This window comes from Podarcis raffonei, chromosome 12 (assembly GCF_027172205.1).
Source record: "Podarcis raffonei isolate rPodRaf1 chromosome 12, rPodRaf1.pri, whole genome shotgun sequence".
Classification (NCBI taxonomy): domain Eukaryota; kingdom Metazoa; phylum Chordata; class Lepidosauria; order Squamata; family Lacertidae; genus Podarcis; species Podarcis raffonei.
In genome coordinates, this window is record NC_070613.1 from 49,289,087 (window position 1) to 49,433,265 (window position 144,179).

A 144,179-nucleotide genomic window follows, 5' to 3' on the forward strand; every position below is an offset into this window, starting at 1 on the left:
CACAGGAAAAGAAATCAGCCCTCAACAACTGAAAAGGCAGAAAAATATTTTGTTGAGAAAATCCTAAGCCCCGGGGTCACAATTTCATAAAAAATCTGACTTTTGGGAATTCACTCAAAAATTGTGCCAAAAGGTTCCAAACTCTCCCCTGAAAGGTTTGGCGGTCGAAACAGATGGCTTTTTATCACAGGACACGAAATCACCCCTCGACACCTTAACTGGCAGAAAAAGATTTTTTTGAAAAAATCCTAAGCCCCGGGGTCACAATTTCATAAAAAATCTGACTTTCGGCAATTCACTCAAAAATGGTGCCAAACGGTTGCAAATGATCCTCTGAAAGGTTTGGGAATTGAAATAGAAGAAATCAGCCCTCGACAACTTAACCGGCAGAAAAAGATTTTTTTGAAAAAATCCTAAGCCCCGGAGTCACAATTTCATAAAAAAATCTGACTTTCGGCAATTCACTCAAAAATTGTGCCAAAAGGTTCCAAAATCTCCCCTGAAAGGTTTGGCGGTCGAAACAGATGGCTTTTCATCACAGGACACGAAATCACCCCTCGACAGCTTAACCGGCAGAAAAAGGTTTTTTTGAAAAAATCCCTAAGCCCCGGGGTCACAATTTCATAAAAAATCTGACTTTCGGCAATTCATTGAAAAATGGTGCCAAACGGTTCCAAATGATCCCCTGAAAGGTTTGGCAGTTGAAACAGTAGCCTTTTTATCACAGGAAAACAAATCAACCCTCAACAACTTAACCGGCAGAAAAAGATTTTTTTGAAAAAATCCTAAGCCCCGGGGTCACAATTTCATAAAAAATCTCACTTTCGGCAATTCACTCAAAAATGGTGCCAAACGGTTCCAAATGATCCCCTGAAAGGTTTGGCGGTTGAAACAGTAGGCTTTTTATCACAGGAAAAGAAATCAGCCCTCAACAACTTAACCGGCAGAAAAAGATTTTTTTGAAAAAATCCTAAGCCCCGGGATCACAATTTCATAAAAAATCTGACTTTTGGCAATTCACTCAAAAATGCTGCCAAACGATTCCAAATGATCCCCTGAACGGTTTGGCGGTTGAAACAGAAGGCTTTTTATCACAGGAAAACAAATCAACCCTCAACAACTTAACCGACAGAAAAATATTTTTTTGAAAAAATCCTAAGCCCCGGGGTCACAATTTCATAAAAAATCTGACTTCCGGCGATTCACTCAAAAATGGTGCCAAACGGTTCAAAATGATCCCCTGAAAGGTTTGGGAATGGAAATAGAAGAAATCAGCCCTCGACAACTTAACCGGCAGAAAAAGATTTTTTTGAAAAAATCCCTAAGCCCTGGGGTCACAATTTCATAAAAAATCTGACTTTCGGCAATTCACTCAAAAATGGTGCCAAACGTTTCCAAATTCTCCCCTGAAAGGTTTGGCGGTTGAAAAAGAAGGCTTTTTATCACAGGAAAAGAAATCAGCCCTCAACAACTTAACCGGCAGAAAAATATTTTGTTGAGAAAATCCTAAGACCCAAGTTCAAAATTTCATAAAAAATCTGAATTTTGGGAATTCACTCAAAAATTGTGCCAAAAGGTTCCAAATTCTCCCCTGAAAGGTTTGGCGGTCGAAACAGATGGTTTTTTATCACAAGACATGAAATCAGCCCTCAACAACTTAACCGGCAGAAAAATATTTTGTTGAGAAAATCCTAAGACCCAAGTTCAAAATTTCATAAAAAATCTGAATTTTGGGAATTCACTCAAAAATTGTGCCAAAAGGTTCCAAATTCTCCCCTGAAAGGTTTGGCGGTCGAAACAGATGGCTTTTTATCACAGGACACGAAATCACCCCTCGACAACTTAACCGGCAGAAAAATATTTTTTTGAAAAAATCCTAAGCTCCGGGGTCACAATTTCATAAAAAATCTGACTTTCGGCAATTCACTCAAAAATGGTGCCAAACGGTTGCAAATGATCCTCTGAAAGGTTTGGGAATGGAAATAGAAGAAATCAGCCCTCGACAACTTAACCGGCAGAAAAATATTTTTTTGAAAAAATCCTAAGCCCCGGGGTCACAATTTCATAAAAAATCTGACTTCTGGCAATTCACTCAAAAATGGTGCCAAACGGTTCCAAATGATCCCCTGAAAGGTTTGGCGGTTGAAACAGAAGGCTTTTTATCACAGGAAAAGAAATCAGCCCTCAACAACTGAAACGGCAGAAAAAGATTTTTTGAAAAAATCCTAAGCCACGGGGTCACAATTTCATAAAAAATCTGACTTTCGGCAATTCACTCAAAAATGGTGCCAGACGGTTGCAAATAATCCTCTGAAAGGTTTGGGAATAGAAATAGAAGAAATCACCCCTCGACAACTTTACCGGCAGAAAAAGAATTTTTTGAAAAAATCCCTAAGCCACGGGGTCACAATTTCATAAAAAAATCTGACTTTTGGCAATTCACTCAAAAATGGTGCCAATCGGTTCCAAATGATCCCCTGAAAGGTTTGGCGGTTGAAACAGTAGGCTTTTTATCACAGGAAAACAAATCAGCCCTCAACAACTTAACCGGCAGAAAAAGATTTTTTTGAAAAAATCCTAAGCCTCGGGGTCACAATTTCATTAAAAATCTGACTTTCGGCAATTCACTCAAAAATGGTGCCAAACGGTTCCAAATGATCCCCTGAAAGGTTTGGCAGTTGAAACAGTAGGCTTTTTATCACAGGAAAAGAAATCAGCCCTCAACAACTTAACCGGCAGAAAAAGATTTTTTTGAAAAAATCCTAAGCCCCGGAGTCACAATTTCGTAAAAAAATCTGACTTTCGGCAATTCACTCAAAAATGGTGCCAAACGGTTCCAAATTCTCCCCTGAAAGGTTTGGCGGTTGAAACAGAAGGCTTTTTATCACAGGAAAAGAAATCAGCCCTCAACAACTTAACCGGCAGAAAAATATTTTGTTGAGAAAATCCTAAGACCCAAGTTCAAAATTTCATAAAAAATCTGAATTTTGGGAATTCACTCAAAAATTGTGCCAAAAGGTTCCAAATTCTCCCCTGAAAGGTTTGGCGGTCGAAACAGATGGCTTTTTATCACAGGACACGAAATCACCCCTCGACAACTTAACCGGCAGAAAAATTTTTTTTTGAAAAAATCCTAAGCTCCGGGGTCACAATTTCATAAAAAATCTGACTTTCGGCAATTCACTCAAAAATGGTGCCAAACGGTTGCAAATGATCCTCTGAAAGGTTTGGGAATGGAAATAGAAGAAATCAGCCCTCAACAACTTAACCGGCAGAAAAATATTTTTTTGAAAAAATCCTAAGCCCCGGGGTCACAAATTCATAAAAAATCTGACTTCCGGCAATTCACTCAAAAATGGTGCCAAACGGTTCCAAATGATCCCCTGAAAGGTTTGGCGGTTGAAACAGAAGGCTTTTTATCACAGGAAAAGAAATCAGCCCTCAACAACTGAAACGGCAGAAAAAGATTTTTTGAAAAAATCCTAAGCCCCGGGGTCACAATTTCATAAAAAATCTGACTTTCGGCAATTCACTCAAAAATGGTGCCAGACGGTTGCAAATAATCCTCTGAAAGGTTTGGGAATAGAAATAGAAGAAATCACCCCTCGACAACTGTACCGGCAGAAAAAGAATTTTTTGAAAAAATCCCTAAGCCACGGGGTCACAATTTCATAAAAAATCTGACTTTTGGCAATTCACTCAAAAATGGTGCCAATCGGTTCCAAATGATCCCCTGAAAGGTTTGGCGGTTGAAACAGTAGGCTTTTTATCACAGGAAAAGAAATCAGCCCTCAACAACTTAACCGGCAGAAAAATATTTTGTTGAGAAAATCCTAAGACCCAAGTTCAAAATTTCATAAAAAATCTGACTTTTGGGAATTCACTCAAAAACTGTGCCAAAAGGTTCCAAATTCTCCCCTGAAAGGTTTGGCGGTCGAAACAGATGGCTTTTTATCACAGGACACGAAATCACCCCTCGACAACTTAACCGGCAGAAAAATATTTTTTTGAAAAAATCCTAAGCCCCGGGGTCACAATTTCATAAAAAATCTGACTTTCGGCAATTCACTCAAAAATGGTGCCAAACGGTTGCAAATGATCCTCTGAAAGGTTTGGGAATGGAAATAGAAGAAATCAGCCCTCGACAACTTAACCGGCAGAAAAAGATTTTTTTGAAAAAATCCTAAGCCCCGGAGTCACAATTTCATAAAAAAATCTGACTTTCGGCAATTCATTCAAAAATTGTGCCAAACGGTTCCAAATGATCCCCCGAAAGGTTTCGCGGTTGAAACAGTAGGCTTTTTATCACAGGTAACGAAATCACCCCTCGACAACTTAACCGGTAGAAAAAGATTTTTTTGAAAAAATCCCTAAGCCCTGGGGTCACAATTTCATAAAAAATCTGACTTCCGGCGATTCACTCAAAAATGGTGCCAAACGGTTCCAAATGATCCCCCGAAAGGTTTCGCGGTTGAAACAGTAGGCTTTTAATCACAGGTAACAAAATCACCCCTCGACAACTTAACCGGTAGAAAAAGATTTTTTTGAAAAAATCCTAAGCCCCGGGGTCACAAATTCATAAAAAATCTGACTTCCGGCAATTCACTCAAAAATGGTGCCAAACGGTTCCAAATGATCCCCTGAAAGGTTTGGCGGTTGAAACAGAAGGCTTTTTATCACAGGAAAAGAAATCAGCCCTCAACAACTGAAACGGCAGAAAAAGATTTTTTGAAAAAATCCTAAGCCCCGGGGTCACAATTTCATAAAATATCTGACTTTTGCGAATTCACTCAAAAACGGTGCCAAACGGTTCAAAATGATCCCCTGAAAGGTTTGGCGGTTGAAACATAAGCCTTTTTATCACAGGGGAAAAAATCAGCCCTCAACAACTTAAACGGCAGAAAAAGATTTTTTTGAAAAAATCCTAAGCCCCTGGGTCACAATTTCATTAAAAATCTGACTTTCGGCAATTCATTCAAAAATGCTGCCAAACGGTTCCAAATGATCCCCTGAAAGGTTTGGCGGTTGAAAGAGAAGGCTTTTTATCACAGGAAAAGAAATCAGCCCTCAACAACTGAAAAGGCAGAAAAATATTTTGTTGAGAAAATCCTAAGCCCCGGGGTCACAATTTCATAAAAAATCTGACTTTTGGGAATTCACTCAAAAATTGTGCCAAGAGGTTCCAAACTCTCCCCTGAAAGGTTTGGCGGTCGAAACAGATGGCTTTTTATCACAGGACACGAAATCACCCCTCGACACCTTAACTGGCAGAAAAAGATTTTTTTGAAAAAATCCTAAGCCCCGGGGTCACAATTTCATAAAAAATCTGACTTTCGGCAATTCACTCAAAAATGGTGCCAAACGGTTGCAAATGATCCTCTGAAAGGTTTGGGAATTGAAATAGAAGAAATCAGCCCTCGACAACTTAACCGGCAGAAAAAGATTTTTTTGAAAAAATCCTAAGCCCCGGAGTCACAATTTCATAAAAAAATCTGACTTTCGGCAATTCACTCAAAAATTGTGCCAAAAGGTTCCAAAAACTCCCCTGAAAGGTTTGGCGGTCGAAACAGATGGCTTTTCATCACAGGACACGAAATCACCCCTCGACACCTTAACCGGCAGGAAAAGGTTTTTTTGAAAAAATCCCTAACCCCCGGGTCACAATTTCATAAAAAATCTGACTTTCGGCAATTCATTGAAAAATGGTGCCAAACGGTTCCAAATGATCCCCTGAAAGGTTTGGCGGTTGAAACAGTAGGCTTTTTATCACAGGAAAACAAATCAGCCCTCAACAACTTAACCGGCAGAAAAAGATTTTTTTGAAAAAATCCTAAGCCCCGGGGTCACAATTTCATAAAAAATCTCACTTTCGGCAATTCACTCAAAAATGGTGCCAAACGGTTCCAAATGATCCCCTGAAAGGTTTGGCGGTTGAAACAGTAGGCTTTTTATCACAGGAAAAGAAATCAGCCCTCAACAACTTAACCGGCAGAAAAAGATTTTTTTGAAAAAATCCTAAGCCACGGGGTCACAATTTCATAAAAAAATCTGACTTTTGGCAATTCACTCAAAAATGGTGCCAATCGGTTCCAAATGATCCCCTGAAAGGTTTGGCGGTTGAAACAGTAGGCTTTTTATCACAGGAAAACAAATCAGCCCTCAACAACTTAACCGGCAGAAAAAGATTTTTTTGAAAAAATCCTAAGCCCCGGGGTCACAATTTCATTAAAAATCTGACTTTCGGCAATTCACTCAAAAATGGTGCCAAACGGTTCCAAATGATCCCCTGAAAGGTTTGGCAGTTGAAACAGTAGGCTTTTTATCACAGGAAAAGAAATCAGCCCTCAACAACTTAACCGGCAGGAAAAGATTTTTTTGAAAAAATCCTAAGCCCCGGAGTCACAATTTCATAAAAAAATCTGACTTTCGGCAATTCACTCAAAAATGGTGCCAAACGGTTCCAAATTCTCCCCTGAAAGGTTTGGCGGTTGAAACAGAAGGCTTTTTATCACAGGAAAAGAAATCAGCCCTCAACAACTTAACCGGCAGAAAAATATTTTGTTGAGAAAATCCTAAGACCCAAGTTCAAAATTTCATAAAAAATCTGAATTTTGGGAATTCACTCAAAAATTGTGCCAAAAGGTTCCAAATTCTCCCCTGAAAGGTTTGGCGGTCGAAACAGATGGCTTTTTATCACAGGACACGAAATCACCCCTCGACAACTTAACCGGCAGAAAAATATTTTTTTGAAAAAATCCTAAGCTCCGGGGTCACAATTTGATAAAAAATCTGACTTTCGGCAATTCACTCAAAAATGGTGCCAAACGGTTGCAAATGATCCTCTGAAAGGTTTGGGAATGGAAATAGAAGAAATCAGCCCTCAACAACTTAACCGGCAGAAAAATATTTTTTTGAAAAAATCCTAAGCCCCGGGGTCACAAATTCATAAAAAATCTGACTTCCGGCAATTCACTCAAAAATGGTGCCAAACGGTTCCAAATGATCCCCTGAAAGGTTTGGCGGTTGAAACAGAAGGCTTTTTATCACAGGAAAAGAAATCAGCCCTCAACAACTGAAACGGCAGAAAAAGATTTTTTGAAAAAATCCTAAGCCCCGGGGTCACAATTTCATAAAAAATCTGACTTTCGGCAATTCACTCAAAAATGGTGCCAGACGGTTGCAAATAATCCTCTGAAAGGTTTGGGAATAGAAATAGAAGAAATCACCCCTCGACAACTGTACCGGCAGAAAAAGAATTTTTTGAAAAAATCCCTAAGCCACGGGGTCACAATTTCATAAAAAATCTGACTTTTGGCAATTCACTCAAAAATGGTGCCAATCGGTTCCAAATGATCCCCTGAAAGGTTTGGCGGTTGAAACAGTAGGCTTTTTATCACAGGAAAAGAAATCAGCCCTCAACAACTTAACCGGCAGAAAAATATTTTGTTGAGAAAATCCTAAGACCCAAGTTCAAAATTTCATAAAAAATCTGACTTTTGGGAATTCACTCAAAAACTGTGCCAAAAGGTTCCAAATTCTCCCCTGAAAGGTTTGGCGGTCGAAACAGATGGCTTTTTATCACAGGACACGAAATCACCCCTCGACAACTTAACCGGCAGAAAAATATTTTGTTGAAAAAATCCTAAGCCCCGGGGTCACAATTTCATAAAAAATCTGACTTTCGGCAATTCACTCAAAAATGGTGCCAAACGGTTGCAAATGATCCTCTGAAAGGTTTGGGAATGGAAATAGAAGAAATCAGCCCTCGACAACTTAACCGGCAGAAAAAGATTTTTTTGAAAAAATCCTAAGCCCCGGAGTCACAATTTCATAAAAAAATCTGACTTTCGGCAATTCATTCAAAAATTGTGCCAAACGGTTCCAAATGATCCCCCGAAAGGTTTCGCGGTTGAAACAGTAGGCTTTTTATCACAGGTAACGAAATCACCCCTCGACAACTTAACCGGTAGAAAAAGATTTTTTTGAAAAAATCCCTAAGCCCTGGGGTCACAATTTCATAAAAAATCTGACTTCCGGCGATTCACTCAAAAATGGTGCCAAACGGTTCCAAATGATCCCCCGAAAGGTTTCGCGGTTGAAACAGTAGGCTTTTAATCACAGGTAACAAAATCACCCCTCGACAACTTAACCGGTAGAAAAAGATTTTTTTGAAAAAATCCTAAGCCCCGGGGTCACAAATTCATAAAAAATCTGACTTCCGGCAATTCACTCAAAAATGGTGCCAAACGGTTCCAAATGATCCCCTGAAAGGTTTGGCGGTTGAAACAGAAGGCTTTTTATCACAGGAAAAGAAATCAGCCCTCAACAACTGAAACGGCAGAAAAAGATTTTTTGAAAAAATCCTAAGCCCCGGGGTCACAATTTCATAAAATATCTGACTTTTGCGAATTCACTCAAAAACGGTGCCAAACGGTTCAAAATGATCCCCTGAAAGGTTTGGCGGTTGAAACATAAGCCTTTTTATCACAGGGGAAAAAATCAGCCCTCAACAACTTAAACGGCAGAAAAAGATTTTTTTGAAAAAATCCTAAGCCCCTGGGTCACAATTTCATTAAAAATCTGACTTTCGGCAATTCATTCAAAAATGCTGCCAAACGGTTCCAAATGATCCCCTGAAAGGTTTGGCGGTTGAAAGAGAAGGCTTTTTATCACAGGAAAAGAAATCAGCCCTCAACAACTGAAAAGGCAGAAAAATATTTTGTTGAGAAAATCCTAAGCCCCGGGGTCACAATTTCATAAAAAATCTGACTTTTGGGAATTCACTCAAAAATTGTGCCAAGAGGTTCCAAACTCTCCCCTGAAAGGTTTGGCGGTCGAAACAGATGGCTTTTTATCACAGGACACGAAATCACCCCTCGACACCTTAACTGGCAGAAAAAGATTTTTTTGAAAAAATCCTAAGCCCCGGGGTCACAATTTCATAAAAAATCTGACTTTCGGCAATTCACTCAAAAATGGTGCCAAACGGTTGCAAATGATCCTCTGAAAGGTTTGGGAATTGAAATAGAAGAAATCAGCCCTCGACAACTTAACCGGCAGAAAAAGATTTTTTTGAAAAAATCCTAAGCCCCGGAGTCACAATTTCATAAAAAAATCTGACTTTCGGCAATTCACTCAAAAATTGTGCCAAAAGGTTCCAAAAACTCCCCTGAAAGGTTTGGCGGTCGAAACAGATGGCTTTTCATCACAGGACACGAAATCACCCCTCGACACCTTAACCGGCAGGAAAAGGTTTTTTTGAAAAAATCCCTAACCCCCGGGTCACAATTTCATAAAAAATCTGACTTTCGGCAATTCATTGAAAAATGGTGCCAAACGGTTCCAAATGATCCCCTGAAAGGTTTGGCGGTTGAAACAGTAGGCTTTTTATCACAGGAAAACAAATCAGCCCTCAACAACTTAACCGGCAGAAAAAGATTTTTTTGAAAAAATCCTAAGCCCCGGGGTCACAATTTCATAAAAAATCTCACTTTCGGCAATTCACTCAAAAATGGTGCCAAACGGTTCCAAATGATCCCCTGAAAGGTTTGGCGGTTGAAACAGTAGGCTTTTTATCACAGGAAAAGAAATCAGCCCTCAACAACTTAACCGGCAGAAAAAGATTTTTTTGAAAAAATCCTAAGCCCCGGGATCACAATTTCATAAAAAATCTGACTTTTGGCAATTCACTCAAAAATGCTGCCAAACGATTCCAAATGATCCCCTGAACGGTTTGGCGGTTGAAACAGAAGGCTTTTTATCACAGGAAAACAAATCAACCCTCAACAACTTAACCGACAGAAAAATATTTTTTTGAAAAAATCCTAAGCCCCGGGGTCACAATTTCATAAAAAATCTGACTTCCGGCGATTCACTCAAAAATGGTGCCAAACGGTTCAAAATGATCCCCTGAAAGGTTTGGGAATGGAAATAGAAGAAATCAGCCCTCGACAACTTAACCGGCAGAAAAAGATTTTTTTGAAAAAATCCCTAAGCCCTGGGGTCACAATTTCATAAAAAATCTGACTTTCGGCAATTCACTCAAAAAATGGTGCCAAACGTTTCCAAATTCTCCCCTGAAAGGTTTGGCGGTTGAAAAAGAAGGCTTTTTATCATAGGAAAAGAAATCAGCCCTCAACAACTTAACCGGCAGAAAAATATTTTGTTGAGAAAATCCTAAGACCCAAGTTCAAAATTTCATAAAAAATCTGAATTTTGGGAATTCACTCAAAAATTGAGCCAAAAGGTTCCAAATTCTCCCCTGAAAGGTTTGGCGGTCGAAACAGATGGTTTTTTATCACAAGACATGAAATCAGCCCTCAACAACTTAACCGGCAGAAAAATATTTTGTTGAGAAAATCCTAAGACCCAATTTCAAAATTTCATAAAAAATCTGAATTTTGGGAATTCACTCAAAAATTGTGCCAAAAGGTTCCAAATTCTCCCCTGAAAGGTTTGGCGGTCGAAACAGATGGCTTTTTATCACAGGACACGAAATCACCCCTCGACAACTTAACCGGCAGAAAAAGATTTTTTTGAAAAAATCCTAAGCTCCGGGGTCACAATTTCATAAAAAATCTGACTTTTGGCAATTCACTCAAAAATGGTGCCAAACGGTTCCAAATGCTCCCCTGAAAGGTTTGGCGGTTGAAACAGTAGGCTTTTTATCACAGGTAACGAAATCACCCCTCGACAACTTAACCGGTAGAAAAAGATTTTTTTGAAAAAATCCCTAAGCCCTGGGGTCACAAATTCATAAAAAATCTGACTTCCGGCGATTCACTCAAAAATGGTGCCAAACGGTTCAAAATGATCCCCTGAAAGGTTTGGGAATGGAAATAGAAGAAATCAGCCCTCGACAACTTAACCGGCAGAAAAAGATTTTTTTGAAAAAATCCCTAAGCCCTGGGGTCACAATTTCATAAAAAATCTGACTTTCGGCAATTCACTCAAAAATGGTGCCAAACGTTTCCAAATTCTCCCCTGAAAGGTTTGGCGGTTGAAAAAGAAGGCTTTTTATCACAGGAAAAGAAATCAGCCCTCAACAACTTAACCGGCAGAAAAATATTTTGTTGAGAAAATCCTAAGACCCAAGTTCAAAATTTCATAAAAAATCTGAATTTTGGGAATTCACTCAAAAATTGTGCCAAAAGGTTCCAAATTCTCCCCTGAAAGGTTTGGCGGTCGAAACAGATGGTTTTTTATCACAAGACATGAAATCAGCCCTCAACAACTTAACCGGCAGAAAAATATTTTGTTGAGAAAATCCTAAGACCCAAGTTCAAAATTTCATAAAAAATCTGAATTTTGGGAATTCACTCAAAAATTGTGCCAAAAGGTTCCAAATTCTCCCCTGAAAGGTTTGGCGGTCGAAACAGATGGCTTTTTATCACAGGACACGAAATCACCCCTCGACAACTTAACCGGCAGAAAAATATTTTTTTGAAAAAATCCTAAGCTCCGGGGTCACAATTTGATAAAAAATCTGACTTTCGGCAATTCACTCAAAAATGGTGCCAAACGGTTGCAAATGATCCTCTGAAAGGTTTGGGAATGGAAATAGAAGAAATCAGCCCTCGACAACTTAACCGGCAGAAAAATATTTTTTTGAAAAAATCCTAAGCCCCGGGGTCACAATTTCATAAAAAATCTGACTTCCGGCAATTCACTCAAAAATGGTGCCAAACGGTTCCAAATGATCCCCTGAAAGGTTTGGCGGTTGAAACAGAAGGCTTTTTATCACAGGAAAAGAAATCAGCCCTCAACAACTGAAACGGCAGAAAAAGATTTTTTGAAAAAATCCTAAGCCACGGGGTCACAATTTCATAAAAAATCTGACTTTCGGCAATTCACTCAAAAATGGTGCCAGACGGTTGCAAATAATCCTCTGAAAGGTTTGGGAATAGAAATAGAAGAAATCACCCCTCGACAACTTTACCGGCAGAAAAAGAATTTTTTGAAAAAATCCCTAAGCCACGGGGTCACAATTTCATAAAAAAATCTGACTTTTGGCAATTCACTCAAAAATGGTGCCAATCGGTTCCAAATGATCCCCTGAAAGGTTTGGCGGTTGAAACAGTAGGCTTTTTATCACAGGAAAACAAATCAGCCCTCAACAACTTAACCGGCAGAAAAAGATTTTTTTGAAAAAATCCTAAGCCCCGGGGTCACAATTTCATTAAAAATCTGACTTTCGGCAATTCACTCAAAAATGGTGCCAAACGGTTCCAAATAATCCCCTGAAAGGTTTGGCAGTTGAAACAGTAGGCTTTTTATCACAGGAAAAGAAATCAGCCCTCAACAACTTAACCGGCAGAAAAAGATTTTTTTGAAAAAATCCTAAGCCCCGGAGTCACAATTTCATAAAAAAATCTGACTTTCGGCAATTCACTCAAAAATGGTGCCAAACGGTTCCAAATGATCCCCTGAAAGGTTTGGCGGTTGAAACAGAAGGCTTTTTATCACAGGAAAAGAAATCAGCCCTCAACAACTTAACCGGCAGAAAAATATTTTGTTGAGAAAATCCTAAGACCCAAGTTCAAAATTGCATAAAAAATCTGACTTTTGGGAATTCACTCAAAAATTGTGCCAAAAGGTTCCAAATTCTCCCCTGAAAGGTTTGGCGGTCGAAACAGATGGCTTTTTATCACAGGACACGAAATCACCCCTCGACAACTTAACCGGCAGAAAAATATTTTGTTGAAAAAATCCTAAGCCCCGGGGTCACAATTTCATAAAAAATCTGACTTTCGGCAATTCACTCAAAAATGCTGCCAAACGGTTGCAAATGATCCTCTGAAAGGTTTGGGAATGGAAATAGAAGAAATCAGCCCTCGACAACTTAACCGGCAGAAAAAGATTTTTTTGAAAAAATCCTAAGCCCCGGAGTCACAATTTCATAAAAAAATCTGACTTTCGGCAATTCATTCAAAAATTGTGCCAAACGGTTCCAAATGATCCCCCGAAAGGTTTCGCGGTTGAAACAGTAGGCTTTTTATCACAGGTAACGAAATCACCCCTCGACAACTTAACCGGTAGAAAAAGATTTTTTTGAAAAAATCCCTAAGCCCTGGGGTCACAATTTCATAAAAAATCTGACTTCCGGCGATTCACTCAAAAATGGTGCCAAACGGTTCAAAATGATCCCCTGAAAGGTTTGGGAATGGAAATAGAAGAAATCAGCCCTCGACAACTTAACCGGCAGAAAAAGATTTTTTTGAAAAAATCCCTAAGCCCTGGGGTCACAATTTCATAAAAAATATGACTTTCGGCAATTCACTCAAAAATGGTGCCAAACGTTTCCAAATTCTCCCCTGAAAGGTTTGGCGGTTGAAAAAGAAGGCTTTTTATCACAGGAAAAGAAATCAGCCCTCAACAACTTAACCGGCAGAAAAAGATTTTTTTGAAAAAATCCTAAGACCCAAGTTCAAAATTTCATAAAAAATCTGAATTTTGGGAATTCACTCAAAAATTGTGCCAAAAGGTTCCAAATTCTCCCCTGAAAGGTTTGGCGGTCGAAACAGATGGTTTTTTATCACAAGACATGAAATCAGCCCTCAACAACTTAACCGGCAGAAAAATATTTTGTTGAGAAAATCCTAAGACCCAAGTTCAAAATTTCATAAAAAATCTGAATTTTGGGAATTCACTCAAAAATTGTGCCAAAAGGTTCCAAATTCTCCCCTGAAAGGTTTGGCGGTCGAAACAGATGGTTTTTTATCACAAGACATGAAATCAGCCCTCAACAACTTAACCGGCAGAAAAATATTTTGTTGAGAAAATCCTAAGACCCAAGTTCAAAATTTCATAAAAAATCTGAATTTTGGGAATTCACTCAAAAATTGTGCCAAAAGGTTCCAAATTCTCCCCTGAAAGGTTTGGCGGTCGAAACAGATGGCTTTTTATCACAGGACACGAAATCACCCCTCGACAACTTAACCGGCAGAAAAATATTTTTTTGAAAAAATCCTAAGCTCCGGGGTCACAATTTCATAAAAAATCTGACTTTCGGCAATTCACTCAAAAATGGTGCCAAACGGTTGCAAATGATCCTCTGAAAGGTTTGGGAATGGAAATAGAAGAAATCAGCCCTCAACAACTTAACCGGCAGAAAAATATTTTTTTGAAAAAATCCTAAGCCCCGGGGTCACAAATTCATAAAAAATCTGACTTCCGGCAATTCACTCAAAAATGGTGCCAAACGGTTCCAAATGATCCCCTGAAAGGTTTGGCGGTTGAAACAGAAGGCTTTTTATCACAGGAAAAGAAATCAGCCCTCAACAACTGAAACGGCAGAAAAAGATTTTTTGAAAAAATCCTAAGCCCCGGGGTCACAATTTCATAAAAAATCTGACTTTCGGCAATTCACTCAAAAATGGTGCCAGACGGTTGCAAATAATCCTCTGAAAGGTTTGGGAATAGAAATAGAAGAAATCACCCCTCGACAACTGTACCGGCAGAAAAAGAATTTTTTGAAAAAATCCCTAAGCCACGGGGTCACAATTTCATAAAAAATCTGACTTTTGGCAATTCACTCAAAAATGGTGCCAATCGGTTCCAAATGATCCCCTGAAAGGTTTGGCGGTTGAAACAGTAGGCTTTTTATCACAGGAAAACAAATCAGCCCTCAACAACTTAACCGGCAGAAAAATATTTTGTTGAGAAAATCCTAAGACCCAAGTTCAAAATTTCATAAAAAATCTGACTTTTGGGAATTCACTCAAAAACTGTGCCAAAAGGTTCCAAATTCTCCCCTGAAAGGTTTGGCGGTCGAAACAGATGGCTTTTTATCACAGGACACGAAATCACCCCTCGACAACTTAACCGGCAGAAAAATATTTTGTTGAAAAAATCCTAAGCCCCGGGGTGACAATTTCATAAAAAATCTGACTTTCGGCAATTCACTCAAAAATGGTGCCAAACGGTTGCAAATGATCCTCTGAAAGGTTTGGGAATGGAAATAGAAGAAATCAGCCCTCGACAACTTAACCGGCAGAAAAAGATTTTTTTGAAAAAATCCTAAGCCCCGGAGTCACAATTTCATAAAAAAATCTGACTTTCGGCAATTCATTCAAAAATTGTGCCAAACGGTTCCAAATGATCCCCCGAAAGGTTTCGCGGTTGAAACAGTAGGCTTTTTATCACAGGTAACGAAATCACCCCTCGACAACTTAACCGGTAGAAAAAGATTTTTTTGAAAAAATCCCTAAGCCCTGGGGTCACAATTTCATAAAAAATCTGACTTCCGGCGATTCACTCAAAAATGGTGCCAAACGGTTCCAAATGATCCCCCGAAAGGTTTCGCGGTTGAAACAGTAGGCTTTTAATCACAGGTAACAAAATCACCCCTCGACAACTTAACCGGTAGAAAAAGATTTTTTTGAAAAAATCCTAAGCCCCGGGGTCACAAATTCATAAAAAATCTGACTTCCGGCAATTCACTCAAAAATGGTGCCAAACGGTTCCAAATGATCCCCTGAAAGGTTTGGCGGTTGAAACAGAAGGCTTTTTATCACAGGAAAAGAAATCAGCCCTCAACAACTGAAACGGCAGAAAAAGATTTTTTGAAAAAATCCTAAGCCCCGGGGTCACAATTTCATAAAATATCTGACTTTTGCGAATTCACTCAAAAACGGTGCCAAACGGTTCAAAATGATCCCCTGAAAGGTTTGGCGGTTGAAACATAAGCCTTTTTATCACAGGGGAAAAAATCAGCCCTCAACAACTTAAACGGCAGAAAAAGATTTTTTTGAAAAAATCCTAAGCCCCTGGGTCACAATTTCATTAAAAATCTGACTTTCGGCAATTCATTCAAAAATGCTGCCAAACGGTTCCAAATGATCCCCTGAAAGGTTTGGCGGTTGAAAGAGAAGGCTTTTTATCACAGGAAAAGAAATCAGCCCTCAACAACTGAAAAGGCAGAAAAATATTTTGTTGAGAAAATCCTAAGCCCCGGGGTCACAATTTCATAAAAAATCTGACTTCCGGCAATTCACTCAAAAATGGTGCCAAACGGTTCCAAATGATCCCCTGAAAGGTTTGGCGGTCGAAACAGATGGCTTTTCATCACAGGACACGAAATCACCCCTCGACACCTTAACCGGCAGGAAAAGGTTTTTTTGAAAAAATCCCTAACCCCCGGGTCACAATTTCATAAAAAATCTGACTTTCGGCAATTCATTGAAAAATGGTGCCAAACGGTTCCAAATGATCCCCTGAAAGGTTTGGCGGTTGAAACAGTAGGCTTTTTATCACAGGAAAAGAAATCAGCCCTCAACAACTTAACCGGCAGAAAAAGATTTTTTTGAAAAAATCCTAAGCCCCGGGGTCACAATTTCATAAAAAATCTGACTTTCGGCAATTCACTCAAAAATGCTGCCAAACGATTCCAAATGATCCCCTGAAAGGTTTGGCGGTTGAAACAGAAGGCTTTTTATCACAGGAAAACAAATCAACCCTCAACAACTTAACCGACAGAAAAATATTTTTTTGAAAAAATCCTAAGCCCCGGGGTCACAATTTCATAAAAAATCTGACTTCCGGCGATTCACTCAAAAATGGTGCCAAACGGTTCAAAATGATCCCCTGAAAGGTTTGGGAATGGAAATAGAAGAAATCAGCCCTCGACAACTTAACCGGCAGAAAAAGATTTTTTTGAAAAAATCCCTAAGCCCCGGGGTCACAAATTCATAAAAAATCTGACTTCCGGCAATTCACTCAAAAATGGTGCCAAACGGTTCCAAATGATACCCTGAAAGGTTTGGCGGTTGAAACAGAAGGCTTTTTATCACAGGAAAAGAAATCAGCCCTCAACAACTGAAACGGCAGAACAAGATTTTTTGAAAAAATCCTAAGCCCCGGGGTCACAATTTCATAAAATATCTGACTTTTGCGAATTCACTCAAAAACGGTGCCAAACGGTTCAAAATGATCCCCTGAAAGGTTTGGCGGTTGAAACATAAGCCTTTTTATCACAGGGGAAAAAATCAGCCCTCAACAACTTAAACGGCAGAAAAAGATTTTTTTGAAAAAATCCTAAGCCCCGGGGTCACAATTTCATTGAAAATCTGACTTTCGGCAATTCATTCAAAAATGGTGCCAAACGGTTCCAAATGATCCCCTGAAAGGTTTGGCGGTTGAAAGAGAAGGCTTTTTATCACAGGAAAAGAAATCAGCCCTCAACAACTGAAAAGGCAGAAAAATATTTTGTTTAGAAAATCCTAAGACCCAAGTTCAAAATTTCATAAAAAATCTGACTTTTGGCAATTCACTCAAAAATTGTGCCAAAAGGTTCCAAACTCTCCCCTGAAAGGTTTGGCGGTCGAAACAGATGGCTTTTTATCACAGGACACGAAATCACCCCTCGACACCTTAACTGGCAGAAAAAGATTTTTTTGAAAAAATCCTAAGCCCCGGGGTCACAATTTCATAAAAAATCTGACTTTCGGCAATTCACTCAAAAATGGTGCCAAACGGTTGCAAATGATCCTCTGAAAGGTTTGGGAATAGAAATAGAAGAAATCAGCCCTCGACAACTTAACCGGCAGAAAAAGATTTTTTTGAAAAAATCCTAAGCCCCGGAGTCACAATTTCATAAAAAAATCTGACTTTCGGCAATTCACTCAAAAATTGTGCCAAAAGGTTCCAAAATCTCCCCTGAAAGGTTTGGCGGTCGAAACAGATGGCTTTTCATCACAGGACACGAAATCACCCCTCGACAGCTTAACCGGCAGAAAAAGGTTTTTTTGAAAAAATCCCTAAGCCCCGGGGTCACAATTTCATAAAAAATCTCACTTTTGGCAATTCACTCAGAAATGGTGCCAAACGGTTCCAAATGATCCCCTGAAAGGTTTGGCGGTTGAAACAGTAGGCTTTTTATCACAGGAAAAGAAATCAGCCCTCAACAACTTAACCGGCAGAAAAAGATTTTTTTGAAAAAATCCTAAGCCCCGGGGTCACAATTTCATAAAAAATCTGACTTTTGGCAATTCACTCAAAAATGCTGCCAAACGATTCCAAATGATCCCCTGAAAGGTTTGGCGGTTGAAACAGAAGGCTTTTTATCACAGGAAAACAAATCAACCCTCAACACCTTAACCGACAGAAAAATATTTTTTTGAAAAAATCCTAAGCCCCGGGGTCACAATTTCATAAAAAATCTGACTTCCGGCGATTCACTCAAAAATGGTGCCAAACGGTTCAAAATGATCCCCTGAAAGGTTTGGGAATGGAAATAGAAGAAATCAGCCCTCGACAACTTAACCGGCAGAAAAAGATTTTTTTGAAAAAATCCCTAAGCCCTGGGGTCACAATTTCATAAAAAATCTGACTTTCGGCAATTCACTCAAAAATGGTGCCAAACGTTTCCAAATTCTCCCCTGAAAGGTTTGGCGGTTGAAAAAGAAGGCTTTTTATCACAGGAAAAGAAATCAGCCCTCAACAACTTAACCGGCAGAAAAATATTTTGTTGAGAAAATCCTAAGACCCAAGTTCAAAATTTCATAAAAAATCTGAATTTTGGGAATTCACTCAAAAATTGTGCCAAAAGGTTCCAAATTCTCCCCTGAAAGGTTTGGCGGTTGAAACAGATGGTTTTTTATCACAAGACATGAAATCAGCCCTCAACAACTTAACCGGCAGAAAAATATTTTGTTGAGAAAATCCTAAGACCCAAGTTCAAAATTTCATAAAAAATCTGAATTTTGGGAATTCACTCAAAAATTGTGCCAAAAGGTTCCAAATTCTCCCCTGAAAGGTTTGGCGGTCGAAACAGATGGCTTTTTATCACAGGACACGAAATCACCCCTCGACAACTTAACCGGCAGAAAAATATTTTTTTGAAAAAATCCTAAGCTCCGGGGTCACAATTTGATAAAAAATCTGACTTTCGGCAATTCACTCAAAAATGGTGCCAAACGGTTGCAAATGATCCTCTGAAAGGTTTGGGAATGGAAATAGAAGAAATCAGCCCTCGACAACTTAACCGGCAGAAAAATATTTTTTTGAAAAAATCCTAAGCCCCGGGGTCACAATTTCATAAAAAATCTGACTTCCGGCAATTCACTCAAAAATGGTGCCAAACGGTTCCAAATGATCCCCTGAAAGGTTTGGCGGTTGAAACGGAAGGCTTTTTATCACAGGAAAAGAAATCAGCCCTCAACAACTGAAACGGCAGAAAAAGATTTTTTGAAAAAATCCTAAGCCCCGGGGTCACAATTTCATAAAAAATCTGACTTTCGGCAATTCACTCAAAAATGGTGCCAGACGGTTGCAAATGATGTCCTGAAAGGTTTGGCGGTTGAAACAGAAGGCTTTTTATCACAGGAAAAGAAATCAACCCTCAACAACTTAACCGACAAAAAAATATTTTTTTGAAAAAATCCTAAGCCCCGGGGTCACAATTTCATAAAATATCTGACTTTTGCGAATTCACTCAAAAACGGTGCCAAACGGTTCAAAATGATCCCCTGAAAGGTTTGGCGGTTGAAACATAAGCCTTTTTATCACAGGGGAAAAAATCAGCCCTCAACAACTTAAACGGCAGAAAAAGATTTTTTTGAAAAAATCCTAAGCCCCGGGGTCACAATTTCATTAAAAATCTGACTTTCGGCAATTCATTCAAAAATGGTGCCAAACGGTTCCAAGTGATCCCCTGAAAGGTTTGGCGGTTGAAAGAGAAGGCTTTTTATCACAGGAAAAGAAATCAGCCCTCAACAACTGAAAAGGCAGAAAAATATTTTGTTGAGAAAATCCTAAGACCCAAGTTCAAAATTTCATAAAAAATCTGACTTTTGGCAATTCACTCAAAAATTGTGCCAAAAGGTTCCAAACTCTCCCCTGAAAGGTTTGGCGGTCGAAACAGATGGCTTTTTATCACAGGAGACGAAATCACCCCTCGACACCTTAACCGGCAGAAAAATATTTTTTTGAAAAAATCCTAAGCCCCGGGGTCACAATTTCATAAAAAATCTGACTTTCGGCAATTCACTCAAAAATGGTGCCAGACGGTTGCAAATGATCCTCTGAAAGGTTTGGGAATTGAAATAGAAGAAATCAGCCCTCGACAACTTAACCGGCAGAAAAAGATTTTTTTGAAAAAATCCTAAGCCCCGGAGTCACAATTTCATAAGAAAATCTGACTTTCGGCAATTCACTCAAAAATTGTGCCAAAAGGTTCCAAAATCTCCCCTGAAAGGTTTGGCGGTCGAAACAGATGGCTTTTCATCACAGGACACGAAATCACCCCTCGACACCTTAACCGGCAGAAAAAGGTTTTTTTGAAAAAATCCCTAAGCCCCCGGGGTCACAATTTCATAAAAAATCTGACTTTCGGCAATTCATTGAAAAATGGTGCCAAACGGTTCCAAATGATCCCCTGAAAGGTTTGGCGGTTGAAACAGTAGGCTTTTTATCACAGGAAAACAAATCAGCCCTCAACAACTTAACCGGCAGAAAAAGATTTTTTTGAAAAAATCCTAAGCCCCGGGGTCACAATTTCATAAAAAATCTCACTTTCGGCAATTCACTCAAAAATGGTGCCAAACGGTTCCAAATGATCCCCTGAAAGGTTTGGCGGTTGAAACAGAAGGCTTTTTATCACAGGAAAAGAAATCAGCCCTCAACAACTTAACCGGCAGAAAAAGATTTTTTTGAAAAAATCCTAAGCCCCGGGGTCACAATTTCATAAAAAATCTGACTTTTGGCAATTCACTCAAAAATGCTGCCAAACGATTCCAAATGATCCCCTGAAAGGTTTGGCGGTTGAAACAGAAGGCTTTTTATCACAGGAAAACAAATCAACCCTCAACAACTTAACCGACAGAAAAATATTTTTTTGAAAAAATCCTAAGCCCCGGGGTCACAATTTCATAAAAAATCTGACTTCCGGCGATTCACTCAAAAATGGTGCCAAACGGTTCAAAATGATCCCCTGAAAGGTTTGGGAATGGAAATAGAAGAAATCAGCCCTCGACAACTTAACCGGCAGAAAAAGATTTTTTTGAAAAAATCCCTAAGCCCTGGGGTCACAATTTCATAAAAAATCTGACTTTCGGCAATTCACTCAAAAATGGTGCCAAACGTTTCCAAATTCTCCCCTGAAAGGTTTGGCGGTTGAAAAAGAAGGCTTTTTATCACAGGAAAAGAAATCAGCCCTCAACAACTTAACCGGCAGAAAAATATTTTGTTGAGAAAATCCTAAGACCCAAGTTCAAAATTTCATAAAAAATCTGAATTTTGGGAATTCACTCAAAAATTGTGCCAAAAGGTTCCAAATTCTCCCCTGAAAGGTTTGGCGGTCGAAACAGATGGCTTTTTATCACAGGACACGAAATCACCCCTCGACAACTTAACCGGCAGAAAAATATTTTTTTGAAAAAATCCTAAGCTCCGGGGTCACAATTTGATAAAAAATCTGACTTTCGGCAATTCACTCAAAAATGGTGCCAAACGGTTGCAAATGATCCTCTGAAAGGTTTGGGAATGGAAATAGAAGAAATCAGCCCTCGACAACTTAACCGGCAGAAAAATATTTTTTTGAAAAAATCCTAAGCCCCGGGGTCACAATTTCATAAAAAATCTGACTTCCGGCAATTCACTCAAAAATGGTGCCAAACGGTTCCAAATGATCCCCTGAAAGGTTTGGCGGTTGAAACGGAAGGCTTTTTATCACAGGAAAAGAAATCAGCCCTCAACAACTGAAACGGCAGAAAAAGATTTTTTGAAAAAATCCTAAGCCCCGGGGTCACAATTTCATAAAAAATCTGACTTTCGGCAATTCACTCAAAAATGGTGCCAGACGGTTGCAAATAATCCTCTGAAAGGTTTGGGAATAGAAATAGAAGAAATCACCCCTCGACAACTTTACCGGCAGAAAAAGAATTTTTTGAAAAAATCCCTAAGCCACGGGGTCACAATTTCATAAAAAATCTGACTTTTGGCAATTCACTCAAAAATGGTGCCAATCGGTTCCAAATGATGTCCTGAAAGGTTTGGCGGTTGAAACAGAAGGCTTTTTATCACAGGAAAAGAAATCAACCCTCAACAACTTAACCGACAAAAAAATATTTTTTTGAAAAAATCCTAAGCCCCGGGGTCACAATTTCATAAAATATCTGACTTTTGCGAATTCACTCAAAAACGGTGCCAAACGGTTCAAAATGATCCCCTGAAAGGTTTGGCGGTTGAAACATAAGCCTTTTTATCACAGGGGAAAAAATCAGCCCTCAACAACTTAAACGGCAGAAAAAGATTTTTTTGAAAAAATCCTAAGCCCCGGGATCACAATTTCATTAAAAATCTGACTTTCCGCAATGCATTCAAAAATGGTGCCAAACGGTTCCAAGTGATCCCCTGAAAGGTTTGGCGGTTGAAAGAGAAGGCTTTTTATCACAGGAAAAGAAATCAGCCCTCAACAACTGAAAAGGCAGAAAAATATTTTGTTGAGAAAATCCTAAGACCCAAGTTCAAAATTTCATAAAAAATCTGACTTTTGGCAATTCACTCAAAAATTGTGCCAAAAGGTTCCAAATGATCCTCTGAAAGGTTTGGGAATGGAAAGAGAAGAAATCAGCCCTCGACAACTTAACCGGCAGAAAAAGATTTTTTTGAAAAAATCCTAAGCCCCGGAGTCACAATTTCATAAGAAAATCTGACTTTCGGCAATTCACTCAAAAATTGTGCCAAAAGGTTCCAAAATCTCCCCTGAAAGGTTTGGCGGTCGAAACAGATGGCTTTTCATCACAGGACACGAAATCACCCCTCGACACCTTAACCGGCAGAAAAAGTTTTTTTTGAAAAAATCCCTAAGCCCCGGGGTCACAATTTCATAAAAAATCTGACTTTCGGCAATTCATTGAAAAATGGTGCCAAACGGTTCCAAATGATCCCCTGAAAGGTTTGGCGGTTGAAACAGTAGGCTTTTTATCACAGGAAAACAAATCAGCCCTCAACAACTTAACCGGCAGAAAAAGATTTTTTTGAAAAAATCCTAAGCCCCGGGGTCACAATTTCATAAAAAATCTGACTTTCGGAAATTCACTCAAAAATGGTGCCAAACGGTTCCAAATGATCCTCTGAAAGGTTTGGGAATGGAAATAGAAGAAATCAGCCCTCGACAACTTAACCGGCAGAAAAAGATTTTTTTGAAAAAATCCTAAGCCCCGGAGTCACAATTTCATAAGAAAATCTGACTTTCGGCAATTCACTCAAAAATTGTGCCAAAAGGTTCCAAAATCTCCCCTGAAAGGTTTGGCGGTCGAAACAGATGGCTTTTCATCACAGGACACGAAATCACCCCTCGACACCTTAACCGGCAGAAAAAATTTTTTTTGAAAAAATCCCTAAGCCCCGGGGTCACAATTTCATAAAAAATCTGACTTTCGGCAATTCATTGAAAAATGGTGCCAAACGGTTCCAAATGATCCCCTGAAAGGTTTGGCGGTTGAAACAGTAGGCTTTTTATCACAGGAAAACAAATCAGCCCTCAACAACTTAACCCGCAGAAAAAGATTTTTTTGAAAAAATCCCAAGCCCCGGGGTCACAATTTCATAAAAAATCTCACTTTCGGCAATTCACTCAAAAATGGTGCCAAACGGTTCCAAATGATCCCCTGAAAGGTTTGGCGGTTGAAACAGTAGGCTTTTTATCACAGGAAAAGAAATCAGCCCTCAACAACTTAACCGGCAGAAAAAGATTTTTTTGAAAAAATCCTAAGCCCCGGGGTCACAATTTCATAAAAAATCTGACTTTTGGCAATTCACTCAAAAATGCTGCCAAACGATTCCAAATGATCCCCTGAAAGGTTTGGCGGTTGAAACAGAAGGCTTTTTATCACAGGAAAACAAATCAACCCTCAACAACTTAACCGACAGAAAAATATTTTTTTGAAAAAATCCTAAGCCCCGGGGTCACAATTTCATAAAAAATCTGACTTCCGGCGATTCACTCAAAAACGGTGCCAAACGGTTCAAAATGATCCCCTGAAAGGTTTGGCGGTTGAAACATAAGCCTTTTTATCACAGGGGAAAAAATCAGCCCTCAACAACTTAAACGGCAGAAAAAGATTTTTTTGAAAAAATCCTAAGCCCCGGGGTCACAATTTCATTAAAAATCTGACTTTCGGCAATTCATTCAAAAATGGTGCCAAACGGTTCCAAGTGATCCCCTGAAAGGTTTGGCGGTTGAAACAGAAGGCTTTTTATCACAGGAAAAGAAATCAGCCCTCAACAACTGAAAAGGCAGAAAAATATTTTGTTGAGAAAATCCTAAGACCCAAGTTCAAAATTTCATAAAAAATCTGACTTTTGGCAATTCACTCAAAAATTGTGCCAAAAGGTTCCAAACTCTCACCTGAAAGGTTTGGCGGTCGAAACAGATGGCTTTTTATCACAGGACACGAAATCACCCATCGACACCTTAACCGGCAGAAAAATATTTTTTTGAAAAAATCCTAAGCCCCGGGGTGACAATTTCATAAAAAATCTGACTTTCGGCAATTCACTCAAAAATGGTGCCAAACGGTTGCAAATGATCCTCTGAAAGGTTTGGGAATTGAAATAGAAGAAATCAGCCCTCGACAACTTAACCGGCAGAAAAAGATTTTTTTGAAAAAATCCTAAGCCCCGGAGTCACAATTTCATAAGAAAATCTGACTTTCGGCAATTCACTCAAAAATTGTGCCAAAAGGTTCCAAACTCTCCCCTGAAAGGTTTGGCGGTCGAAACAGATGGCTTTTTATCACAGGACACGAAATCACCCATCGACACCTTAACCGGCAGAAAAATATTTTTTTGAAAAAATCCTAAGCCCCGGGGTGACAATTTCATAAAAAATCTGACTTTCGGCAATTCACTCAAAAATGGTGCCAAACGGTTGCAAATGATCCTCTGAAAGGTTTGGGAATTGAAATAGAAGAAATCAGCCCTCGACAACTTGACCGGCAGAAAAAGATTTTTTTGAAAAAATCCTAAGCCCCGGAGTCACAATTTCATAAGAAAATCTGACTTTCGGCAATTCACTCAAAAATTGTGCCAAAAGGTTCCAAAATCTCCCCTGAAAGGTTTGGCGGTCGAAACAGATGGCTTTTCATCACAGGACACGAAATCACCCCTCGACACCTTAACCGGCAGAAAAAGGTTTTTTTGAAAAAATCCCTAAGCCCCGGGGTCACAATTTCATAAAAAATCTGACTTTCGGCAATTCATTGAAAAATGGTGCCAAACGGTTCCAAATGATCCCCTGAAAGGTTTGGCGGTTGAAACAGTAGGCTTTTTATCACAGGAAAACAAATCAGCCCTCAACAACTTAACCGGCAGAAAAAGATTTTTTTGAAAAAATCCTAAGCCCCGGGGTCACAATTTCATAAAAAATCTCACTTTCGGCAATTCACTCAAAAATGGTGCCAAACGGTTCCAAATGATCCCCTGAAAGGTTTGGCAGTTGAAACAGTAGGCTTTTTATCACAGGAAAAGAAATCAGCCCTCAACAACTTAACCGGCAGAAAAAGATTTTTTTGAAAAAATCCTAAGCCCCGGGGTCACAATTTCATAAAAAATCTGACTTTTGGCAATTCACTCAAAAATGCTGCCAAACGATTCCAAATGATCCCCTGAAAGGTTTGGCGGTTGAAACAGAAGGCTTTTTATCACAGGAAAACAAATCAACCCTCAACAACTTAACCGACAGAAAAATATTTTTTTGAAAAAATCCTAAGCCCCGGGGTCACAATTTCATAAAAAATCTGACTTTCGGCAATTCACTCAAAAATGGTGCCAAACGTTTCCAAATTCTCCACTGAAAGGTTTGGCGGTTGAAAAAGAAGGCTTTTTATCACAGGAAAAGAAATCAGCCCTCAACAACTTAACCGGCAGAAAAATATTTTGTTGAGAAAATCCTAAGACCCAAGTTCAAAATTTCATAAAAAATCTGAATTTTGGGAATTCACTCAAAAATTGTGCCAAAAGGTTCCAAATTCTCCCCTGAAAGGTTTGGCGGTCGAAACAGATGGTTTTTTATCACAAGACATGAAATCAGCCCTCAACAACTTAACCGGCAGAAAAATATTTTGTTGAGAAAATCCTAAGACCCAAGTTCAAAATTTCATAAAAAATCTGAATTTTGGGAATTCACTCAAAAATTGTGCCAAAAGGTTCCAAATTCTCCCCTGAAAGGTTTGGCGGTCGAAACAGATGGCTTTTTATCACAGGACACGAAATCACCCCTCGACAACTTAACCGGCTGAAAAATATTTTTTTGAAAAAATCCTAAGCTCCGGGGTCACAATTTCATAAAAAATCTGACTTTCGGCAATTCACTCAAAAATGGTGCCAGACGGTTGCAAATGATCCTCTGAAAGGTTTGGGAATGGAAATAGAAGAAATCAGCCCTCGACAACTTAACCGGCAGAAAAATATTTTTTTGAAAAAATCCTAACCCGGGGTCACAAATTCATAAAAAATCTGACTTCCGGCAATTCACTCAAAAATGGTGACAAACGGTTCCAAATGATCCCCTGAAAGGTTTGGCGGTTGAAACAGAAGGATTTTTATCACAGGAAAAGAAATCAGCCCTCAACAACTGAAACGGCAGAAAAAGATTTTTTGAAAAAATCCTAAGCCCCGGGGTCACAATTTCATAAAAAATCTGACTTTCGGCAATTCACTCAAAAATGGTGCCAGACGGTTGCAAATAATCCTCTGAAAGGTTTGGGAATAGAAATAGAAGAAATCACCCCTCGACAACTTTACCGGCAGAAAAAGAATTTTTTGAAAAAATCCCTAAGCCACGGGGTCACAATTTCATAAAAAATCTGACTTTTGGCAATTCACTCAAAAATGGTGCCAATCGGTTCCAAATGATGTCCTGAAAGGTTTGGCGGTTGAAACAGAAGGCTTTTTATCACAGGAAAAGAAATCAACCCTCAACAACTTAACCGACAAAAAAATATTTTTTTGAAAAAATCCTAAGCCCCGGGGTCACAATTTCATAAAATATCTGACTTTTGCGAATTCACTCAAAAACGGTGCCAAACGGTTCAAAATGATCCCCTGAAAGGTTTGGCGGTTGAAACATAAGCCTTTTTATCACAGGGGAAAAAATCAGCCCTCAACAACTTAAATGGCAGAAAAATATTTTTTTGAAAAAATCCTAAGCCCCGGGGTCACAATTTCATTAAAAATCTGACTTTCGGCAATTCATTCAAAAATGGTGCCAAACGGTTCCAAATGATCCCCTGAAAGGTTTGGCGGTTGAAACAGAAGGCTTTTTATCACAGGAAAAGAAATCAGCCCTCAACAACTGAAAAGGCAGAAAAATATTTTGTTGAGAAAATCCTAAGACCCAAGTTCAAAATTTCATAAAAAATCTGACTTTTGGCAATTCACTCAAAAATTGTGCCAAAAGGTTCCAAACTCTCCCCTGAAAGGTTTGGCGGTCGAAACAGATGGCTTTTTATCACAGGACACGAAATCACCCCTCGACACCTTAACCGGCAGAAAAATATTTTTTTGAAAAAATCCTAAGCCCCGGGGTCACAGTTTCATAAAAAATCTGACTTTCGGCAATTCACTCAAAAATGGTGCCAAACGGTTGCAAATGATCCTCGGAAAGGTTTGGGAATGGAAATAGAAGAAATCAGCCCTCGACAACTTAACCGGCAGAAAAAGATTTTTTTGAAAAAATCCTAAGCCCCGGAGTCACAATTTCATAAAAAAATCTGACTTTCGGCAATTCACTCAAAAATTGTGCCAAAAGGTTCCAAAATCTCCCCTGAAAGGTTTGGCGGTCGAAACAGATGGCTTTTCATCACAGGACACGAAATCACCCCTCGACAACTTAACCGGCAGAAAAAGGTTTTTTTGAAAAAATCCCTAAGCCCCGGGGTCACAATTTCATAAAAAATCTGACTTCCGTCAATTCACTCAAAAATGGTGCCAAACGGTTCCAAATGATCCCCTGAAAGGTTTGGCGGTTGAAACAGAAGGCTTTTTATCACAGGAAAAGAAATCAGCCCTCAACAACTTAACCGACAGAAAAATATTTTTTTGAAAAAATCCTAAGCCCCGGGGTCACAATTTCATAAAAAATCTGACTTCCGGCGATTCACTCAAAAATGGTGCCAAACGGTTCAAAATGATCCCCTGAAAGGTTTGGGAATGGAAATAGAAGAAATCAGCCCTCGACAACTTAACCGGCAGAAAAAGATTTTTTTGAAAAAATCCCTAAGCCCTGGGGTCACAATTTCATAAAAAATCTGACTTTCGGCAATTCACTCAAAAATGGTGCCAAACGTTTCCAAATTCTCCCCTGAAAGGTTTGGCGGTTGAAAAAGAAGGCTTTTTATCACAGGAAAAGAAATCAGCCCTCAACAACTTAACCGGCAGAAAAATATTTTGTTGAGAAAATCCTAAGACCCAAGTTCAAAATTTCATAAAAAATCTGAATTTTGGGAATTCACTCAAAAATTGTGCCAAAAGGTTCCAAATTCTCCCCTGAAAGGTTTGGCGGTCGAAACAGATGGCTTTTTATCACAGGACACGAAATCACCCCTCGACACCTTATCCGGCAGAAAAATATTTTTTTGAAAAAATCCTAAGCTCCGGGGTCACAATTTGATAAAAAATCTGACTTTCGGCAATTCACTCAAAAATGGTGCCAAACGGTTGCAAATGATCCTCTGAAAGGTTTGGGAATGGAAATAGAAGAAATCAGCCCTCGACAACTTAACCGGCAGAAAAATATTTTTTTGAAAAAATCCTAAGCCCCGGGGTCACAATTTCATAAAAAATCTGACTTCCGGCAATTCACTCAAAAATGGTGCCAAACGGTTCCAAATGATCCCCTGAAAGGTTTGGCGGTTGAAACGGAAGGCTTTTTATCACAGGAAAAGAAATCAGCCCTCAACAACTGAAACGGCAGAAAAAGATTTTTTGAAAAAATCCTAAGCCCCGGGGTCACAATTTCATAAAAAATCTGACTTTCGGCAATTCACTCAAAAATGGTGCCAGACGGTTGCAAATAATCCTCTGAAAGGTTTGGGAATAGAAATAGAAGAAATCACCCCTCGACAACTTTACCGGCAGAAAAAGAATTTTTTGAAAAAATCCCTAAGCCACGGGGTCACAATTTCATAAAAAATCTGACTTTTGGCAATTCACTCAAAAATGGTGCCAATCGGTTCCAAATGATGTCCTGAAAGGTTTGGCGGTTGAAACAGAAGGCTTTTTATCACAGGAAAAGAAATCAACCCTCAACAACTTAACCGACAAAAAAATATTTTTTTGAAAAAATCCTAAGCCCCGGGGTCACAATTTCATAAAATATCTGACTTTTGCGAATTCACTCAAAAACGGTGCCAAACGGTTCAAAATGATCCCCTGAAAGGTTTGGCGGTTGAAACATAAGCCTTTTTATCACAGGGGAAAAAATCAGCCCTCAACAACTTAAACGGCAGAAAAAGATTTTTTTGAAAAAATCCTAAGCCCCGGGATCACAATTTCATTAAAAATCTGACTTTCCGCAATTCATTCAAAAATGGTGCCAAACGGTTCCAAGTGATCCCCTGAAAGGTTTGGCGGTTGAAACAGAAGGCTTTTTATCACAGGAAAAGAAATCAGCCCTCAACAACTGAAAAGGCAGAAAAATATTTTGTTGAGAAAATCCTAAGACCCAAGTTCAAAATTTCATAAAAAATCTGACTTTTGGCAATTCACTCAAAAATTGTGCCAAAAGGTTCCAAACTCTCCCCTGAAAGGTTTGGCGGTCGAAACAGATGGCTTTTTATCACAGGACACGAAATCACCCCTCGACACCTTAACCGGCAGAAAAATATTTTTTTGAAAAAATCCTAAGCCCCGGGGTGACAATTTCATAAAAAATCTGACTTTCGGCAATTCACTCAAAAATGGTGCCAAACGGTTCCAAATGATCCTCTGAAAGGTTTGGGAATGGAAATAGAAGAAATCAGCCCTCGACAACTTAACCGGCAGAAAAAGATTTTTTTGAAAAAATCCTAAGCCCCGGAGTCACAATTTCATAAGAAAATCTGACTTTCGGCAATTCACTCAAAAATTGTGCCAAAAGGTTCCAAAATCTCCCCTGAAAGGTTTGGCGGTCGAAACAGATGGCTTTTCATCACAGGACACGAAATCACCCCTCGACACCTTAACTGGCAGAAAAAGGTTTTTTTGAAAAAATCCCTAAGCCCCGGGGTCACAATTTCATAAAAAATCTGACTTTCGGCAATTCATTGAAAAATGGTGCCAAACGGTTCCAAATGATCCCCTGAAAGGTTTGGCGGTTGAAACAGTAGGCTTTTTATCACAGGAAAACAAATCAGCCCTCAACAACTTAACCGGCAGAAAAAGATTTTTTTGAAAAAATCCTAAGCCCCGGGGTCACAATTTCATAAAAAATCTCACTTTCGGCAATTCACTCAAAAATGGTGCCAAACGGTTCCAAATGATCCCCTGAAAGGTTTGGCGGTTGAAACAGTAGGCTTTTTATCACAGGAAAAGAAATCAGCCCTCAACAACTTAACCGGCAGAAAAAGATTTTTTTGAAAAAATCCTAAGCCCCGGGGTCACAATTTCATAAAAAATCTGACTTTTGGCAATTCACTCAAAAATGCTGCCAAACGATTCCAAATGATCCCCTGAAAGGTTTGGCGGTTGAAACAGAAGGCTTTTTATCACAGGAAAACAAATCAACCCTCAACAACTTAACCGACAGAAAAATATTTTTTTGAAAAAATCCTAAGCCCCGGGGTCACAATTTCATAAAAAATCTGACTTCCGGCGATTCACTCAAAAATGGTGCCAAACGGTTCAAAATGATCCCCTGAAAGGTTTGGGAATGGAAATAGAAGAAATCAGCCCTCGACAACTTAACCGGCAGAAAAAGATTTTTTTGAAAAACTCCCTAAGCCCTGGGGTCACAATTTCATAAAAAATCTGACTTTTGGCAATTCACTCAAAAATGGTGCCAATCGGTTCCAAATGATGTCCTGAAAGGTTTGGCGGTTGAAACAGAAGGTTTTTATCACAGGAAAAGAAATCAACCCTCAACAACTTAACCGACAAAAAAATATTTTTTTGAAAAAATCCTAAGCCCCGGGGTCACAATTTCATAAAATATCTGACTTTTGCGAATTCACTCAAAAACGGTGCCAAACGGTTCAAAATGATCCCCTGAAAGGTTTGGCGGTTGAAACATAAGCCTTTTTATCACAGGGGAAAAAATCAGCCCTCAACAACTTAAACGGCAGAAAAAGATTTTTTTGAAAAAATCCTAAGCCCCGGGATCACAATTTCATTAAAAATCTGACTTTCCGCAATTCATTCAAAAATGGTGCCAAACGGTTCCAAGTGATCCCCTGAAAGGTTTGGCGGTTGAAACAGAAGGCTTTTTATCACAGGAAAAGAAATCAGCCCTCAACAACTGAAAAGGCAGAAAAATATTTTGTTGAGAAAATCCTAAGACCCAAGTTCAAAATTTCATAAAAAATCTGACTTTTGGCAATTCACTCAAAAATTGTGCCAAAAGGTTCCAAACTCTCCCCTGAAAGGTTTGGCGGTTGAAACAGATGGCTTTTTATCACAGGACACGAAATCACCCCTCGACACCTTAACCGGCAGAAAAATATTTTTTTGAAAAAATCCTAAGCCCCGGGGTGACAATTTCATAAAAAATCTGACTTTCGGCAATTCACTCAAAAATGGTGCCAAACGGTTCCAAATGATCCTCTGAAAGGTTTGGGAATGGAAATAGAAGAAATCAGCCCTCGACAACTTAACCGGCAGAAAAAGATTTTTTTGAAAAAATCCTAAGCCCCGGAGTCACAATTTCATAAGAAAATCTGACTTTCGGCAATTCACTCAAAAATTGTGCCAAAAGGTTCCAAAATCTCCCCTGAAAGGTTTGGCGGTCGAAACAGATGGCTTTTCATCACAGGACACGAAATCACCCCTCGACACCTTAACCGGCAGGAAAAGGTTTTTTTGAAAAAATCCCTAAGCCCCGGGGTCACAATTTCATAAAAAATCTGACTTTCGGCAATTCATTGAAAAATGGTGCCAAACGGTTCCAAATGATCCCCTGAAAGGTTTGGCGGTTGAAACAGTAGGCTTTTTATCACAGGAAAACAAATCAGCCCTCAACAACTTAACCGGCAGAAAAAGATTTTTTTGAAAAAATCCTAAGCCCCGGGGTCACAATTTCATAAAAAATCTCACTTTCGGCAATTCACTCAAAAATGGTGCCAAACGGTTCCAAATGATCCCCTGAAAGGTTTGGCGGTTGAAACAGTAGGCTTTTTATCACAGGAAAAGAAATCAGCCCTCAACAACTTAACCGGCAGAAAAAGATTTTTTTGAAAAAATCCTAAGCCCCGGGGTCACAATTTCATAAAAAATCTGACTTTTGGCAATTCACTCAAAAATGCTGCCAAACGATTCCAAATGATCCCCTGAAAGGTTTGGCGGTTGAAACAGAAGGCTTTTTATCACAGGAAAACAAATCAACCCTCAACAACTTAACCGACAGAAAAATATTTTTTTGAAAAAATCCTAAGCCCCGGGGTCACAATTTCATAAAAAATCTGACTTCCGGCGATTCACTCAAAAATGGTGCCAAACGGTTCAAAATGATCCCCTGAAAGGTTTGGGAATGGAAATAGAAGAAATCAGCCCTCGACAACTTAACCGGCAGAAAAAGATTTTTTTGAAAAACTCCCTAAGCCCTGGGGTCACAATTTCATAAAAAATCTGACTTTTGGCAATTCACTCAAAAATGGTGCCAATCGGTTCCAAATGATGTCCTGAAAGGTTTGGCGGTTGAAACAGAAGGTTTTTATCACAGGAAAAGAAATCAACCCTCAACAACTTAACCGACAAAAAAATATTTTTTTGAAAAAATCCTAAGCCCCGGGGTCACAATTTCATAAAATATCTGACTTTTGCGAATTCACTCAAAAACGGTGCCAAACGGTTCAAAATGATCCCCTGAAAGGTTTGGCGGTTGAAACATAAGCCTTTTTATCACAGGGGAAAAAATCAGCCCTCAACAACTTAAACGGCAGAAAAAGATTTTTTTGAAAAAATCCTAAGCCCCGGGATCACAATTTCATTAAAAATCTGACTTTCCGCAATTCATTCAAAAATGGTGCCAAACGGTTCCAAGTGATCCCCTGAAAGGTTTGGCGGTTGAAACAGAAGGCTTTTTATCACAGGAAAAGAAATCAGCCCTCAACAACTGAAAAGGCAGAAAAATATTTTGTTGAGAAAATCCTAAGACCCAAGTTCAAAATTTCATAAAAAATCTGACTTTTGGCAATTCACTCAAAAATTGTGCCAAAAGGTTCCAAACTCTCCCCTGAAAGGTTTGGCGGTCGAAACAGATGGCTTTTTATCACAGGACACGAAATCACCCCTCGACACCTTAACCGGCAGAAAAATATTTTTTTGAAAAAATCCTAAGCCCCGGGGTGACAATTTCATAAAAAATCTGACTTTCGGCAATTCACTCAAAAATGGTGCCAAACGGTTCCAAATGATCCTCTGAAAGGTTTGGGAATGGAAATAGAAGAAATCAGCCCTCGACAACTTAACCGGCAGAAAAAGATTTTTTTGAAAAAATCCTAAGCCCCGGAGTCACAATTTCATAAGAAAATCTGACTTTCGGCAATTCACTCAAAAATTGTGCCAAAAGGTTCCAAAATCTCCCCTGAAAGGTTTGGCGGTCGAAACAGATGGCTTTTCATCACAGGACATGAAATCACCCCTCGACACCTTAACCGGCAGAAAAAGGGTTTTTTGAAAAAATCCCTAAGCCCCGGGGTCACAATTTCATAAAAAATCTGACTTTCGGCAATTCATTGAAAAATGGTGCCAAACGGTTCCAAATGATCCCCTGAAAGGTTTGGCGGTTGAAACAGTAGGCTTTTTATCACAGGAAAACAAATCAGCCCTCAACAACTTAACCGGCAGAAAAAGATTTTTTTGAAAAAATCCTAACCCCCGGGGTCACAATTTCATAAAAAATCTCACTTTCGGCAATTCACTCAAAAATGGTGCCAAACGGTTCCAAATGATCCCCTGAAAGGTTTGGCGGTTGAAACAGTAGGCTTTTTATCACAGGAAAAGAAATCAGCCCTCAACAACTTAACCGGCAGAAAAAGATTTTTTTGAAAAAATCCTAAGCCCCGGGGTCACAATTTCATAAAAAATCTGACTTTTGGCAATTCACTCAAAAATGCTGCCAAACGATTCCAAATGATCCCCTGAAAGGTTTGGCGGTTGAAACAGAAGGCTTTTTATCACAGGAAAACAAATCAACCCTCAACAACTTAACCGACAGAAAAATATTTTTTTGAAAAAATCCTAAGCCCCGGGGTCACAATTTCATAAAAAATCTGACTTCCGGCGATTCACTCAAAAATGGTGCCAAACGGTTCAAAATGATCCCCTGAAAGGTTTGGGAATGGAAATAGAAGAAATCAGCCCTCGACAACTTAACCGGCAGAAAAAGATTTTTTTGAAAAACTCCCTAAGCCCTGGGGTCACAATTTCATAAAAAATCTGACTTTTGGCAATTCACTCAAAAATGGTGCCAATCGGTTCCAAATGATGTCCTGAAAGGTTTGGCGGTTGAAACAGAAGGTTTTTATCACAGGAAAAGAAATCAACCCTCAACAACTTAACCGACAAAAAAATATTTTTTTGAAAAAATCCTAAGCCCCGGGGTCACAATTTCATAAAATATCTGACTTTTGCGAATTCACTCAAAAACGGTGCCAAACGGTTCAAAATGATCCCCTGAAAGGTTTGGCGGTTGAAACATAAGCCTTTTTATCACAGGGGAAAAAATCAGCCCTCAACAACTTAAACGGCAGAAAAAGATTTTTTTGAAAAAATCCTAAGCCCCGGGATCACAATTTCATTAAAAATCTGACTTTCCGCAATTCATTCAAAAATGGTGCCAAACGGTTCCAAGTGATCCCCTGAAAGGTTTGGCGGTTGAAACAGAAGGCTTTTTATCACAGGAAAAGAAATCAGCCCTCAACAACTGAAAAGGCAGAAAAATATTTTGTTGAGAAAATCCTAAGACCCAAGTTCAAAATTTCATAAAAAATCTGACTTTTGGCAATTCACTCAAAAATTGTGCCAAAAGGTTCCAAACTCTCCCCTGAAAGGTTTGGCGGTCGAAACAGATGGCTTTTTATCACAGGACACGAAATCACCCCTCGACACCTTAACCGGCAGAAAAATATTTTTTTGAAAAAATCCTAAGCCCCGGGGTGACAATTTCATAAAAAATCTGACTTTCGGCAATTCACTCAAAAATGGTGCCAAACGGTTCCAAATGATCCTCTGAAAGGTTTGGGAATGGAAATAGAAGAAATCAGCCCTCGACAACTTAACCGGCAGAAAAAGATTTTTTTGAAAAAATCCTAAGCCCCGGAGTCACAATTTCATAAGAAAATCTGACTTTCGGCAATTCACTCAAAAATTGTGCCAAAAGGTTCCAAAATCTCCCCTGAAAGGTTTGGCGGTCGAAACAGATGGCTTTTCATCACAGGACACGAAATCACCCCTCGACACGTTAACCGGCAGAAAAAGTTTTTTTTGAAAAAATCCCTAAGCCCCGGGGTCACAATTTCATAAAAAATCTGACTTTCGGCAATTCATTGAAAAATGGTGCCAAACGGTTCCAAATGATCCCCTGAAAGGTTTGGCGGTTGAAACAGTAGGCTTTTTATCACAGGAAAACAAATCAGCCCTCAACAACTTAACCGGCAGAAAAAGATTTTTTTGAAAAAATCCTAAGCCCCGGGGTCACAATTTCATAAAAAATCTCACTTTCGGCAATTCACTCAAAAATGGTGCCAAACGGTTCCAAATGATCCCCTGAAAGGTTTGGCGGTTGAAACAGTAGGCTTTTTATCACAGGAAAAGAAATCAGCCCTCAACAACTTAACCGGCAGAAAAAGATTTTTTTGAAAAAATCCTAAGCCCCGGGGTCACAATTTCATAAAAAATCTGACTTTTGGCAATTCACTCAAAAATGCTGCCAAACGATTCCAAATGATCCCCTGAAAGGTTTGGCGGTTGAAACAGAAGGCTTTTTATCACAGGAAAACAAATCAACCCTCAACAACTTAACCGACAGAAAAATATTTTTTTGAAAAAATCCTAAGCCCCGGGGTGACAATTTCATAAAAAATCTGACTTCCGGCGATTCACTCAAAAATGGTGCCAAACGGTTCAAAATGATCCCCTGAAAGGTTTGGGAATGGAAATAGAAGAAATCAGCCCTCGACAACTTAACCGGCAGAAAAAGATTTTTTTGAAAAACTCCCTAAGCCCTGGGGTCACAATTTCATAAAAAATCTGACTTTTGGCAATTCACTCAAAAATGGTGCCAATCGGTTCCAAATGATGTCCTGAAAGGTTTGGCGGTTGAAACAGAAGGTTTTTATCACAGGAAAACAAATCAACCCTCAACAACTTAACCGACAGAAAAATATTTTTTTGAAAAAATCCTAAGCCCCGGGGTCACAATTTCATAAAATATCTGACTTTTGCGAATTCACTCAAAAACGGTGCCAAACGGTTCAAAATGATCCCCTGAAAGGTTTGGCGGTTGAAACATAAGCCTTTTTATCACAGGGGAAAAAATCAGCCCTCAACAACTTAAACGGCAGAAAAAGATTTTTTTGAAAAAATCCTAAGCCCCGGGGTCACAATTTCATTAAAAATCTGACTTTCGGCAATTCATTCAAAAATGGTGCCAAACGGTTCCAAGTGATCCCCTGAAAGGTTTGGCGGTTGAAAGAGAAGGCTTTTTATCACAGGAAAAGAAATCAGCCCTCAACAACTGAAAAGGCAGAAAAATATTTTGTTGAGAAAATCCTAAGACCCAAGTTCAAAATTTCATAAAAAATCTGACTTTTGGCAATTCACTCAAAAATTGTGCCAAAAGGTTCCAAACTCTCCCCTGAAAGGTTTGGCGGTCGAAACAGATGGCTTTTTATCACAGGACACGAAATCACCCCTCGACACCTTAACCGGCAGAAAAATATTTTTTTGAAAAAATCCTAAGCCCCGGGGTGACAATTTCATAAAAAATCTGACTTTCGGCAATTCACTCAAAAATGGTGCCAAACGGTTCCAAATGATCCTCTGAAAGGTTTGGGAATTGAAATAGAAGAAATCAGCCCTCGACAACTTAACCGGCAGAAAAAGATTTTTTTGAAAAAATCCTAAGCCCCGGAGTCACAATTTCATAAGAAAATCTGACTTTCGGCAATTCACTCAAAAATTGTGCCAAAAGGTTCCAAACTCTCCCCTGAAAGGTTTGGCGGTCGAAACAGATGGCTTTTTATCACAGGACACGAAATCACCCATCGACACCTTAACCGGCAGAAAAATATTTTTTTGAAAAAATCCTAAGCCCCGGGGTGACAATTTCATAAAAAATCTGACTTTCGGCAATTCACTCAAAAACGGTGCCAAACGGTTCAAAATGATCCCCTGAAAGGTTTGGCGGTTGAAACATAAGCCTTTTTATCACAGGGGAAAAAATCAGCCCTCAACAACTTAAATGGCAGAAAAATATTTTTTTGAAAAAATCCTAAGCCCCGGGGTCACAATTTCATTAAAAATCTGACTTTCGGCAATTCATTCAAAAATGGTGCCAAACGGTTCCAAATGATCCCCTGAAAGGTTTGGCGGTTGAAACAGAAGGCTTTTTATCACAGGAAAAGAAATCAGCCCTCAACAACTGAAAAGGCAGAAAAATATTTTGTTGAGAAAATCCTAAGCCCCGGGGTCACAATTTCATAAAAAATCTGACTTTTGGCAATTCTCTCAAAAATTGTGCCAAAAGGTTCCAAAATCTCCCCTGAAAGGTTTGGCGGTCGAAACAGATGGCTTTTCATCACAGGACACGAAATCACCCCTCGACAACTTAACCGGCAGAAAAAGGTTTTTTTGAAAAAATCCCTAAGCCCCGGGGTCACAATTTCATAAAAAATCTGACTTCCGGCAATTCACTCAAAAATGGTGCCAAACGGTTCCAAATGATCCCCTGAAAGGTTTGGCGGTTGAAACAGAAGGCTTTTTATCACAGGAAAAGAAATCAACCCTCAACAACTTAACCGACAGAAAAATATTTTTTTGAAAAAATCCTAAGCCCCGGGGTCACAATTTCATAAAAAATCTGACTTTCGGAAATTCACTCAAAAATGGTGCCAAACGTTTCCAAATTCTCCCCTGAAAGGTTTGGCGGTTGAAAAAGAAGGCTTTTTATCACAGGAAAAGAAATCAGCCCTCAACAACTTAACCGGCAGAAAAATATTTTGTTGAGAAAATCCTAAGACCCAAGTTCAAAATTTCATAAAAAATCTGAATTTTGGGAATTCACTCAAAAATTGTGCCAAAAGGTTCCAAATTCTCCCCTGAAAGGTTTGGCGGTCGAAGCAGATGGTTTTTTATCACAAGACATGAAATCAGCCCTCAACAACTTAACCGGCAGAAAAATATTTTGTTGAGAAAATCCTAAGACCCAAGTTCAAAATTTCATAAAAAATCTGAATTTTGGGAATTCACTCAAAAATTGTGCCAAAAGGTTCCAAATTCTCCCCTGAAAGGTTTGGCGGTCGAAACAGATGGCTTTTTATCACAGGACACGAAATCACCCCTCGACAACTTAACCGGCAGAAAAATATTTTTTTGAAAAAATCCTAAGCTCCGGGGTCACAATTTCATTAAAAATCTGACTTTCGGCAATTCACTCAAAAATGGTGCCAAACGGTTGCAAATGATCCTCTGAAAGGTTTGGGAATGGAAATAGAAGAAATCAGCCCTCGACAACTTAACCGGCAGAAAAATATTTTTTTGAAAAAATCCTAACCCGGGGTCACAAATTCATAAAAAATCTGACTTCCGGCAATTCACTCAAAAATGGTGCCAAACGGTTCCAAATGATCCCCTGAAAGGTTTGGCGGTTGAAACAGAAGGCTTTTTATCACAGGAAAAGAAATCAGCCCTCAACAACTGAAACGGCAGAAAAAGATTTTTTTGAAAAAATCCTAAGCCCCGGGGTCACAATTTCATACAAAATCTGACTTTCGGCAATTCACTCAAAAATGGTGCCAGACGGTTGCAAATAATCCTCTGAAAGGTTTGGGAATAGAAATAGAAGAAATCACCCCTCGACAACTTTACCGGCAGAAAAAGAATTTTTTGAAAAAATCCCTAAGCCACGGGTTCACAATTTCATAAAAAATCTGACTTTTGGCAATTCACTCAAAAATGGTGCCAATCGGTTCCAAATGATGTCCTGAAAGGTTTGGCGGTTGAAACAGAAGGCTTTTTATCACAGGAAAAGAAATCAACCCTCAACAACTTAACCGACAAAAAAATATTTTTTTGAAAAAATCCTAAGCCCCGGGGTCACAATTTCATAAAATATCTGACTTTTGCGAATTCACTCAAAAACGGTGCCAAACGGTTCAAAATGATCCCCTGAAAGGTTTGGCGGTTGAAACATAAGCCTTTTTATCACAGGGGAAAAAATCAGCCCTCAACAACTTAAATGGCAGAAAAATATTTTTTTGAAAAAATCCTAAGCCCCGGGGTCACAATTTCATTAAAAATCTGACTTTCGGCAATTCATTCAAAAATGGTGCCAAACGGTTCCAAGTGATCCCCTGAAAGGTTTGGCGGTTGAAACAGAAGGCTTTTTATCACAGGAAAAGAAATCAGCCCTCAACAACTGAAAAGGCAGAAAAATATTTTGTTGAGAAAATCCTAAGACCCAAGTTCAAAATTTCATAAAAAATCTGACTTTTGGCAATTCACTCAAAAATTGTGCCAAAAGGTTCCAAACTCTCCCCTGAAAGGTTTGGCGGTCGAAACAGATGGCTTTTTATCACAGGACACGAAATCACCCCTCGACACCTTAACCGGCAGAAAAATATTTTTTTGAAAAAATCCTAAGCCCCGGGGTCACAATTTCATAAAAAATCTGACTTTCGGCAATTCACTCAAAAATGGTGCCAAACGGTTGCAAATGATCCTCTGAAAGGTTTGGGAATTGAAATAGAAGAAATCAGCCCTCGACAACTTAACCGGCAGAAAAAGATTTTTTTGAAAAAATCCTAAGCCCCGGAGTCACAATTTCATAAGAAAATCTGACTTTCGGCAATTCACTCAAAAATTGTGCCAAAAGGTTCCAAAATCTCCCCTGAAAGGTTTGGCGGTCGAAACAGATGGCTTTTCATCACAGGACACGAAATCACCCCTCGACAACTTAACCGGCAGAAAAAGGTTTTTTTGAAAAAATCCCTAAGCCCCGGGGTCACAATTTCATAAAAAGTCTGACTTTCGGCAATTCATTGAAAAATGGTGCCAAACGGTTCCAAATGATCCCCTGAAAGGTTTGGCGGTTGAAACAGTAGGCTTTTTATCACAGGAAAAGAAATCAGCCCTCAACAACTTAACCGGCAGAAAAAGATTTTTTTGAAAAAATCCTAAGCCCCGGGGTCACAATTTCATAAAAAATCTCACTTTCGGCAATTCACTCAAAAATGGTGCCAAACGGTTCCAAATGATCCCCTGAAAGGTTTGGCGGTTGAAACAGTAGGCTTTTTATCACAGGAAAAGAAATCAGCCCTCAACAACTTAACCGGCAGAAAAAGATTTTTTTGAAAAAATCCTAAGCCCCGGGGTCACAATTTCATAAAAAATCTGACTTTTGGCAATTCACTCAAAAATGCTGCCAAACGATTCCAAATGATCCCCTGAAAGGTTTGGCGGTTGAAACAGAAGGCTTTTTATCACAGGAAAACAAATCAACCCTCAACAACTTAACCGACAGAAAAATATTTTTTTGAAAAAATCCTAAGCCCCGGGGTCACAATTTCATAAAAAATCTGACTTCCGGCAATTCACTCAAAAATGGTGCCAAACGGTTCAAAATGATCCCCTGAAAGGTTTGGGAATGGAAATAGAAGAAATCAGCCCTCGACAACTTAACCGGCAGAAAAAGATTTTTTTGAAAAAATCCCTAAGCCCTGGGGTCACAATTTCATAAAAAATCTGACTTTCGGCAATTCACTCAAAAATGGTGCCAAACGTTTCCAAATTCTCCCCTGAAAGGTTTGGCGGTTGAAAAAGAGGGCTTTTTATCACAGGAAAAGAAATCAGCCCTCAACAACTTAACCGGCAGAAAAATATTTTGTTGAGAAAATCCTAAGACCCAAGTTCAAAATTTCATAAAAAATCTGAATTTTGGGAATTCACTCAAAAATTGTGCCAAAAGGTTCCAAATTCTCCCCTGAAAGGTTTGGCGGTCGAAACAGATGGTTTTTTATCACAAGACATGAAATCAGCCCTCAACAACTTAACCGGCAGAAAAATATTTTGTTGAGAAAATCCTAAGACCCAAGTTCAAAATTTCATAAAAAATCTGAATTTTGGGAATTCACTCAAAAATTGTGCCAAAAGGTTCCAAATTCTCCCCTGAAAGGTTTGGCGGTCGAAACAGATGGCTTTTTATCACAGGACACGAAATCACCCCTCGACAACTTAACCGGCAGAAAAATATTTTTTTGAAAAAATCCTAAGCTCCGGGGTCACAATTTCATAAAAAATCTGACTTTCGGCAATTCACTCAAAAATGGTGCCAAACGATTGCAAATGATCCTCTGAAAGGTTTGGGAATGGAAATAGAAGAAATCAGCCCTCGACAACTTAACCGGCAGAAAAATATTTTTTTGAAAAAAATCCTAAGCCCCGGGGTCACAAATTCATAAAAAATCTGACTTTCGGCAATTCACTCAAAAATGGTGCCAAACGGTTCCAAATGATCCCCTGAAAGGTTTGGCGGTTGAAACAGTAGGCTTTTTATCACAGGAAAAGAAATCAGCCCTCAACAACTTAACCGGCAGAAAAAGATTTTTTTGAAAAAATCCTAAGCCCCGGGGTCACAATTTCATAAAAAATCTGACTTTTGGCAATTCACTCAAAAATGCTGCCAAACGATTCCAAATGATCCCCTGAAAGGTTTGGCGGTTGAAACAGAAGGCTTTTTATCACAGGAAAACAAATCAACCCTCAACAACTTAACCGACAGAAAAATATTTTTTTGAAAAAATCCTAAGCCCCGGGGTCACAATTTCATAAAAAATCTGACTTCCGGCAATTCACTCAAAAATGGTGCCAAACGGTTCAAAATGATCCCCTGAAAGGTTTGGGAATGGAAATAGAAGAAATCAGCCCTCGACAACTTAACCGGCAGAAAAAGATTTTTTTGAAAAAATCCCTAAGCCCTGGGGTCACAATTTCATAAAAAATCTGACTTTCGGCAATTCACTCAAAAATGGTGCCAAACGTTTCCAAATTCTCCCCTGAAAGGTTTGGCGGTTGAAAAAGAGGGCTTTTTATCACAGGAAAAGAAATCAGCCCTCAACAACTTAACCGGCAGAAAAATATTTTGTTGAGAAAATCCTAAGACCCAAGTTCAAAATTTCATAAAAAATCTGAATTTTGGGAATTCACTCAAAAATTGTGCCAAAAGGTTCCAAATTCTCCCCTGAAAGGTTTGGCGGTCGAAACAGATGGTTTTTTATCACAAGACATGAAATCAGCCCTCAACAACTTAACCGGCAGAAAAATATTTTGTTGAGAAAATCCTAAGACCCAAGTTCAAAATTTCATAAAAAATCTGAATTTTGGGAATTCACTCAAAAATTGTGCCAAAAGGTTCCAAATTCTCCCCTGAAAGGTTTGGCGGTCGAAACAGATGGCTTTTTATCACAGGACACGAAATCACCCCTCGACAACTTAACCGGCAGAAAAATATTTTTTTGAAAAAATCCTAAGCTCCGGGGTCACAATTTCATAAAAAATCTGACTTTCGGCAATTCACTCAAAAATGGTGCCAAACGATTGCAAATGATCCTCTGAAAGGTTTGGGAATGGAAATAGAAGAAATCAGCCCTCGACAACTTAACCGGCAGAAAAATATTTTTTTGAAAAAAATCCTAAGCCCCGGGGTCACAAATTCATAAAAAATCTGACTTTCGGCAATTCACTCAAAAATGGTGCCAAACGGTTCCAAATGATCCCCTGAAAGGTTTGGCGGTTGAAACAGAAGGCTTTTTATCACAGGAAAAGAAATCAGCCCTCAACAACTGAAACGGCAGAAAAAGATTTTTTGAAAAAATCCTAAGCCCCGGGGTCACAATTTCATAAAAAATCTGACTTTCGGCAATTCACTCAAAAATGGTGCCAGACGGTTGCAAATAATCCTCTGAAAGGTTTGGGAATAGAAATAGAAGAAATCACCCCTCGACAACTTTACCGGCAGAAAAAGAATTTTTTGAAAAAATCCCTAAGCCACGGGGTCACAATTTCATAAAAAATCTGACTTTTGGCAATTCACTCAAAAATGGTGCCAATCGGTTCCAAATGATGTCCTGAAAGGTTTGGCGGTTGAAACAGAAGGCTTTTTATCACAGGAAAAGAAATCAACCCTCAACAACTTAACCGACAAAAAAATATTTTTTTGAAAAAATCCTAAGCCCCGGGGTCACAATTTCATAAAAAATCTGACTTTTGCGAATTCACTCAAAAACGGTGCCAAACGGTTCAAAATGATCCCCTGAAAGGTTTGGCGGTTGAAACAGAAGGCTTTTTATCACAGGGGAAAAAATCAGCCCTCAACAACTTAAATGGCAGAAAAATATTTTTTTGAAAAAATCCTAAGCTCCGGGGTCACAATTTCATAAAAAATCTGACTTTCGGCAATTCACTCAAAAATGGTGCCAAACGATTGCAAATGATCCTCTGAAAGGTTTGGGAATGGAAATAGAAGAAATCAGCCCTCGACAACTTAACCGGCAGAAAAATATTTTTTTGAAAAAAATCCTAAGCCCCGGGGTCACAAATTCATAAAAAATCTGACTTTCGGCAATTCACTCAAAAATGGTGCCAAACGGTTCCAAATGATCCCCTGAAAGGTTTGGCGGTTGAAACAGAAGGCTTTTTATCACAGGAAAAGAAATCAGCCCTCAACAACTGAAACGGCAGAAAAAGATTTTTTGAAAAAATCCTAAGCCCCGGGGTCACAATTTCATAAAAAATCTGACTTTCGGCAATTCACTCAAAAATGGTGCCAGACGGTTGCAAATAATCCTCTGAAAGGTTTGGGAATAGAAATAGAAGAAATCACCCCTCGACAACTTTACCGGCAGAAAAAGAATTTTTTGAAAAAATCCCTAAGCCACGGGGTCACAATTTCATAAAAAATCTGACTTTTGGCAATTCACTCAAAAATGGTGCCAATCGGTTCCAAATGATGTCCTGAAAGGTTTGGCGGTTGAAACAGAAGGCTTTTTATCACAGGAAAAGAAATCAACCCTCAACAACTTAACCGACAAAAAAATATTTTTTTGAAAAAATCCTAAGCCCCGGGGTCACAATTTCATAAAAAATCTGACTTTTGCGAATTCACTCAAAAACGGTGCCAAACGGTTCAAAATGATCCCCTGAAAGGTTTGGCGGTTGAAACAGAAGGCTTTTTATCACAGGGGAAAAAATCAGCCCTCAACAACTTAAATGGCAGAAAAATATTTTTTTGAAAAAATCCTAAGCCCCGGGGTCACAATTTCATTAAAAATCTGACTTTCGGCAATTCATTCAAAAATGGTGCCAAACGGTTCCAAATGATCCCCTGAAAGGTTTGGCGGTTGAAACAGAAGGCTTTTTATCACAGGAAAAGAAATCAGCCCTCAACAACTGAAAAGGCAGAAAAATATTTTGTTGAGAAAATCCTAAGACCCAAGTTCAAAATTTCATAAAAAATCTGACTTTTGGCAATTCACTCAAAAATTGTGCCAAAAGGTTCCAAACTCTCCCCTGAAAGGTTTGGCGGTCGAAACAGATGGCTTTTTATCACAGGACACGAAATCACCCCTCGACACCTTAACCGGCAGAAAAATATTTTTTTGAAAAAATCCTAAGCCCCGGGGTCACAATTTCATAAAAAATCTGACTTTCGGCAATTCACTCAAAAATGGTGCCAAACGGTTGCAAATGATCCTCTGAAAGGTTTGGGAATGGAAATAGAAGAAATCAGCCCTCGACAACTTAACCGGCAGAAAAAGATTTTTTTGAAAAAATCCTAAGCCCCGGAGTCACAATTTCATAAAAAAATCTGACTTTCGGCAATTCACTCAAAAATTGTGCCAAAAGGTTCCAAAATCTCCCCTGAAAGGTTTGGCGGTCGAAACAGATGGCTTTTCATCACAGGACACGAAATCACCCCTCGACAACTTAACCGGCAGAAAAAGGTTTTTTTGAAAAAATCCCTAAGCCCCGGGGTCACAATTTCATAAAAAGTCTGACTTTCGGCAATTCATTGAAAAATGGTGCCAAAAGGTTCCAAATGATCCCCTGAAAGGTTTGGCGGTTGAAACAGTAGGCTTTTTATCACAGGAAAAGAAATCAGCCCTCAACAACTTAACCGGCAGAAAAAGATTTTTTTGAAAAAATCCTAAGCCCCGGGGTCACAATTTCATAAAAAATCTCACTTTCGGCAATTCACTCAAAAATGGTGCCAAACGGTTCCAAATGATCCCCTGAAAGGTTTGGCGGTTGAAACAGTAGGCTTTTTATCACAGGAAAAGAAATCAGCCCTCAACAACTTAACCGGCAGAAAAAGATTTTTTTGAAAAAATCCTAAGCCCCGGGGTCACAATTTCATAAAAAATCTGACTTTCGGCAATTCACTCAAAAAATGGTGCCAAACGTTTCCAAATTCTCCCCTGAAAGGTTTGGCGGTTGAAAAAGAAGGCTTTTTATCACAGGAAAAGAAATCAGCCCTCAACAACTTAACCGGCAGAAAAATATTTTGTTGAGAAAATCCTAAGACCCAAGTTCAAAATTTCATAAAAAATCTGAATTTTGGCAATTCACTCAAAAATGGTGCCAATCGGTTCCAAATGATCTCCTGAAAGGTTTGGCGGTTGAAACAGAAGGCTTTTTATCACAGGAAAAGAAATCAACCCTCAACAACTTAACCGACCAAAAAATATTTTTTTGAAAAAATCCTAAGCCCCGGGGTCACAATTTCATAAAATATCTGACTTTTGCGAATTCACTCAAAAACGGTGCCAAACGGTTCAAAATGATCCCCTGAAAGGTTTGGCAGTTGAAACAAAAGGCTTTTTATCACAGGAAAAGAAATCAGTCCTCAACAACTTAAACGGCAGAAAAAGATTTTTTTGAAATAATCCTAAGCCGCGGGGTCACAATTTCATAAAAAATCAGAATTTCGGCAATTCACAAAAAAATGGTCCCAGACGGTTGCAAATGATCCTCTGAAAGGTTTGGGAATGGAAATAGAAGAAATCAGCCCTCGACAACTTAACCGGCAGAAAAAGATTTTTTGAAAAAATCCTAAGCCCCGGGGTCACAATTTCATAAAAAATCTGACTTTCGGTAATTCACTCAAAAATGGTGCCAGACGGTTGCAAATAATCCTCTGAAAGGTTTGGGAATAGAAATAGAAGAAATCACCCCTCGACAACTTTACCGGCAGAAAAAGAATTTTTTGAAAAAATCCCTAAGCCACGGGGTCACAATTTCATAAAAAATCTGACTTTTGGCAATTCACTCAAAAATGGTGCCAATCGGTTCCCAATGATGTCCTGAAAGGTTTGGCGGTTGAAACAGAAGGCTTTTTATCACAGGAAAAGAAATCAACCCTCAACAACTTAACCGACAAAAAAATATTTTTTTGAAAAAATCCTAAGCCCCGGGGTCACAATTTCATAAAATATCTGACTTTTGCGAATTCACTCAAAAACGGTGCCAAACGGTTCAAAATGATCCCCTGAAAGGTTTGGCGGTTGAAACATAAGCCTTTTTATCACAGGGGAAAAAATCAGCCCTCAACAACTGAAAAGGCAGAAAAAGATTTTTTGAAAAAATCCTAAGCCCCGGGGTCACAATTTCATTAAAAATCTGACTTTCGGCAATTCACTCAAAAATGCTGCCAAACGGTTCCAAATGATCCCCTGAAAGGTTTGGCGGTTGAAACAGAAGGCTTTTTATCACAGGAAAAGAAATCAGCCCTCAACAACTGAAAAGGCAGAAAAAGATTTTTTGAAAAAATCCTAAGCCCCGGGGTCACAATTTCATAAAAAATCTGACTTTTGCGAATTCACTCAAAAAAGGTGCCAAACGGTTCAAAATGATCCCCTGAAAGGTTTGGCAGTTGAAACATAAGCATTTTTATCACAGGGAAAAACATCAGCCCTCAACAACTTAAACGGCAGAAAAAGATTTTTTTGAAAAAATCCTAAGCCCCGGGGTCACAATTTCATAAAAAATCTGACTTTTGCGAATTCACTCAAAAAAGGTGCCAAACGGTTCAAAATGATCCTCTGAAAGGTTCGGCGGTTGAAACAGAAGGCTTTTATCACAGGAAAAGAAATCAGCCCTCAACAACTTAAACGGCAGAAAAAGATTTTTTTGAAATAATCCTAAGCCCCGGGGTCACAATTTCATAAAAAATCTGAATTTCGGCAATTCACAAAAAAATGGTCCCAGACGGTTGCAAATGATCCTCTGAAAGGTTTGGGAATAGAAATAGAAGAAATCACCCCTCGACAACTTTACCGGCAGAAAAAGAATTTTTTGAAAAAATCCCTAATCCACGGGGTCACAATTTCATTAAAAATCTGACTTTTGGCAATTCACTCAAAAATGGTGCCAATCGGTTCCAAATGATGTCCTGAAAGGTTTGGCGGTTGAAACAGAAGGCTTTTTATCACAGGAAAAGAAATCAACCCTCAACAACTTAACCGACAAAAAAATATTTTTTTGAAAAAATCCTAAGCCCCGGGGTCACAATTTCATAAAATATCTGACTTTTGCGAATTCACTCAAAAACGGTGCCAAACGGTTCAAAATGATCCCCTGAAAGGTTTGGCGGTTGAAACATAAGCCTTTTTATCACAGGGGAAAAAATCAGCCCTCAACAACTTAAACGGCAGAAAAAGATTTTTTTGAAATAATCCTAAGCCCCGGGGTCACAATTTCATAAAAAATCTGAATTTCGGCAATTCACAAAAAAATGGTCCCAGACGGTTGCAAATGATCCTCTGAAAGGTTTGGGAATAGAAATAGAAGAAATCACCCCTCGACAACTTTACCGGCAGAAAAAGAATTTTTTGAAAAAATCCCTAAGCCACGGGGTCACAATTTCATAAAAAATCTGACTTTCGGCAATTCACTCAAAAATGGTGCCAAACGGTTCCAAATGATCCCCTGAAAGGTTTGGCGGTTGAAACAGAAGGCTTTTTATCACAGGAAAAGAAATCAGCCCTCAACAACTGAAACGGTAGAAAAAGATTTTTTGAAAAAATCCTAAGCCCCGGGGTCACAATTTCATAAAAAATCTGACTTTCGGCAATTCACTCAAAAATGGTGCCAGACGGTTGCAAATAATCCTCTGAAAGGTTTGGGAATAGAAATAGAAGAAATCACCCCCCGACAACTTTACCGGCAGAAAAAGAATTTTTTGAAAAAATCCCTAAGCCACGGGGTCACAATTTCATAAAAAATCTGACTTTTGGCAATTCACTCAAAAATGGTGCCAATCGGTTCCAAATGATGTCCTGAAAGGTGTGGCGGTTGAAACAGAAGGCTTTTTATCATAGGAAAAGAAATCAACCCTCAACAACTTAACCAACAAAAAAATATTTTTTTGAAAAAATCCTAAGCCCCGGGGTCACAATTTCATAAAAAATCTGACTTTTGCGAATTCACTCAAAAACGGTGCCAAACGGATCAAAATGATCCCCTGAAAGGTTTGGCGGTTGAAACATAAGCCTTTTTATCACAGGGGAAAAAATCAGCCCTCAACAACTTAAATGGCAGAAAAATATTTTTTTGAAAAAATCCTAAGCCCCGGGGTCACAATTTCATTAAAAATCTGACTTTCGGCAATTCATTCAAAAATGGTGCCAAACGGTTCCAAATGATCCCCTGAAAGGTTTGGCGGTTGAAACAGAAGGCTTTTTATCACAGGAAAAGAAATCAGCCCTCAACAACTGAAAAGGCAGAAAAATATTTTGTTGAGAAAATCCTAAGACCCAAGTTCAAAATTTCATAAAAAATCTGACTTTTGGCAATTCACTCAAAAATTGTGCCAAAAGGTTCCAAACTCTCCCCTGAAAGGTTTGGCGGTCGAAACAGATGGCTTTTTATCACAGGACACGAAATCACCCCTCGACACCTTAACCGGCAGAAAAATATTTTTTTGAAAAAATCCTAAGCCCCGGGGTCACAATTTCATAAAAAATCTGACTTTCGGCAATTCACTCAAAAATGGTGCCAAACGGTTGCAAATGATCCTCTGAAAGGTTTGGGAATGGAAATAGAAGAAATCAGCCCTCGACAACTTAACCGGCAGAAAAAGATTTTTTTGAAAAAATCCTAAGCCCCGGAGTCACAATTTCATAAAAAAATCTGACTTTCGGCAATTCACTCAAAAATTGTGCCAAAAGGTTCCAAAATCTCCCCTGAAAGGTTTGGCGGTCGAAACAGATGGCTTTTCATCACAGGACACGAAATCACCCCTCGACAACTTAACCGGCAGAAAAAGGTTTTTTTGAAAAAATCCCTAAGCCCCGGGGTCACAATTTCATAAAAAGTCTGACTTTCGGCAATTCATTGAAAAATGGTGCCAAACGGTTCCAAATGATCCCCTGAAAGGTTTGGCGGTTGAAACAGTAGGCTTTTTATCACAGGAAAAGAAATCAGCCCTCAACAACTTAACCGGCAGAAAAAGATTTTTTTGAAAAAATCCTAAGCCCCGGGGTCACAATTTCATAAAAAATCTCACTTTCGGCAATTCACTCAAAAATGGTGCCAAACGGTTCCAAATGATCCCCTGAAAGGTTTGGCGGTTGAAACAGTAGGCTTTTTATCACAGGAAAAGAAATCAGCCCTCAACAACTTAACCGGCAGAAAAATATTTTTTTGAAAAAATCCTAAGCCCCGGGGTCACAATTTCATAAAAAATCTGACTTCCGGCAATTCACTCAAAAATGGTGCCAAACGGTTCAAAATGATCCCCTGAAAGGTTTGGGAATGGAAATAGAAGAAATCAGCCCTCGACAACTTAACCGGCAGAAAAAGATTTTTTTGAAAAAATCCCTAAGGTCACAATTTCATAAAAAATCTGACTTTCGGCAATTCACTCAAAAATGGTGCCAAACGTTTCCAACTTCTCCCCTGAAAGGTTTGGCGGTTGAAAAAGAAGGCTTTTTATCACAGGAAAAGAAATCAGCCCTCAACAACTTAACCGGCAGAAAAATATTTTGTTGAGAAAATCCTAAGACCCAAGTTCAAAATTTCATAAAAAATCTGAATTTTGGCAATTCACTCAAAAATGGTGCCAATCGGTTCCAAATGATCTCCTGAAAGGTTTGGCGGTTGAAACAGAAGGCTTTTTATCACAGGAAAAGAAATCAACCCTCAACAACTTAACCGACAAAAAAAGATTTTTTTGAAAAAATCCTAAGCCCCGGGGTCACAATTTCATAAAATATCTGACTTTTGCGAATTCACTCAAAAACGGTGCCAAACGGTTCAAAATGATCCCCTGAAATGTTTGGCAGTTGAAACATAAGCCTTTTTATCACAGGGAAAAACATCAGCCCTCAACAACTTAAACGGCAGAAAAAGATTTTTTTGAAATAATCCTAAGCCCCGGGGTCACAATTTCATAAAAAATCAGAATTTCGGCAATTCACAAAAAAATGGTCCCAGACGGTTGCAAATGATCCTCTGAAAGGTTTGGGAATGGAAATAGAAGAAATCAGCCCTCGACAACTTAACCGGCAGAAAAAGATTTTTTGAAAAAATCCTAAGCCCCGGGGTCACAATTTCATAAAAAATCTGAGTTTCGGTAATTCACTCAAAAATGGTGCCAGACGGTTGCAAATAATCCTCTGAAAGGTTTGGGAATAGAAATAGAAGAAATCACCCCTCGACAACTTTACCGGCAGAAAAAGAATTTTTTGAAAAAATCCCTAAGCCACGGGGTCACAATTTCATAAAAAATCTGACTTTTGGCAATTCACTCAAAAATGGTGCCAATCGGTTCCAAATGATGTCCTGAAAGGTTTGGCGGTTGAAACAGAAGGCTTTTTATCACAGGAAAAGAAATCAACCCTCAACAACTTAACCGACAAAAAAATATTTTTTTGAAAAAATCCTAAGCCCCGGGGTCACAATTTCATAAAATATCTGACTTTTGCGAATTCACTCAAAAACGGTGCCAAACGGTTCAAAATGATCCCCTGAAAGGTTTGGCGGTTGAAACATAAGCCTTTTTATCACAGGGGAAAAAATCAGCCCTCAACAACTGAAAAGGCAGAAAAAGATTTTTGGAAAAAATCCTAAGCCCCGGGGTCAGAATTTCATTAAAAATCTGACTTTCGGCAATTCACTCAAAAATGCTGCCAAACGGTTCCAAATGATCCCCTGAAAGGTTTGGCGGTTGAAACAGAAGGCTTTTTATCACAGGAAAAGAAATCAGCCCTCAACAACTGAAAAGGCAGAAAAAGATTTTTTGAAAAAATCCTAAGCCCCGGGGTCACAATTTCATAAAAAATCTGACTTTCGGCAATTCACTCAAAAATGGTGCCAGACGGTTGCAAATAATCCTCTGAAAGGTTTGGGAATAGAAATAGAAGAAATCACCCCTCGACAACTTTACCGGCAGAAAAAGAATTTTTTGAAAAAATCCCTAAGCCACGGGGTCACAATTTCATAAAAAATCTGACTTTTGGCAATTCACTCAAAAATGGTGCCAATCGGTTCCAAATGATCTCCTGAAAGGTTTGGCGGTTGAAACAGAAGGCTTTTTATCACAGGAAAAGAAATCAACCCTCAACAACTTAACCGACAAAAAAAGATTTTTTTGAAAAAATCCTAAGCCCCGGGGTCACAATTTCATAAAATATCTGACTTTTGCGAATTCACTCAAAAACGGTGCCAAACGGTTCAAAATGATCCCCTGAAAGGTTTGGCAGTTGAAACATAAGCCTTTTTATCACAGGGAAAAACATCAGCCCTCAACAACTTAAACGGCAGAAAAAGATTTTTTTGAAATAATCCTAAGCCCCGGGGTCACAATTTCATAAAAAATCTGAATTTCGGCAATTCACAAAAAAATGGTCCCAGACGGTTGCAAATGATCCTCTGAAAGGTTTGGGAATGGAAACAGAAGAAATCAGCCCTCGACAACTTAACCGGCAGAAAAAGATTTTTTGAAAAAATCCTAAGCCCCGGGGTCACAATTTCATAAAAAATCTGACTTTCGGTAATTCACTCAAAAATGGTGCCAGACGGTTGCAAATAATCCTCTGAAAGGTTTGGGAATAGAAATAGAAGAAATCACCCCTCGACAACTTTACCGGCAGAAAAAGAATTTTTTGAAAAAATCCCTAAGCCACGGGGTCACAATTTCATAAAAAATCTGACTTTTGGCAATTCACTCAAAAATGGTGCCAATCGGTTCCAAATGATGTCCTGAAAGGTTTGGCGGTTGAAACAGAAGGCTTTTTATCACAGGAAAAGAAATCAACCCTCAACAACTTAACCGACAAAAAAATATTTTTTTGAAAAAATCCTAAGCCCCGGGGTCACAATTTCATAAAATATCTGACTTTTGCGAATTCACTCAAAAACGGTGCCAAACGGTTCAAAATGATCCCCTGAAAGGTTTGGCAGTTGAAACATAAGCCTTTTTATCACAGGGAAAAACATCAGCCCTCAACAACTTAAACGGCAGAAAAAGATTTTTTTGAAATAATCCTAAGCCCCGGGGTCACAATTTCATAAAAAATCAGAATTTCGGCAATTCACAAAAAAATGGTCCCAGACGGTTGCAAATGATCCTCTGAAAGGTTTGGGAATGGAAATAGAAGAAATCAGCCCTCGACAACTTAACCGGCAGAAAAAGATTTTTTGAAAAAATCCTAAGCCCCGGGGTCACAATTTCATAAAAAATCTGACTTTCGGTAATTCACTCAAAAATGGTACCAGACGGTTGCAAATAATCCTCTGAAAGGTTTGGGAATAGAAATAGAAGAAATCACCCCTCGACAACTTTACCGGCAGAAAAAGAATTTTTTGAAAAAATCCCTAAGCCACGGGGTCACAATTTCATAAAAAATCTGACTTTTGGCAATTCACTCAAAAATGGTGCCAATCGGTTCCAAATGATGTCCTGAAAGGTTTGGCGGTTGAAACAGAAGGCTTTTTATCACAGGAAAAGAAATCAACCCTCAACAACTTAACCGACAAAAAAATATTTTTTTGAAAAAATCCTAAGCCCCGGGGTCACAATTTCATAAAATATCTGACTTTTGCGAATTCACTCAAAAACGGTGCCAAACGGTTCAAAATGATCCCCTGAAAGGTTTGGCGGTTGAAACATAAGCCTTTTTATCACAGGGGAAAAAATCAGCCCTCAACAACTGAAAAGGCAGAAAAAGATTTTTTGAAAAAATCCTAAGTCCCGGGGTCACAATTTCATTAAAAATCTGACTTTCGGCAATTCACTCAAAAATGCTGCCAAACGGTTCCAAATGATCCCCTGAAAGGTTTGGCGGTTGAAACAGAAGGCTTTTTATCACAGGAAAAGAAATCAGCCCTCAACAACTGAAAAGGCAGAAAAAGATTTTTTGAAAAAATCCTAAGCCCCGGGGTCACAATTTCATAAAAAATCTGACTTTCGGCAATTCACTCAAAAATGGTGCCAGACGGTTGCAAATAATCCTCTGAAAGGTTTGGGAATAGAAATAGAAGAAATCACCCCTCGACAACTTTACCGGCAGAAAAAGAATTTTTTGAAAAAATCCCTAAGCCACGGGGTCACAATTTCATAAAAAATCTGACTTTTGGCAATTCACTCAAAAATGGTGCCAATCGGTTCCAAATGATGTCCTGAAAGGTTTGGCGGTTGAAACAGAAGGCTTTTTATCACAGGAAAAGAAATCAACCCTCAACAACTTAACCGACAAAAAAATATTTTTTTGAAAAAATCCTAAGCCCCGGGGTCACAATTTCATAAAATATCTGACTTTTGCGAATTCACTCAAAAACGGTGCCAAACGGTTCAAAATGATCCCCTGAAAGGTTTGGCGGTTGAAACAAAAGGCTTTTTATCACAGGAAAAGAAATCAGTCCTCAACAACTTAAACGGCAGAAAAAGATTTTTTTGAAATAATCCTAAGCCCCGGGGTCACAATTTCATAAAAAATCAGAATTTCGGCAATTCACAAAAAAATGGTCCCAGACGGTTGCAAATGATCCTCTGAAAGGTTTGGGAATGGAAATAGAAGAAATCAGCCCTCGACAACTTAACCGGCAGAAAAAGATTTTTTGAAAAAATCCTAAGCCCCGGGGTCACAATTTCATAAAAAATCTGACTTTCGGTAATTCACAAAAAAATGGTCCCAGACGGTTGCAAATAATCCTCTGAAAGGTTTGGGAATAGAAATAGAAGAAATCACCCCTCGACAACTTTACCGGCAGAAAAAGAATTTTTTGAAAAAATCCCTAAGCCACGGGGTCACAATTTCATAAAAAATCTGACTTTTGGCAATTCACTCAAAAATGGTGCCAATCGGTTCCAAATGATGTCCTGAAAGGTTTGGCGGTTGAAACAGAAGGCTTTTTATCACAGGAAAAGAAATCAACCCTCAACAACTTAACCGACAAAAAAATATTTTTTTGAAAAAATCCTAAGCCCCGGGGTCACAATTTCATAAAATATCTGACTTTTGCGAATTCACTCAAAAACGGTACCAAACGGTTCAAAATGATCCCCTGAAAGGTTTGGCGGTTGAAACATAAGCCTTTTTATCACAGGGGAAAAAATCAGCCCTCAACAACTGAAAAGGCAGAAAAAGATTTTTTGAAAAAATCCTAAGCCCCGGGGTCACAATTTCATTAAAAATCTGACTTTCGGCAATTCACTCAAAAATGCTGCCAAACGGTTCCAAATGATCCCCTGAAAGGTTTGGCGGTTGAAACATAAGCCTTTTTATCACAGGGGAAAAAATCAGCCCTCAACAACTGAAAAGGCAGAAAAAGATTTTTTGAAAAAATCCTAAGCCCCGGGGTCACAATTTCATAAAAAATCTGACTTTTGCGAATTCACTCAAAAAAGGTGCCAAACGGTTCAAAATGATCCCCTGAAAGGTTTGGCAGTTGAAACATAAGCATTTTTATCACAGGGAAAAACATCAGCCCTCAACAACTTAAATGGCAGAAAAAGATTTTTTTGAAATAATCCTAAGCCCCGGGGTCACAATTTCATAAAAAATCAGAATTTCGGCAATTCACAAAAAAATGGTCCCAGACGGTTGCAAATGATCCTCTGAAAGGTTTGGGAATAGAAATAGAAGAAATCACCCCTCGACAACTTTACCGGCAGAAAAAGAATTTTTTGAAAAAATCCCTAAGCCACGGGGTCACAATTTCATAAAAAATCTGACTTTTGGCAATTCACTCAAAAATGGTGCCAATCGGTTCCAAATGATGTCCTGAAAGGTTTGGCGGTTGAAACAGAAGGCTTTTTATCACAGGAAAAGAAATCAACCCTCAACAACTTAACCGACAAAAAAATATTTTTTTGAAAAAATCCTAAGCCCCGGGGTCACAATTTCATAAAATATCTGACTTTTGCGAATTCACTCAAAAACGGTGCCAAACGGTTCAAAATGATCCCCTGAAAGGTTTGGCGGTTGAAACATAAGCCTTTTTATCACAGGGGAAAAAATCAGCCCTCAACAACTTAAACGGCAGAAAAAGATTTTTTTGAAATAATCCTAAGCCCCGGGGTCACAATTTCATAAAAAATCTGAATTTCGGCAATTCACAAAAAAATGGTCCCAGACGGTTGCAAATGATCCTCTGAAAGGTTTGGGAATAGAAATAGAAGAAATCACCCCTCGACAACTTTACCGGCAGAAAAAGAATTTTTTGAAAAAATCCCTAAGCCCCGGGGTCACAATTTCATAAAAAATCTGACTTTCGGCAATTCACTCAAAAATGGTGCCAAACGGTTCCAAATGATCCCCTGAAAGGTTTGGCGGTTGAAACAGAAGGCTTTTTATCACAGGAAAAGAAATCAGCCCTCAACAACTGAAACGGTAGAAAAAGATTTTTTGAAAAAATCCTAAGCCCCGGGGTCACAATTTCATAAAAAATCTGACTTTCGGCAATTCACTCAAAAATGGTGCCAGACGGTTGCAAATAATCCTCTGAAAGGTTTGGGAATAGAAATAGAAGAAATCACCCCTCGACAACTTTACCGGCAGAAAAAGAATTTTTTGAAAAAATCCCTAAGCCACGGGGTCACAATTTCATAAAAAATCTGACTTTTGGCAATTCACTCAAAAATGGTGCCAATCGGTTCCAAATGATGTCCTGAAAGGTTTGGCGGTTGAAACAGAAGGCTTTTTATCACAGGAAAAGAAATCAACCCTCAACAACTTAACCGACAAAAAAATATTTTTTTGAAAAAATCCTAAGCCCCGGGGTCACAATTTCATAAAAAATCTGACTTTTGCGAATTCACTCAAAAACGGTGCCAAACGGATCAAAATGATCCCCTGAAAGGTTTGGCGGTTGAAACATAAGCCTTTTTATCACAGGGGAAAAAATCAGCCCTCAACAACTTAAATGGCAGAAAAATATTTTTTTGAAAAAATCCTAAGCCCCGGGGTCACAATTTCATTAAAAATCTGACTTTCGGCAATTCATTCAAAAATGGTGCCAAACGGTTCCAAATGATCCCCTGAAAGGTTTGGCGGTTGAAACAGAAGGCTTTTTATCACAGGAAAAGAAATCAGCCCTCAACAACTGAAAAGGCAGAAAAATATTTTGTTGAGAAAATCCTAAGACCCAAGTTCAAAATTTCATAAAAAATCTGACTTTTGGCAATTCACTCAAAAATTGTGCCAAAAGGTTCCAAACTCTCCCCTGAAAGGTTTGGCGGTCGAAACAGATGGCTTTTTATCACAGGACACGAAATCACCCCTCGACACCTTAACCGGCAGAAAAATATTTTTTTGAAAAAATCCTAAGCCCCGGGGTCACAATTTCATAAAAAATCTGACTTTCGGCAATTCACTCAAAAATGGTGCCAAACGGTTGCAAATGATCCTCTGAAAGGTTTGGGAATGGAAATAGAAGAAATCAGCCCTCGACAACTTAACCGGCAGAAAAAGATTTTTTTGAAAAAATCCTAAGCCCCGGAGTCACAATTTCATAAAAAAATCTGACTTTCGGCAATTCACTCAAAAATTGTGCCAAAAGGTTCCAAAATCTCCCCTGAAAGGTTTGGCGGTCGAAACTGATGGCTTTTCATCACAGGACACGAAATCACCCCTCGACAACTTAACCGGCAGAAAAAGGTTTTTTTGAAAAAATCCCTAAGCCCCGGGGTCACAATTTCATAAAAAGTCTGACTTTCGGCAATTCATTGAAAAATGGTGCCAAACGGTTCCAAATGATCCCCTGAAAGGTTTGGCGGTTGAAACAGAAGGCTTTTTATCACAGGAAAAGAAATCAGCCCTCAACTACTTAACCGGCAGAAAAAGATTTTTTTGAAAAAATCCTAAGCCCCGGGGTCACAATTTCATAAAAAATCTCACTTTCGGCAATTCACTCAAAAATGGTGCCAAACGGTTCCAAATGATCCCCTGAAAGGTTTGGCGGTTGAAACAGTAGGCTTTTTATCACAGGAAAAGAAATCAGCCCTCAACAACTTAACCGGCAGAAAAATATTTTTTTGAAAAAATCCTAAGCCCCGGGGTCACAATTTCATAAAAAATCTGACTTCCGGCAATTCACTCAAAAATGGTGCCAAACGGTTCAAAATGATCCCCTGAAAGGTTTGGGAATGGAAATAGAAGAAATCAGCCCTCGACAACTTAACCGGCAGAAAAAGATTTTTTTGAAAAAATCCCTAAGGTCACAATTTCATAAAAAATCTGACTTTCGGCAATTCACTCAAAAATGGTGCCAAACGTTTCCAAATTCTCCCCTGAAAGGTTTGGCGGTTGAAAAAGAAGGCTTTTTATCACAGGAAAAGAAATCAGCCCTCAACAACTTAACCGGCAGAAAAATATTTTGTTGAGAAAATCCTAAGACCCAAGTTCAAAATTTCATAAAAAATCTGAATTTTGGCAATTCACTCAAAAATGGTGCCAATCGGTTCCAAATGATCTCCTGAAAGGTTTGGCGGTTGAAACAGAAGGCTTTTTATCACAGGAAAAGAAATCAACCCTCAACAACTTAACCGACCAAAAAATATTTTTTTGAAAAAATCCTAAGCCCCGGGGGTCACAATTTCATAAAATATCTGACTTTTGCGAATTCACTCAAAAACGGTGCCAAACGGTTCAAAATGATCCCCTGAAAGGTTTGGCAGTTGAAACAAAAGGCTTTTTATCACAGGAAAAGAAATCAGTCCTCAACAACTTAAACGGCAGAAAAAGATTTTTTTGAAATAATCCTAAGCCGCGGGGTCACAATTTCATAAAAAATCAGAATTTCGGCAATTCACAAAAAAATGGTCCCAGACGGTTGCAAATGATCCTCTGAAAGGTTTGGGAATGGAAATAGAAGAAATCAGCCCTCGACAACTTAACCGGCAGAAAAAGATTTTTTGAAAAAATCCTAAGCCCCGGGGTCACAATTTCATAAAAAATCTGACTTTCGGTAATTCACTCAAAAATGGTGCCAGACGGTTGCAAATAATCCTCTGAAAGGTTTGGGAATAGAAATAGAAGAAATCACCCCTCGACAACTTTACCGGCAGAAAAAGAATTTTTTGAAAAAATCCCTAAGCCACGGGGTCACAATTTCATAAAAAATCTGACTTTTGGCAATTCACTCAAAAATGGTGCCAATCGGTTCCCAATGATGTCCTGAAAGGTTTGGCGGTTGAAACAGAAGGCTTTTTATCACAGGAAAAGAAATCAACCCTCAACAACTTAACCGACAAAAAAATATTTTTTTGAAAAAATCCTAAGCCCCGGGGTCACAATTTCATAAAATATCTGACTTTTGCGAATTCACTCAAAAACGGTGCCAAACGGTTCAAAATGATCCCCTGAAAGGTTTGGCGGTTGAAACATAAGCCTTTTTATCACAGGGGAAAAAATCAGCCCTCAACAACTGAAAAGGCAGAAAAAGATTTTTTGAAAAAATCCTAAGCCCCGGGGTCACAATTTCATTAAAAATCTGACTTTCGGCAATTCACTCAAAAATGCTGCCAAACGGTTCCAAATGATCCCCTGAAAGGTTTGGCGGTTGAAACAGAAGGCTTTTTATCACAGGAAAAGAAATCAGCCCTCAACAACTGAAAAGGCAGAAAAAGATTTTTTGAAAAAATCCTAAGCCCCGGGGTCACAATTTCATAAAAAATCTGACTTTTGCGAATTCACTCAAAAAAGGTGCCAAACGGTTCAAAATGATCCCCTGAAAGGTTTGGCAGTTGAAACATAAGCATTTTTATCACAGGGAAAAACATCAGCCCTCAACAACTTAAACGGCAGAAAAAGATTTTTTTGAAAAAATCCTAAGCCCCGGGGTCACAATTTCATAAAAAATCTGACTTTTGCGAATTCACTCAAAAAAGGTGCCAAACGGTTCAAAATGTTCCCCTGAAAGGTTTGGCGGTTGAAACATAAGCATTTTTATCACAGGGAAAAACATCAGCCCTCAACAACTTAAACGGCAGAAAAAGATTTTTTTGAAATAATCCTAAGCCCCGGGGTCACAATTTCATAAAAAATCTGAATTTCGGCAATTCACAAAAAAATGGTCCCAGACGGTTGCAAATGATCCTCTGAAAGGTTTGGGAATAGAAATAGAAGAAATCACCCCTCGACAACTTTACCGGCAGAAAAAGAATTTTTTGAAAAAATCCCTAATCCACGGGGTCACAATTTCATTAAAAATCTGACTTTTGGCAATTCACTCAAAAATGGTGCCAATCGGTTCCAAATGATGTCCTGAAAGGTTTGGCGGTTGAAACAGAAGGCTTTTTATCACAGGAAAAGAAATCAACCCTCAACAACTTAACCGACAAAAAAATATTTTTTTGAAAAAATCCTAAGCCCCGGGGTCACAATTTCATAAAATATCTGACTTTTGCGAATTCACTCAAAAACGGTGCCAAACGGTTCAAAATGATCCCCTGAAAGGTTTGGCGGTTGAAACATAAGCCTTTTTATCACAGGGGAAAAAATCAGCCCTCAACAACTTAAACGGCAGAAAAAGATTTTTTTGAAATAATCCTAAGCCCCGGGGTCACAATTTCATAAAAAATCTGAATTTCGGCAATTCACAAAAAAATGGTCCCAGACGGTTGCAAATGATCCTCTGAAAGGTTTGGGAATAGAAATAGAAGAAATCACCCCTCGACAACTTTACCGGCAGAAATAGAATTTTTTGAAAAAATCCCTAAGCCACGGGGTCACAATTTCATAAAAAATCTGACTTTCGGCAATTCACTCAAAAATGGTGCCAAACGGTTCCAAATGATCCCCTGAAAGGTTTGGCGGTTGAAACAGAAGGCTTTTTATCACAGGAAAAGAAATCAGCCCTCAACAACTGAAACGGTAGAAAAAGATTTTTTGAAAAAATCCTAAGCCCCGGGGTCACAATTTCATAAAAAATCTGACTTTCGGCAATTCACTCAAAAATGGTGCCAGACGGTTGCAAATAATCCTCTGAAAGGTTTGGGAATAGAAATAGAAGAAATCACCCCTCGACAACTTTACCGGCAGAAAAAGAATTTTTTGAAAAAATCCCTAAGCCACGGGGTCACAATTTCATAAAAAATCTGACTTTTGGCAATTCACTCAAAAATGGTGCCAATCGGTTCCAAATGATGTCCTGAAAGGTGTGGCGGTTGAAACAGAAGGCTTTTTATCACAGGAAAAGAAATCAACCCTCAACAACTTAACCGACAAAAAAATATTTTTTTGAAAAAATCCTAAGCCCCGGGGTCACAATTTCATAAAAAATCTGACTTTTGCGAATTCACTCAAAAACGGTGCCAAACGGATCAAAATGATCCCCTGAAAGGTTTGGCGGTTGAAACATAAGCCTTTTTATCACAGGGGAAAAAATCAGCCCTCAACAACTTAAATGGCAGAAAAATATTTTTTTGAAAAAATCCTAAGCCCCGGGGTCACAATTTCATTAAAAATCTGACTTTCGGCAATTCATTCAAAAATGGTGCCAAACGGTTCCAAATGATCCCCTGAAAGGTTTGGCGGTTGAAACAGAAGGCTTTTTATCACAGGAAAAGAAATCAGCCCTCAACAACTGAAAAGGCAGAAAAATATTTTGTTGAGAAAATCCTAAGACCCAAGTTCAAAATTTCATAAAAAATCTGACTTTTGGCAATTCACTCAAAAATTGTGCCAAAAGGTTCCAAACTCTCCCCTGAAAGGTTTGGCGGTCGAAACAGATGGCTTTTTATCACAGGACACGAAATCACCCCTCGACACCTTAACCGGCAGAAAAATATTTTTTTGAAAAAATCCTAAGCCCCGGGGTCACAATTTCATAAAAAATCTGACTTTCGGCAATTCACTCAAAAATGGTGCCAAACGGTTCCAAATGATCCTCTGAAAGGTTTGGGAATGGAAATAGAAGAAATCAGCCCTCGACAACTTAACCGGCAGAAAAAGATTTTTTTGAAAAAATCCTAAGCCCCGGAGTCACAATTTCATAAAAAAATCTGACTTTCGGCAATTCACTCAAAAATTGTGCCAAAAGGTTCCAAAATCTCCCCTGAAAGGTTTGGCGGTCGAAACAGATGGCTTTTCATCACAGGACACGAAATCACCCCTCGACAACTTAACCGGCAGAAAAAGGTTTTTTTGAAAAAATCCCTAAGCCCCGGGGTCACAATTTCATAAAAAGTCTGACTTTCGGCAATTCATTGAAAAATGGTGCCAAACGGTTCCAAATGATCCCCTGAAAGGTTTGGCGGTTGAAACAGTAGGCTTTTTATCACAGGAAAAGAAATCAGCCCTCAACAACTTAACCGGCAGAAAAAGATTTTTTTGAAAAAATCCTAAGCCCCGGGGTCACAATTTCATAAAAAATCTCACTTTCGGCAATTCACTCAAAAATGGTGCCAAACGGTTCCAAATGATCCCCTGAAAGGTTTGGCGGTTGAAACAGTAGGCTTTTTATCACAGGAAAAGAAATCAGCCCTCAACAACTTAACCGGCAGAAAAATATTTTTTTGAAAAAATCCTAAGCCCCGGGGTCACAATTTCATAAAAAATCTGACTTCCGGCAATTCACTCAAAAATGGTGCCAAACGGTTCAAAATGATCCCCTGAAAGGTTTGGGAATGGAAATAGAAGAAATCAGCCCTCGACAACTTAACCGGCAGAAAAAGATTTTTTTGAAAAAATCCCTAAGGTCACAATTTCATAAAAAATCTGACTTTCGGCAATTCACTCAAAAATGGTGCCAAACGTTTCCAACTTCTCCCCTGAAAGGTTTGGCGGTTGAAAAAGAAGGCTTTTTATCACAGGAAAAGAAATCAGCCCTCAACAACTTAACCGGCAGAAAAATATTTTGTTGAGAAAATCCTAAGACCCAAGTTCAAAATTTCATAAAAAATCTGAATTTTGGCAATTCACTCAAAAATGGTGCCAATCGGTTCCAAATGATCTCCTGAAAGGTTTGGCGGTTGAAACAGAAGGCTTTTTATCACAGGAAAAGAAATCAACCCTCAACAACTTAACCGACAAAAAAAGATTTTTTTGAAAAAATCCTAAGCCCCGGGGTCACAATTTCATAAAATATCTGACTTTTGCGAATTCACTCAAAAACGGTGCCAAACGGTTCAAAATGATCCCCTGAAAGGTTTGGCAGTTGAAACATAAGCCTTTTTATCACAGGGAAAAACATCAGCCCTCAACAACTTAAACGGCAGAAAAAGATTTTTTTGAAATAATCCTAAGCCCCGGGGTCACAATTTCATAAAAAATCAGAATTTCGGCAATTCACAAAAAAATGGTCCCAGACGGTTGCAAATGATCCTCTGAAAGGTTTGGGAATGGAAATAGAAGAAATCAGCCCTCGACAACTTAACCGGCAGAAAAAGATTTTTTGAAAAAATCCTAAGCCCCGGGGTCACAATTTCATAAAAAATCTGACTTTCGGTAATTCACTCAAAAATGGTGCCAGACGGTTGCAAATAATCCTCTGAAAGGTTTGGGAATAGAAATAGAAGAAATCACCCCTCGACAACTTTACCGGCAGAAAAAGAATTTTTTGAAAAAATCCCTAAGCCACGGGGTCACAATTTCATAAAAAATCTGACTTTTGGCAATTCACTCAAAAATGGTGCCAATCGGTTCCAAATGATGTCCTGAAAGGTTTGGCGGTTGAAACAGAAGGCTTTTTATCACAGGAAAAGAAATCAACCCTCAACAACTTAACCGACAAAAAAATATTTTTTTGAAAAAATCCTAAGCCCCGGGGTCACAATTTCATAAAATATCTGACTTTTGCGAATTCACTCAAAAACAGTGCCAAACGGTTCAAAATGATCCCCTGAAAGGTTTGGCGGTTGAAACATAAGCCTTTTTATCACAGGGGAAAAAATCAGCCCTCAACAACTGAAAAGGCAGAAAAAGATTTTTTGAAAAAATCCTAAGCCCCGGGGTCACAATTTCATTAAAAATCTGACTTTCGGCAATTCACTCAAAAATGCTGCCAAACGGTTCCAAATGATCCCCTGAAAGGTTTGGCGGTTGAAACAGAAGGCTTTTTATCACAGGAAAAGAAATCAGCCCTCAACAACTGAAAAGGCAGAAAAAGATTTTTTGAAAAAATCCTAAGCCCCGGGGTCACAATTTCATAAAAAATCTGACTTTCGGCAATTCACTCAAAAATGGTGCCAGACGGTTGCAAATAATCCTCTGAAAGGTTTGGGAATAGAAATAGAAGAAATCACCCCTCGACAACTTTACCGGCAGAAAAAGAATTTTTTGAAAAAATCCCTAAGCCACGGGGTCACAATTTCATAAAAAATCTGACTTTTGGCAATTCACTCAAAAATGGTGCCAATCGGTTCCAAATGATCTCCTGAAAGGTTTGGCGGTTGAAACAGAAGGCTTTTTATCACAGGAAAAGAAATCAACCCTCAACAACTTAACCGACAAAAAAAGATTTTTTTGAAAAAATCCTAAGCCCCGGGGTCACAATTTCATAAAATATCTGACTTTTGCGAATTCACTCAAAAACGGTGCCAAACGGTTCAAAATGATCCCCTGAAAGGTTTGGCAGTTGAAACATAAGCCTTTTTATCACAGGGAAAAACATCAGCCCTCAACAACTTAAACGGCAGAAAAAGATTTTTTTGAAATAATCCTAAACCCCGGGGTCACAATTTCATAAAAAATCTGAATTTCGGCAATTCACAAAAAAATGGTCCCAGACGGTTGCAAATGATCCTCTGAAAGGTTTGGGAATGGAAATAGAAGAAATCAGCCCTCGACAACTTAACCGGCAGAAAAAGATTTTTTGAAAAAATCCTAAGCCCCGGGGTCACAATTTCATAAAAAATCTGACTTTCGGTAATTCACTCAAAAATGGTGCCAGACGGTTGCAAATAATCCTCTGAAAGGTTTGGGAATAGAAATAGAAGAAATCACCCCTCGACAACTTTACCGGCAGAAAAAGAATTTTTTGAAAAAATCCCTAAGCCACGGGGTCACAATTTCATAAAAAATCTGACTTTTGGCAATTCACTCAAAAATGGTGCCAATCGGTTCCAAATGATGTCCTGAAAGGTTTGGCGGTTGAAACAGAAGGCTTTTTATCACAGGAAAAGAAATCAACCCTCAACAACTTAACCGACAAAAAAATATTTTTTTGAAAAAATCCTAAGCCCCGGGGTCACAATTTCATAAAATATCTGACTTTTGCGAATTCACTCAAAAACGGTGCCAAACGGTTCAAAATGATCCCCTGAAAGGTTTGGCAGTTGAAACATAAGCCTTTTTATCACAGGGAAAAACATCAGCCCTCAACAACTTAAACGGCAGAAAAAGATTTTTTTGAAATAATCCTAAGCCCCGGGGTCACAATTTCATAAAAAATCAGAATTTCGGCAATTCACAAAAAAATGGTCCCAGACGGTTGCAAATGATCCTCTGAAAGGTTTGGGAATGGAAATAGAAGAAATCAGCCCTCGACAACTTAACCGGCAGAAAAAGATTTTTTGAAAAAATCCTAAGCCCCGGGGTCACAATTTCATAAAAAATCTGACTTTCGGTAATTCACTCAAAAATGGTACCAGACGGTTGCAAATAATCCTCTGAAAGGTTTGGGAATAGAAATAGAAGAAATCACCCCTCGACAACTTTACCGGCAGAAAAAGAATTTTTTGAAAAAATCCCTAAGCCACGGGGTCACAATTTCATAAAAAATCTGACTTTTGGCAATTCACTCAAAAATGGTGCCAATCGGTTCCAAATGATGTCCTGAAAGGTTTGGCGGTTGAAACAGAAGGCTTTTTATCACAGGAAAAGAAATCAACCCTCAACAACTTAACCGACAAAAAAATATTTTTTTGAAAAAATCCTAAGCCCCGGGGTCACAATTTCATAAAATATCTGACTTTTGCGAATTCACTCAAAAACGGTGCCAAACGGTTCAAAATGATCCCCTGAAAGGTTTGGCGGTTGAAACATAAGCCTTTTTATCACAGGGGAAAAAATCAGCCCTCAACAACTTAAACGGCAGAAAAAGATTTTTTTGAAATAATCCTAAACCCCGGGGTCACAATTTCATAAAAAATCTGAATTTCGGCAATTCACAAAAAAATGGTCCCAGACGGTTGCAAATGATCCTCTGAAAGGTTTGGGAATAGAAATAGAAGAAATCACCCCTCGACAACTTTACCGGCAGAAAAAGAATTTTTTGAAAAAATCCCTAAGCCACGGGGTCACAATTTCATAAAAAATCTGACTTTCGGCAATTCACTCAAAAATGCTGCCAAACGGTTCCAAATGATCCCCTGAAAGGTTTGGCGGTTGAAACAGAAGGCTTTTTATCACAGGAAAAGAAATCAGCCCTCAACAACTGAAAAGGCAGAAAAAGATTTTTTGAAAAAATCCTAAGCCCCGGGGTCACAATTTCATAAAAAATCTGACTTTCGGCAATTCACTCAAAAATGGTGCCAGACGGTTGCAAATAATCCTCTGAAAGGTTTGGGAATAGAAATAGAAGAAATCACCCCTCGACAACTTTACCGGCAGAAAAAGAATTTTTTGAAAAAATCCCTAAGCCACGGGGTCACAATTTCATAAAAAATCTGACTTTTGGCAATTCACTCAAAAATGGTGCCAATCGGTTCCAAATGATGTCCTGAAAGGTTTGGCGGTTGAAACAGAAGGCTTTTTATCACAGGAAAAGAAATCAACCCTCAACAACTTAACCGACAAAAAAATATTTTTTTGAAAAAATCCTAAGCCCCGGGGTCACAATTTCATAAAATATCTGACTTTTGCGAATTCACTCAAAAATGCTGCCAAACGGTTCCAAATGATCCCCTGAAAGGTTTGGCGGTTGAAACATAAGCCTTTTTATCACAGGGGAAAAAATCAGCCCTCAACAACTGAAAAGGCAGAAAAAGATTTTTTGAAAAAATCCTAAGCCCCGGGGTCACAATTTCATAAAAAATCTGACTTTTGCGAATTCACTCAAAAAAGGTGCCAAACGGTTCAAAATGATCCCCTGAAAGGTTTGGCAGTTGAAACATAAGCATTTTTATCACAGGGAAAAACATCAGCCCTCAACAACTTAAATGGCAGAAAAAGATTTTTTTGAAATAATCCTAAGCCCCGGGGTCACAATTTCATAAAAAATCTGAATTTCGGCAATTCACAAAAAAATGGTCCCAGACGGTTGCAAATGATCCTCTGAAAGGTTTGGGAATAGAAATAGAAGAAATCACCCCTCGACAACTTTACCGGCAGAAAAAGAATTTTTTGAAAAAATCCCTAATCCACGGGGTCACAATTTCATTAAAAATCTGACTTTTGGCAATTCACTCAAAAATGGTGCCAATCGGTTCCAAATGATGTCCTGAAAGGTTTGGCGGTTGAAACAGAAGGCTTTTTATCACAGGAAAAGAAATCAACCCTCAACAACTTAACCGACAAAAAAATATTTTTTTGAAAAAATCCTAAGCCCCGGGGTCACAATTTCATAAAATATCTGACTTTTGCGAATTCACTCAAAAACGGTGCCAAACGGTTCAAAATGATCCCCTGAAAGGTTTGGCGGTTGAAACATAAGCCTTTTTATCACAGGGGAAAAAATCAGCCCTCAACAACTTAAACGGCAGAAAAAGATTTTTTTGAAATAATCCTAAGCCCCGGGGTCACAATTTCATAAAAAATCTGAATTTCGGCAATTCACAAAAAAATGGTCCCAGACGGTTGCAAATGATCCTCTGAAAGGTTTGGGAATAGAAATAGAAGAAATCACCCCTCGACAACTTTACCGGCAGAAAAAGAATTTTTTGAAAAAATCCCTAAGCCACGGGGTCACAATTTCATAAAAAATCTGACTTTCGGCAATTCACTCAAAAATGGTGCCAAACGGTTCCAAATGATCCCCTGAAAGGTTTGGCGGTTGAAACAGAAGGCTTTTTATCACAGGAAAAGAAATCAGCCCTCAACAACTGAAACGGTAGAAAAAGATTTTTTGAAAAAATCCTAAGCCCCGGGGTCACAATTTCATAAAAAATCTGACTTTCGGCAATTCACTCAAAAATGGTGCCAGACGGTTGCAAATAATCCTCTGAAAGGTTTGGGAATAGAAATAGAAGAAATCACCCCTCGACAACTTTACCGGCAGAAAAAGAATTTTTTGAAAAAATCCCTAAGCCACGGGGTCACAATTTCATAAAAAATCTGACTTTTGGCAATTCACTCAAAAATGGTGCCAATCGGTTCCAAATGATGTCCTGAAAGGTTTGGCGGTTGAAACAGAAGGCTTTTTATCACAGGAAAAGAAATCAACCCTCAACAACTTAACCGACAAAAAAATATTTTTTTGAAAAAATCCTAAGCCCCGGGGTCACAATTTCATAAAAAATCTGACTTTTGCGAATTCACTCAAAAACGGTGCCAAACGGATCAAAATGATCCCCTGAAAGGTTTGGCGGTTGAAACATAAGCCTTTTTATCACAGGGGAAAAAATCAGCCCTCTACAACTTAAATGGCAGAAAAATATTTTTTTGAAAAAATCCTAAGCCCCGGGGTCACAATTTCATTAAAAATCTGACTTTCGGCAATTCATTCAAAAATGGTGCCAAACGGTTCCAAATGATCCCCTGAAAGGTTTGGCGGTTGAAACAGAAGGCTTTTTATCACAGGAAAAGAAATCAGCCCTCAACAACTGAAAAGGCAGAAAAATATTTTGTTGAGAAAATCCTAAGACCCAAGTTCAAAATTTCATAAAAAATCTGACTTTTGGCAATTCACTCAAAAATTGTGCCAAAAGGTTCCAAACTCTCCCCTGAAAGGTTTGGCGGTCGAAACATATGGCTTTTTATCACAGGACACGAAATCACCCCTCGACACCTTAACCGGCAGAAAAATATTTTTTTGAAAAAATCCTAAGCCCCGGGGTCACAATTTCATAAAAAATCTGACTTTCGGCAATTCACTCAAAAATGGTGCCAAACGGTTGCAAATGATCCTCTGAAAGGTTTGGGAATGGAAATAGAAGAAATCAGCCCTCGACAACTTAACCGGCAGAAAAAGATTTTTTTGAAAAAATCCTAAGCCCCGGAGTCACAATTTCATAAAAAAATCTGACTTTCGGCAATTCACTCAAAAATTGTGCCAAAAGGTTCCAAAATCTCCCCTGAAAGGTTTGGCGGTCGAAACAGATGGCTTTTCATCACAGGACACGAAATCACCCCTCGACAACTTAACCGGCAGAAAAAGGTTTTTTTGAAAAAATCCCTAAGCCCCGGGGTCACAATTTCATAAAAAGTCTGACTTTCGGCAATTCATTGAAAAATGGTGCCAAACGGTTCCAAATGATCCCCTGAAAGGTTTGGCGGTTGAAACAGTAGGCTTTTTATCACAGGAAAAGAAATCAGCCCTCAACAACTTAACCGGCAGAAAAAGATTTTTTTGAAAAAATCCTAAGCCCCGGGGTCACAATTTCATAAAAAATCTCACTTTCGGCAATTCACTCAAAAATGGTGCCAAACGGTTCCAAATGATCCCCTGAAAGGTTTGGCGGTTGAAACAGTAGGCTTTTTATCACAGGAAAAGAAATCAGCCCTCAACAACTTAACCGGCAGAAAAATATTTTTTTGAAAAAATCCTAAGCCCCGGGGTCACAATTTCATAAAAAATCTGACTTCCGGCAATTCACTCAAAAATGGTGCCAAACGGTTCAAAATGATCCCCTGAAAGGTTTGGGAATGGAAATAGAAGAAATCAGCCCTCGACAACTTAACCGGCAGAAAAAGATTTTTTTGAAAAAATCCCTAAGGTCACAATTTCATAAAAAATCTGACTTTCGGCAATTCACTCAAAAATGGTGCCAAACGTTTCCAACTTCTCCCCTGAAAGGTTTGGCGGTTGAAAAAGAAGGCTTTTTATCACAGGAAAAGAAATCAGCCCTCAACAACTTAACCGGCAGAAAAATATTTTGTTGAGAAAATCCTAAGACCCAAGTTCAAAATTTCATAAAAAATCTGAATTTTGGCAATTCACTCAAAAATGGTGCCAATCGGTTCCAAATGATCTCCTGAAAGGTTTGGCGGTTGAAACAGAAGGCTTTTTATCACAGGAAAAGAAATCAACCCTCAACAACTTAACCGACAAAAAAAGATTTTTTTGAAAAAATCCTAAGCCCCGGGGTCACAATTTCATAAAAAATCAGAATTTCGGCAATTCACAAAAAAATGGTCCCAGACGGTTGCAAATGATCCTCTGAAAGGTTTGGGAATAGAAATAGAAGAAATCACCCCTCGACAACTTTACCGGCAGAAAAAGAATTTTTTGAAAAAATCCCTAAGCCACGGGGTCACAATTTCATAAAAAATCTGACTTTCGGCAATTCACTCAAAAATGGTGCCAAACGGTTCCAAATGATCCCCTGAAAGGTTTGGCGGTTGAAACAGAAGGCTTTTTATCACAGGAAAAGAAATCAGCCCTCAACAACTGAAACGGTAGAAAAAGATTTTTTGAAAAAATCCTAAGCCCCGGGGTCACAATTTCATAAAAAATCTGACTTTCGGCAATTCACTCAAAAATGGTGCCAGACGGTTGCAAATAATCCTCTGAAAGGTTTGGGAATAGAAATAGAAGAAATCACCCCTCGACAACTTTACCGGCAGAAAAAGAATTTTTTGAAAAAATCCCTAAGCCACGGGGTCACAATTTCATAAAAAATCTGACTTTTGGCAATTCACTCAAAAATGGTGCCAATCGGTTCCAAATGATGTCCTGAAAGGTGTGGCGGTTGAAACAGAAGGCTTTTTATCACAGGAAAAGAAATCAACCCTCAACAACTTAACCGACAAAAAAATATTTTTTTGAAAAAATCCTAAGCCCCGGGGTCACAATTTCATAAAAAATCTGACTTTTGCGAATTCACTCAAAAACGGTGCCAAACGGATCAAAATGATCCCCTGAAAGGTTTGGCGGTTGAAACATAAGCCTTTTTATCACAGGGGAAAAAATCAGCCCTCAACAACTTAAATGGCAGAAAAATATTTTTTTGAAAAAATCCTAAGCCCCGGGGTCACAATTTCATTAAAAATCTGACTTTCGGCAATTCATTCAAAAATGGTGCCAAACGGTTCCAAATGATCCCCTGAAAGGTTTGGCGGTTGAAACAGAAGGCTTTTTATCACAGGAAAAGAAATCAGCCCTCAACAACTGAAAAGGCAGAAAAATATTTTGTTGAGAAAATCCTAAGACCCAAGTTCAAAATTTCATAAAAAATCTGACTTTTGGCAATTCACTCAAAAATTGTGCCAAAAGGTTCCAAACTCTCCCCTGAAAGGTTTGGCGGTCGAAACATATGGCTTTTTATCACAGGACACGAAATCACCCCTCGACACCTTAACCGGCAGAAAAATATTTTTTTGAAAAAATCCTAAGCCCCGGGGTCACAATTTCATAAAAAATCTGACTTTCGGCAATTCACTCAAAAATGGTGCCAAACGGTTGCAAATGATCCTCTGAAAGGTTTGGGAATGGAAATAGAAGAAATCAGCCCTCGACAACTTAACCGGCAGAAAAAGATTTTTTTGAAAAAATCCTAAGCCCCGGAGTCACAATTTCATAAAAAAATCTGACTTTCGGCAATTCACTCAAAAATTGTGCCAAAAGGTTCCAAAATCTCCCCTGAAAGGTTTGGCGGTCGAAACAGATGGCTTTTCATCACAGGACACGAAATCACCCCTTGACAACTTAACCGGCAGAAAAAGGTTTTTTTGAAAAAATCCCTAAGCCCCGGGGTCACAATTTCATAAAAAGTCTGACTTTCGGCAATTCATTGAAAAATGGTGCCAAACGGTTCCAAATGATCCCCTGAAAGGTTTGGCGGTTGAAACAGTAGGCTTTTTATCACAGGAAAAGAAATCAGCCCTCAACAACTTAACCGGCAGAAAAAGATTTTTTTGAAAAAATCCTAAGCCCCGGGGTCACAATTTCATAAAAAATCTCACTTTCGGCAATTCACTCAAAAATGGTGCCAAACGGTTCCAAATGATCCCCTGAAAGGTTTGGCGGTTGAAACAGTAGGCTTTTTATCACAGGAAAAGAAATCAGCCCTCAACAACTTAACCGGCAGAAAAATATTTTTTTGAAAAAATCCTAAGCCCCGGGGTCACAATTTCATAAAAAATCTGACTTCCGGCAATTCACTCAAAAATGGTGCCAAACGGTTCAAAATGATCCCCTGAAAGGTTTGGGAATGGAAATAGAAGAAATCAGCCCTCGACAACTTAACCGGCAGAAAAAGATTTTTTTGAAAAAATCCCTAAGGTCACAATTTCATAAAAAATCTGACTTTCGGCAATTCACTCAAAAATGGTGCCAAACGTTTCCAACTTCTCCCCTGAAAGGTTTGGCGGTTGAAAAAGAAGGCTTTTTATCACAGGAAAAGAAATCAGCCCTCAACAACTTAACCGGCAGAAAAATATTTTGTTGAGAAAATCCTAAGACCCAAGTTCAAAATTTCATAAAAAATCTGAATTTTGGCAATTCACTCAAAAATGGTGCCAATCGGTTCCAAATGATCTCCTGAAAGGTTTGGCGGTTGAAACAGAAGGCTTTTTATCACAGGAAAAGAAATCAACCCTCAACAACTTAACCGACAAAAAAAGATTTTTTTGAAAAAATCCTAAGCCCCGGGGTCACAATTTCATAAAAAATCAGAATTTCGGCAATTCACAAAAAAATGGTCCCAGACGGTTGCAAATGATCCTCTGAAAGGTTTGGGAATGGAAATAGAAGAAATCAGCCCTCGACAACTTAACCGGCAGAAAAAGATTTTTTGAAAAAATCCTAAGCCCCGGGGTCACAATTTCATAAAAAATCTGACTTTCGGTAATTCACTCAAAAATGGTGCCAGACGGTTGCAAATAATCCTCTGAAAGGTTTGGGAATAGAAATAGAAGAAATCACCCCTCGACAACTTTACCGGCAGAAAAAGAATTTTTTGAAAAAATCCCTAAGCCACGGGGTCACAATTTCATAAAAAATCTGACTTTTGGCAATTCACTCAAAAATGGTGCCAATCGGTTCCAAATGATGTCCTGAAAGGTTTGGCGGTTGAAACAGAAGGCTTTTTATCACAGGAAAAGAAATCAACCCTCAACAACTTAACCGACAAAAAAATATTTTTTTGAAAAAATCCTAAGCCCCGGGGTCACAATTTCATAAAATATCTGACTTTTGCGAATTCACTCAAAAACGGTGCCAAACGGTTCAAAATGATCCCCTGAAAGGTTTGGCAGTTTAAACATAAGCCTTTTTATCACAGGGGAAAAAATCAGCCCTCAACAACTGAAAAGGCAGAAAAAGATTTTTTGAAAAAATCCTAAGCCCCGGGGTCACAATTTCATTAAAAATCTGACTTTCGGCAATTCACTCAAAAATGCTGCCAAACGGTTCCAAATGATCCCCTGAAAGGTTTGGCGGTTGAAACAGAAGGCTTTTTATCACAGGAAAAGAAATCAGCCCTCAACAACTGAAAAGGCAGAAAAAGATTTTTTGAAAAAATCCTAAGCCCCGGGGTCACAATTTCATAAAAAATCTGACTTTCGGCAATTCACTCAAAAATGGTGCCAGACGGTTGCAAATAATCCTCTGAAAGGTTTGGGAATAGAAATAGAAGAAATCACCCCTCGACAACTTTACCGGCAGAAAAAGAATTTTTTGAAAAAATCCCTAAGCCACGGGGTCACAATTTCATAAAAAATCTGACTTTTGGCAATTCACTCAAAAATGGTGCCAATCGGTTCCAAATGATCTCCTGAAAGGTTTGGCGGTTGAAACAGAAGGCTTTTTATCACAGGAAAAGAAATCAACCCTCAACAACTTAACCGACAAAAAAAGATTTTTTTGAAAAAATCCTAAGCCCCGGGGTCACAATTTCATAAAATATCTGACTTTTGCGAATTCACTCAAAAACGGTGCCAAACGGTTCAAAATGATCCCCTGAAAGGTTTGGCAGTTGAAACATAAGCCTTTTTATCACAGGGAAAAACATCAGCCCTCAACAACTTAAACGGCAGAAAAAGATTTTTTTGAAATAATCCTAAGCCCCGGGGTCACAATTAAATAAAAAATCAGAATTTCGGCAATTCACAAAAAAATGGTCCTAGACGGTTGCAAATAATCCTCTGAAAGGTTTGGGAATAGAAATAGAAGAAATCACCCCTCGACAACTTTACCGGCAGAAAAAGAATTTTTTGAAAAAATCCCTAATCCACGGGGTCACAATTTCATTAAAAATCTGACTTTTGGCAATTCACTCAAAAATGGTGCCAATCGGTTCCAAATGATGTCCTGAAAGGTTTGGCGGTTGAAACAGAAGGCTTTTTATCACAGGAAAAGAAATCAACCCTCAACAACTTAACCGACAAAAAAATATTTTTTTGAAAAAATCCTAAGCCCCGGGGTCACAATTTCATAAAATATCTGACTTTTGCGAATTCACTCAAAAACGGTGCCAAACGGTTCAAAATGATCCCCTGAAAGGTTTGGCGGTTGAAACATAAGCCTTTTTATCACAGGGGAAAAAATCAGCCCTCAACAACTTAAACGGCAGAAAAAGATTTTTTTGAAATAATCCTAAGCCCCGGGGTCACAATTTCATAAAAAATCTGAATTTCGGCAATTCACAAAAAAATGGTCCCAGACGGTTGCAAATGATCCTCTGAAAGGTTTGGGAATAGAAATAGAAGAAATCACCCCTCGACAACTTTACCGGCAGAAAAAGAATTTTTTGAAAAAATCCCTAAGCCACGGGGTCACAATTTCATAAAAAATCTGACTTTCGGCAATTCACTCAAAAATGGTGCCAAACGGTTCCAAATGATCCCCTGAAAGGTTTGGCGGTTGAAACAGAAGGCTTTTTATCACAGGAAAAGAAATCAGCCCTCAACAACTGAAACGGTAGAAAAAGATTTTTTGAAAAAATCCTAAGCCCCGGGGTCACAATTTCATAAAAAATCTGACTTTCGGCAATTCACTCAAAAATGGTGCCAGACGGTTGCAAATAATCCTCTGAAAGGTTTGGGAATAGAAATAGAAGAAATCACCCCTCGACAACTTTACCGGCAGAAAAAGATTTTTTTGAAAAAATCCCTAAGCCACGGGGTCACAATTTCATAAAAAATCTGACTTTTGGCAATTCACTCAAAAATGGTGCCAATCGGTTCCAAATGATGTCCTGAAAGGTTTGGCGGTTGAAACAGAAGGCTTTTTATCACAGGAAAAGAAATCAACCCTCAACAACTTAACCGACAAAAAAATATTTTTTTGAAAAAATCCTAAGCCCCGGGGTCACAATTTCATAAAATATCTGACTTTTGCGAATTCACTCAAAAACGGTACCAAACGGTTCAAAATGATCCCCTGAAAGGTTTGGCGGTTGAAACATAAGCCTTTTTATCACAGGGGAAAAAATCAGCCCTCAACAACTGAAAAGGCAGAAAAAGATTTTTTGAAAAAATCCTAAGCCCCGGGGTCACAATTTCATTAAAAATCTGACTTTCGGCAATTCACTCAAAAATGGTGCCAAACGGTTCCAAATGATCCCCTGAAAGGTTTGGCGGTTGAAACATAAGCCTTTTTATCACAGGGGAAAAAATCAGCCCTCAACAACTGAAAAGGCAGAAAAAGATTTTTTGAAAAAATCCTAAGCCCCGGGGTCACAATTTCATAAAAAATCTGACTTTTGCGAATTCACTCAAAAAAGGTGCCAAACGGTTCAAAATGATCCCCTGAAAGGTTTGGCAGTTGAAACATAAGCATTTTTATCACAGGGAAAAACATCAGCCCTCAACAACTTAAATGGCAGAAAAAGATTTTTTTGAAATAATCCTAAGCCCCGGGGTCACAATTTCATAAAAAATCTGAATTTCGGCAATTCACAAAAAAATGGTCCCAGACGGTTGCAAATGATCCTCTGAAAGGTTTGGGAATAGAAATAGAAGAAATCACCCCTCGACAACTTTACCGGCAGAAAAAGAATTTTTTGAAAAAATCCCTAATCCACGGGGTCACAATTTCATTAAAAATCTGACTTTTGGCAATTCACTCAAAAATGGTGCCAATCGGTTCCAAATGATGTCCTGAAAGGTTTGGCGGTTGAAACAGAAGGCTTTTTATCACAGGAAAAGAAATCAACCCTCAACAACTTAACCGACAAAAAAATATTTTTTTGAAAAAATCCTAAGCCCCGGGGTCACAATTTCATAAAATATCTGACTTTTGCGAATTCACTCAAAAACGGTGCCAAACGGTTCAAAATGATCCCCTGAAAGGTTTGGCGGTTGAAACATAAGCCTTTTTATCACAGGGGAAAAAATCAGCCCTCAACAACTTAAACGGCAGAAAAAGATTTTTTTGAAATAATCCTAAGCCCCGGGGTCACAATTTCATAAAAAATCTGAATTTCGGCAATTCACAAAAAAATGGTCCCAGACAGTTGCAAATGATCCTCTGAAAGGTTTGGGAATAGAAATAGAAGAAATCACCCCTCGACAACTTTACCGGCAGAAAAAGAATTTTTTGAAAAAATCCCTAAGCCACGGGGTCACAATTTCATAAAAAATCTGACTTTCGGCAATTCACTCAAAAATGGTGCCAAACGGTTCCAAATGATCCCCTGAAAGGTTTGGCGGTTGAAACAGAAGGCTTTTTATCACAGGAAAAGAAATCAGCCCTCAACAACTGAAACGGTAGAAAAAGATTTTTTGAAAAAATCCTAAGCCCCGGGGTCACAATTTCATAAAAAATCTGACTTTCGGCAATTCACTCAAAAATGGTGCCAGACGGTTGCAAATAATCCTCTGAAAGGTTTGGGAATAGAAATAGAAGAAATCACCCCTCGACAACTTTACCGGCAGAAAAAGAATTTTTTGAAAAAATCCCTAAGCCACGGGGTCACAATTTCATAAAAAATCTGACTTTTGGCAATTCACTCAAAAACGGTGCCAATCGGTTCCAAATGATGTCCTGAAAGGTTTGGCGGTTGAAACAGAAGGCTTTTTATCACAGGAAAAGAAATCAACCCTCAACAACTTAACCGACAAAAAAATATTTTTTTGAAAACATCCTAAGCCCCGGGGTCACAATTTCATTAAAAATCTGACTTTCGGCAATTCATTCAAAAATGGTGCCAAACGGTTCCAAATGATCCCCTGAAAGGTTTGGCGGTTGAAACAGAAGGCTTTTTATCACAGGAAAAGAAATCAGCCCTCAACAACTGAAAAGGCAGAAAAATATTTTGTTGAGAAAATCCTAAGACCCAAGTTCAAAATTTCATAAAAAATCTGACTTTTGGCAATTCACTCAAAAATTGTGCCAAAAGGTTCCAAACTCTCCCCTGAAAGGTTTGGCGGTCGAAACAGATGGCTTTTTATCACAGGACACGAAATCACCCCTCGACACCTTAACCGGCAGAAAAATATTTTTTTGAAAAAATCCTAAGCCCCGGGGTCACAATTTCATAAAAAATCTGACTTTCGGCAATTCACTCAAAAATGGTGCCAAACGGTTGCAAATGATCCTCTGAAAGGTTTGGGAATGGAAATAGAAGAAATCAGCCCTCGACAACTTAACCGGCAGAAAAAGATTTTTTTGAAAAAATCCTAAGCCCCGGAGTCACAATTTCATAAAAAAATCTGACTTTCGGCAATTCACTCAAAAATTGTGCCAAAAGGTTCCAAAATCTCCCCTGAAAGGTTTGGCGGTCGAAACAGATGGCTTTTCATCACAGGACACGAAATCACCCCTCGACAACTTAACCGGCAGAAAAAGGTTTTTTTGAAAAAATCCCTAAGCCCCGGGGTCACAATTTCATAAAAAGTCTGACTTTCGGCAATTCACTCAAAAATGCTGCCAAACGGTTCCAAATGATCCCCTGAAAGGTTTGGCGGTTGAAACAGTAGGCTTTTTATCACAGGAAAAGAAATCAGCCCTCAACAACTTAACCGGCAGAAAAAGATTTTTTTGAAAAAATCCTAAGCCCCGGGGTCACAATTTCATAAAAAATCTCACTTTCGGCAATTCACTCAAAAATGGTGCCAAACGGTTCCAAATGATCCCCTGAAAGGTTTGGCGGTTGAAACAGTAGGCTTTTTATCACAGGAAAAGAAATCAGCCCTCAACAACTTAACCGGCAGAAAAATATTTTTTTGAAAAAATCCTAAGCCCCGGGGTCACAATTTCATAAAAAATCTGACTTCCGGCAATTCACTCAAAAATGGTGCCAAACGGTTCAAAATGATCCCCTGAAAGGTTTGGGAATGGAAATAGAAGAAATCAGCCCTCGACAACTTAACCGGCAGAAAAAGATTTTTTTGAAAAAATCCCTAAGGTCACAATTTCATAAAAAATCTGACTTTCGGCAATTCACTCAAAAATGGTGCCAAACGTTTCCAACTTCTCCCCTGAAAGGTTTGGCGGTTGAAAAAGAAGGCTTTTTATCACAGGAAAAGAAATCAGCCCTCAACAACTTAACCGGCAGAAAAATATTTTGTTGAGAAAATCCTAAGACCCAAGTTCAAAATTTCATAAAAAATCTGAATTTTGGCAATTCACTCAAAAATGGTGCCAATCGGTTCCAAATGATCTCCTGAAAGGTTTGGCGGTTGAAACAGAAGGCTTTTTATCACAGGAAAAGAAATCAACCCTCAACAACTTAACCGACAAAAAAAGATTTTTTTGAAAAAATCCTAAGCCCCGGGGTCACAATTTCATAAAAAATCAGAATTTCGGCAATTCACAAAAAAATGGTCCCAGACGGTTGCAAATGATCCTCTGAAAGGTTTGGGAATGGAAATAGAAGAAATCAGCCCTCGACAACTTAACCGGCAGAAAAAGATTTTTTGAAAAAATCCTAAGCCCCGGGGTCACAATTTCATAAAAAATCTGACTTTCGGCAATTCACTCAAAAATGGTGCCAGACGGTTGCAAATAATCCTCTGAAAGGTTTGGGAATAGAAATAGAAGAAATCACCCCTCGACAACTTTACCGGCAGAAAAAGAATTTTTTGAAAAAATCCCTAAGCCACGGGGTCACAATTTCATAAAAAATCTGACTTTTGGCAATTCACTCAAAAATGGTGCCAATCGGTTCCAAATGATCTCCTGAAAGGTTTGGCGGTTGAAACAGAAGGCTTTTTATCACAGGAAAAGAAATCAACCCTCAACAACTTAACCGACAAAAAAAGATTTTTTTGAAAAAATCCTAAGCCCCGGGGTCACAATTTCATAAAATATCTGACTTTTGCGAATTCACTCAAAAACGGTGCCAAACGGTTCAAAATGATCCCCTGAAAGGTTTGGCAGTTGAAACATAAGCCTTTTTATCACAGGGAAAAACATCAGCCCTCAACAACTTAAACGGCAGAAAAAGATTTTTTTGAAATAATCCTAAGCCCCGGGGTCACAATTAAATAAAAAATCAGAATTTCGGCAATTCACAAAAAAATGGTCCCAGACGGTTGCAAATAATCCTCTGAAAGGTTTGGGAATAGAAATAGAAGAAATCACCCCTCGACAACTTTACCGGCAGAAAAAGAATTTTTTGAAAAAATCCCTAATCCACGGGGTCACAATTTCATTAAAAATCTGACTTTTGGCAATTCACTCAAAAATGGTGCCAATCGGTTCCAAATGATGTCCTGAAAGGTTTGGCGGTTGAAACAGAAGGCTTTTTATCACAGGAAAAGAAATCAACCCTCAACAACTTAACCGACAAAAAAATATTTTTTTGAAAAAATCCTAAGCCCCGGGGTCACAATTTCATAAAATATCTGACTTTTGCGAATTCACTCAAAAACGGTGCCAAACGGTTCAAAATGATCCCCTGAAAGGTTTGGCGGTTGAAACATAAGCCTTTTTATCACAGGGGAAAAAATCAGCCCTCAACAACTTAAACGGCAGAAAAAGATTTTTTTGAAATAATCCTAAGCCCCGGGGTCACAATTTCATAAAAAATCTGAATTTCGGCAATTCACAAAAAAATGGTCCCAGACGGTTGCAAATGATCCTCTGAAAGGTTTGGGAATAGAAATAGAAGAAATCACCCCTCGACAACTTTACCGGCAGAAAAAGAATTTTTTGAAAAAATCCCTAAGCCACGGGGTCACAATTTCATAAAAAATCGGACTTTTGGCAATTCACTCAAAAATGGTGCCAATCGGTTCCAAATGATGTCCTGAAAGGTTTGGCGGTTGAAACAGAAGGCTTTTTATCACAGGAAAAGAAATCAACCCTCAACAACTTAACTGACAAAAAAATATTTTTTTGAAAAAATCCTAAGCCCCGGGGTCACAATTTCATAAAATATCTGACTTTTGCGAATTCACTCAAAAACGGTGCCAAACGGTTCAAAATGATCCCCTGAAAGGATTGGCGGTTGAAACATAAGCCTTTTTATCACAGGGGAAAAAATCAGCCCTCAACAACTTAAACGGCAGAAAAAGATTTTTTTGAAAAAATCCTAAGCCCCGGGGTCACAATTTCATTAAAAATCTGACTTTCGGCAATTCACTCAAAAATGGTGCCAAACGGTTCCAAATGATCCCCTGAAAGGTTTGGCGGTTGAAACAGAAGGCTTTTTATCACAAGAAAAGAAATCAGCCCTCAACAACTGAAAAGGCAGAAAATGATTTTTTGAAAAAATCCTAAACACCGGGGTCACAATTTCATAAAAAATCTGACTTTCGGCAATTCACTCAAAAATGGTGCCAGACGGTTGCAAATAATCCTCTGAAAGGTTTGGAAATAGAAATAGAAGAAATCACCCCTCGACAACTTTACCGGCAGAAAAAGAATTTTTTGAAAAAATCCCTAAGCCACGGGGTCACAATTTCATAAAAAATCTGACTTTTGGGAATTCACTCAAAAATGGTGCCAAACGGTTCAAAATGATCCCCTGAAAGGTTTGGCAGTTGAAACATAAGCCTTTTTATCACAGGGAAAAAAATCAGCCCTCAACAACTTAAACGGCAGAAAAAGATTTTTTTGAAAAAATCCTAAGCCCCGGGGTCACAATTTCATAAAAAATCTGACTTTTGGCAATTCACTCAAAAATGCTGCCAAACGGTTCCAAATGATCCCCTGAAAGGTTTGGCGGTTGAAACAGAAGGCTTTTTATCACAGGAAAAGAAATCAGCCCTCAACAACTTAACCGGCAGAAAAAGATTTTTTTGAAAAAATCCTAAGCCCCGGGGTCACAATTTCATAAAAAATCTGACTTCCGGCAATTCACTCAAAAATGCTGCCAAACGGTTCCAAATGATCCCCTGAAAGGTTTGGCGGTTGAAACAGAAGGCTTTTTATCACAGGAAAAGAAATCAGCCCTCAACAACTGAAAAGGCAGAAAAAGATTTTTTGAAAAAATCCTAAGCCCCGGGGTCACAATTTCATAAAAAATCTGACTTTCGGCAATTCACTCAAAAATGGTGCCAGACGGTTGCAAATAATCCTCTGAAAGGTTTGGGAATAGAAATAGAAGAAATCACCCCTCGACAACTTTACCGGCAGAAAAAGAATTTTTTGAAAAAATCCCTAAGCCACGGGGTCACAATTTCATAAAAAATCTGACTTTTGGCAATTCACTCAAAAATGGTGCCAATCGGTTCCAAATGATCTCCTGAAAGGTTTGGCGGTTGAAACAGAAGGCTTTTTATCACAGGAAAAGAAATCAACCCTCAACAACTTAACCGACAAAAAAAGATTTTTTTGAAAAAATCCTAAGCCCCGGGGTCACAATTTCATAAAATATCTGACTTTTGCGAATTCACTCAAAAACGGTGCCAAACGGTTCAAAATGATCCCCTGAAAGGTTTGGCAGTTGAAACATAAGCCTTTTTATCACAGGGGAAAAAATCAGCCCTCAACAACTTAAACGGCAGAAAAAGATTTTTTTGAAATAATCCTAAGCCCCGGGGTCACAATTTCATAAAAAATCTGAATTTCGGCAATTCACAAAAAAAATGGTCCCAGACGGTTGCAAATGATCCTCTGAAAGGTTTGGGAATGGAAATAGAAGAAATCAGCCCTCGACAGCTTAACCGGCAGAAAAAGATTTTTTTGAAAAAATCCTAAGCCCCGGGGTCACAATTTCATAAAATATCTGACTTTTGCGAATTCACTCAAAAACGGTGCCAAACGGTTCAAAATGATCCCCTGAAAGGTTTGGCAGTTGAAACATAAGCCTTTTTATCACAGGGAAAAACATCAGCCCTCAACAACTTAAACGGCAGAAAAAGATTTTTTTGAAATAATCCTAAGCCCCGGGGTCACAATTTCATAAAAAATCAGAATTTCGGCAATTCACAAAAAAATGGTCCCAGACGGTTGCAAATGATCCTCTGAAAGGTTTGGGAATGGAAATAGAAGAAATCAGCCCTCGACAACTTAACCGGCAGAAAAAGATTTTTTGAAAAAATCCTAAGCCCCGGGGTCACAATTTCATAAAAAATCTGACTTTCGGTAATTCACTCAAAAATGGTGCCAGACGGTTGCAAATAATCCTCTGAAAGGTTTGGGAATAGAAATAGAAGAAATCACCCCTCGACAACTTTACCGGCAGAAAAAGAATTTTTTGAAAAAATCCCTAAGCCACGGGGTCACAATTTCATAAAAAATCTGACTTTTGGCAATTCACTCAAAAATGGTGCCAATCGGTTCCAAATGATGTCCTGAAAGGTTTGGCGGTTGAAACAGAAGGCTTTTTATCACAGGAAAAGAAATCAACCCTCAACAACTTAACCGACAAAAAAATATTTTTTTGAAAAAATCCTAAGCCCCGGGGTCACAATTTCATAAAATATCTGACTTTTGCGAATTCACTCAAAAACGGTGCCAAACGGTTCAAAATGATCCCCTGAAAGGTTTGGCAGTTGAAACATAAGCCTTTTTATCACAGGGAAAAACATCAGCCCTCAACAACTTAAACGGCAGAAAAAGATTTTTTTGAAATAATCCTAAGCCCCGGGGTCACAATTTCATAAAAAATCAGAATTTCGGCAATTCACAAAAAAATGGTCCCAGACGGTTGCAAATGATCCTCTGAAAGGTTTGGGAATGGAAATAGAAGAAATCAGCCCTCGACAACTTAACCGGCAGAAAAAGATTTTTTGAAAAAATCCTAAGCCCCGGGGTCACAATTTCATAAAAAATCTGACTTTCGGTAATTCACTCAAAAATGGTGCCAGACGGTTGCAAATAATCCTCTGAAAGGTTTGGGAATAGAAATAGAAGAAATCACCCCTCGACAACTTTACCGGCAGAAAAAGAATTTTTTGAAAAAATCCCTAAGCCACGGGGTCACAATTTCATAAAAAATCTGACTTTTGGCAATTCACTCAAAAATGCTGCCAAACGGTTCCAAATGATCCCCTGAAAGGTTTGGCGGTTGAAACAGAAGGCTTTTTATCACAGGAAAAGAAATCAGCCCTCAACAACTTAACCGGCAGAAAAAGATTTTTTTGAAAAAATCCTAAGCCCCGGGGTCACAATTTCATAAAAAAGCTGACTTTCGGCAAATCATTCAAAAATGGTGCCAAACGGTTGCAAATGATCCTCTGAAAGGTTTGGAAATGGAAATAGAAGAAATCAGCCCTCGACAACTTAACCGGCAGAAAAAGATTTTTTTGAAAAAATCTCTAAGCCCTGGGGTCACAAATTCATAAAAAATCTGACTTCCAGCAATTCACTCAAAAATCGTGCCAAACGGTTCGAAAATCTCCCTTAAAGGTTTGGCGGTTGAAACATAAGCCTTTTTATCACAGGGAAAAAAATCAGCCCTCGACAACTTAACCGGCAGAAAAAGATTTTTTTGAAAAAATCCTAAGCCCCGGAGTCACAATTTCATAAAAAAATCTGAATTTCGGCAATTCACTAAAAAAATGGTGCCAAAATGTTCCAAATTCTCCCCTGAAAGGTTTGGCGGTCGAAACAGATGGCTTTTTATCACACGACACAAAATCAGCACTCAACAACTTAACCGGCAGAAAAATATTTTGTTGAGAAAATCCTAAGACCCAAGTTCAAAATTTCATAAAAAATCTGACTTTTGGGAATTCACTCAAAAATTGTGCCAAAAGGTTCCAAATTCTCCCCTGAAAGGTTTGGCAGTCGAAACAGATGGCTTTTTATCACAGGACACGAAATCACCCCTCGACACCTTAACCGGCAGAAAAATATTTTTTTGAAAAAATCCTAAGCCCCGGGGTCACAATTTCATAAAAAATCTGACTTCCGCCAATTCACTCAAAAATGGTGCCAAACGGTTGGAAATGATCCTCTGAAAGGTTTGGGAATGGAAATAGAAGAAATCAGCCCTCGACAACTTAACCGGCAGAAAAAGATTTTTTTGAAAAAATCCTAAGCCCCGGAGTCACAATTTCATAAAAAAATCTGACTTTCGGCAATTCACTCAAAAATGGTGCCAAAAGGTTCCAAAATCTCCCCTGAAAGGTTTGGCGGTCGAAACAGATGGCTTTTCATCACAGGACACGAAATCACCCCTCGACACCTTAACCGGCAGAAAAAGGTTTTTTTGAAAATATCCCTAAGCCCCGGGGTCACAATTTCATAAAAAGTCTGACTTTCGGCAATTCATTGAAAAATGGTGCCAAACGGTTCCAAATGATCCCCTGAAAGGTTTGGCGGTTGAAACAGTAGGCTTTTTATCACAGGAAAACAAATCAGCCCTCAACAACTTAACCGGCAGAAAAAAATTTTTTTTGAAAAAATCCTAAGCCCCGGGGTCACAATTTCATAAAAAAATCTGACTTTCGGCAATTCACTCAAAAATGGTGCCAAACGGTTCCAAATTCTCCCCTGAAAGGTTTGGCGGTTGAAAAAGAAGGCTTTTTATCACAGGAAAAGAAATCAGCCCTCAACAACTTAACCGGCAGAAAAATATTTTGTTGAGAAAATCCTAAGACCCAAGTTCAAAATTTCATAAAAAATCTGAATTTTGGAAATTCACTCAAAAATTGTGCCAAAAGGTTCCAAATTCTCCCCTGAAAGGTTTGGCGGTCGAAACAGATGGTTTTTTATCACAGGACACGAAATCAGCCCTCGACAACTTAACCGGCAGAAAAATATTTTTTTGAAAAAATCCTAAGCCCCGGGGTCACAATTTCATAAAAAATCTGACTTTCGGCAATTCACTCAAAAATGGTGCCAAACGGTTGCAAATGATCCTCTGAAAGGTTTGGGAATGGAAATAGAAGAAATCAGCCCTCGACAACTTAACCGGCAGAAAATTATTTTTTTGAAAAAATCCTAAGCCCCGGGGTCACAAATTCATAAAAAATCTGACTTCCGGCAATTCACTCAAAAATGGTGCCAATCGGTTCCAAATGATCTCCTGAAAGGTTTGGCGGTTGAAACAGAAGGCTTTTTATCACAGGAAAAGAAATCAACCCTCAACAACTTAACCGACAAAAAAATATTTTTTTGAAAAAATCCTAAGCCCCGGGGTCACAATTTCATAAAATATCTGACTTTTGCGAATTCATTGAAAAATGGTGCCAAACGGTTCAAAATGATCCCCTGAAAGGTTTGGCGGTTGAAACAAAAGGCTTTTCATCACAGGAAAAGAAATCAGTCCTCAACAACTTAAACGGCAGAAAAAGATTTTTTTGAAAAAATCCTAAGCCCCGGGGTCACAATTTCATAAAAAATCAGAATTTCGGCAATTCACAAAAAAATGGTCCCAGACGGTTGCAAATGATCCTCTGAAAGGTTTGGGAATGGAAATAGAAGAAATCAGCCCTCGACAACTTAACCGGCAGAAAAAGATTTTTTGAAAAAATCCTAAGCCCCGGGGTCACAATTTCATAAAAAATCTGACTTTCGGTAATTCACTCAAAAATGGTGCCAGACGGTTGCAAATAATCCTCTGAAAGGTTTGGGAATAGAAATAGAAGAAATCACCCCTCGACAACTTTACCGGCAGAAAAAGAATTTTTTGAAAAAATCCCTAAGCCACGGGGTCACAATTTCATAAAAAATCTGACTTTTGGCAATTCACTCAAAAATGGTGCCAATCGGTTCCAAATGATCTCCTGAAAGGTTTGGCGATTGAAACAGAAGGCTTTTTATCACAGGAAAAGAAATCAACCCTCAACAACTTAACCGACAAAAAAATATTTTTTTGAAAAAATCCTAAGCCCCGGGGTCACAATTTCATAAAATATCTGACTTTTGCGAATTCACTCAAAAACGGTGCCAAACGGTTCAAAATGATCCCCTGAAAGGTTTGGCGGTTGAAACATAAGCCTTTTTATCACAGGGGAAAAAATCAGCCCTCAACAACTTAAACGGCAGAAAAAGATTTTTTTGAAAAAATCCTAAGCCCCGGGGTCACAATTTCATAAAAAATCTGACTTTTGGGAATTCACTCAAAAACGGTGCCAAACGGTTCAAAATGATCCCCTGAAAGGTTTGGCAGTTGAAACATAAGCCTTTTTATCACAGGGGAAAAAATCAGCCCTCAACAACTTAAACGGCAGAAAAAGATTTTTTTGAAAAAATCCTAAGCCCCGGGGTCACAATTTCATTAAAAATCTGACTTTCGGCAATTCACTCAAAAATGCTGCCAAACGGTTCCAAATGATCCCCTGAAAGGTTTGGCGGTTGAAACAGGAGGCTTTTTATCACAGGAAAAGAAATCAGCCCTCAACAACTGAAAAGGCAGAAAAAGATTTTTTGAAAAAATCCTAAGCCCCGGGGTCACAATTTCATAAAAAATCTGACTTTTGGCAATTCACTCAAAAATGGTGCCAATCGGTTCCAAATGATCTCCTGAAAGGTTTGGCGGTTGAAACAGAAGGCTTTTTATCGCAGGAAAAGAAATCAACCCTCAACAACTTAACCGACAAAAAAATATTTTTTTGAAAAAATCCTAAGCCCCGGGGTTCACAATTTCATAAAAAATCTGACTTTTGGGAATTCACTCAAAAACGGTGCCAAACGGTTCAAAATGATCCCCTGAAAGGTTTGGCAGTTGAAACATAAGCCTTTTTATCACAGGGAAAAAAATCAGCCCTCAACAACTTAAACGGCAGAAAAAGATTTTTTTGAAATAATCCTAAGCCCCGGGGTCACAATTTCATAAAAAATCTGAATTTCGGCAATTCACAAAAAAATGGTCCCAGACGGTTGCAAATAATCCTCTGAAAGGTTTGGGAATAGAAATAGAAGAAATCACCCCTCGACAACTTTACCGGCAGAAAAAGAATTTTTCAAAAAATCCCTAAGCCACGGGGTCACAATTTCATAAAAAATCTGACTTTTGGCAATTCACTCAAAAATGGTGCCAATCGGTTCCAAATGATGTCCTGAAAGGTTTGGCGGTTGAAACAGAAGGCTTTTTATCACAGGAAAAGAAATCAACCCTCAACAACTTAACCGACAAAAAAATATTTTTTTGAAAAAATCCTAAGGCCCGGGGTCACAATTTCATAAAATATCTGACTTTTGCGAATTCACTCAAAAACGGTGCCAAACGGTTCAAAATGATCCCCTGAAAGGTTTGGCGGTTGAAACAAAAGGCTTTTTATCACAGGAAAAGAAATCAGTCCTCAACAACTGAAAAGGCAGAAAATCTGACTTTCGGTAATTCACTCAAAAATGGTGCCAGACGGTTGCAAATAATCCTCTGAAAGGTTTGGGAATAGAAATAGAAGAAATCACCCCTCGACAACTTTACCGGCAGAAAAAGAATTTTTCAAAAAATCCCTAAGCCACGGGGTCACAATTTCATAAAAAATCTGACTTTTGGCAATTCACTCAAAAATGGTGCCAATCGGTTCCAAATGATGTCCTGAAAGGTTTGGCGGTTGAAACAGAAGGCTTTTTATCACAGGAAAAGAAATCAACCCTCAACAACTTAACCGACAAAAAAATATTTTTTTGAAAAAATCCTAAGCCCCGGGGTCACAATTTCATAAAATATCTGACTTTTGCGAATTCACTCAAAAACGGTGCCAAACGGTTCCAAATGATCCCCTGAAAGGTTTGGCAGTTGAAACATAAGCCTTTTTATCACAGGGAAAAAAATCAGCCCTCAACAACTTAAACGGCAGAAAAAGATTTTTTTGAAAAAATCCTAAGCCCCGGGGTCACAATTTCATAAAAAATCAGAATTTCGGCAATTCACAAAAAAATGGTCCCAGGCGGTTGCAAATGATCCTCTGAAAGGTTTGGGAATGGAAATAGAAGAAATCAGCCCTCGACAGCTTAACCGGCAGAAAAAGATTTTTTTGAAAAAATCCTAAGCCCCGGGGTCACAATTTCATAAAAAATCTGACTTTTGGGAATTCACTCAAAAATGGTGCCAAACGGTTCAAAATGATCCCCTGAAAGGTTTGGCAGTTGAAACATAAGCCTTTTTATCACAGGGGAAAAAATCAGCCCTCAACAACTTAAACGGCAGAAATTTTTTTTTTGAAAAAATCCTAAGCCCCGGGGTCACAATTTCATAAAATATCTGACTTTCGGTAATTCACTCAAAAATGGTGCCAGACGGTTGCAAATAATCCTCTGAAAGGTTTGGGAATAGAAATAGAAGAAATCGGGGACTTCCGGGTTGGCGCCATTGTTTAATGGCGGATTCCCTCCGAGCTTCGGAGGGAATCGGCTCCGTAGCGTCTTGGTCTGGCCGCTGCGGCGAAGCGGAGACCCTTAAAATCACAGGCGCGGAATCCTGTGAACACAGAGACTCGGCGGGCACCATTTGCGCCCCCCCAATCCGCGACGGAGCCTTTTTAAAGGCTTCGGAACGGGGGCAGGGTGAGGCGTGGTGCTGAGAGTACTCCCTCGCCTACGGAGTGAAGCCGCAAGCCATTGACAGAGAGCGCCAACTTCTTCTAAGATCGATTGGATTCTAAAACATCAACCCGTGAGTAATACGGAGATTGGAACTTTAAAAAACTTTTCATTTTGGATTTGGTACGAGCGGGAAGGGGCTAAAAAGGAAGTCCACCCCCCCTCTTTGTAAACAATTTAAAGCAAAGGACTGGGCAGCTAAGGTCGAGAGAATCTGTTTCTTGTTTTTTTTAACAAAAGATCCTGACCTCACGGTTTTGACATTAAAAGAAGATATTCTGGAGGATAAAAAGAATTTTGGGAGCTGAAATTACACCCCCCCCCCTAGACCCGGGAACGTCCTATGAGAAAGCCTGTTGCATGGAAGATTTTGACAGCTGTCAAGTGAGCTGCTAGTCAGCTAGTTGTCAGCTGGAAAAAGAGAACATTGTTTCTGCTGTTTTGGCTGGTTTATTCGGTACAACTTGTTGAAAATAAGGAGGGTTGATACAAATTAACTGGACTTTTGGTTTTGAGCTGAAAGGAATATCAAGGAAGTAAAATCCCCCTAGAGGGGTAACAAGGATACTACATTACAAAAATGGCTGGAGTGTGTAAAATCCAAGCAGAATTGGACAGAGCACTTGTTCTCTTGGGAAACTTACAAGATGAATACGATGCTTTGTCTACAAAGGTATCGCTACTATACTGGACAGTAAACAACAGTTTGGAGTCTGATAAGGACTTGAAACAGGAAGCCTTTTCAACTGAACAAATAAATGAAACTGAAAGCGTAGATATGATGGAGCAATATGTTGTTTTTGAAGAAAATGAAGGAGGAGCTGGAGGTTTGCAGGAGTCAAAGGAGAGCTACAATATGAGGCCTGAGATGATGATAAAAAAGGACAATAAAAATTTGATGCGGAAAGCCTGGTCTGATTGGGAGTTTGGAAAATGGAGAGATCCCCTTTGGAGGAGATCTGAAGACCTGAGGATTACAAATTTGTTGAAGGTGAAAGCTGAAGCTGTGGGGACATCTGGATCTGAAAGAAATTTGAAACAAGAGTTGGAGTACCCCATAGGCTTTGCTTTTAAGTTTGGAGGACTGGCTGGAAGCAACATGGATTCTGTTGGGCCGGAGCCCCTCCGAGACTTGGGGCTTAACATCAAGGACTATCAAAGAGACCGGCAGAAAGGAACTGAGAGAGAAATAAGGGCCTCGGACGTGAGATCTCCGGGCTAAATAAATAACATAAAGACTGATGGATATTGGTTGGGGACAGGAACCGGGAAATGGGTGGGTGGAGGTTGGGAATCCAAAGGGTACATAAGGATAATTTGCTTTGTTTTGTTTGTTTTATATTTTGTTAGTGGTAAGGAAATTGGGTAAACCGTGGAAGGGAAACTTTGGTCGACTTTAGGAAAAAGGTTTAAGAAAAATCAATGAGGTATAAGTATTGATGTGTAATTTTAATAAGGTGAAATTGGTTTTTTCTTTTTTAAATTAATTGAAAATAAGGCTGTTAAAAATAAATTGAGGAACTGGAAAAAAGAAGTAAGGTAAAATAATAATATGTTAGAATAAATGTTTAAGGTGAAGAAATAAGTTAAGGACTTGCTGAATTGATAATTTAAATTGGAATACAAGAAGGGGAGGTGTGAGGAGGTCTGAGAAATAAGGTTGAGGAAAATAAGTATCAGAAACTTTATGTGTTTTTTATATTTTTCTGTTTAGTTTTGAATATTATGTATTTTTGTGTTGTTTTTACTTTGTTTATTTTTTTGTTTTTGTTGTTGTGTGTTTCTTGAAAATACCAATAAATATTTAATAATAAAAAAAAATAGAAATAGAAGAAATCACCCCTCGACAACTTTACCGGCAGAAAAAGAATTTTTTGAAAAAAACCCTAAGCCACGGGGTCACAATTTCATAAAAAATCTGACTTTTGGCAATTCACTCAAAAATGGTGCCAATCGGTACCAAATGATGTCCTGAAAAGTTTGGCGGTTGAAACAGAAGGCTTTTTATCACAGGAAAAGAAATCAACCCTCAACAACTTAAACGACAAAAAAATATTTTTTTGAAAAAATCCTAAGCCCCGGGGTCACAATTTCATAAAATATCTGACTTTTGCGAATTCACTCAAAAACGGTGCCAAACGGTTCAAAATGATCCCCTGAAAGGTTTGGCGGTTGAAACATAAGCCTTTTTATCACAGGGGAAAAAATCAGCCCTCAACAACTTAAACGGCAGAAAAAGATTTTTTTGAAAAAATCCTAAGCCCCGGGGTCACAATTTCATTAAAAATCTGACTTTCGGCAATTCACTCAAAAATGGTGCCAAACGGTTCCAAATGATCCCCTGAAAGGTTTGGCGGTTGAAACAGAAGGCTTTTTATCACAGGAAAAGAAATCAGCCCTCAACAACTGAAAAGGCAGAAAAAGATTTTTTGAAAAAATCCTAAGCCCCGGGGTCACAATTTCATAAAAAATCTGACTTTCGGCAATCCACTCAAAAATGGTGCCAGACGGTTGCAAATAATCCTCGGAAAGGTTTGGGAATAGAAATAGAAGAAATCACCCCTCGACAACTTTACCGGCAGAAAAAGAATTTTTTGAAAAAATCCCTAAGCCACGGGGTCACAATTTCATAAAAAATCTGACTTTTGGCAATTCACTCAAAAATGGTGCCAATCGGTTCCAAATGATCTCCTGAAAGGTTTGGCGGTTGAAACAGAAGGCTTTTTATCACAGGAAAAGAAATCAACCCTCACCAACTTAACCGACAAAAAAATATTTCTTTGAAAAAATCCTAAACCCCGGGGTCACAATTTCAAAAAAAATCTGAATTTCGGCAATTCACAAAAAAATGGTCCCAGACGGTTGCAAATGATCCTCTGAAAGGTTTGGGAATGGAAATAGAAGAAATCAGCCCTCGACAACTTAACCGGCAGGAAAAGATTTTTTTGAAAAAATCCTAAGCCCCGGGGTCACAATTTCATAAAAAATCTGACTTTTGGGAATTCACTCAAAAATGGTGCCAAACGGTTCAAAATGATCCCCTGAAAGGTTTGGCAGTTGAAACATAAGCCTTTTTATCACAGGGAAAAAAATCAGCCCTCAACAACTTAAACGGCAGAAAAAGATTTTTTTGAAAAAATCCTAAGCCCCGGGGTCACAATTTCATAAAAAATCTGACTTTTGGCAATTCACTCAAAAATGGTGCCAAACGGTTCCAAATGATCCCCTGAAAGGTTTGGCGGTTGAAACAGAAGGCTTTTTATCACAGGAAAAGAAATCAGCCCTCAACAACTTAACCGGCAGAAAAAGATTTTTTTGAAAAAATCCTAAGCCCCGGGGTCACAATTTCATAAAAAATCTGACTTTCGGCAAATCACTCAAAAATGGTGCCAGACGGTTGCAAATGATCCTCTGAAAGGTTTGGGAAAGGAAATAGAAGAAATCAGCCCTCGACAACTTAACCGGCAGAAAAAGATTTTTTTGAAAAAATCTCTAAGCCCTGGGGTCACAAATTCATAAAAAATCTGACTTCCGGCAATTCACTCAAAAATCGTGCCAAACGGTTCGAAAATCTCCCTTAAAGGTTTGGCGGTTCAAACAGAAGGCTTTTTATCACAGGAAAAGAACTCAGCTATCAACAACTTAAACGTCTGAAAAAGATTTTTTTGAAAAAATTGGAAGCCCCGGGGTCACAATTTCAAAAAAAATCTGACTTTTGGCAATTCTCTCAAAAATTGTGCCAAAAGGTTCCAAATTCTCCCCTGAAAGGTTTGGCGGTCGAAACAGAAGGCTTTTATCACAGGAAAAGAAATCAGCCCTCAACAACTTAACCGGCAGAAAAAGATTTTTTTGAAAAAATCCCTAAGCCCCGGGGTCACAATTTCATAAAAAATCTGACTTTTGGCAATTCACTCAAAAATGTTGCCAGACGGTTGCAAATAATCCTCTGAAAGGTTTGGGAATAGAAATAGAAGAAATCAGCCCTCGACAACTTTACCGGCAGAAAAAGAATTTTTTGAAAAAATCCTAAGCCCTGGGGTCACAATTTCATAAAAAATCTGAATTTCGGCAATTCACTAAAAAATGGTGCCAGACGGTTGCAAATGATCCTCTGAAAGGTTTGGGAATGGAAATAGAAGAAATCAGCCCTCGACAACTTAACCGGCAGAAAAAGATTTTTTTGAAAAAATCCTAAGCCCCGGGGTCACAATTTCATAAAAAGTCTGACTTTCGGCAATTCATTCAAAAATGGTGCCAAACGGTTCCAAATGATCCCCTGAAAGCTTTGGCGGTTGAAACAGAAGGCTTTTATCACAGGAAAAGAAATCAGCCCTCAACAACTTAACCGGCAGAAAAAGATTTTTTTGAAAATATCCTAAGCCGCGGGGTCACAATTTCATAAAAAATGTGACTTTCGGCAATTCACTCAAAAATGGTGCCAGACGGTTACAAATAATCCTCTGAAAGGTTTGGGAATAGAAATAGAAGAAATCAGCCCTCAACAACTTTACCGGCAGAAAAAGAATTTTTTGAAAAAATCCTAAGCCCTGGGGTCACAATTTCATAAAAAATCTGACTTTCGGCAATTCACTCAAAAATGGTGCCAGACGGTTGCAAATGATCCTCTGAAAGGTTTGGGAATGGAAATAAAAGAAATCAGCCCTCAACAACTTAACCGGCAGAAAAAGATTTTTTTGAAAAAATCCTAAGCCCCGGGGTCACAATTTCATAAAAAATCTGACTTTTGGCAATTCACTCAAAAATGGTGCCAAAAGGTTCCAAATTATCCCCTGAAAGGTTTGGCGGTTGAAACAGAAGGCTTTTTATCACAGGAAAAGAAATCAGCCCTCAACAACTTAAACGGCAGAAAAAGATTTTTTGAAAAAATCCGAAGCCCCGGGGTCACAATTTCATAAAAAATCTGACTTTTGGCAATTCACTCAAAAATGCTGTCAAACGGTTCCAAATGATCCCTTGAAAGGTTTGGCGGTTGAAACAGAAGGCTTTTTATCACAGGAAAAGTAATCAACCCTCAACAACTTTACCGACAGAAAAATATTTTTTTGAAAAAATCCTAAGCCCCGGGGTCACAATTTCATAAAAATTCTGACTTTTGGGAATTGACTCAAAAATTGTGCCAAACGGTTCAAAATGATCCCCTGAACGGTTTGGCGGTTGAAACATAAGCCTTTTTATCACAGGGAAAAAAATCAGCCCTAAACAACTTAAACGGCAGAAAAATATTTTTTTGAAAAAATCCTAAGCCCCGGGATCACAATTTCATAAAAAATCTGAATTTCGGCAATTCACTAAAAAAATGGTGCCAGACGGTTGCAAATGATCCTCTGAAAGGTTTGGGAATGGAAATAGAAGAAATCAGCCCTCGACAACTTAACCGGCAGAAAAAGATTTTTTTGAAAAAATCATAAGCCCCGGAGTCACAATTTCATAAAAAAATCTGACTTTCGGCAATTCACTCAAAAATTGTGCCAAAAGGTTCCAAATTCTCCCCTGAAAGGTTTGGCGGTCGAAACAGATGGCTTTTTATCACACGACACGAAATCAGCACTCAACAACTTAACCGGCAGAAAAAGATTTTTTTGAAAAAATCCTAAGCCCCGGGGTCACAATTTCATAAAAAATCTGACTTCCGGCAATTCACTCAAAAATGGTACCAAACGGTTCGAAAATCTCCCTTAAAGGTTTGGCGGTTGAAACAGAAGGCTTTTTATCACAGGAAAAGAACTCAGCCATCAACAACTTAAACGTCTGAAAAAGATTTTTTTGAAAAAATTGGAAGCCCCGGGGTCACAATTTCAAAAAAAATCTGACTTTCGGCAATTCACTCAAAAATGGTGCCAGACGGTTGCAAATGATCCTCTGAATGGTTTGGCGGTTGAAACAGAAGGCTTTTTATCACAGGAAAAGAAATCAGCCCTCAACAACTTAACCGGCAGAAAAATATTTTTTTGAAAATATTCATAAATAATTTCATAAAAAATCTGACTTTCGGCAATTTACTCAAAAATGGTGCCAGACAGTTGCAGATGATCCTCTGAAAGGTTTGGGAATGGAAATAGAAGAAATCACCCCTCAACAACTTAACCGGCAGAAAAAGATTTTTTTGAAAAAATCCTAAGCCCCGGGGTCACAATTTCATAAAAAATCTGACTTTTGGCAATTCACTCAAAAATGGTGCCAAAAGGTTCCAAATTCTCCCCTAAAAGATTTGGCGGTTTAAAGAGAAGTTTTTTTATCACAGGAAAAGAAATCAGCCCTCAACAACTTAACCGGCAGAAAAATATTTTTTTGAAAAAATCCTAAGCCCCGGGGTCACAATTTCATAAAAAATCTGACTTTCGTCAATTCACTCAAAAATGGTGCGAAACGGTTCCAAATGTTCCCCTGAAAGGTTTGGCGGTTGAAACAAAAGGCTTTTTATCACAGGAAAAGAAATCAGCCCTCGACAACTTAACCGGAAGAAAAAGATTTTTTTGAAAAAATCCTAAGCCCTGGGGGTCACAATTTCATAAAAAATCTGACTTTCGGCAATTCACTCAAAAATGGTGCCCCATGGTTGCAAATGATCCTCTGAAAGGTTTGGGAATGGAAATAGAAGAAATCAGCCCTCGACAACTTAACTGGCAGAAAAAGATTTTTTTGAAAAAATCCTAAGCCCCGGGGTCACAGTTTCATAAAAAATCTGACTTTTGGCAATTCACTCAAAAATGGTGCCAAAAGGTTCCAAATCCTACCCTGAAAGGTTTGGCGGTAGAAACAGTAGGCTTTTTATCACAGGAAAAGAAATCAGCCCTCAACAACTTAACCGGCAGAAAAAGATTTTTTTGAAAAAATCCTAAGCCCCGGGGTCACAATTTCATAAAAAATCTGACTTTTGGCAATTCACTCAAAAATGGTGCCAAAAGGTTCAAATTCTCCCCTAAAAGATTTGGCGGTTGAAACAGAAGGCTTTTTACCACAGGAAAAGAAATCAGCCCTCAACAACTTAAACGGCAAAAAAAGATTTTTTGAAAAAAACCGAAGCCCCAGGGTCACAATTTCATAAAAAATCTGACTTTCGGCAATTCACTCAAAAATGGTGCCCCACGGTTGTAAATGATCCTCTGAAAGGTTTGGAAATGGAAATAGAAGAAATCACCCCTCGACAACTTAACCAGCAGAAAAATATTTTTTTGAAAACATCCTAAGCCCCGGGGTCATAATTTCATAAAAAATCTGACTTTCGGCAATTCACTCAAAAATGGTGCCAAACAGTTGCAAATGATCCTCTGAAAGGTTTGGGAATGGAAATAGAAGAAATCAGCCCTCGACAACATAACCGGCAGAAAAAGATGTTTTTGAAAAAATCTTAAGCCCCGGGGTCACAATTTCATAAAAAATCTGACTTTTGGCAATTCATTCAAAAATTGTGCCATAAGGTTCGAAATTCTCCCCTGAAAGGTTTGGCGGTTGAAACAGAAGGCTTTTTATCACAGGAAAAGAAATCAGCCCTCAACAACTTAACCGGCAGAAAAAGATTTTTTGAAAAAAACCTAAGCCCCGGGGTCACAATTTCATAAAAAATCTGACTTTTGGCAATTCACTCAAAAATTGTGCCAAAAGGTTCCAAATTCTCCCCTGAAAGGTTTGGCGGTCGAAACAGATGACTTTTTATCACAGGACACGAAATCACCCCTCGATACTTTAACCGGCAGAAAAAGATTTTTTTGAAAAAATCCCTAAGCCTCGGGGTCAGAATTTCATAAAAAGTTTGACTTTCGGCAATTCATTCAAAAATGGTGCCAAACGGTTCCCAATGATCCCCTGAAAGGTTTGGCGGTTGAAACAGAAGGCTTTTTATCACAGGAAAAGAAATCAGCCCCCAACAACTTAACCGGCAGAAAAAGATTTTTTTGAAAAATTCCTAATGCCCGGGGTCACAATTTCATAAAAAATCTGACTTTCGGCAATTAACTCAAAAATGGTGCCAGACAGTTGCAGATGATCCTCTGAAAGGTTTGGGAATGGAAATAGAAGAAATCACCCCTCGACAACTTAACCGGCAGAAAAAGATTTTTTTGAAAAAATCCCTAAGCCCTGGGGTCACATATTCATAAAAAATCTGACTTTCGGCAATTCACTCAAAAATGGTGCCAAATGGTTCCAAAATCTCCCTAAAAGGTTTGGCGGTTGAAACAGAAGGCTTTTTATCACAGGAAAAGAACTCATCCCTCAACAACTTAACCGGCAGAAAAAGATTTTTTTGAAAAAAATCCTAAGCCCCGGGGTCACAATTTCATAAAAAATCTGACTTTTCGGAAATTCACTCAAAAATGGTGCCCCATGGTTGCAAATGATCCTCTGAAAGGTTTGGGAATGGAAATAGAAGAAATCAGCCCTCGACAACTTAACTGGCAGAAAAAGATTTTTTTGAAAAAATCCTAAGCCCCGGGGTCACAGTTTCATAAAAAATCTGACTTTTGGCAATTCACTCAAAAATGGTGCCAAAAGGTTCCAAATCCTCCTCTGAAAGGTTTGGCGGTAGAAACAGTAGGCTTTTTATCACAGGAAAAGAAATCAGCCCTCAACAACTTAACCGGCAGAAAAAGATTTTTTTGAAAAAATCCTAAGCCCCGGGGTCACAATTTCATAAAAAATCTGACTTTTGGCAATTCACTCAAAAATGGTGCCAAAAGGTTCAAATTCTCCCCTAAAAGATTTGGCGGTTGAAACAGAAGGCTTTTTACCACAGGAAAAGAAATCAGCCCTCAACAACTTAAACGGCAAAAAAAGATTTTTTGAAAAAAACCGAAGCCCCAGGGTCACAATTTCATAAAAAATCTGACTTTCGGCAATTCACTCAAAAATGGTGCCCCACGGTTGTAAATGATCCTCTGAAAGGTTTGGAAATGGAAATAGAAGAAATCACCCCTCGACAACTTAACCAGCAGAAAAATATTTTTTTGAAAACATCCTAAGCCCCGGGGTCATAATTTCATAAAAAATCTGACTTTCGGCAATTAACTCAAAAATGGTGCCAGACAGTTGCAGATGATCCTCTGAAAGGTTTGGGAATGGAAATAGAAGAAATCACCCCTCGACAACTTAACCGGCAGAAAAAGATTTTTTTGAAAAAATCCTAAGCCCCGGGGTCACAATTTCATAAAAAATCTGACTTTTCGGAAATTCACTCAAAAAAGGTGCCAAACGGTTCCAAATGCTTACCTGAAAGGTTTGGCGGTTGAAACAGAAGGCTTTTTATCACAGGAAAAGAAATCAGCCCTCAACAACTTAACCGGCAGAAAAAGATTTTTTTGAAAAAATCCTAAACCCCGGGGTCACAATTTCAAAAAAAATCTGACTTTCGGCAATTCACTCAAAAATGGTGCCAGAGAGTTGCAAATGATCCTATGAAAGGTTTGGGAATGGAAATGGGAGAAATCAGCCCTCGACAACTTAACCGGCAGAAAAAGATTTTTTTGAAAAAATCCTAAGCCCTGGGGGTCACAATTTCATAAAAAATCTGACTTTCGGCAATTCACTCAAAAATGGTGCCAGACAGTTGCAAATGATCCTCTGAAAGGTTTGGGAATGGAAATAGAAGAAATCACCCCTCGACAACTTAACCGGCAGAAAAAGATTTTTTTGAAAAAATCCCTAAGCCCTGGGGTCACAAATTCATAAAAAATCTGACTTCCGGCAGTTCACTCAAAAATGGTGCCAAACGGTTCGAAAATCTCCCTTAAAGGTTTGGCGGTTGAAACAGAAGGCTTTTTATCACAGGAAAAGAAATCAGCCCTCAACAACTTAACCGGCAGAAAAAGATTTTTTTGAAAAAATCCTAAGCCCCGGGGTCACAATTTCATAAAAAATCCGACTTTCGGCAATTCACTCAAAAATGGTGCCCCATGGTTGCAAATGATCCTCTGAAAGGTTTGGAAATGGAAATAGAAGAAATCAGCCCTCGACAACTTAACCGGCAGAAAAAGATTTTTTTGAAAAAATCCTAAGCCCCGGGGTCACAGTTTCATAAAAAATCTGACTTTCGGCAATTCACTCAAAAATGGTGCCAAACGGTTCCAAATGCTCCCCTGAAAGGTTTCGCGGTAGAAACAGAAGGCTTTTTATCACAGGAAAAGAAATCAGCCCTCAACAACTTAACCGGCAGAAAAAGATTTTTTTGAAAAAATCCTAAGCCCCGGGGTCACAATTTCATAAAAAATCTGACTTTTGGCAATTCACTCAAAAATGGTGCCAAAAGGTTCCAAATTCTCCCCTAAAAGATTTGGCGGTTGAAACAGAAGGCTTTTTATCACAGGAAAAGAAATCAGCCCTCAAAAACTTAAACGGCAGAAAAAGATTTTTTGAAAAAACCTAAGCCCCGGGGTCACAATTTCATAAAAAATCTGACTTTCGGCAATTCACTCAAAAATGGTGCCAAACGGTTGCAAATGATCCCCTGAAAGGTTTGGAAATGGAAATAGAAGAAATCAGCCCTCGACAACTTAACCGGCAGAAAAAGATTTTTTTGAAAAAATCCTAAGCCCCGGGGTCACAATTTCATAAAAAATCTGACTTTCGGCAATTCACTCAAAAGTGGTGCCAAACGGTTCCAAATGCTCCCCTGAAAGGTTTGGCGGTTGAAACAGAAGGCTTTTTATCACAGGAAAAGAAATCAGCCCTCAACAACTTAACCAGCAGAAAAAGATTTTTTTGAAAAAATCCTAAGCCCCGGGGTCACAATTTCATAAAAAATCTGACTTTTGGCAATTCACTCAAAAATTGTGCCAAAAGGTTCCAAATTCGGCCGTAAAAGATTTGGCGGTTGAAACAGAAGGCTTTTTATCACAGGAAAAGAAATCAGCCCTCAACAACTTAAATGGCAGAAAAATATTTTTTCAAAAAAATCCTAAGCCCCGGGGTCTCAATTTCATAAAAAATCTGACTTCTGTCAATTCACTCAAAAATGGTGCCAAACGGTCCCAAATGTTCCCCTGAAAGGTTTGGCGGTTGAAACAAAAGACTTTTTATCACAGGAAAAGAAATCAGCCCTCAACAACTTAACCGGCAGAAAAAGATTTTTTTGAAAAAATCCTAAGCCCCGGGGTCACAATTTCATAAAAAATATGACTTTTGGCAATTCACTCAAAAATTGTGCCAAAAGGTTCCAAATTCGGCTCTAAAAGATTTGGCGGTTGAAACAGAAGGCTTTTTATCACAGGAAAAGAAATCAGCCCTCAACAACTTAAACGGCAGAAAAAGATTTTTTTGAAAAAATCCAAAGCCCCGGGGTCATAATTTCATAAAAAATCTGACCTTCGGCAATTCACTCAAAAATGGTGCCAAACGGTTCCAAATGCTCCTTTGAAAGGTTTGGCGGTTGAAACAGAAGGCTTTTTATCACAGGAAAAGAAATCAGCCCTCAACAACTTAAACGGCAGAAAAAGATTTTTTTGAAAAAATCCGAAGCCCTGGGGTCACAATTTCATAAAAAATCTGACTTTCGTCAATTCACTCAAAAATGGTGCCAAACGGTTGCAAATGCTCCCCTGAAAGGTTTGGCGGTTGAAACAGAAGGCTTTTTATCACAGGAAAAGAAATCAGCCCTCAACAACTTAAGCGGCAGAAAAAGATTTTTTTGAAAAAATCGGAAGCTCCGGGATCAGAATTTCATACAAAATCTGACTTTCGGCAATTCACTCAAAAATGGTGCCCCACGGTTGCAAATGATCCTCTGAAAGGTTTGGAAATGGAAATAGAAGAAATCAGCCCTCGAAAACTTAACCGGCAGAAAAAGATTTTTTTGAAAAAATCCGAAGCCCCGGGGTCACAATTTCATAAAAAATCTGACTTTCGGCAATTCACTCAAAAATGGTGCCAAACGGTTCCAAATGCTCCCCTGAAAGGTTTGGCGGTTGAAACAGAAGGCTTTTTATCACAGGAAAAGAAATCAGCCCTCAACAACTTAAGCGGCAGAAAAAGATTTTTTTGAAAAAATCCTAAGCCCCGGGGTCACAATTTCACAAAAAATCTGACTTTCGGCAATTCACTCAAAAATGGTGCCAAACGGTTCCAAATTCTCCCCTGAAAGGTTTGGCGGTTGAAACAGAAGGCTTTTTATCACAGGAAAAGAAATCAGCCCTCAACAACTTAAACGGCAGAAAAAGATTTTTTTGAAAAAATCCGAAGCCCCGGGGTCACAATTTCATAAAAAATCTGACTTTCGGCAATTCACTCAAAAATGGTGCCAAACGGTTACAAAAGATCCCCTGAAAGGTTTGGTGGTTGAAACAGAAGGCTTTTTATCACAGGAAAAGAAATCAGCCCTCAACAACTTAAGCGGCAGAAAAAGATTTTTTTGAAAAAATCCTAAGCCCCGGGGTCACAATTTCATACAAAATCTGACTTTCAGCAATTCACTCAAAAATGGTGCCCCACGGTTGCAAATGATCCTCTGAAAGCTTTGGAAATGGAAATAGAAGAAATCAGCCCTCGAAAACTTAACCGGCAGAAAAAGATTTTTTTGAAAAAATCCGAAGCCCCGGGGTCACAATTTCATAAAAAATCTGACTTTCGGCAATTCACTCAAAAATGGTGCCAAACGGTTCCAAATGCTCCCCTGAAAGGTTTGGCGGTTGAAACAGAAGGCTTTTTATCACAGGAAAAGAAATCAGCCCTCAACAACTTAACAGGCAGAAAAAGATTTTTTTGAAAAAATCCTAAGCCCCGGGGTCACAATTTCACAAAAAAACTGACTTTTGGCAATTCACTCAAAAATTTTGCCAAAAGGTTCCAAATTCGGCCCTAAAAGATTTGGCGGTTGAAACAGAAGGCTTTTTATCACAGGAAAAGAAATCAGCCCTCAACAACTTAAACGGCAGAAAAAGATTTTTTTTGAAAAATTCCTAAGCCCCGGGGTCACAATTTCATAAAAAATCTGACTTTCGGCAATTCACTCAAAAATGGTGCCAAACTGTTCCAAATGCTCCCCTGAAAGGTTTGGCGGTTGAAACAGAAGGCTTTTTATCACAGGAAAAGAAATCAGCCCTCAACAACTTAAACGGCAGAAAAAGATTTTTTTGAAAAAATCCTAAGCCCCGGGGTCACAATTTCACAAAAAATCTGACTTTTGGCAATTTACTCAAAAATTGTGCCAAAAGGTTCCAAATTCGGCCCTAAAAGATTTGGCGGTTGAAACAGAAGGCTTTTTATCACAGGAAAAGAAATCAGCCCTCAACAACTTAAACGGCAGAAAAAGATTTTTTTTGAAAAAATCCTAAGCCCCGGGGTCACAATTTCATAAAAAAGCTGACTTTCGGCAATTCACTCAAAAATGGTGCCAAACTGTTCCAAATGCTCCCCTGAAAGGTTTGGCGGTTGAAACAGAAGGCTTTTTATCACAGGAAAAGAAATCAGCCCTCAACAACTTAACCGGCAGAAAAAGATTTTTTTGAAAAAATCCTAAGCCCCGGGGTCACAATTTCATACAAAATCTGACTTTCGGCAATTCACTCAAAAATGGTGCCCCACGGTTGCAAATGATCCACTGAAAGCTTTGGAAATGGAAATAGAAGAAATCAGCCCTCGAAAACTTAAATGGCAGAAAAAGATTTTTTTAAAAAAATCCTAAGCCCCGGGGTCTCAATTTCATAAAAAATCTGACTTCTGTCAATTCACTCAAAAATGGTGCCAAACGGTTCCAAATGTTCCCCTGAAAGGTTTGGCGGTTGAAACAAAAGGCTTTTTATCACAGGAAAAGAAATCAGCCCTCAACAACTTAACCTGCAGAAAAAGATTTTTTTGAAAAAATCCTAAGCACAATTTCATAAAAAATCTGACTTTTGGCAATTCACTCAAAAATTGTGCCAAAAGGTTCCAAATTCGGCCCTAAAAGATTTAGGCAGAAAAAGATTTTTTTGAAAAAATCCGAAGCCCCGGGGTCACAATTTCATAAAAAATCTGACTTTCGGCAATTCACTCAAAAATGGTGCCAAACGGTTACAAAAGATCCCCTGAAAGGTTTGGTGGTTGAAACAGAAGGCTTTTTATCACAGGAAAAGAAATCAGCCCTCAACAACTTAACCGGCAGAAAAAGATTTTTTTGAAAAAATCCGAAGCCCCGGGGTCACAATTTCATAAAAAATCTGACTTTCGGCAATTCACTCAAAAATGGTGCCAAACGGTTCCAAATGCTCCCCTGAAAGGTTTGGCGGTTGAAACAGAAGGCTTTTTATCAGAGGAAAAGAAATCAGCCCTCAACAACTTAAATGGCAGAAAAAGATTTTTTTAAAAAAATCCTAAGCCCCGGGGTCTCAATTTCATAAAAAATCTGACTTCTGTCAATTCACTCAAAAATGGTGCCAAACGGTTCCAAATGTTCCCCTGAAAGGTTTGGCGGTTGAAACAAAAGGCTTTTTATCACAGGAAAAGAAATCAGCCCTCAACAACTTAAACGGCAGAAAAAGATTTTTTTGAAAAAATCCTAAGCACAATTTCATAAAAAATCTGACTTTTGGCAATTCACTCAAAAATTGTGCCAAAAGGTTCCAAATTCGGCCCTAAAAGATTTGGCGGTTGAAACAGAAGGCTTTTTATCACAGGAAAAGAAATCAGCCCTCGACAACTTAACCGGCAGAAAAAGATTTTTTTGAAAAAATCCTTAGCCCTGGGGGTCACAATTTCATAAAAAATCTGACTTTCGGCAATTCACTCAAAAATGGTGCCAGACAGTTGCAAATGATCCTCTGAAAGGTTTGGGAATGGAAATAGAAGAAATCACCCCTCGACAACTTAACCGGCAGAAAAAGATTTTTTTGAAAAAATCCCTAAGCCCTGGGGTCACAAATTCATAAAAAATCTGACTTCCGGCAGTTCACTCAAAAATGGTGCCAAACGGTTCGAAAATCTCCCTTAAAGGTTTGGCGGTTGAAACAGAAGGCTTTTTATCACAGGAAAAGAAATCAGCCCTCAACAACTTAAACGGCAGAAAAAGATTTTTTTCAAAAAATTGGAAAGCCGGGGTCACAATTTCATAAAAAATCCGACTTTCGGCAATTCACTCAAAAATGGTGCCCCATGGTTGCAAATGATCCTCTGAAAGGTTTGGAAATGGAAATAGAAGAAACCAGCCCTCGACAACTTAACCGGCAGAAAAAGATTTTTTTGAAAAAATTGGAAAGCCGGGGTCACAATTTCATAAAAAATCCGACTTTCGGCAATTCACTCAAAAATGGTGCCCCATGGTTGCAAATGATCCTCTGAAAGGTTTGGAAATGGAAATAGAAGAAATCAGCCCTCGACAACTTAACCGGCAGAAAAAGATTTTTTTGAAAAAATCCTAAGCCCCGGGGTCACAGTTTCATAAAAAATCTGACTTTCGGCAATTCACTCAAAAATGGTGCCAAACGGTTCCAAATGCTCCCCTGAAAGGTTTGGCGGTAGAAACAGAAGGCTTTTTATCACAGGAAAAGAAATCAGCCCTCAACAACTTAACCGGCAGAAAAAGATTTTTTTGAAAAAATCCTAAGCCCCGGGGTCACAATTTCATAAAAAATCTGACTTTCGGCAATTCACTCAAAAATGGTGCCAAACGGTTCCAAATTCTCCCCTGAACGGTTTGGAAATGGAAATAGAAGAAATCAGCCCTCGACAACTTAACCGGCAGAAAAAGATTTTTTTGAAAAAATCCTAAGCCCCGCCCGGGGTCACAGTTTCAGAAAAAATCTGACTTTTGGCAATTCACTCAAAAATTGTGCCAAAAGGTTCCAAATTCTCCCCTGAAAGGTTTGGCGGTCAAAACAGATGGCTTTTTATCACAGGACACGAAAAGAGCCCTCGACAACTTAACCGGCAGAGAAAGATTTTTTTGAAAAAATCCCTTAGCCCCGGGGTCACAATTTCATAAAAAATCTGACTTTTGGCAATTCACTCAAAAATTGTGCCAAAAGGTTCCAAATTCTCCCCTGAAAGGTTTGGCGGTTGAAACAGAAGGCTTTTTATCACAGGAAAAGAAATCAGCCCTCAACAACTTAAACGGCAGAAAAAGATTTTTTGAAAAAATCCTAAGCCGCGGGGTCACAATTTCATAAAAAATCTGATTTTCGGCAATTCACTCAAAAATGGTGCCCCACGGTTGCAAATGATCCTCTGAAAGGTTTGGAAATGGAAATAGAAGAAATCAGCCCTCGACAACTTAACCGGCAGAAAAAGATTTTTTTGAAAAAATCCTAAGCCCCGGGGTCACAATTTCATAAAAAATCTGACTTTCGGCAATTCACTCAAAAGTGGTGCCAAACGGTTCCAAATGCTCCCCTGAAAGGTTTGGCGGTTGAAACAGAAGGCTTTTTATCACAGGAAAAGAAATCAGCCCTCAACAACTTAACCAGTAGAAAAAGATTTTTTTGAAAAAATCCTAAGCCCCGGGGTCACAATTTCATAAAAAATCTGACTTTTGGCAATTCACTCAAAAATTGTGCCAAAAGGTTCCAAATTCGGCCCTAAAAGATTTGGCGGTTGAAACAGAAGGCTTTTTATCACAGGAAAAGAAATCAGCCCTCAACAACTTAAATGGCAGAAAAATATTTTTTCAAAAAAATCCTAAGCCCCGGGGTCTCAATTTCATAAAAAATCTGACTTCTGTCAATTCACTCAAAAATGGTGCCAAACGGTCCCAAATGTTCCCCTGAAAGGTTTGGCGGTTGAAACAAAAGACTTTTTATCACAGGAAAAGAAATCAGCCCTCAACAACTTAACCGGCAGAAAAAGATTTTTTTGAAAAAATCCTAAGCCCCGGGGTCACAATTTTATAAAAAATATGACTTTTGGCAATTCACTCAAAAATTTTGCCAAAAGGTTCCAAATTCGGCTCTAAAAGATTTGGCGGTTGAAACAGAAGGCTTTTTATCACAGGAAAAGAAATCAGCCCTCAACAACTTAAACGGCAGAAAAAGATTTTTTTGAAAAAATCCAAAGCCCCGGGGTCATAATTTCATTAAAAATCTGACTTTCGGCAATTCACTCAAAAATGGTGCCAAACGGTTCCAAATGCTCCTTTGAAAGGTTTGGCGGTTGAAACAGAAGGCTTTTTATCACAGGAAAAGAAATCAGCCCTCAACAACTTAAACGGCAGAAAAAGATTTTTTTGAAAAAATCCGAAGCCCTGGGGTCACAATTTCATAAAAAATCTGACTTTCGTCAATTCACTCAAAAATGGTGCCAAACGGTTTCAAATGCTCCCCTGAAAGGTTTGGCGGTTGAAACAGAAGGCTTTTTATCACAGGAAAAGAAATCAGCCCTCAACAACTTAAGCGGCAGAAAAAGATTTTTTTGAAAAAATCGGAAGCTCCGGGATCAGAATTTCATACAAAATCTGACTTTCGGCAATTCACTCAAAAATGGTGCCCCACGGTTGCAAATGATCCTCTGAAAGGTTTGGAAATGGAAATAGAAGAAATCAGCCCTCGAAAACTTAACCGGCAGAAAAAGATTTTTTTGAAAAAATCCGAAGCCCCGGGGTCACAATTTCATAAAAAATCTGACTTTCGGAAATTCACTCAAAAATGGTGCCAAACGGTTGCAAATGCTCCCCTGAAAGGTTTGGCGGTTGAAACAGAAGGCTTTTTATCACAGGAAAAGAAATCAGCCCTCAACAACTTAAGCGGCAGAAAAAGATTTTTTTGAAAAAATCCTAAGCCCCGGGGTCACAATTTCACAAAAAATCTGACTTTCGGCAATTCACTCAAAAATGGTGCCAAACGGTTCCAAATTCTCCCCTGAAAGGTTTGGCGGTTGAAACAGAAGGCTTTTTATCACAGGAAAAGAAATCAGCCCTCAACAACTTAAACGGCAGAAAAAGATTTTTTTGAAAAAATCCGAAGCCCCGGGGTCACAATTTCATAAAAAATCTGACTTTCGGCAATTCACTCAAAAATGGTGCCAAACGGTTACAAAAGATCCCCTGAAAGGTTTGGTGGTTGAAACAGAAGGCTTTTTATCACAGGAAAAGAAATCAGCCCTCAACAACTTAACCGGCAGAAAAAGATTTTTTTGAAAAAATCCTAAGCCCCGGGGTCACAATTTCACAAAAAAACTGACTTTTGGCAATTCACTCAAAAATTGTGCCAAAAGGTTCCAAATTCGGCCCTAAAAGATTTGGCGGTTGAAACAGAAGGCTTTTTATCACAGGAAAAGAAATCAGCCCTCAACAACTTAAACGGCAGAAAAAGATTTTTTTTGAAAAAATCCTAAGCCCCGGGGTCACAATTTCACAAAAAATCTGACTTTTGGCAATTCACTCAAAAATTGTGCCAAAAGGTTCCAAATTCGGCCCTAAAAGATTTGGCGGTTGAAACAGAAGGCTTTTTATCACAGGAAAAGAAATCAGCCCTCAACAACTTAAACGGCAGAAAAAGATTTTTTTTGAAAAAATCCTAAGCCCCGGGGTCACAATTTCATAAAAAATCTGACTTTCGGCAATTCACTCAAAAATGGTGCCAAACTGTTCCAAATGCTCCCCTGAAAGGTTTGGCGGTTGAAACAGAAGGCTTTTTATCACAGGAAAAGAAATCAGCCCTCAACAACTTAACCGGCAGAAAAAGATTTTTTTGAAAAAATCCTAAGCCCCGGGGTCACAATTTCATACAAAATCTGACTTTCGGCAATTCACTCAAAAATGGTGCCCCACGGTTGCAAATGATCCACTGAAAGCTTTGGAAATGGAAATAGAAGAAATCAGCCCTCGAAAACTTAAATGGCAGAAAAAGATTTTTTTAAAAAAATCCTAAGCCCCGGGGTCTCAATTTCATAAAAAATCTGACTTCTGTCAATTCACTCAAAAATGGTGCCAAACGGTTCCAAATGTTCCCCTGAAAGGTTTGGCGGTTGAAACAAAAGGCTTTTTATCACAGGAAAAGAAATCAGCCCTCAACAACTTAACCGGCAGAAAAAGATTTTTTTGAAAAAATCCTAAGCCCCGGGGTCACAATTTCATAAAAAATCTGACTTCCGGCAATTCACTCAAAAATTTTGCCAAAAGGTTCCAAATTCGGCCCTAAAAGATTTAGGCAGAAAAAGATTTTTTTGAAAAAATCCGAAGCCCCGGGGTCACAATTTCATAAAAAATCTGACTTTCGGCAATTCACTCAAAAATGGTGCCAAACGGTTACAAAAGATCCCCTGAAAGGTTTGGTGGTTGAAACAGAAGGCTTTTTATCACAGGAAAAGAAATCAGCCCTCAACAACTTAACCGGCAGAAAAAGATTTTTTTGAAAAAATCCTAAGCCCCGGGGTCACAATTTCATACAAAATCTGACTTTCGGCAATTCACTCAAAAATGGTGCCCCACGGTTGCAAATGATCCACTGAAAGCTTTGGAAATGGAAATAGAAGAAATCAGCCCTCGAAAACTTAACAGGCAGAAAAAGATTTTTTTGAAAAAATCCTAAGCCCCGGGGTCACAATTTCACAAAAAAACTGACTTTTGGCAATTCACTCAAAAATTGTGCCAAAAGGTTCCAAATTCGGCCCTAAAAGATTTGGCGGTTGAAACAGAAGGCTTTTTATCACAGGAAAAGAAATCAGCCCTCAACAACTTAAACGGCAGAAAAAGATTTTTTTTGAAAAAATCCTAAGCCCCGGGGTCACAATTTCATAAAAAATCTGACTTTCGGCAATTCACTCAAAAATGGTGCCAAACGGTTCCAAATGCTCCCCTGAAAGGTTTGGCGGTTGAAACAGAAGGCTTTTTATCACAGGAAAAGAAATCAGCCCTCAACAACTTAACCGGCAGAAAAAGATTTTTTTGAAAAAATCCTAAGCCCCGGGGTCACAATTTCATACAAAATCTGACTTTCGGCAATTCACTCAAAAATGGTGCCCCACGGTTGCAAATGATCCCCTGAAAGCTTTGGAAATGGAAATAGAAGAAATCAGCCCTCGAAAACTTAAATGGCAGAAAAAGATTTTTTTAAAAAAATCCTAAGCCCCGGGGTCTCAATTTCATAAAAAATCTGACTTCTGTCAATTCACTCAAAAATGGTGCCAAACGGTTCCAAATGTTCCCCTGAAAGGTTTGGCGGTTGAAACAAAAGGCTTTTTATCACAGGAAAAGAAATCAGCCCTCAACAACTTAACAGGCAGAAAAAGATTTTTTTGAAAAAATCCTAAGCCCCGGGGTCACAATTTCATAAAAAATCTGACTTCCGGCAATTCACTCAAAAATTGTGCCAAAAGGTTCCAAATTCGGCCCTAAAAGATTTAGGCAGAAAAAGATTTTTTTGAAAAAATCCGAAGCCCCGGGGTCACAATTTCATAAAAAATCTGACTTTCGGCAATTCACTCAAAAATGGTGCCAAACGGTTACAAATGCTCCCCTGAAAGGTTTGGTGGTTGAAACAGAAGGCTTTTTATCACAGGAAAAGAAATCAGCCCTCAACAACTTAACCGGCAGAAAAAGATTTTTTTGAAAAAATCCTAAGCCCCGGGGTCACAATTTCATACAAAATCTGACTTTCGGCAATTCACTCAAAAATGGTGCCCCACGGTTGCAAATGATCCACTGAAAGCTTTGGAAATGGAAATAGAAGAAATCAGCCCTCGAAAACTTAACCGGCAGAAAAAGATTTTTTTGAAAAAATCCGAAGCCCCGGGGTCACAATTTCATAAAAAATCTGACTTTCGGCAATTCACTCAAAAATGGTGCCAAACGGTTCCAAATGCTCCCCTGAAAGGTTTGGCGGTTGAAACAGAAGGCTTTTTATCACAGGAAAAGAAATCAGCCCTCAACAACTTAAATGGCAGAAAAAGATTTTTTTTAAAAAAATCCTAAGCCCCGGGGTCTCAATTTCATAAAAAATCTGACTTCTGTCAATTCACTCAAAAATGGTGCCAAACGGTTCCAAATGTTCCCCTGAAAGGTTTGGCGGTTGAAACAAAAGGCTTTTTATCACAGGAAAAGAAATCAGCCCTCAACAACTTAACCGGCAGAAAAAGATTTTTTTGAAAAAATCCTAAGCACAATTTCATAAAAAATCTGACTTTTGGCAATTCACTCAAAAATTGTGCCAAAAGGTTCCAAATTCGGCCCTAAAAGATTTGGCGGTTGAAACAGAAGGCTTTTTATCACAGGAAAAGAAATCAGCCCTCAACAACTTAACCGGCAGAAAAAGATTTTTTTGAACAAATCCTAAGCCCCGGGGTCACAATTTCATAAAAAATCTGACTTTCGGCAATTCACTCAAAAATGGTGCCAAACGGTTCCAAATGCTCCCCTGAAATGTTTGGCGGTTGAAACAGAAGGATTTTTTATCACAGGAAAAGAAATCAGCCCTCAACACCTTAAGCGGCAGAAAAAGATTTTTTTGAAAAAATCGGAAGCTCCGGGGTCAGAATTTCATACAAAATCTGACTTTCGGCAATTCACTCAAAAATGGTGCCCCACGGTTGCAAATGATCCTCTGAAAGGTTTGGAAATGGAAATAGAAGAAATCAGCCCTCGAAAACTTAACCGGCAGAAAAAGATTTTTTTGAAAAAATCCGAAGCCCCGGGGTCACAATTTCATAAAAAATCTGACTTTCGGCAATTCACTCAAAAATGGTGCCAAACGGTTCCAAATGCTCCCCTGAAAGGTTTGGCGGTTGAAACAGAAGGCTTTTTATCACAGGAAAAGAAATCAGCCCTCAACAACTTAAATGGCAGAAAAAGATTTTTTTGAAAAAATCCTAAGCCCCGGGGTCACAATTTCACAAAAAAACTGACTTTTGGCAATTCACTCAAAAATTGTGCCAAAAGGTTCCAAATTCGGCCCTAAAAGATTTGGCGGTTGAAACAGAAGGCTTTTTATCACAGGAAAAGAAATCAGCCCTCAACAACTTAAACGGCAGAAAAAGATTTTTTTTGAAAAAATCCTAAGCCCCGGGGTCACAATTTCATAAAAAATCTGACTTTCGGCAATTCACTCAAAAATGGTGCCAAACGGTTCCAAATGCTCCCCTGAAAGGTTTGGCGGTTGAAACAGAAGGCTTTTTATCACAGGAAAAGAAATCAGCCCTCAACAACTTAACCGGCAGAAAAAGATTTTTTTGAAAAAATCCTAAGCCCCGGGGTCACAATTTCATACAAAATCTGACTTTCGGCAATTCACTCAAAAATGGTGCCCCACGGTTGCAAATGATCCCCTGAAAGCTTTGGAAATGGAAATAGAAGAAATCAGCCCTCGAAAACTTAAATGGCAGAAAAAGATTTTTTTAAAAAAATCCTAAGCCCCGGGGTCTCAATTTCATAAAAAATCTGACTTCTGTCAATTCACTCAAAAATGGTGCCAAACGGTTCCAAATGTTCCCCTGAAAGGTTTGGCGGTTGAAACAAAAGGCTTTTTATCACAGGAAAAGAAATCAGCCCTCAACAACTTAACCGGCAGAAAAAGATTTTTTTGAAAAAATCCTAAGCCCCGGGGTCACAATTTCATAAAAAATCTGACTTCCGGCAATTCACTCAAAAATTGTGCCAAAAGGTTCCAAATTCGGCCCTAAAAGATTTAGGCAGAAAAAGATTTTTTTGAAAAAATCCGAAGCCCCGGGGTCACAATTTCATAAAAAATCTGACTTTCGGCAATTCACTCAAAAATGGTGCCAAACGGTTACAAAAGATCCCCTGAAAGGTTTGGTGGTTGAAACAGAAGGCTTTTTATCACAGGAAAAGAAATCAGCCCTCAACAACTTAACCGGCAGAAAAAGATTTTTTTGAAAAAATCCTAAGCCCCGGGGTCACAATTTCATACAAAATCTGACTTTCGGCAATTCACTCAAAAATGGTGCCCCACGGTTGCAAATGATCCACTGAAAGCTTTGGAAATGGAAATAGAAGAAATCAGCCCTCGAAAACTTAACCGGCAGAAAAAGATTTTTTTGAAAAAATCCGAAGCCCCGGGGTCACAATTTCATAAAAAATCTGACTTTCGGCAATTCACTCAAAAATGGTGCCAAACGGTTCCAAATGCTCCCCTGAAAGGTTTGGCGGTTGAAACAGAAGGCTTTTTATCACAGGAAAAGAAATCAGCCCTCGAAAACTTAAATGGCAGAAAAAGATTTTTTTAAAAAAATCCTAAGCCCCGGGGTCTCAATTTCATAAAAAATCTGACTTCTGTCAATTCACTCAAAAATGGTGCCAAACGGTTCCAAATGTTCCCCTGAAAGGTTTGGCGGTTGAAACAAAAGGCTTTTTATCACAGGAAAAGAAATCAGCCCTCAACAACTTAACCGGCAGAAAAAGATTTTTTTGAAAAAATCCTAAGCACAATTTCATAAAAAATCTGACTTTTGGCAATTCACTCAAAAATTGTGCCAAAAGGTTCCAAATTCGGCCCTAAAAGATTTGGCGGTTGAAACAGAAGGCTTTTTATCACAGGAAAAGAAATCAGCCCTCAACAACTTAACCGGCAGAAAAAGATTTTTTTGAACAAATCCTAAGCCCCGGGGTCACAATTTCATAAAAAATCTGACTTTCGGCAATTCACTCAAAAATGGTGCCAAACGGTTCCAAATGCTCCCCTGAAATGTTTGGCGGTTGAAACAGAAGGATTTTTTATCACAGGAAAAGAAATCAGCCCTCAACAACTTAAGCGGCAGAAAAAGATTTTTTTGAAAAAATCGGAAGCTCCGGGGTCAGAATTTCATACAAAATCTGACTTTCGGCAATTCACTCAAAAATGGTGCCCCACGGTTGCAAATGATCCTCTGAAAGGTTTGGAAATGGAAATAGAAGAAATCAGCCCTCGAAAACTTAACCGGCAGAAAAAGATTTTTTTGAAAAAATCCGAAGCCCCGGGGTCACAATTTCATAAAAAATCTGACTTTCGGCAATTCACTCAAAAATGGTGCCAAACGGTTCCAAATTCTCCCCTGAAAGGTTTGGCGGTTGAAACAGAAGGCTTTTTATCACAGGAAAAGAAATCAGCCCTCAACAACTTAAATGGCAGAAAAAGATTTTTTTAAAAAAATCCTAAGCCCCGGGGTCTCAACTTCATAAAAAATCTGACTTCTGTCAATTCACTCAAAAATGGTGCCAAACGGTTCCAAATGTTCCCCTGAAAGGTTTGGCGGTTGAAACAGAAGGCTTTTTATCACAGGAAAAGAAATCAGCCCTCAACAACTTAAACGGCAGAAAAAGATTTTTTTGAAAAAATCCTAAGCCCCGGGGTCACAATTTCACAAAAAATCTGACTTTTGGCAATTCACTCAAAAATTGTGCCAAAAGGTTCCAAATTCGGCCCTAAAAGATTTGGCGGTTGAAACAGAAGGCTTTTTATCACAGGAAAAGAAATCAGCCCTCAACAACTTAAACGGCAGAAAAAGATTTTTTTTGAAAAAATCCTATGCCCCGGGGTCACAATTTCATAAAAAATCTGACTTTCGGCAATTCACTCAAAAATGGTGCCAAACTGTTCCAAATGCTCCCCTGAAAGGTTTGGCGGTTGAAACAGAAGGCTTTTTATCACAGGAAAAGAAATCAGCCCTCAACAACTTAACCGGCAGAAAAAGATTTTTTTGAAAAAATCCTAAGCCCCGGGGTCACAATTTCATACAAAATCTGACTTTCGGCAATTCACTCAAAAATGGTGCCCCACGGTTGCAAATGATCCACTGAAAGCTTTGGAAATGGAAATAGAAGAAATCAGCCCTCGAAAACTTAAATGGCAGAAAAAGATTTTTTTAAAAAAATCCTAAGCCCCGGGGTCTCAATTTCATAAAAAATCTGACTTCTGTCAATTCACTCAAAAATGGTGCCAAACGGTTCCAAATGTTCCCCTGAAAGGTTTGGCGGTTGAAACAAAAGGCTTTTTATCACAGGAAAAGAAATCAGCCCTCAACAACTTAACCGGCAGAAAAAGATTTTTTTGAAAAAATCCTAAGCACAATTTCATAAAAAATCTGACTTTTGGCAATTCACTCAAAAATTGTGCCAAAAGGTTCCAAATTCGGCCCTAAAAGATTTAGGCAGAAAAAGATTTTTTTGAAAAACTCCGAAGCCCCGGGGTCACAATTTCATAAAAAATCTGACTTTCGGCAATTCACTCAAAAATGGTGCCAAACGGTTACAAAAGATCCCCTGAAAGGTTTGGTGGTTGAAACAGAAGGCTTTTTATCACAGGAAAAGAAATCAGCCCTCAACAACTTAACCGGCAGAAAAAGATTTTTTTGAAAAAATCCTAAGCCCCGGGGTCACAATTTCATACAAAATCTGACTTTCGGCAATTCACTCAAAAATGGTGCCCCACGGTTGCAAATGATCCACTGAAAGCTTTGGAAATGGAAATAGAAGAAATCAGCCCTCGAAAACTTAACCGGCAGAAAAAGATTTTTTTGAAAAAATCCGAAGCCCCGGGGTCACAATTTCATAAAAAATCTGACTTTCGGCAATTCACTCAAAAATGGTGCCAAACGGTTCCAAATGCTCCCCTGAAAGGTTTGGCGGTTGAAACAGAAGGCTTTTTATCACAGGAAAAGAAATCAGCCCTCGAAAACTTAAATGGCAGAAAAAGATTTTTTTAAAAAAATCCTAAGCCCCGGGGTCTCAATTTCATAAAAAATCTGACTTCTGTCAATTCACTCAAAAATGGTGCCAAACGGTTCCAAATGTTCCCCTGAAAGGTTTGGCGGTTGAAACAAAAGGCTTTTTATCACAGGAAAAGAAATCAGCCCTCAACAACTTAACCGGCAGAAAAAGATTTTTTTGAAAAAATCCTAAGCACAATTTCATAAAAAATCTGACTTTTGGCAATTCACTCAAAAATTGTGCCAAAAGGTTCCAAATTCGGCCCTAAAAGATTTGGCGGTTGAAACAGAAGGCTTTTTATCACAGGAAAAGAAATCAGCCCTCAACAACTTAACCGGCAGAAAAAGATTTTTTTGAACAAATCCTAAGCCCCGGGGTCACAATTTCATAAAAAATCTGACTTTCGGCAATTCACTCAAAAATGGTGCCAAACGGTTCCAAATGCTCCCCTGAAATGTTTGGCGGTTGAAACAGAAGGATTTTTTATCACAGGAAAAGAAATCAGCCCTCAACAACTTAAGCGGCAGAAAAAGATTTTTTTGAAAAAATCGGAACCTCCGGGGTCAGAATTTCATACAAAATCTGACTTTCGGCAATTCACTCAAAAATGGTGCCCCACGGTTGCAAATGATCCTCTGAAAGGTTTGGAAATGGAAATAGAAGAAATCAGCCCTCGAAAACTTAACCGGCAGAAAAAGATTTTTTTGAAAAAATCCGAAGCCCCGGGGTCACAATTTCATAAAAAATCTGACTTTCGGCAATTCACTCAAAAATTGTGCCAAAAGGTTCCAAATTCGGCCCTAAAAGATTTGGCGGTTGAAACAGAAGGCTTTTTATCACAGGAAAAGAAATCAGCCCTCAACAACTTAAACGGCAGAAAAAGATTTTTTTGAAAAAATCCTAAGCCCCGGGGTCACAATTTCATAAAAAATCTGACTTTCGGCAATTCACTCAAAAATGGTGCCAAACTGTTCCAAATGCTCCCCTGAAAGGTTTGGCGGTTGAAACAGAAGGCTTTTTATCACAGGAAAAGAAATCAGCCCTCAACAACTTAAACGGCAGAAAAAGATTTTTTTGAAAAAATCCTAAGCCCCGGGGTCACAATTTCACAAAAAATCTAACTTTTGGCAATTCACTCAAAAATTGTGCCAAAAGGTTCCAAATTCGGCCCTAAAAGATTTGGCGGTTGAAACAGAAGGCTTTTTATCACAGGAAAAGAAATCAGCCCTCAACAACTTAAACGGCAGAAAAAGATTTTTTTTGAAAAAATCCTAAGCCCCGGGGTCACAATTTCATAAAAAATCTGACTTTCGGCAATTCACTCAAAAATGGTGCCAAACGGTTCCAAATTCTCCCCTGAAAGGTTTGGCGGTTGAAACAGAAGGCTTTTTATCACAGGAAAAGAAATCAGCCCTCAACAACTTAAAAGGCAGAAAAAGATTTTTTTAAAAAAATCCTAAGCCCCGGGGTCTCAACTTCATAAAAAATCTGACTTCTGTCAATTCACTCAAAAATGGTGCCAAACGGTTCCAAATGTTCCCCTGAAAGGTTTGGCGGTTGAAACAGAAGGCTTTTTAGCACAGGAAAAGAAATCAGCCCTCAACAACTTAACCGGCAGAAAAAGATTTTTTTGAAAAAATCCTAAGCCCCGGGGTCACAATTTCACAAAAAATCTGAGTTTTGGCAATTCACTCAAAAATTGTGCCGAAAGCTTCCAAATTCGGCCCTAAAAGATTTGGCGGTTGAAACAGAAGGCTTTTTATCACAGGAAAAGAAATCAGCCCTCAACAACTTAAACGGCAGAAAAAGATTTTTTTGAAAAAATCCTAAGCCCCGGGGTCACAATTTCATACAAAATCTGACTTTCGGCAATTCACTCAAAAATGGTGCCCCACGGTTGCAAATGATCCACTGAAAGCTTTGGAAATGGAAATAGAAGAAATCATCCCTCGAAAACTTAAATGGCAGAAAAAGATTTTTTTAAAAAAATCCTAAGCCCCGGGGTCTCAATTTCATAAAAAATCTGACTTCTGTCAATTCACTCAAAAATGGTGCCAAACGGTTCCAAATGTTCCCCTGAAAGGTTTGGCGGTTGAAACAAAAGGCTTTTTATCACAGGAAAAGAAATCAGCCCTCAACAACTTAACCGGCAGAAAAAGATTTTTTTGAAAAAATCCTAAGCACAATTTCATAAAAAATCTGACTTTTGGCAATTCACTCAAAAATTGTGCCAAAAGGTTCCAAATTCGGCCCTAAAAGATTTAGGCAGAAAAAGATTTTTTTGAAAAAATCCGAAGCCCCGGGGTCACAATTTCATAAAAAATCTGACTTTCGGCAATTCACTCAAAAATGGTGCCAAACGGTTACAAAAGATCCCCTGAAAGGTTTGGTGGTTGAAACAGAAGGCTTTTTATCACAGGAAAAGAAATCAGCCCTCAACAACTTAACCGGCAGAAAAAGATTTTTTTGAAAAAATCCTAAGCCCCGGGGTCACAATTTCATACAAAATCTGACTTTCGGCAATTCACTCAAAAATGGTGCCCCACGGTTGCAAATGATCCACTGAAAGCTTTGGAAATGGAAATAGAAGAAATCAGCCCTCGAAAACTTAACCGGCAGAAAAAGATTTTTTTGAAAAAATCCGAAGCCCCGGGGTCACAATTTCATAAAAAATCTGACTTTCGGCAATTCACTCAAAAATGGTGCCAAACGGTTCCAAATGCTCCCCTGAAAGGTTTGGCGGTTGAAACAGAAGGCTTTTTATCACAGGAAAAGAAACCAGCCCTCAACAACTTAAATGGCAGAAAAAGATTTTTTTAAAAAAATCCTAAGCACCGGGGTCTCAATTTCATAAAAAATCTGACTTCTGTCAATTCACTCAAAAATGGTGCCAAACGGTTCCAAATGTTCCCCTGAAAGGTTTGGCGGTTGAAACAAAAGGCTTTTTATCACAGGAAAAGAAATCAGCCCTCAACAACTTAACCTGCAGAAAAAGATTTTTTTGAAAAAATCCTAAGCACAATTTCATAAAAAATCTGACTTTTGGCAATTCACTCAAAAATTGTGCCAAAAGGTTCCAAATTCGGCCCTAAAAGATTTGGCGGTTGAAACAGAAGGCTTTTTATCACAGGAAAAGAAATCAGCCCTCAACAACTTAACCGGCAGAAAAAGATTTTTTTGAACAAATCCTAAGCCCCGGGGTCACAATTTCATAAAAAATCTGACTTTCGGCAATTCACTCAAAAATGGTGCCAAACTGTTCCAAATGCTCCCCTGAAAGGTTTGGCGGTTGAAACAGAAGGCTTTTTATCACAGGAAAAGAAATCAGCCCTCAACAACTTAAACGGCAGAAAAAGATTTTTTTGAAAAAATCCGAAGCCCCGGGGTCACAATTTCATAAAAAATCTGACTTTCGGCAATTCACTCAAAAATGGTGCCAAACAGTTACAAAAGATCCCCTGAAAGGTTTGGTGGTTGAAACAGAAGGCTTTTTATCACAGGAAAAGAAATCAGCCCTCAACAACTTAAACGGCAGAAAAAGATTTTTTTTGAAAAAATCCTAAGCCCCGGGGTCACAATTTCATACAAAATCTGACTTTCGGCAATTCACTCAAAAATGGTGCCAAACTGTTCCAAATGCTCCCCTGAAAGGTTTGGCGGTTGAAACAGAAGGCTTTTTATCACAGGAAAAGAAATCAGCCCTCAACAACTTAACCGGCAGAAAAAGATTTTTTTGAAAAAATCCTAAGCCCCGGGGTCACAATTTCATACAAAATCTGACTTTCGGCAATTCACTCAAAAATGGTGCCCCACGGTTGCAAATGATCCACTGAAAGCTTTGGAAATGGAAATAGAAGAAATCATCCCTCGAAAACTTAAATGGCAGAAAAAGATTTTTTTAAAAAAATCCTAAGCCCCGGGGTCTCAATTTCATAAAAAATCTGACTTCTGTCAATTCACTCAAAAATGGTGCCAAACGGTTCCAAATGTTCCCCTGAAAGGTTTGGCGGTTGAAACAAAAGGCTTTTTATCACAGGAAAAGAAATCAGCCCTCAACAACTTAACCGGCAGAAAAAGATTTTTTTGAAAAAATCCTAAGCACAATTTCATAAAAAATCTGACTTTTGGCAATTCACTCAAAAATTGTGCCAAAAGGTTCCAAATTCGGCCCTAAAAGATTTAGGCAGAAAAAGATTTTTTTGAAAAAATCCGAAGCCCCGGGGTCACAATTTCATAAAAAATCTGACTTTCGGCAATTCACTCAAAAATGGTGCCAAACGGTTACAAAAGATCCCCTGAAAGGTTTGGTGGTTGAAACAGAAGGCTTTTTATCACAGGAAAAGAAATCAGCCCTCAACAACTTAACCGGCAGAAAAAGATTTTTTTGAAAAAATCCTAAGCCCCGGGGTCACAATTTCATACAAAATCTGACTTTCGGCAATTCACTCAAAAATGGTGCCCCACGGTTGCAAATGATCCACTGAAAGCTTTGGAAATGGAAATAGAAGAAATCAGCCCTCGAAAACTTAACCGGCAGAAAAAGATTTTTTTGAAAAAATCCGAAGCCCCGGGGTCTCAATTTCATAAAAAATCTGACTTCTGTCAATTCACTCAAAAATGGTGCCAAACGGTTCCAAATGTTCCCCTGAAAGGTTTGGCGGTTGAAACAAAAGGCTTTTTATCACAGGAAAAGAAATCAGCCCTCAACAACTTAACCGGCAGAAAAAGATTTTTTTGAAAAAATCCTAAGCACAATTTCATAAAAAATCTGACTTTTGGCAATTCACTCAAAAATTGTGCCAAAAGGTTCCAAATTCGGACCTAAAAGATTTAGGCAGAAAAAGATTTTTTTGAAAAAATCCTAAGCCCCGGGGTCACAATTTCATAAAAAATCTGACTTTCGGCAATTCACTCAAAAATGGTGCAAAACGGTTGCAAATGCTCCCCTGAAAGGTTTGGCGGTCGAAACAGAAGGCTTTTTATCATAGGACACGAAATCAGCCCTCGACAACTTAACCGGCAGAAAAAGATTTTTTTGAAAAAATCCTAAGCCCCGGGGTCACAATTTCATACAAAATCTGACTTTCGGCAATTCACTCAAAAATGGTGCCCCACGGTTGCAAATGATCCACTGAAAGCTTTGGAAATGGAAATAGAAGAAATCAGCCCTCGAAAACTTAACCGGCAGAAAAAGATTTTTTTGAAAAAATCCGAAGCCCCGGGGTCACAATTTCATAAAAAATCTGACTTTCGGCAATTCACTCAAAAATGGTGCCAAACGGTTCCAAATGCTCCCCTGAAAGGTTTGGCGGTTGAAACAGAAGGCTTTTTATCACAGGAAAAGAAACCAGCCCTCAACAACTTAAATGGCAGAAAAAGATTTTTTTAAAAAAATCCTAAGCCCCGGGGTCTCAATTTCATAAAAAATCTGACTTCTGTCAATTCACTCAAAAATGGTGCCAAACGGTTCCAAATGTTCCCCTGAAAGGTTTGGCGGTTGAAACAAAAGGCTTTTTATCACAGGAAAAGAAATCAGCCCTCAACAACTTAACCTGCAGAAAAAGATTTTTTTGAAAAAATCCTAAGCACAATTTCATAAAAAATCTGACTTTTGGCAATTCACTCAAAAATTGTGCCAAAAGGTTCCAAATTCGGCCCTAAAAGATTTGGCGGTTGAAACAGAAGGCTTTTTATCACAGGAAAAGAAATCAGCCCTCAACAACTTAACCGGCAGAAAAAGATTTTTTTGAACAAATCCTAAGCCCCGGGGTCACAATTTCATAAAAAATCTGACTTTCGGCAATTCACTCAAAAATGGTGCCAAACTGTTCCAAATGCTCCCCTGAAAGGTTTGGCGGTTGAAACAGAAGGCTTTTTATCACAGGAAAAGAAATCAGCCCTCAACAACTTAAACGGCAGAAAAAGATTTTTTTGAAAAAATCCGAAGCCCCGGGGTCACAATTTCATAAAAAATCTGACTTTCGGCAATTCACTCAAAAATGGTGCCAAACAGTTACAAAAGATCCCCTGAAAGGTTTGGTGGTTGAAACAGAAGGCTTTTTATCACAGGAAAAGAAATCAGCCCTCAACAACTTAAACGGCAGAAAAAGATTTTTTTTGAAAAAATCCTAAGCCCCGGGGTCACAATTTCATACAAAATCTGACTTTCGGCAATTCACTCAAAAATGGTGCCAAATTGTTCCAAATGCTCCCCTGAAAGGTTTGGCGGTTGAAACAGAAGGCTTTTTATCACAGGAAAAGAAATCAGCCCTCAACAACTTAACCGGCAGAAAAAGATTTTTTTGAAAAAATCCTAAGCCCCGGGGTCACAATTTCATACAAAATCTGACTTTCGGCAATTCACTCAAAAATGGTGCCCCACGGTTGCAAATGATCCACTGAAAGCTTTGGAAATGGAAATAGAAGAAATCAGCCCTCGAAAACTTAAATGGCAGAAAAAGATTTTTTAAAAAAAATCCTAAGCCCCGGGGTCTCAATTTCATAAAAAATCTGACTTCTGTCAATTCACTCAAAAATGGTGCCAAACGGTTCCAAATGTTCCCCTGAAAGGTTTGGCGGTTGAAACAAAAGGCTTTTTATCACAGGAAAAGAAATCAGCCCTCAACAACTTAACCGGCAGAAAAAGATTTTTTTGAAAAAATCCTAAGCACAATTTCATAAAAAATCTGACTTTTGGCAATTCACTCAAAAATTGTGCCAAAAGGTTCCAAATTCGGACCTAAAAGATTTAGGCAGAAAAAGATTTTTTTGAAAAAATCCTAAGCCCCGGGGTCACAATTTCATAAAAAATCTGACTTTCGGCAATTCACTCAAAAATGGTGCAAAACGGTTGCAAATGCTCCCCTGAAAGGTTTGGCGGTCGAAACAGAAGGCTTTTTATCATAGGACACGAAATCAGCCCTCGACAACTTAACCGGCAGAAAAAGATTTTTTTGAAAAAATCCGAAGCCCCGGGGTCACAATTTCATAAAAAATCTGACTTTCGGCAATTCACTCAAAAATGGTGCCAAACGGTTCCAAATGCTCCCCTGAAAGGTTTGGCGGTTGAAACAGAAGGCTTTTTATCACAGGAAAAGAAATCAGCCCTCAACAACTTAAATGGCAGAAAAAGATTTTTTTAAAAAAATCCTAAGCCCCGGGGTCTCAATTTCATAAAAAATCTGACTTCTGTCAATTCACTCAAAAATGGTGCCAAACGGTTCCAAATGTTCCCCTGAAAGGTTTGGCGGTTGAAACAAAAGGCTTTTTATCACAGGAAAAGAAATCAGCCCTCAACAACTTAACCGGCAGAAAAAGATTTTTTTGAAAAAATCCGAAGCACAATTTCATAAAAAATCTGACTTTTGGCAATTCACTCAAAAATTGTGCCAAAAGGTTCCAAATTCGGCCCTAAAAGATTTGGCGGTTGAAACAGAAGGCTTTTTATCACAGGAAAAGAAATCAGCCCTCAACAACTTAACCGGCAGAAAAAGATTTTTTTGAACAAATCCTAAGCCCCGGGGTCACAATTTCATAAAAAATCTGACTTTCGGCAATTCACTCAAAAATGGTGCCAAACGGTTCCAAATGCTCCCCTGAAATGTTTGGCGGTTGAAACAGAAGGATTTTTTATCACAGGAAAAGAAATCAGCCCTCAACAACTTAAGCGGCAGAAAAAGATTTTTTTGAAAAAATCGGAAGCTCCGGGGTCACAATTTCATACAAAATCTGACTTTCGGCAATTCACTCAAAAATGGTGCCCCACGGTTGCAAATGATCCTCTGAAAGGTTTGGAAATGGAAATAGAAGAAATCAGCCCTCGAAAACTTAACCGGCAGAAAAAGATTTTTTTGAAAAAATCCGAAGCCCCGGGGTCTCAACTTCATAAAAAATCTGACTTTCGGCAATTCACTCAAAAATGGTGCCAAACGGTTCCAAATGTTCCCCTGAAAGGTTTGGCGGTTGAAACAGAAGGCTTTTTATCACAGGAAAAGAAATCAGCCCTCAACAACTTAACTGGCAGAAAAAGATTTTTTTTGAAAAAATCCTAAGCCCCGGGGTCACAATTTCATAAAAAATCTGACTTTCGGCAATTCACTCAAAAATGGTGCCAAACTGTTCCAAATGCTCCCCTGAAAGGTTTGGCGGTTGAAACAGAAGGCTTTTTATCACAGGAAAAGAAATCAGCCCTCAACAACTTAAACGGCAGAAAAAGATTTTTTTGAAAAAATCCGAAGCCCCGGGGTCACAATTTCATAAAAAATCTGACTTTCGGCAATTCACTCAAAAATGGTGCCAAACGGTTACAAAAGATCCCCTGAAAGGTTTGGTGGTTGAAACAGAAGGCTTTTTATCACAGGAAAAGAAATCAGCCCTCAACAACTTAACCAGCAGGAAAAGATTTTTTTGAAAAAATCCTAAGCCCCGGGGTCACAATTTCATACAAAATCTGACTTTCGGCAATTCACTCAAAAATGGTGCCCCACGGTTGCAAATGATCCACTGAAAGCTTTGGAAATGGAAATAGAAGAAATCAGCCCTCGAAAACTTAACCGGCAGAAAAAGATTTTTTTGAAAAAATCCGAAGCCCCGGGGTCACAATTTCATAAAAAATCTGACTTTCGGCAATTCACTCAAAAATGGTGCCAAACGGTTCCAAATGCTCCCCTGAAAGGTTTGGCGGTTGAAACAGAAGGCTTTTTATCACAGGAAAAGAAATCAGCCCTCGACAACTTAAATGGCAGAAAAAGATTTTTTTAAAAAAATCCTAAGCCCCGGGGTCTCAATTTCATAAAAAATCTGACTTCTGTCAATTCACTCAAAAATGGTGCCAAACGGTTCCAAATGTTCCCCTGAAAGGTTTGGCGGTTGAAACAAAAGGCTTTTTATCACAGGAAAAGAAATCAGCCCTCAACAACTTAACCGGCAGAAAAAGATTTTTTTGAAAAAATCCTAAGCACAATTTCATAAAAAATCTGACTTTTGGCAATTCACTCAAAAATTGTGCCAAAGGGTTCCAAATTCGGCCCTAAAAGATTTAGGCAGAAAAATATTTTTTTGAAAAAATCCGAAGCCCTGGTGTCACAATTTCATAAAAAATCTGACTTTCGGCAATTCACTCAAAAATGGTGCCAAACGGTTGCAAATGCTCCCCTGAAAGGTTTGGCGGTTGAAACAGAAGGCTTTTTATCACAGGAAAAGAAATCAGCCCTCAACAACTTAAGCGGCAGAAAAAGATTTTTTTGAAAAAATCGGAAGCTCCGGGGTCAGAATTTCATACAAAATCTGACTTTCGGCAATTTACTCAAAAATGGTGCCCCACGGTTGCAAATGATCCTCTGAAAGGTTTGGAAATGGAAATAGAAGAAATCAGCCCTCGAAAACTTAACCGGCAGAAAAAGATTTTTTTGAAAAAATCCGAAGCCCCGGGGTCACAATTTCATAAAAAATCTGACTTTCGGCAATTCACTCAAAAATGGTGCCAAACGGTTCCAAATGCTCCCCTGAAAGGTTTGGCGGTTGAAACAGAAGGCTTTTTATCACAGGAAAAGAAATCAGCCCTCAACAACTTAACCGGCAGAAAAAGATTTTTTTGAAAAAATCCTAAGCCCCGGGGTCACAATTTCACAAAAAATCTGACTTTTGGCAATTCACTCAAAAATTGTGCCAAAAGGTTCCAAATTCGGCCCTAAAAGATTTGGCGGTTGAAACAGAAGGCTTTTTATCACAGGAAAAGAAATCAGCCCTCAACAACTTAAACGGCAGAAAAAGATTTTTTTGAAAAAATCCGAAGCCCCGGGGTCACAATTTCATAAAAAATCTGAATTTCGGCAATTCACTCAAAAATGGTGCCAAACGGTTACAAAAGATCCCCTGAAAGGTTTGGTGGTTGAAACAGAAGGCTTTTTATCACAGGAAAAGAAATCAGCCCTCAACAACTTAACCGGCAGAAAAAGATTTTTTTGAAAAAATCCTAAGCCCCGGGGTCACAATTTCATACAAAATCTGACTTTCGGCAATTCACTCAAAAATGGTGCCCCACGGTTGCAAATGATCCACTGAAAGCTTTGGAAATGGAAATAGAAGAAATCAGCCCTCGAAAACTTAACCGGCAGAAAAAGATTTTTTTGAAAAAATCCGAAGCCCCGGGGTCACAATTTCATAAAAAATCTGACTTTCGGCAATTCACTCAAAAATGGTGCCAAACGGTTCCAAATGCTCCCCTGAAAGGTTTGGCGGTTGAAACAGAAGGCTTTTTATCACAGGAAAAGAAATCAGCCCTCGACAACTTAAATGGCAGAAAAAGATTTTTTTAAAAAAATCCTAAGCCCCGGGGTCTCAATTTCATAAAAAATCTGACTTCTGTCAATTCACTCAAAAATGGTGCCAAACGGTTCCAAATGTTCCCCTGAAAGGTTTGGCGGTTGAAACAAAAGGCTTTTTATCACAGGAAAAGAAATCAGCCCTCAACAACTTAACCGGCAGAAAAAGATTTTTTTGAAAAAATCCTAAGCACAATTTCATAAAAAATCTGACTTTTGGCAATTCACTCAAAAATTGTGCCAAAAGGTTCCAAATTCGGCCCTAAAAGATTTGGCGGTTGAAACAGAAGGCTTTTTATCACAGGAAAAGAAATCAGCCCTCAACAACTTAACCGGCAGAAAAAGATTTTTTTGAACAAATCCTAAGCCCCGGGGTCACAATTTCATAAAAAATCTGACTTTCGGCAATTCACTCAAAAATGGTGCCAAACGGTTCCAAATGCTCCCCTGAAATGTTTGGCGGTTGAAACAGAAGGATTTTTTATCACAGGAAAAGAAATCAGCCCTCAACACCTTAAGCGGCAGAAAAAGATTTTTTTGAAAAAATCGGAAGCTCCGGGGTCAGAATTTCATACAAAATCTGACTTTCGGCAATTCACTCAAAAATGGTGCCCCACGGTTGCAAATGATCCTCTGAAAGGTTTGGAAATGGAAATAGAAGAAATCAGCCCTCGAAAACTTATCCGGCAGAAAAAGAATTTTTTGAAAAAATCCTAAGCCCCGGGGTCACAATTTCATAAAAAATCTGACTTTCGGCAATTCACTCAAAAATGGTGCCAAACGGTTCCAAATTCTCCCCTGAAAGGTTTGGCGGTTGAAACAGAAGGCTTTTTATCACAGGAAAAGAAATCAGCCCTCAACAACTTAAATGGCAGAAAAAGATTTTTTTAAAAAAATCCTAAGCCCCGGGGTCTCAACTTCATAAAAAATCTGACTTCTGTCAATTCACTCAAAAATGGTGCCAAACGGTTCCAAATGTTCCCCTGAAAGGTTTGGCGGTTGAAACAAAAGGCTTTTTATCACAGGAAAAGAAATCAGCCCTCAACAACTTAACCGGCAGAAAAAGATTTTTTTGAAAAAATCCTAATGCAATGCAGCAATTCCAGCAGCAACTGGAAACTGTTTTATACTTTGAATGCCAGTGAAAAATATTATGGGTTAGTATCTCCCTAACACAAGTGAGTTGTCCCCTGGAATCCAAACATATATTCTCCTCCTTAAATTTGTCATGCTTCTCTGTGATACTGTTGATCTCTTGAGAGGCTGTAGGGTTGCCCTGTCTATTACTTAAATTCATTTTTTCCTGTGGGAAATCATAAAATAAATAAATGATAAAATAAATAAATAAGTGTGCCTATAATACCTTGCTCATGTTTGGAGTCAATTAAAGCTGTTTTTTGTTTGTTCTTGTTTTTAAAAACCATTTTGATTGCTCCCAGTGCAAGAAGGTTTTCATATTTAAGACTGCAATCCTGTACACCTGGGGGTGAGTCACATTAAATGTAAGGAGGCTTACTTCTGAGTAAGATTGCACTGCAAACTACTGAATGAGCTTCACCGTAATCCCTCTAACCATATTTGGGGTGGGAGGTGCAGGATCTTCATTTCGTAACAAATGTATAAGTCACCACGAGGCAAGGAATGTTTTGTTTATTCCAGGATTAATCACTGTAGCAGAATGTTCACATTCACTTCACAAAAGAAAATAACAGAACCATCCTCACATATGTTAAATCAGAAATCAGTTCCATGTCCAACGCTGCTCTAATTAAATAAAATGGGGGTAGACTTTGAACCCCCTGAAACCATATGCAAAAAGCAGCTATTTTAGTAAGATACGTCAAATCCAAGATTTCCACACCAAAATTTAACATCAGTATCACCTTTGCATTGAAAATTGGGCATAGAACCAAAAGGTGAAAATGCTTAGCTGCTGCTGAGACACTCATTCTATTCACCAGAGATTTATCAGAATTAAATTTGAAATGGATTCTCATAACCATTGAAAAATGCTTTTCATGTTGATATCTGGACAGATTGCCTCTTAACGCCCGTAGCAATTTTTTTGGTATATATAACGTGCTCCTTTGGAAGTTGTTCAGATTAACAGTGTATGAAAGATGTGAGGGTATTTTCCTTCTGCAGTGATTGTGACACACATCAACAATTCTAACCTTTTGGAAAGGGTGTTTTTGTTTTTCTTTGCACTGGAAAAAAAGAGCAATCCTTGGATAGAAAAAATAAAAATAAAGAATTCTTAGTTAGCCTAGCTTGATATTGGAACTAGCCTCATCTAGCAAGGGTTACAGATCATTCTTTCCAAACTGTGGGATATCAGCACACATAGTAACTCCTATAAACACAAGAAATTTTTGTAGTTCATCAAAGCAAGTAGATTAGCATCTTGAACATCTTATTCTGCCTTTATGGATGAGAGGGGGACTAGTCAAAGGATCTTTTTTCTTACAAAATAAACTTGAAGTAATAATGTGTTGAGAGTGACTGCTAAGTCTGCTAGGTGCCAGGAAGAAAACACACCTCTACTGCTGCTGTTTCATGTCCTGTGTTAATATTATTTTCAATGCTGCACTGGAATGTGGAAGGAAAAGTGCTTTAAATAGTGTTTTGTTGCAGACACTGAAAATACACACCTCTCAGAAACAAAACGAAATCTTGTATCTTTCTTTCATGAGGAGCCAAAGTCACTGAAAGAGTTGATTGTAGGTATGTTTAAAAGCCTAAATTTAAACAAATGTAGTACAGTATTGCCAAAAGATGTGTCCTTAAGAGAATAATTTCAAAAATAGCTTAGGAAGAGTGGTACAAGTGAAGGATAAATATTTCCATCTATTCTTTACCTCCAGATTTTGAGGTATTTAAAATGACCCAGTGGATCACTTCATAAACAGGGTTAGACCATTGCTATTTTAAGTGACGGTATAATTGTCTTTCATACATATCTGTTTCCATCCGATCCATGTGATAGAGCTACTAGCAAATGGTTTTACATCATCCACCCTAATACTTTTTGGAAATCTTCAGTATTTGGACTTTTCTTCCCCCAAAGACTTTTCTAATTGTAAGGCTAATTCATTATTTAGTATTACATATTTTTTTAATGGTTCGTTCACACAAATCAGGATCAGACTGGTTTATGATCCTGGCTTGTTCACTAACCATAATGATAAACTAATGAGTTTCCCTAACTTTGGACTTCCCAGGGAGCTCTGGTTAGTTTGAAAGTGGAAGCAGATGTTTCTGACCTTAAGGCCATAATTTAGCGCTGTAGCATTGCGTCCAAAATGACCCAGTACGTAGAAACTTGAAACAACATCTGGAAAGAACTGAAAACAAACGAGGATCACAAGCCACCATTAAGTTCTTCCGCCAAGAAGATGGCAGCTTGGCCAGAGCATTCTTGTGCAACCTCCATTGGGGTTTTTTTTTGGGGGGGGTCTTATTCAACAGAACTTCCTGCCCCAGGTCAGGTTTATTTTTGAGCTTATGTTTTGAAGCAGTTGGTGTGCCTAGTTGTGTGCATGGCTTGTTCTTGACTTGATTTAAAACCAAACCCACTTTATTTATTTATTGCCAGTACCTCACTACATACCGTGCATTGCCGTTGTGCCAGACTGTTACTAAATCATTAGCACTGATAAATATTTGCAGTAGTGGAACTGTGCGGTTGTCGTTTTTTATGAGCGGCAGATGAGCCCGGTTATCTGTTCACGGATTAGCTAGTTGCAATTCTGCTATGAATATTGAGAATGTCAGAGGACAGCAAGAGAGGGGATCATTAGCGAGTGCATGGGCTTCTAGATTTCTATTTATTCTACCGACATTTTAGCACTTCGTCATTGCCTCTACTTGCTGTTTGTCTGTGTGCACTTAATTGCAATTTGCAAGAACATAACTTAAATCTTTTTATCTGAATGTATCTTAAGACAACCAATAAATTAACAATTTTGAATAGGTAAAAAAAAAAATCACGAATGTATGAGGACCTTTTCGTGTACCAAGAGACCATGAGCTCATTTGTGGAATAAAATGGTAAAAACCCAACGATGAAGTTGAAAGTATTATTATTTACTCTTTTTAAATAAAAGAAGGTGTCTAACCACTGGAAAATCAGGTCACAAGACATTGAAGAATTACACTTCTGTTTTATTCACAATTGAATATCGATAAACCAATAAAGGTGTCTAACCACTGGAAAATCAGGTCACAAGCCATTGAAGAATTACATTTCTATTTTATTCACAATTGAATAAACCAATAAAGGTTATATTGTGGATTATTTTCTGGATTTGTGTTTCCTGCATTTCCCCCCTGTTTCTGTCTTCCAATACTTGTTATTTCGGTTGTGAAATGGGATGCCAGATTCCAAATAATTTTTTGTCTGGGAAGCAGAGCAGAATGCAGTGACCTGTCACCTGAGGAGGGATGCCTGCCTTAATTTGGAGTCACAAGAAGCCCGGAAAGACTGGTTTTCCCCAGCCCTGCTCCTCCACGGAGTCGCACATTCACACACCTTCCACTAACCCGTTTTTTCTCTGCACACACAAAAGGCCAGATTTTCCCCCAACAAAAGCCAGACCCAGAAGTGCTCTGGAGAGACTTTCTCCCCTTCCCCTCTCAGGCCAGCAAAATATGATTTGGGAATACTTCCCCAGCTCTCTTCTCACTGGAATAAGCCCAGATCAATGAATTTACAGAGCTACATCGCTGCTTTCCTAGGCTGGCCAGGTAAAGGGGGAAAATTACTGTGTTTTCTCCTGCTTTAACCTAACTCTGGACAACAAACTCAGAAGAACAACAGTCGGATTGCAAACGCGCCTGATTTGCTGGAGAGGGCATTTATAATCCTGCTGAAACCTTATATAACTTTCAATGCAGTTATGAGGGTCCTGATTTAATCCTTGGGGGAAAGCAGGAAATAAGAACTGAGGTTCACATGGGTCCACTGCCCTCCATAAGGAGCTCCTGCTGGAATTGGATTTGATTTTTTCTTAAGCCCTGGAGATGGGTGGCGATTGTCGAGCTGATTGCATTTGGCTGCGCAGAGTTGATCACCCAGCACAGCAAAGGGGAAGAAAGAATGTGTCTCAATGTGAAGTAACAGCTTCATTATAGACCATGGCATGGGAGCCAAAAGGGAGAAAGGGAGGGAAGTCGTAGCATTGGCAGAACTTTGAGTAAAGCCGAATTGGAGGCAATGAGAGGAGAATGAGAGTTTTGACCAATGGCAGAAGTTTGTGTAAGATAGTTTCCATATTATGGAATATTTTGAGAGCTCTGCATCCTTTCTCTCACATGAGACAGCTGAGGAACGGAAGAGAAGTTCTGAGTACAATTTGAAGGGATACAAACAACAACCGCAAAAAACACATACAACAAAAACCGTAATAACAATAATAACACAATTTGACAATTAAGATTTGAATACACCGATAAACTTATGACTACACCTTTTTTAACAATGGTGTGAGGTGAGGATATTTATAGCAAGAGTAATAAAAAGAAATGGTTATTTAGGGGTCAAAAAAAGAAAAAGAAAAGGATGTACCGTGCTGTATTAGAAGCATGAATTGGAAGAGCCGCAAAAAGATTCCATTGAGCACATGGATTGATAATATGGACAGATGAGCTACATACGAATGAATTGCATGTCGACGCAAAATAAGAATGGATAAAAATGAAGAAATATGGAATGAATATTTAAGCGATAAGGCGGATGGGGTGGGAAGTAGGGAGAGGAGAGAGAGGTGGGGAAATATTGTTAAAAAAGGGGAGTGGCTGTTTTAAACAGTAACCGTAATAAGGTATGGGGAGACATTGAGAAGAAAAGGGTGGTTTTTAACATCAGCGGAATTTTGAAGAAAGAAGGTTAAGCCTGGATAGCTCAGCTGGTTGGAGCCTGGTGCTGATGATGCCAAGGTTGCAGGTTCAAGCCCTGTAAGAGACAGCTGCATATTTCTGCATTGCAGGGGGTTGTTCTAGATGATCCTCAGGGTCCCCTCCAACTCTATGAATCTATGACTTATGCCCCTAAAGTAAGTTACTTCACGTACTTTGGGCAGAGGCAAACACAATTCCCATTGTACGCATGTGATTGGGGGCTACAGCCAATCCCATCTGCCAGTGGCCTCATGCATAATAATATATCATTGCATTTTTGTATAGATGTAAAATTACACACACACACAAATATATTCTTAGAATATATTTATTTAGTTTAGAATATTCATTTAGACAACCTTAAAATATCAATCACTTCTTCTCTTTCCATGATTCCTTTTACATAGCATACATAAACTAAACCATTCAGTATTCCATTGCTACTTCCATCAAAACTTATTTACACTGTTGAATTTATCTTAATGCTGCCCACGTTTTCAAATGTACACAATCTCCCCACATATATTCAATAAACATTTTCCAATCTTCTCTAAACGTATGTTATTCTTGTTCTCTTATTCTATATGTTAAGTCTGCAAGCTGTGCATATTCCAACAGTTTAAGTTGCCATTCTTCTTTGGTTGGGAACTCACTCATTTTCCATTTTTTGGGCTAACAGAACACGGGCCGCCATAGTGGTGTACATAAATAACCTTTTTTGACACCTGGGAATTTCCATCTGAATTATCCCTAACCAAAAGGACTCTGTGGTTTGTTTGTTTTTGCGGGGGAGGTGCTTTTGAACTCCCCCCCCAGTCCATTATAAATTATTTCCCAATGCTCTTTTACGCTCTTACAGGTCCACCACATATGAAAAAAAGCACCCTCGACCTCATTACATCTCCAGCACTTATCTGATTCAGTCTTATACATCTTACAAATCTGCTCAGAATTAAATATCATCTGTAAATCATTTTAGATGTAACATGTTTTAGCTGGGTCCGTTCTGCTACACCTTCACTGTGCCACAAGAGGACGCTTAGGGACCTGTGCAAGACTAGAACTACAGCAGAAACACTTCAGAGCTTTCTCCCTTAGACAGCAACCTGCTTCTTGATCTTTTTTTTCATAAGACCCAGCAGCCACAATATACCTGACCAGCCAACCGCCTGTGCTCACTCCCTGTCAGATACTTTGATAACCTCCCCTGTTTTCAGCCCGCAAGCATGATGCAGCGGTTCGTGCATTAGACTAGGGGATGTGGAAGACCCTATCTTGCATCCTCACTTTGCCATGTAACTCACAGGGTGACCTTGAGCCAATCGCCAGCTCTCAGCCTAACCCAACACACAGGTTTGTTGTGAGGATAAAACAAAGGAGGGGTGTGTGTGTGTCGCCTTTGGCTCTTGGAACACTGGGTGGCACTGTGGCCTAAACCACTGAGCCTCTTGGGCTTGCCGATCAGAAGGTTGGCGGTTCGAATCCTCACGACTGGGTGAGCTCCTGTTGTTCTGTCCCAGCTCCTGCCAACCTAGCAGTTTGAAAGCACGTCAAAGTGCAAGTAGATCAATAGGTACCGTTGTGGCGGGAAAGTAAACGGTGTTTCCATGCACTCTGGTTTCCGCCGCAGTGTCCCGTTGTGCCAGAAGCAGTTTAGTCATGCTGGTCACATGACCCAGAAAGCTGTCTTTGGACAAATGCTGGCTCCCTCGGCCTGAAAGCGAGATGGGTGCTGCAACCCCATAGTTGCCGTTGACTGGGCTTAACCGTCCAGGGGTCCTTTACCTTTACCCTTTACCTTGGAACATAAATGCAATGAAGAAAATTACCTGGTAGACCACAATATATGGCGGGTGGACTGTGCAGCATCTTGGTGCATCACAAGTTGTGGAGGTCTGCCTTACTTTAAACATTTTTATTTATTTTTTTAAAATTGCTTTTTATTAAATTTTTCATAAACAAAAATAAAACAAAATGAAACAATCTTTTACAGTCATTATTTTATGTCATCTTATTTACACTGTGTATATTCACGCCCAGACTTACTTCCTTCCCGCTTCGGTTTTCTTAATATATGTCTTCTCTTGTAGATTCTTATTCACCTTCCATACACACCACAGGATTTATATCAACCCTGCTGTAGTCTTTAAACTTCTACAGTTAGATCTTATATATGCCACAAATTTACCCCACTCTTTAAACATTTTTAAAAAGGAAAAGGAAACACCAGGTGTTGAATGTAAAGAATGCAGCCCTGTCTAGACTGCCTGTAGAGGCATACTTGGTGGAGATTCAGATCCTACATTTTAGGAATAAAGAAATGTAACGAGAAATAAATTGTTTGCCTGCTAATTCCAAAAAACATGTGCAGTGCCAATCAGGAAATGTGCAAGAACATTGCTCATCACCATCATAAATGCTTAGTTATAGGATTCTGGGAGTGCAGAATGTGGACTTCTTTGTTTTGGTGGCTCGCTGCAGAATAGCAGCCACTGCTTATGCTATTGCCATTGGAAGCCACTGAATGACATGGGTGAAGTTGGCTACATCATGGCATGAATTCTGCATGCATTCATGGTCAGTAAATCTAGCTGAACTTTCTGACTCTTTGCAAGGGTACATCTAATCAGTCGTGGCTCACTGCTACAATCTTTAGCTACCATGCCAGAGACAGGATGGTGAAGTGTAACCACAATTTTGTGCGGGAGGGGTGCGTGTGTCAAGTAAAGCCTGATAAAGCAAAATTATCTGGGTCAGAGCTGCCTGTCTAACCTATTTGCATAAATCAGTTTCCGTACTCGAGGGAAACCCATCATTAATTTATGTTGCTGATAGTCTTCTTTAGTATATAGGAAATCAGAGTATATAAAGTATAGATCTGATCTTAAATATAGCTCTCTACACCATGACCACATTTATCATTACTTAATTAATGGATTAATTAAATTTGTACAACGCCCTATACCCACAGGTCTCAGGGCAGTTCACGACATAAAATCACAATATAAAATCACAAAATACATAATAATAATATAAAAAACAAGAACAACCAATTACCCCCTCTCCCCAATACATTTTAAAACAGCATCCAATGTAAAAAAGTAAAGAACTTTTGGGAAATGATATATAATGAGATGAAAAAGATGTTGAAGTATACATTTTTTAAAAAACCAGAAGCGTTTTTACTTGGTATTATAGGTCAGGACATTAATAGGCAAGATGTTAAATTGTTTTTATATGCAACAACTGCGGCAAGAGTATTGTTAGCCCAGAAATGGAAACAAGAAGAAATTCTGATGAAAGAAGAATGGCAGACGAAATTAATGGACTATGCAGAATTGGACAAAATGACAGGAAGGATTCGAAACCTGCGGACCAGAGATTTACAGAAGATTGGAAGAAGTATATGAATTACTTGAAGAGCAACTGTAATCAACAAATTACGCTAGTAGGACTACAAGAAGTTTTGTAAGGAGAAATATACGAAGTGTTAGAAAGTAGCAAAAGATAGAGATATTGGTTATGAGTTTGAAATGTAATAGGGAAGATAAGAAATGCATACTGAGAGATTAGATTGGAAAATTTTCAGACAGGATTGATGGAAGTCAACAAAATTGAATAAGATGTAAATGTATGTTTAATTACTGTTGAAAATGATATGTTAAAAAACCAATAAAACATTTATATATAAAAAAATCCCTCCCCAACTTTTCCAGGTTTTATGTTGGGTGCCGACACTGCTAGAAGTGGGACAATATTTCTGGGTCCATGGGAAGTTGTGCGACAGGGATCAGCTTTGAGGCTACAAGCACCTGCCCATTGGATCTGTTACCCGTTGCTGTCTAGATTACTCAACATCTGAGTAAGCTTGACCAAGCAATATTAGGATATATAAACAGCCTAGGAAGAAAACCTTGCCAACAAAGGCCCGTATAGTTAAAGCTATGGTTTTCCCAGTAGTGATGTAGTGAAAGCTGGACCATAAAGAAGGCTGATCACCGAAGAATTGATGCTTTTGAATTATGGTGCTGGAGGAGACTCTTGAGAGTCCCATGGACTGTAAGAAGATCAAACCTATCCATTCTGAAGGAAATCAGCCCTGAGTGCTCACTGGAAGGACAGATCCTGAAGCTGAGGCTCCAGTATTTTGGCCACCTCATGAGAAGAGAAGACTCCCTGGAAAAGACCCTGATGTTGGGAAAGATGGAGGGCACAAGGAAAAGGGGACGACAGAGGAAGAGATGGTTGGACAGTGTTCTCGAAGCTACCAGCATGAGTTTGACCAAACTGCGGGAGGCAGTGGAAGACAGGAGTGCCTGGCGTGCTCTGGTCCATGGGGTCACGAAGAGTTGGACACGACTAAACGACTAAACAACAACAACAGGAAGAAAACAGTCATACCCCCCGCTGCAAAAGTTCTCTTCAGTAATGAACTCTTAACACCCAACTGTGAAACATTTGAGAGATCGTGTAGGGGACTGGAGAGGCGGGAGCGATGGTTATGAGGAATGTTTTGCTTCTCCAATAACCTGAGAGCTAATAAATTTCTTTTTGCTGCAAAGGATTGCTGAAAATCCTTTGTGCCTTTAAAAATTATACTCACATGCCCGTCAACGGCGCAACTGAAGAACCCGCTAACGTTCCAGGGTTTGAGAATCTCGCATTTACAGTGCTGAGTTTTTATTGCTTCAACAGAAATAATAAAGGGTAATCGTCTCTGGTGCAGCAGAACGGATGATTAGCCCCTTGCCTTCATTGGGTATCGCAAGTAACACCATCCCTTCCCCTGCAAAGATTCATGCTGATTAGCCGGGGGAACTAGTTGTATACTGTTCTGTCATGACCTCTGAAAGATACTTTAATAAGTAACGAGTTAATGAGTTCAATATATTCTCCCAATTTCATTTTGGCTCTAGATGAGTCAATGCAAAGCCCTTTATAGCCCTACCTAGTCTGCTTGCCTGCTTTGATCAACCCTAGGCAAACTTTGGCACAAACCCAAGCACCAAAAGGTCTGGAAATACAGTGGTACCTCAGGTTAAGTACTTAATTCGTTCCGGAGGTCTGTTCTTAACCTGAAACTGTTCTTAACCTGAAGCACCACTTTAGCTAATGGGGCCTCCTGCTGCCGCCGTGCCGCCGGAGCATGATTTCTGTTCTCACCCTGAAGCAAAGTTCTTAACCTGAAGCACTATTTCTGGGTTAGCGGAGTCTGTAACCTGAAGCGTACGTAACCTGAAGCGTATGTAACACGAGGTGCCACTGTAATTAGAAGAACCAGCTGTTGATATTTTAGCAGCTTTCGCATCGTGTTTGAATATCTGCGAACGAACGGCAGAATTTTAAAAGCAGTGAAATACGAAGGTTATGAGGCAGAGTTCCGCATATATCAAGATGTGTTTGGAAATAAACCTCTCTCCTAAGCTCTCTGTGTTATGTGCTTGCTTTTTTTGCCCAGGAATTGCTTTCTTTCATTCAGGGTCAAATGTTGCAACGGCTGAGCGACTCTGCCCGAGTCATGTGTGAAATGGGGAGTGGCATGAAATGTAAAGGGGGTGTTATGTACTGAGTTGAATAGGATCCAAATTGCAGCAGTCTGATTGGTCTTAGAACAATAGGCTCCAGAATGCAGCAGTCTGATTGGTCCGCAGGAGCCACCCAATCCAACTCCAGGTGGAAGTGAATCTGCAACCTGATTGGTCTACAGGAGAATCCCGGAATTAGCCAATCACGTGGGGCCCATTGTGTAAATAATGTATATAAAGCAGACAGTTCAGGGGAACTTCCATTTCTCACTACTATGAGCTGAATAAAGAGCATGAAATCCACACTCAACTACGAGTATATTTCAGGGGAAAAGAGACCTTCCCCTATTTCTTCAGCCAGTTGGGCTCACTTCCCCTCAGAGTTTGCTGGGGGAAAGAACAGCATGAGGGCAAAGTGGCAAGTTGGGGAAGAATTCAGTACCCACCCCTCATTTTCATGCCCAAATCACAGGCTATTTGAGTCTACTACCACCATATGTAGTAGAGGCCCATCGATTGCTTCAAACATTGTTGCCATTTAACCAGAAAACCATCTCCACTTAGCAAAGCGAATATGTAGTGTAATATATGCAGGACAAGCATCAGTGTTTATCTTTCCACCATGACTATGATGTTTGAGCAGCTGATTCATGCATTGACGCCCCATTCATGTATGGGGGAAGGATGGTGCTTGGTGCTGTATTGTGGAATATGCTAGGACTGTACACCAAAGCCCGGATCCTGACCCTCCAAGTGTCCCTATTTTCCAGGGATCTCCCTAAAATATACTCAGAGTCCTGTAGTGATTTCATGCTCTTTATTGCAGCTTGTAAAACAGTGATTGAACCAAACCTCAGGCTTTTATATACATTATTTACACAATAAGTCCCGTCTGATTAGCTGATTCTGCTTCCCTCCGGGAGCCCGATTGGTCTTTTCCTGCAGGCCAATCAGTTGTTGCATTCTACGATCCTACCAGCCTAATAGGCTGATTAACTTCTTCCTGGAGCCTGATTGGTCTTCTCCTGCAAGCCAATCAGTTGTTGCATTCTAGGATCCTACTTGCCTATTGTTCTAGGATCCACGGTTAGTACATAACACTCCCTGATTTAGAGAAGCCATCCCGGTTTCTGATTTGTCCCGCTTTTCCTTAGGACGTCCCTATTTTAATTGGAGAAATGTTGGAGGATATGGAGTTATCCAACCCCTGAGCCGTCTGAAGGCTATCCTTTTATAGGGAAGGTTCCCACCACCCAATGTTTAATGTTTTATTATGTTTTATATATGTTGGAAGCTGCCTAAATGGCTGGGGCAACCCAGTAAGATGAGTGGGGTATCAATAGTAAAGTTATTATTATGGAATGGGACATCCCTATTTTCATTGGAGAAATCTTAGAGGGTATGGAATTGGATTTCTGCCTCCCTCGCCCTTTTAGTAATTATGTAAAAGTGGGAATTTCAGTAAGTATAGCATATCATGTAGGAAAAGCAATGTCTCTTAAAATCCCCTCTGCTACTGTAAGGATGGGTTCATGCCAGGCTTACAGGATCTATTTTGCTTTTTACTAGGACCCCAAGGCCCACCAAGACGGAGCCTGTTGTGAAAGAAAGACAGTTAGAATAAAAGGACCTGGAGCCTGAGGATTTGAGCCTGAGGATTTGTTTGGAGTACCAGAACTAAGCACAACTCACATTTGATCTGCACACTCCTTGTCATACAGTCCACCCCCAGCTTTCTTCGTTTCAGCATGTCATTAAGGGAGGGGGAGTCATTTTGTTGTCAGTGTTAGACATTTGGGGAGTCAGAAATCCTTGTTGATCTTCAAGTCTCTCAGAAATCTACCAGTAGATTCTGAGCCGCCTTTTGCCCACAGCTGTTCGATAGCAGATCGCCCTCTGTTGAATTCTACTCTGTAATGGACAAGACAAATCTCTTTAGCGAAATAATTGCCGTCACCACGTCTGGGTTCTCCTTGATTTTGAAGCCAGAGGCACTTCAGTGTTATGAAATTTCCCGATAGCACGAAAGTACTCAGTTGTATATGTGCTTTGCTTATTTATATCTGATGCAAATGAGATTCCAAAAAGAAGAACGTTGGGCTGTTACGCCCTTCTAGCAGGCAGGTTTCCACAATGCAGCAATTCCAGAAGCAACTGGAAACTGTTTTATACTTTGAATGCCAGTGAAAAATATTATGGGTTAGTATCTCCCTAACACAAGTGAGTTGTCCCCCGGAATCCAAACATATATTCTCCTCCTTAAATTTGTCATGCTTCTCTGTGATACTGTTGATCTCTTGAGAGGCTGTAGGGTTGCCCTGTCTATTACTTAAATTCATTTTTTCCTGTGGGAAATCATAAAATAAATAAATGATAAAATAAATAAATAAGTGTGCCTATAATACCTTGCTCATGTTTGGAGTCAATTAAAGCTGTTTTTTGTTTGTTCTTGTTTTTAAAAACCATTTTGATTGCTCCCAGTGCAAGAAGGTTTTCATATTTAAGACTGCAATCCTGTACACCTGGGGGTGAGTCACATTAAATGTAAGGAGGCTTACTTCTGAGTAAGATTTCACTGCAAACTACTGAATGAGCTTCACCGTAATCCCTCTAACCGTATTTGGGGTGGGAGGTGCAGGATCTTCATTTCGTATTTCGAAACAAATGTATAAGTCACCACGAGGCAAGGAATGTTTTGTTTATTCCAGGATTAATCACTGTAGCAGAATGTTCACATTCACTTCACAAAAGAAAATAACCGAACCATCCTCACATATGTTAAATCAGAAATCAGTTCCATGTCCAACGCTGCTCTAATTAAATAAAATGGGGGTAGACTTTGAACCCCCTGAAACCATATGCAAAAAGCAGCTATTTTAGTAAGATACGTCAAATCCAAGATTTCCACACCAAAATTTAACATCAGTATCACCTTTGCATTGAAAATTGGGCATAGAACCTAAAGTTGAAAATGCTTAGCTGCTGCTGAGACACTCATTCTATTCACCAGAGATTTATCAGAATTAAATTTGAAATGGATTCTCATAACCATTGAATAAAGCTTTTCATGTTGATATCTGGACAGATTGCCTCTTAACGCCCGTAGCAATTTTTTTGGTATATATAACGTGCTCCTTTGGAAGTTGTTCAGATTAACAGTGTATGAAAGATGTGAGGGTATTTTCCTTCTGCAGTGATTGTGACACACATCAACAATTCTGGCGATCAGACGACAGAGGGATGAATGAAATACTTTTTAATATGTCTACAACCGAGTGGTAAGAAACTATAGGAGAAAGATAGTATTTTTTTTCTGGAAAATTCTGCATATGTTTATATAATATATATTGCATTGTATAGTTTTACAGACAAATTTACATCAAATACATATGTTTTCTTTTAAAACACTGATTCGAAAAGGATGATAATTTCCCCCCCACCCTGTACAGAAATGGGACTTGATTTTCATTTCTTTTAAGCATAGTTTGAAACTCTCTAAGAAGAGTACTCATATTCTTCAGCACTCCGGCGTCCAAAATCCATCCATCCCATGTAGTCTCTGTCTCTTATTCTGTGCGTCGGGTCAAAACTCTGCAATCCCATCACAGAGACCTTTCCAGAAGCACCTTGGGGAAAACAAGAAAATAAAGAGTGAAATAGAAGTACATGTTAACTATCGAAATAATAGAAGAAAACCCGAAAAGTAATTGCTTCTGTTTTCGAACGCACCTCAGAAGTCGAATGGCTTCCAAGGCTCATTTCTCAATTCCCCCCACTGAACTTGCTGGCAGCCCTTTGTGCCTCGGTTGTCAAATGTTCGGAAGTCGAACGGTCTTCCGGAACGGATGACGTTCGACAACCAAGGTTCCACTGTATATGCAGGGACTATGGGGTGATGCCTTAAACACATACAAAACTGCTAATTACTATCTGTAGCCATGCAGGCAATACACTTCTCTGGTCAAGAAGGAAGGAGCAGCTTTAGTTTAGTTTAGTTTATTTAGGGCCAGTGTTGTAGAAGCATCTCTGCGCTGAATGTAGAACAGTTTTGCAAAATAAGGATAAGTCCCTGTTCTGCCACAAAGCTCACTGTGGGCAAGTCACTGATTTTTTAGCTAACCTACTTTACAAGGTAAGGTAAAGGTAAAGGGGCCCCTGACCATTAGGTCCAGTCATGACCAACTCTGGGGTTGCGGCGCTCTTCTCGCTTTATTGGCCGAGGGAGCCGGAGTACAGCTTCCGGGTCATGTGGCCAGCATGACTAAGCCGCTTCTGGTGAACCAGAGCAGCGCACGGAAACGCCGTTTACCTTCCCTCCGGAGCGGTACCTATTTGTCTACTTGCACTTTGATGTGCTTTCGAACTGCTGGGTTGGCAGGAGCAGGGACCGAGCAACGGGAGCTCACCCCGTCACGGGGATTTGAACCGCCGACCTTCTCATCAGCAAGTCCTAGGCTCAGTGGTTTAACCCGCAGCGCCACCCGCGTCACTTTACAAGGTAGTTGTGAAAATAAACATGTGATAGTTTAAGATGGACTGTCCTGAACCCCTTGAATGTGATAAATGTATTAAAAAGTATAAGAGGCTACTCTTTCTGCACGGGGCACCTTTTAAAATAAAATAAAAAGATTTGCCTACTTGTTCGTACGACGACTGGACAAGTCAATACAAATGTGGCTATTGTGGAAACTTCCACCTTAAAGGCACAAAAGGGTGTGTGATCTTGGGCTAGGGGCAGATTGTTCCGGTAACAAAGGGCCTTCTGAAATCGGTCAGAGTGCTTCTTTTTTGTCCTCTCCGCACTTCAGTTCTCATAGGTTCTTGTGAATATAATGTAGGAATGACTAGGAAAGCCTTGGGAGAAATCAGTGTGTGATCTGGGCTGGAGTTCTTGCTCATAAGCAAGTTCTACTGGAATAAATTTGAGTTTACTTCTGGATCAAGTTGTTCTCAACTGGGGTGTTCTATGCTTTCCCCTCTGACATTACAGAGAACTTATAAATATGTAGATAATCCAACAGGATAACATCGAGAGAGAAACCAGTCCAGGAGACATGCAACACAACCCTATGCATGTTTACTCAGTGGTAAGTCCAATGGATCTAATTAGGTTTCTACCCTAGTAAGTGTGCCTAGCATTATAAAATTAGAAAAATCAGCTTGGGTTAATGGATCTTCACCTGTAAATTTAATGTATTATTAACATCTGTAAATTTAACAAATTATTTTAAGCTGCACATTTAACATATTATTAAATGCCTTTTATATTATAATAGCTGGCCCTTTGTGTATATATTGCCAAGTAGAATATACATTATTTTGGTCCTTGGCATCTAAAAGATGGAATTCTCTGCAATTCCCTGGACAGCCTTCATAAAAGCAGCTGGAGACCCAAGTTTGGGAAACCCTGATATGCATAATCCTTTGAAGGATAGATGTCTAACCTGGACTCTTGCGTCGAGAGAGTTCCATGGTAGAGCATCTAATTTGTGTTGTGTGCAGAAAGCCCCAGCTGATCAACCACTGGCAACTCTAGGTAGGGCTGGGAGATATTCCCTTCCTGAAACCATACAAAGCCACAGTCTGTGTAGCATTAGAAGGAACCCTGAGGATCATCTAGTCCAGCCCCCTGCAATGCAGGAGCAGACAGCTGTCCCATACGGGGATCGAATAGGCAACCTTCGTGTTATCAACACTGCGCCCCAAGTCTAACCAACTGAGCTATCCACCAGTGATTCCTCTGTTCCTGTTTCAGGCAGGGGGAATTAGAGGAACCTTGAGGTCCCTCCTGAATCCTAAGCTATGCAGATGTCTTTTGACTCTGCTCCGTTAGCACAGTGCCTTAAAAAGCAGGGGCAAGGAAAATAGCAGGAAAACTTTAAAAAAAACAAACCCAAAACACAATGCACATTGGTTTTACTGCTACCCATGCCTGACCATAGCTGTCAACTTTCCCATTTTCTTGCAAGGAATCCTATTCGGAATAAGGGAATTTCCCTTTAAAAAAAGGAAATGTTGACAGCTATGTCCCTGACCCCCCAGGGGTTAGTGGTTTGCTCTGTTTTTATTATGCATTTGGTTTTTATCTTGTCTTTTTATGCTGCAAACCACCCTGAGATCTGCGGGTGAAGGGTGGTATACAAATTTAAATAATAATACCGTATTTTTTGCTCCATAACACTACTTTTTTCCTCCTAGAAAGTAAGGGGAAATGTCTGTGCGTGTTATGGAGCAAATGCCTATGGATGGCGGGGGGATCTGCTGCAGTCGTGAGCAGAGGATCCATGGTTCCCCTTCCTTCCCTCCTCCGTGGCTCGCTTTGGTCACTTTGAAACAGCAAAGCGGGAGAAGAGCCACTGAGTGAGGAGAAGAGAGGGGCAGAGAGCCTGGTTACAAAGCACGGATCCACATGGATCCTCAGGATTTTTGCACTGGGTCACCCCAAATTCACCATCAGATCACATAGCATGTCCATGGCTACAGCCTGCACCAAAAAAATCACGCACCCACTGTTGCCTGGGGCCGCAGTGGTGCAAAAACATGGTTACAAAGCATGGATCCACGTGGATCCTCAGGATTTTTGCATTGGGCTACCCCAAACTCACCGTCAGATCACATGTCTGTGGCCACAGCATGAACCACAAAAATCATACATCCACTGTTTCATTTAGAATATTTTTTTTCTTGTTTTCCTCCTCTAAAAACTATGTGCGTGTTATGGTCGGGTGCGTGTTATAGAGCGAAAAATACGGTAATAATAATAATAATAATAATAATAATAATAATAATAATGCAGAGGTTTAGTGCAGATGTGCCATGGGCACTTTCAGGGTTCAACCCCTGACTACCATCAGAGAGGAAGTGAAACCTCTGCCCTGCACTGCCACTGTTCTTCATGGAGGAAGGACAGGGAAAGACGCAGGCTGCCTAACCCACGTGGACATTGGATGTTGCCTGTTGCATCCCCTAAACTGTGTGCCTGGTCCAAGCCCTCTTTACACTGGGAGGTTGGTTGCCTCACTCTGGAACAGTATAGCTCTGAGGACTGAGGCTCACGTGCTCAATGAGAGCCAGACAACTGCTCAAGTCCAGGGCTGCGCTGTTGTCAAGGCTCCTCCTGCTCCGTACTGTGTGAAGCCCTGGAGGTTTGTCCTGAACACAGGGCTGGCTTGCCACATTTCAAGTAAGTGAATTAATACACACACAGCCATTAAGTCCTGAGTCTAGAATTACCTAATGGCACCGCAGAGACGGGGGAAAGCCCCGAGGTATTTTCCAGGCAGTTTAAGCACCATCTGCCGGGCAGTGGTTTCCAGAGGGAGTTATCTGAAGAAGAAGGAAGGACAGAGCTTTCCAGACAAGGGGAAGGCAAGCTGATCTGCTCCAAGGGGTAGGAGTAGACACCTCATGCCCAGACAGAGGTCTTCTCCGACCTTTCATCACCCCCAACCACCCTTCTCTGGGCTACCTCTTAGCTGCCATATTATCCCCTTCCCATATTCTCTCCTTCCTGCCAGAGACAGTCCTACCATTAGGCAAAGTTGGGCGACTGCCTCAGGTGGCAAAAGTTAGAGGGAAGGGACAGCTGTTCTTCCTAAGCTCTCTGACCCTTTGCTGGAGAACAGAGCTGCTTTTGCTGCACGGCCCATTTCCAACTGCTAGTCCAGTCAGCTACTGAATGCAGAACGAGGAGGGGGCACCATCTCATCCTTCAACTCAGGTGGAAAAATATCTTGGGCTGGCCCTGTTCCCTGCTTACATAACAGCCTGCTTGTTCTCTGCCTTATCAGCCGGATAGCTCAGTTGGTTAGAGCACGGTGTTGATAACACCAAGGTTGCAGGTTTGATCCCCTTATGGGACAGCTGCCTATTCCTGCATTGCAGCGGGCTGGACTAGATGATCCTCAGGGTCTCTTCCTACAATTCTAGAACCCTAGTTTGCCTTTGTTAGGATGAATGTTGCAACAGCAAATGAAACTTTAAGAGAGTCATTTGGACTCAGATGATGTCTCTGCTTTGTGCTCCATTGGCATGAAGGGAAATAACCCTGCCCTATTGCCTCTCTCTATCGTTTGAGCTTTAGAGATAGACTGCTACTGCACGAGGAGGTTCTATTTTGCTGGTCGGAAGGGCTTGCATTGGCAGAGCTGAGAAGAGTCAGAA

The 144,179-nt window shown here is 39.1% G+C and overlaps 1 protein-coding gene across 1 annotated transcript in view; it reads right to left on the reverse strand.

Moving 5' to 3' along the window:
- Positions 1 to 138,699: 138,699 nt before the first annotated feature.
- The window catches only part of CCK (cholecystokinin), an 8,177-nt gene continuing 2,697 nt past the window's right edge, over positions 138,700 to 144,179 (reverse strand). Inside the window, exon 3 of the mRNA XM_053410488.1 lies at positions 138,700 to 139,642. Coding sequence (XP_053266463.1) covers positions 139,512 to 139,642 — 131 coding nt within the window. The 3' untranslated portion in view covers positions 138,700 to 139,511. The remainder of the gene's footprint in view (positions 139,643 to 144,179) is intronic.